Here is a 122510-nt window from a genome sequence, read left to right as displayed (position 1 = left end):
CCAGGCCTTACTGTCTGCATTCACGTTTCCCTCCAGGTTGTGGGAATGTTTTAATATAGCTCTGCGTCTATGGTTTGCTATTCATATACATGCTGTTTGTCTTTGGATGAGTGCGGAACAACAACTTAGTTGAGTTATTCTTGTATTCACCTTTTTTTTTTTCTTCTTTTTTTTTTTCTTTTTTTTTTTAAGTAATGCAGTATCTCGATATCTCAAGGAGTCTATTTGCAGGAATGATATTTAATGGAATTAAATATTCAATACGCCTGAATTTAGTTTATACATTTGAAAATATATAGTGATAGAGACTCTAACATGTAAGCTCAGATTTGTTATTTTTTAAATAGTGCAATCTTTTGATACTACAGCTTATTTATATTACATGATCTGTATACATTAATATTTAAAATAAACGATTTATAATAACTGTTAAACTAAAATCGTTTGTGTGTGAAAGATAAAGATGTAAAAGATAATAATAATATGAATCACAATAATTATATAAATCATAAAATGACTCCGTATCATTAAAGCCAGGCTTCTTCTATTTTTTTTTTTTTTTTTTTTTTTTTAAGCATTAGTGACCTTTAATTTGGAGCAAAATAAACTGGAGTGACTATGTCACTTTTCTCACATCTGATTGGTCCAACTTCAGTTTGAGATTTCTAACCCAGAACATAACCTGCCCCGGAGCAGGTTAACAGTGGAGTGTAAGTTACTATGGCAATGAATGCAGCTAAAAGCCAAGCCACTTACATGGTACCTAAAACCCAGGATTAGTGCAAACTAAACTGAAACTTACCTGGCTAGCCAGCTAATCTAGCTTCATGGTACAGGCCCCAGTTGAACAATCAAGTATAAACATGAAACCGCTTTTATTTTTTTAACCAAATTAATTAAATTTTTATTCATTTCATTAATTCTGTTTTAAATAATATAAGAATGCATACACTATTTTTGAACTGTGCTATTTGTGGTATTCATAAACATACATTACATGTAGTATTACAGTATTATAAACATACATTACATGCAGTATTACAGTATTATAAACATACAGTACATAGACTATCTATTTATCTATTTGAGGATTACAGGCTCTGTAGGCCTATATATTAAAAGTGTTTATGAATGCTGACTGCCCTTTATGTCACCATCATTTTGAATATTTTCTCAACTCTTTCCAACAAAATGCTATCTAAAAAGAAAGCTAATATATTAGTTTCGCTTCACGTTTTCACTCTGCATTTTAGGTTGAAAGTAGCGACTAGCGACCCATCAAACTGATCCTGATAGTAAACATGGGTCTTTCACATTCTGCACATGTGCTGGGGGGGAAATGGTACGGCCCGCCCATTCAACGGTTATTGGCACCGGCATCCTGATTCAAACTGCCCGGTTAATTGTCGATCCGTGTCATCGTTACCCAGCCAATATGAGAGAGTTGTCGAGGAGAAATCCCCGCCGTGTGTGTGTCAGAGAACAGACGCCTCGCCCCCTCTCGTTTTATACATACCGATTTCCACTCTCCCTTTCCTTTCGGTTTTGATGGTACGACCCGCGGACTTACTAGCACGAATGAATCTTTCATGCGAGTCGGATCTTTTCAATGAATCAGTTGAAAACACTTCACAAAACCGTTGTGAGCGATTCCCTCAAGGGAGAGTTCACACAAAAAATGAAAATGGTCTTGATTTACTCAGCCCCGTCGCCTTTGGGCAATCTGCGAAACACAAAATAATATATTTTTAATGATACCTTTTCATTTATGAGGGCACTATTCCTGGTTTACTTGTATACACGTTTTTAGTATGTTTCTATGAAATGGTAACATAAACGTTTTCCTATATAAATATACATGTTTTGTGTATGTTTCTAAACTGGGAAACATTTATTACAAGAAACATGAACGAGCCGAAGGAATGTAATGACGTAAAAGACTCGTTTGATTTGTTTTTGAACCAAAGTTGTTCAAAAGAACCGAATCGCGGAAATGAATCAAACTTCACATGACCAAATACACACACATTCGGGCGCATTTTTTTTTTCATCGTGAGCCGGTCAAGATGGCGGCGGTATTGCCGAGACGGAGCAGCCGCTCGGCTTAACCGATCATTTTCTCTAATTCACCGGCGCAGATTGGATTCAAATCGACCAAATCGTGCCGCGCAACTGTGTGAAAACAACCGCAGCCCGCGATATCCATCGTGAGATCCTGTCGCGTTAAACCTGATGTTTTTTTCACGGAGAATGCCCTTACTCTAGTTTATATGTCTCGTCCATTAGCTGTATTGGGGAGAATGGGAGAAAAGCTGGAGTTAAAACTGAAGTCGCCGGTCGGAGCCGAGGCTGCAGGCTACCCGTGGCCCTTACCTGTATATGTAAGTACAATCATTATTATTGTTTTAATAATAACCGAAATCAACACCAGGATTCCCTTCCAATAAAGCGAAGTGGGTCATGTAACGTTAACGTTCACGGTAGTTCGAGAACAACGTGTAGTAGTGTGTGGACATCTTGTTGTGGTTTTTGTAGTGTGTTTATTTCAATATTAGTGTTTTAAGAACTAAGAGCCGCTTACAGTTGGGACAGGAGAGTGTCATTACATCCTAAAATAGTTTAATATACCCTGAACGTTTATGTCTTTGTAAAGGTGTTCGGAAGACCATTAAACGTTAGATAGACCTAAAATAACCTAGTCTGTTTTATTAAAAAAATATATATATATTTATTATAACCGTAGCAAATATTATTTGAATCGAAGGAAATCCACAGTGTGTGTAGCCTGCTGACCCAGTTGGCCATCTCGTGCAATGGCTGCGTCTCAAATCATAGTGAGCTGTCTACTTGGGGAACGTTTACGCTCGCTTCTCCGTTCTAACGCGATCAGACGTGAATGATTACACAAAGACGCCTTTGTTGTGTTTCAAATCTTTTGAATTTGATTTATTTTCATTTATGTCAGTGACCCACTGATCTATATTATAGATCAGTGCATTGACCACTTTCTTGAGGTTATATCTGTAATGCCACTGAACTTGGTTGACAAGTGAGTTTGTTTGTTGGATGTTATGAGCTTAATTATTTACTGAACCGATTCTTTAAACTTAAACCGAAACAAATCTTACGTCATTTACTTAACTATTGTTATTTATTATAAGCTGTAGTTCACTAAAACACGAGCGATATTTTGTTCACTAGGTAGGCAGCTCACTAGAGTTTGAGACACCGCCGCTAAACAAAACCTGCCTTAGCAGAGAGTTTGTGTAAAACACTTATTCATTTACATCAGAAATGCAAGGTTATTGTCGAGCAAAAGGTTTGAACGTACATTAATGCACGTTTTAAGGCTGAAACGACAGTTTGTATGAAGAATGTTAATGTGGGCAGAAATGTTCGTTAGCCGTTATGCTAACAGTCAGATAGCAGGGCTAGCTAACTTTATCGCTTTCTACCCAACACTAACACTCGTCAAACTGTAGATAACTTAAACATTGTAAATATCGGCCGTGTGTGTGTGTGGATAACTGTAGTAGTGGATATTAGGGTGGAATAAGCTTCCTGCCGGCTCAATATCACACAGAGGGTGTCAAACAAAAGGCGAATAACGTTAGTGCTCTCAGGCGAGAGGACGGTATCTCCATATTGTTAGTGTGTTTTATTGACACAGCTTTGATTTGTGTCCCGTAGCGGGTATTTTACCGTTTTCCGCAGTTTCTTTTGAAGTATTGTGTATTGCTCTGGAAGTGTCAGATTTGTCACTGAGGTCTACAAACGCGTTTTCTCATTTGGCAGCCCTTGCATTGGGATCAGTGCTGTGTGTTTCGGTTACCATCCGATCTGGATGCCTCCCTCCAGTGTGTCATAATGTAACCCTTATGGCTGACATTTCTTGAAAAACAAGCCAGTATGCAGGATTCTGTAGGAAGTTTGGCAATAACTGACTTTTAGTGGCTACTGGAGGGTTGTAAAGCTTGCTGGACTTGAATATTGGCTTTTATAAGTTAACTTTCCAGCATATATGTTGTTATTGAAGCTTGACAAATATTATTACACGCTGTATGGACTCCAAACTCTAAGTATTAAATATTTGGTGCATTACTTACCTTGTGCTGTTGTACTAAAAACACAAATTACACCTCATCTTTTTCTAAAAGACCATAGTATACTTTTTTTTTCTTTTTTTAAAAGTTTGCTTGATAGTTTCATCCCGATATGACGTGTAAAAATCTTGGACATTAACTAGAGCTGCGTGGATTTCTGAACCCCGTCAAGCACGGAAATCTGTTGTTGTGGTTCTGTTTCTTTTTTGATGGTGAGACAAATTTAAATTTATGCTTTTAGCAGACGCTTTTATCCAAAGCGACTTACAGTGCATTCAGGCTAACAGTTTTTACCTAACATGTGTTCCCTGGGAATCGAACCCACAACCTTGTGCTGCTAACACAATGCTCTGCCACTTGAGCCAGAACATTTAGCATCCATGTTGCCACCTTGTTGAACAACAAATTACTGCAAAAAAAACAATAAAAATCAATACATGAAGCCCTAAAAATCTGAGTGCTCACTGCAGAGCCAAATGACTGGAGCTTGACCTAGTGTAGATCCACCTCTGTCGACCTAATGTAGTTTTACCTAGTTATGTTTAAGGTTAAAATGTGATTGGACCTTCTAGCTCCACCCATTATCTCCAGAGAGGTGGAACTGTACATCAAGCCCCGCCCATTGTCTTCCTTGTCAGTACCTTTTGAAAAATTACGTACTATAATGATGCGTAATTACGTACTGGGTACATGTGAAAACCTTGGACTTTTCCAATCAGGCTTGTGATCTTGAACTTTTAGAAGATAAAAACAAAAAAAAACAACAATGTATAGTTAGATTAAGAAACAGATTCTAGAGTGGGAATATCATGGACATTTGATGTTAGGAGGCTTTTAAACACTGTAGCAATGCCCTGGAAACCACCCAGTATGTCCTAGCATTTTGGTGACAAGTTGTTTTCCGCTTTACATTTTCTTTTGAAATTGTATTCATCTAGTTTCTACGATTATTGTGCCCTAAATGGTGTCAAAAAGGCTTGTTTGTTGTCGTAACATCCACTGAGTCACTGTTCTTCTCTTCTGTCTTTGTTGTTTCTGAAAGCATTGTACAGTCATTGCACATGTACAGTAATCCTAACACACAGATTCCATGCTGTGATTAGCTCTAGTGATGCTGAGCTGCTGAACCGGTTGACAGTGGGCCAGACCCCCCATAAAACACATATGCACTGCTGTTTACCCTGTTATAGCAGGCAGTTTGAGTAATATTTAGGGTCTAAAAGATGAGAAAATGGCTTAATTTTTATTGTAACTGAAGAAAAAACAAGACTGGGTATTTTATTGTAATATTTTATTACGAGAATGTGTTGGGAAAGTCCTCACGTCACCCGAAAGTTCGCATTTCTCACGCCACCAGAGTTGCCAACGCTGTTTTGCTCATAGACGGAAATTGGGGGGGTGCAGATCAAAGCCTGTGGTTTCTACAGAAACGGCTGTCTCATTTGTCCTTCCCAATGTTTAATATACTATGATTCATGTTCTTTTTACACAAACCGAGATGCAGCGGCTCTGAAAACCCATACTTCTGAAAAAACCCACATGGTTTTTTTTCAGAAGTATGGGTTTTCAGAGCTGTTGCATCACTGAAAACTCCAGTCTCTTTCATTTATGTCATTCAGGGTACAATAGTCGTGACCTCAGTGGTTTTACTGTCTCGCTTGGCCTCAGATGACTTCTGTCTTTGACTTTGGCTGATAAGGGATGGATGCCCCACCTACTGAGAGCCTTATTTCTGACCCGCTGTTGGGCAAACAAAAATTTGGTAAGCTTTAGACGTGCCTTGCAAATTTTTTAGGGAGGGGCGGATTCTGTTAATTAGGGAGTCTGGGCGGTGGTTATCCACATGCACTGGTGATTTAGGCCCAATTCTATTTTATACCCCTTCCCCACAGAGAAAATATTCCCCTGAGAATTGGGACACGACTACTATGCCGTCACACGTCATCATTCATCGTCCAGCTCTTACAATACACACATATACTGGTGTGCTGGTGTGCAGGCTACGTTCACACTGCAGGCTGAAACGACCCAATTCCCCTGTTCTTTGACATGACTCCGATCTTTTCAAATGTGACCCAGGCCACTTGGGTATGTGGTCCTGAATCCGATGCGTATCCGATCTTTTGAAATGCTACCTCCGTCTGAACGGCCAGGCCACATGTATCTGACCCGTACGTCATTCATATGCTACAAACATCATAATTCTGCGTTGAAGTAGGCGGGAACGAGAAGATAAATAACAAGTATTAGTTGTTCTTTATTATTGAAGCTACTCACATCAGTATCCCACCACTCCGCACCCACACGTTTCTCTGTACCGACGTTGCTAACACTGCTCCACAAAACGCCATGGCCGAAAACCTTGCTCTCCTCCTCCTTTTAAATTTTCTTCTTAAAACGAGAAGATTGTAATTGTGCTGGCTCCGTTGGGAAAATAGCTTTAATACTGCAAAAAGAGCTCCGCTGTTGACTACACTGTTGTTGACATCCAAACGTTAGCTACTTCCGTAAACAACGAGTGACGTTGTTGACCGTTGAGTACTCTTCTGCGCATGCGGGTCACTCCTGGGTCATTTCACGTTCACACAGGAGATCACAAAGGTCGCATTTAATTGGAAATGTGAACGGCCTTGCAAAAAAAATTTTTTTTCCAAAAAATCGGAAATTGAGCATTAAGCCCTGCAGTGTGAACGTAGCCTTAGAGCCTTTAATTATCGTTCGGTATTAATGCGCTGCTTACTGACACACACACATATTGGAAATCACACAGCTCACACATCCAGAAGAAAATAAACTTGTCAACGCTGCCCCACGACTTTTATTAAATACAGTTTAAATACTTAAAAACAGCGATTGTATCCTGTTGTTGCTGGAAAATATAATGTAGCAACATTATATTTTCCAGCGATGAGAGGATACAATCGCTGTTTTTAAGTAAACTCACTCTAAAAAGATAAACGCACAAACCCGAATACACGCAACTTCCATTTCTTTCTCTCTCTCTTGAATAGGCAATATTTGAGAAAATGGTTTAGCGTTTTCAAATTATTGGGGGGGATTAGCCCCCATCATTGTTTACTGCAGTTATTGCCTTGATCAGACATCATGCAGTCTGTAATGATATGACGTTAGCAAACATTTTTTTTTTTTGCAAACATGTCTTTGAGTAACATGACCGTTAATATGAACTTACAATTGAATGTAACATAAAACAAATGATAGATTTTTGTTAAAATCTTTATTTATGCCGGAAAAGCTTACATTTGTGTGTCTTTTTGTTCGCTGTAGTAGCCATGTTGCTGAGATAATTCAAACCCTTTCGTTTGAAGTGTGGTCCTGAAAAATCTTCGTTTGAAGGGCTATCTGGCCCTTCCTCTTAGGGTAGGGGAAGGGCTAAGGGGTAGAATTGGGATTGGGCGTTAGACTTCCCTTAAAGGAAAAGTACATTTGGTCACCTTCATGTTGTTCAAAGCCCATATGACTAGCTTTCATTCAAAGATTACAAAAAGAGATGTTTGGCAGAATTTCCATGCTGCTTTTTTTCTCTTCTGTACAGTGCAAGTGAATGTTTTGTATTTTTATCTATTTTTAATGAGCCTCATATGAACCAATTATTTTTAGTGAATCATAAATGTACAGAATGACCAGTGTACCCTGATTCCCAAACATATGACTCTTATGAGCTGATTCTTTTCAGTGAATCATAAATATACAGAATGACTAGTGTTGTCTGATTCTCTAAAACAATGATTCTAATGAGCTGTGGCTTGTTGCTGATTCAAACTTATTCAGCATGACCAGTATAGTCTGATTACTGAAACAAATACCTCTTATGAGCCGATTCTTATTAGTGAATCAAAAATGTATAGTGCAGCCATTGTATTGTGATTACCGAATAGAATGACTCATTTGAGCCATTTCTTTTTGATGAATCAAGAACATGCAGCCAGATTTTATTAAAACAGTTCAAGAAGATGATTTGAATCTAATTTGGAAAAAGAGAATTTCTCTCATACATGTTATCAGAATGGACATTATAGCTAAACAGTACCAACCTAAATCAAGAGCTTGTGAGTGCCTTAACCTAGTCTTCACATTCATTTAAACAGAAAAGAGCAGCATATACATTCTACAAAACTTCTCCTTTTATGCTGCTTTGAACAAATAAAGTCATACTGGTTACAAACATCATGCAAGTGAATAATTGATGACCAAATGCTTATTCAAGCTGACTGTTTTACAAAGGCCCAAATGCCCTCGATTCATTCAAATCTTGTTTTCCAGAGACACAGGTCATGTGATATTTCCTCTCCCGCTGTCGTATTGGCGGTTCCTCATCCATTAGCATCACATTTGCCTCATTGCTTCAATGTGTGTTGTAAATAAAAGCATCCCACTCACCTGGGGTGGGAGAAAGAAGAGGGTTTTTATCGAACACTGAACTTCACTGTTTTCTTTCTTCCCCACGCTCTTGTAACCTACGTATCCGGCCACATTTACATCCCATATCTGGAAACTTAGATGGCCTGTAATTGCTTCCATGTGAAAGTGTAATTTCCTTCAACTTGGCTACAAAATGATTCGTTTCGACTGAGGAATTATAATCAAACCAACCTAACCGTTTCAATGGCATGACCCGGTTAAACCCGTTAATACACACACACACACCCAAAACGAAGAGTTGTGCAGTGAGGATGAGTGTTCCTCTCTCTCCGTGAGTCACATCAAGTGTGCATGAGGTGAGCCAAGAGTCCGTTTTTGTGCTTGTGAGTCAAGTCTGCTCGTGATGGAGGGCTGTCGTGCTTTATTTTTTGCTCTCGGTCATCCTCCCCTCCGTTCCTCTGGATATTTTTAGCTCTGGCGCTGGTGTTGCTGTGCTTCTCTCGTGCAGCATGATAAGTGTCTGCTTGTGCACGTACGCACTGCGCCGTCTGTCTTAGCATTTGCATTTAATGCAATAACGCTCCATCCCTGCTTTAAATAAGTGCCCTTGTTCGCCTCGGACTATGGCTGCATTATTTCCCAGTGCTGTGACGCTGCCTTGGTGCTGCCGGGGTGGGAGGAAGAGCACGAGACTCGCCGTATGTGCAGCTGAGCGGGGAAACGGTTAGGAGGAGCCTAGAGAGGCAGAGGAGCCCAGCAGCGGCACACTCAGGCAGGCAAAGGGCTTCTCAGGAGGAGCTTGACTGAAAGTGGGTCACTGGGTCAGACGGCAGCAGAGCTCCAGCGGCAGGATGGACGGAGTTGGGTGGGGACACATCCACATTTAAGACAATGCCGGGTTAATTAGACTCGATTAATCATACATATTGACCTTCTGAGCCTCGTTTATGGTTAATGCAGTTTTGATCATTGAAATAAAATAAAATACTAATATTAGACAAAGTAGAAATGTTGCTATTCACTGAAATCAGTTACTAAAACTGAAATGAAATTTATTTTTTAATGCAATATAAATCCTTGTTAATGCTTAACATACCAATTTTAGCAATTGAAATCACATAATACAAAAATGAAATACTTAAATTATATGTTAGTAATTAATAATACAAAATAACAAAAAAGCACATAAAATGACTACAATTTAAATTCATACGGGGAAAAATAAACACACAAGCTAAATAACACTAACATACCACTCAGTTAAAAAAAAAGTAAAACCAACTAAAATGAAAATGAGAAATGCAAATAAAAGGTACATGAAAATATTAATAAAAACTACAATAGTATTTAAATAATAATTAATGTACGACTCACACTTGTAGCGCCCATTTTCTTTTGCACACTCGATATTCATTTTAAAATACAGTAGATTACAGTGCATTCATATACTGTAACGCGCAGGATCAGTTACTGCTTATCGTGACGTAATATACTTATCCGGACATGTGTGGCCCGATGAACTTGTCCTCTTGCCAGAAGGCACACTGGCTGCTGTGTGTTCAGAAATGTGCTACAGTTGTGATCCGTGACCCGTCAAAATCTGGAAGGTCAAGATTCTGTTGTAGTCGTAGAAACTTTTCTCATGTGGATAAAGTGGTTATAAAGAATGGAAATTATATAACCATTGGTATTTCATTGAAAGGAGGACCAGGTTTTTGTTTCTTTTATAAGAAGTGGTTTTATTTGATTTCAATATAAAGGCATGTTGTGTGTTACAGCAGTTAAATCTCTGTCTATATTGCATAATAAAACCTTAACATCAAACCTATGCATTATGAGTTTGGATATTTTAGAGAAATGCTTAATAAATGCATTACACTTACTAAACCCATTAGATGTCAGCCAACTAAATCCACTGTAGATTTAAGCTAGTGTTATACTTTACATGAGTACACAATTGCACAAGGGTCCGTGTGACCTAAAAATCATCATCAGAGGGTCGTCTTCACTTTCAGTAGTTTAATAGTAGTCCGCAGTTGTCCATGTATGCTTCCAGACTGGAGTATAACAGAGCCTTTAGTCGACTAAAACTAAAATATGACTAAAACTAAATGCCATTTAAGTCAAAAGACTTTGACTGAGATCAAATCAAAATTTGCTGTCAAAATGAACACTGGATAGATAACTACATGTCACACACCGAATGAGTATTCTGGAGAGTCATTAAAACATTAATTGTGGACTCTGTTTATAACACAGCATTTCTTTCCTTCTCCTCAGGATAAACATCATGATGCTGCACATGAAATCATCGAAACCATTCGGTACGTCTATGACCAGTTTTCTTTGGTTTGGTTTTGCTGATATGTTTGACTGCTTATCAGTTTAAAACTTGACCTCTCTCTTGTCTTTGTTCAGCTGGGTGTGTGAAGAGATCCCAGATCTTAAGCTGGCCATGGAGAACTACGTTCTTATCGACTACGACACCAAGTGGTGAGGAAATTGGCACAAAATCTTATAAGATGGGGTTCATTAGGAATCATTTGAAAAATGAAGCCTAAAAATAAATTAATAATAATATTTATACTACTGCTACTACTACTACTACTTATCATTATTATTATTATTATTATTATTAATAATAAGAATATATTTAATTGTTTAATTATAATAATTTTTCTGTATTATTGTTTTTAATTATTGTTATTAATTATTATTTTTAATTAATTTAAATTAAATGTATTATTTTTGATGTTAAAAGTGGTATTTGTTGTACATGCCAATAAAAAATGCTATGCTATTTTTGTGAAAGATGAAAAAAGCTTTACAGAATAAATTAAACTAAATAATTTATTTTATTAATATAATAAAAACTGGTTTAAGAATGTATTTTTAAATGATAAAGTATTAATCGTATTATGATTGATCATGTATTTATTATTTTATTTTGGAAACTAGTTTTGTGAAAGTCGATATTATGAAATGCCAAGCTTCACAGAATATTACGAATTAAATATTTCTAATTATACTCTTAATTTCAAAATTAGAATATTTAATATGTATCATGCATCAATTTATTAGTTTTAGTTTAATTACTAGTTTTATGAAAGTAGATATTATGAAATAACAATCTTCAGAATATTTCAAATTAAATTATTATAAAGTTATTATTTTATTATATGCTGTTTAATATAATCATGAATAATTTATTAGTGGTTTTACTAATTTTGTAAAAGTTGAAATGATGAAATGACAAAAGTTTGACAAAATATTACAAGTTAAATATTTCCAACTTGTTTCTACTTAATTTTAAATCATATTTGTTAGAGGTGTGATGATTTTATTATATGCAGTACAAATAGGATATATTAACTTGGATATATTGCTGCTCTTTTGCTTTTCTTGTATCTGAGCACAAGCCACATGGTTTATTATGAGATAAAGGATTTCATAGACAATCATTTATTTTTGTGTTTTCCTGCAGCTTTGAGAGTATGCAGAGACTGTGTGATAAGTACAACAGAGCCATTGACAGCATTCACCAACTGGTACAGTTCTTTCTTGTAGACAACAGATTTTTTATTTTTTTAGCTCAAACTACATGTAGAACTTTCTGTTTGTGTGTTGCAGTGGAAAGGGACCACCCAACCCATGAAACTGAACAAGAGGCCTTCCAACGGTCTGCTGCGTCACATCCTGCAGCAGGTCTACAACCACTCCGTCACCGACCCAGAGAAACTCAACAACTACGAGCCGTTCTCTCCTGAGGTGTACGGAGAGACCTCTTTCGACCTGGTGGCTCAGATCATTGATGAGATGGAGATGATGGAAGAGGACACCTTTGTGGATCTGGGCAGTGGTAAGTAACGTCTATTATTGAAGGCTTTTTTCATTGGTGGCTCTGAATGGAAAACTCAACCGTAAATTCAAATAACACTGCAAATTGGCTTCCATAATTGGTTTAAACAAGTCTTGATTAGTGATATAAGACTGAAAGTTCAGCAAAAATGCATAGCTAATTGGAATACTGGAGAAAATGAATGACTATTATTGATATGAACAGATCTTTGCTATCAGTTTAAGAATGAATGTCCAATAAAACACAATGCGAACTGGAAAACACAAAAGCGAATTCACTACCATAATTGGTATAAAGTAGCAGTTGAGCATTGAAAGTCCAATAAAAATGGCGAAATAGCGATTTCAGTACCATAATTGGCATAAATGGGTCTTGGGATGCTGTTTAAGACTAAAAGTCCAATAAAAACGCTAATGTAACTGTAAAATGGCAAATTCAGGACCACAAGTATAAACAGCACTTGAGTTGCAGTTTAAAGGTGGGTTACGAGATTTGGATCAAAAACATGTTTTGTTATGCTGGATGAAAGCCTCTACACGTCTTGATAGCAATCACAAGTTAAGTGGTCTAAATGTATTTATATCGTCTGTGGAAGGTGTAGGACCGTAAAATGTTCATCTAATGATATTCCAGCCTGTCAACGTATATATTTGCATACCTCCGTCCACCCTGTTCACGCAGACTTGATATGTCACCAGCTCGTTCCATTACGCTGTTGCGGACTGAGAATGGAAGGGCTATTGTTTTGAAGGAGGCGTGGCTTTGGAGAGTGTTTTGCAGGGAGGGTGGGATCTCATGCTTTCAAAGCTAGCTTGCTATTGCTAACCTCCTACCATGACTTTAAGATAATAAAAAAAGAAGAGCGTATTGGAAAATGCAACTGCGACTAACGATCTTAATAGGCTGTGAGTGGGACTTTTAAGAGTGAAAGTCCAATAAAAATGCGAGAGCTAATCAGATAACACAACTCAGAAAATTCACCGCCATGTACCAATTGGTTACCAATTGTCGTCTTTGCTTGATTTTACAGGAGTTGGTCAGGTAGTCCTGCAAGTCGCTGCAGCCACCAACTGTAAACACTACTTCGGCGTGGAGAAAGCAGACACTCCAGCAACCTATGCCGAGGTGCTAACATTATTATACAACTCTTTATACACGCCGACTTCTCAAGTGTACATTTGCACTAATATTTATGTCTGAATGTGTTTGCAGTCAATGGACAGGGAGTTTAAGAGATGGATGAAGTGGTATGGCAAAAAACATGGCGAGTACACGGTAAGTGTGTGTTCATTTATCACAGCAGATGTTATAATTTATGAAAACCTCATCATTGTGACTCAAGGGAGGAAATCTGTGCATACTGATGTTGTTTGGGCTTGTGTGGCAGCTGGAAAGGGGAGATTTCCTTTCAGAAGAATGGAAGGAACGAATAGCCAACACAAGGTATGATCACATACAGACTATTTAGATCGGCATTTCCCAATCCCAGTCCTCGCGCATTTCATACATCTATGTATCTCTTATCACGTACAACGTTTGTTCTATTCAACTGTGAGTGCCCTGCGAAGTGGACATCACAGGATATTTCGTCTATGATTTTAGTTTGAAATGAGTGTATATGTTCCATTCAAAGGGCATTAAAGTGTGCAAGATGTGAATTTAAGGGATTGGGAACCGCTGATTTAGATGCACCAGTTAACATTTTCCATATTCATGTGTTTTTTTTTTAGTTTTTTTTATCATAATTTCTTCAACTATTTGCATGTTGCTTATATGTCTTGTATAAGTCTGTAGTGTGATGTGCTCTTTTACAGTGTTATTTTTGTGAATAACTTTGCCTTTGGTCCTGAGGTGGACCACCAGCTGAAGGAACGGTTCGCTAACATGAAGGAAGGTTTGTGGTGTTTCAATGTCATTTTATTTGCGTAAAATATTTTTAATAGATTACCGTCACATTATTTATCGAAATAATCACATTTGACCATTTTGTACCGCCCTAACATGAGGTAAATAGAACTTAGCTGTTAATGTTTGAAAAAGAAAGGGATTCGTGTCAGTGTAGCTTGTAGGCACCTGTGTCAACATGTCATTCTTGACCTTTGACCCCAGTCAGTCTTGTTTTTTGGTTCACGTTGATCTGCGGATTATATGTGCTTAGGTTTTCTCCTCTCTGTTACTTGGGCGTGTTTTGACTCGATTTCGTCTCTTGTAGGTGGAAAAATTGTATCCTCAAAACCATTTGCACCTCTTAACTTCAGAATAAACAGTCGAAACTTGAGTGGTAAGTATAATACTTTGTAGGTTTCTCTTACAAAAGTGACTAAATCCAGTCATTCTGATAGTGATCCAAATGTTACTGACATTTTTATTGTGAATCTTCACACATGCGCAACAATTTTGGCGACAAAGATTCTACGTTGTCCTTACTGTAGTGATGTATGAAGCACTGCACACTCAAAAATCAAACCCAGCAGCTTTCTGTTGGCCATTTGCAAAATCTGTGAAGAGCGGTGTTTCTCCTTACGCAAAATTCCCAATTATACAGATTGGTACAGAAAAGACGTACGATAAAAGATTAGGTTAATATGACCACACCTTTCCAATGTTTAATGGTCTTTGTGTTTGTTTTTTAAGATATTGGCACAATAATGAGGGTAGTTGAGCTGTCCCCTCTGAGGGGATCAGTGTCATGGACGGGGAAGCCAGTGTCGTACTATCTGCATACAATAGACCGCACCATAGTAAGTGCCCTTTCATTTGTGTCACATGGGTTTTGCTGTTCCTCTCTGTGTATAATTGGTCTCTGATTTGCATTAGTCTTTATTGTTAGGCAAAAGACATCGAGCGTGGCTTTCTCATGTCACGCAGTCGTCCAAAAAGAGACGCCTTTGAGCAGATTTATTACATATTTAACCAAACGCTTTTTCTTTTTGCAGCTTGAAAACTATTTTTCTAGTCTCAAAAATCCTAAACTCAGGGTAAGACTCGTTTGATTCTCATGTTGTTTATGGGTTTTTGGACAAAATATCAAGTTATATCTCTTGCCATAACACATGCGGCTTGTTGTTTCCAGGAGGAGCAGGAGGCAGCCAGAAGACGCCAGCCGAAGGACAGTAAGGAGAATAAGAGCAACACCACCACCCCAACCAAGCCCAAGGAGCACAAGGTGGATATACAGGAATCGCTCAATTAGTTAATTAATTGTATTTTCACTTCAGGGATGCAACGATACCATTTTTCGGATCCGATACTAGCACGTTTTTTTGTTTTTTTTTATATATTTTAAATGCGATTTATACATTTATTTCAAATTTATATATATATATAATTTCATTTGAAAAAATATGTACCTATGATTTTGTTTTACATTTATATGTATACATTTGTTTTAAATTATTAATCGTATATGGAATCACTCATTATGTTTATTTATGTATTATAAGTTTATACATAAAAAAAAAAAAAAAAAATCTCATATTAATGGAATATCTCTTTATCTCTGTGCATCAGACACAGCGTGACTCTGGTGGTGAGGAGGAGCGCTCAAACTCACTTGTGACAGTGAAACCGTCACCGAAACCCCGCCGGGCCAAACTGCTGCCCAGGGGCCGCAAGCTAGGCAACAGGAAGCGTGGGCGGCCTAAGAAAGCTGCTGCCGCCACTGCAGCCGAGCGCAAGAGCAAGAAGAACCAGAGCGCACTTGACCTGCTGCACGCTAAGACCCTCTCAGCGGCCCCCGCTCAGGGTGAGTTACTTTAAACTATTATTTGTGTTCTAGCATGGCTAAGTTGGCTAAACGTTTTTGTCCAGTTTAATTCTGTTTATAGCTGTATTTATTGCTATGTCCAACTTTGTTGTGCTACAAATATAATACAATTTAAAATTCCAGTTATGAACGATGAGGATAAAAGATTTGTAGCTGTGTATAGTCATCTAAAACACATCTTCAGTTATTTTGTATCTATATTTCACATACCATTTCTGGCCTCCTTGCAAGGGTATAGTGATGTGTAATATGATCGGGCGTCTGTCTGCACGTGGTGTTTTTTTTTTTTAATTGACCGGATCTTGGGACTTTTTAGTATCTACTAAATCGCTTGGACGCGGTGTCTGTCAAATATAGGCGAATGTTCTTAGGATCATAATGAATGATGGCACGAATGAGCCTCCCTCAAGACGCACCGTCACAAGAGGAATATCCAAGGAGGTTTTAATTTGATATTACAGATGAGATTTACAAAAGATATTTCAACTGCTACTATTTCAAGGGAATACTGCTGTAAAAAAAAGCACCTTTGTTTATTTAAAGTGTTTGCAAACCAAATGTTATTGCACTTTTGTTCATACAGCAGTAGTTTAAAAATAAAGTGCTCAATACACTATTTTTGAATTCATTATTGAATTTTGTGCATAATGTGGTTAATCACAGGAAAATCATGCCATTAATCGCGATTAAACATTTTAAATCGTTGCAAAGAACTACTTAAAACCATGACGTCTTTACTGGCTGTTTAACAGCATCCGTACCTTTGACATTGACTTTCGTGGTTTGGATCAATCCACAGATGCATACAGGTCACCTCAGAGTCCGTTCTATCAGCTACCTCCCAAAGTTCAGCATTATACATCAAGCCAGCTTCTCATGGGCCCCACTCCACCAGACCTGCAGGCTCTTCTCGGTAAGTTCATTCAGCCTCACTTACGCCTGCTCTCCTTCCAGATTTAGCATGAGGAGATCCATTTCAGTCCCACAGACGTGCTAATGCATCTGCTCTAGATTCATAGTCAATCACCCAGTTAACATAAACCTCCTTGCTTGTGCTCCAGATAATATGAAAGTCCAGTACCTGCAGTTCATGGCCTACATGAAGACACCACAGTACCGTACCAGCCTGCAGCAAGCCCTCGAGCAGGAAAAGGTGAATATTTCTTCTAATAAACATTATTTGTTTACTTGATTTAGTTTTGCTTTGTTTACCTGTTATTAATAAAGAAGTATTATAAATGAATTCATCAAGTAATATGTGTCTCTCTCTCTCTCTCTCTCTCTCTCTCTCTCTCTCTCTCTCTCTCTCTCTCTCTCTCTCTATATATATATATATATATATATATATATATATATATATATAATACATACATAGATTTTTATTATATTTATATTTTTAGATAATATATTTTATTATATATTTATTCATTTATATATATATTTTACTTGTATTTTTAACTGAATTATTATTATTATTATTAAGTATTAATCAAATAAATGTATACACATTTTGTTTTACTAATTTGCTAATATTGTTATAATATTTAATGATTATATATGCATGTTTAATAATAGTAGTAGAAATAATTGATAATAAATAATATTGATAATATTTTAAATATTTAAATGTACAATGTATAAATTATTGTAAAACATTGTTTGTTTAGTTGAAAAATGTTTTTTTTTATATTTTATTACATTACATTTTATTTAAAATTATTTTAAAATAATTGTTTAATAATACTACTAGTAGTAGAATTAAAATATTAATAATGGGAAAACTAAATATTTTATTTAAATATATAATTATTTTTTATTTATAAATTGTAACTTAATTAATTAGGAACATTTTTTGGTTTTGTCATAACATTGTTTAACTTTTCTCTCCCCTGTCTTTTGTGACAGCTGAGACACACAGAACTGTCCGGTCAAGCACAGCAGCTGCTCAGTGCTTGTAATTCCCATAAGGAGAGGATCCGAGACCTTTTCCAGTCCAAACTGGAGGAGGTAAGACCTGTTTCACAACCTAGTGAGCTAGCTTTCAGATCGGTGCTGAATGTGAACCCTCTGCTTCCTCTCTTACAGCTGGGCTTGAAGGCGGTGACTGTGGAAGACCTAGTACAAGCTCAGAAGGAGATCACAGCCCACAACCTCCAGCTGAGGGAGCAGACCAAACAGCTGGAGAGGGACATGGGAGAGCTCCGAGACCAGAGCCTGGTGCTGGTAAGTGATCCACAATAAACCGTTACAGAGCTGAAGTATAGGCTACTTAAGATTCAGAAATGAAAGCTTTGTTTGTTTGGCAGAAGTGGAACTGAACGCCCATTACACATATGTTTGTGTGTTTGTCAGCTGAAGGCTCGGTGTGAGGAGCTCAAGCTGGACTGGGGATCTCTGTGTTTGGAGACGCTTTTGAAAGAGAAAGCGGCTCTGCGAAGACAGATCTCGGAGAAACAGCGTCACTGTCTGGAGCTCCAGGTATCTGCATGCACATTTTTCTCAGTCAGCTCAGAGCTAATATGGCATTGCAGACTGGTGTACATTCAATTCTGTTGAACTAGCTCCTACAGGGATATTTTTACCTTGAGCAGTGTGGCTTGGCTCTGTCTATGTTTACATCAACGGCTCCCCCTGGTGTTACTTTGCAGATCAGCATCGTTGAACTAGAGAAGAGCCAGAGGCAGCAGGAGCTCCTGCAGCTCAAGTCTTACAACCCGTGTGAGGAGTCCCCCTACCAAAAGGCCCTCCCCGGCCCAGATCCCCGGCCAACACTGGATTCCAACACCCCCAAACTCAACCCTCAAGCTTCTGTGAGGCTCAACGGCCTCAGCCCTGAGCTATCCATCAATGGTACGGCCTCGCCGGGTTATGAGAGAGGCATTGGAATGGGCAAAAACGAGCTCCTGACTCGCTATCTGCCTATATCCCCTGACCACGAAATTGTGCCGCCCACTCCAGACTCTAGAACCAGGCAGCTAGGGCAACCCCTGCCTGACTACACCCGCTTTTCTCCTGCCAAGATCGCCCTACGCAGGCACCTCAACCAAGATTCGGCTGCCAATCAATTTAGAGCCCTTGGCAACATCCACCGGTGAGTAAAATTAACACATTCAGTTGACTTTAAGTGCTTGTTGATTGGTCACTGATCACTCACGGCTATTTTCAGGTGTGACAATGGTGCTGTATCATCTCCAACTCTGGGATTAAAACAGTCTTGCTCCTCACCCAGTTCAACTGATATTCTAGCAACCACCACACAAAAGAGCCTAGCTGTCCCCGGCGACACTATAACCAGTCTACCAATCAGCATCCCCCTCAGCACTGTGCATCCAAGTAAACTTCCTGTCAGCATCCCACTGGCCAGCGTGGTGCTGCCGAACCGTGCAGAAAGACTGGTACGTATCTGTGTGAGCAGCAGTCGCGGTATATGCTCTTAATGGCGTTTTCTGCAATTATTCAAGTTTTGGTTTTCTTTTGGTAGAGGAGCACTCCTAGTCCAGTTTCAAATCCAGCAGGACAGAGCAATGGCAAGCCACCTCTCACCCCTACCTCAGGTACAGTACAGTCCCGCTGTCTACTTTGTTCTGCTTGATTTCTCGTAGATCATGCTGTTTAGTTTCTAAATGCATCGTAATAAAATTATTTATAATCATTTTTAGAAATAAGTAATTCTGTTTAAAAGTGACCACAATTTAATCAAGCCTTTTCAAAAATCCTAAAAAGTGTGTTTTCTTTTTATGGGGTAAAAATTTTAAGTGAAATGGAAAAGGCTTGAAAATTCATTCAAAAGTGTCCATACGTTAAAAACATTTGCATATTGCTGTAGACATTGGGGGGCCTTTGAGTCAGAAAGAGTTGAGTACCTCTAACATCAGTCATCCATGTTGTTTACATACTTTCGCGATGCAAAAATGTTACGATATTAATCATAGATTGGTGGCGATACTTTAACGATATAACGGCAGTCAAATCCTATTGGTTGAGCTGCTGATGTCACCTACTCTGCAACAGGCCAATGGCGAGTTGAAGCTTGAAACTGAAATTAAAGATGCTCCATCTTCTTATAAGTCCGACTTCTCGGCAGAATTTTGGCTGTCCAGTCACGCGACAGGACGACGGTAAAAAATGTTCAGACAAAACACAAACTGTTTGTAAAGACTGTAAAACAAAGCTGCCATACATGACATCAAACACTTTGAATATGATGTGCTATTTAAAACGGCATCACATCAACAAACTCCTGCGACAAAAAGAGTGAAAGAAGGCAAAACATCTATAGACCATTTCAACGGATATTCTGCGGTTTAAGGAAGGGACGTCTTTGTTCCTTGGACATTTCCAGTTAGTGTTTGAGGGCATTCAAAACAATGGCGGCAGGCTTTTAATGCACAGTAGGATTACGATAATTTAGTTAATACTGCTGTTTAATATGTCTAAATAAAAATTTGATTCCTTGTTGCTCTGTGGTTGGGTGTTCCCTCTGACCTGGAATTAACATTAATTTATAAATCACTGGAAATTAAAGGGTTTAGATTTCCGAGAAACGCGCCTGGATTGCAGCAGTGAAGCGCGAAGCAGAATAGCAACTTGCAGCTCTTGGATCTACAGTGAACATTTCGAGTTCAGGTAAGGAAATGTTGTTGTTCTCCATATGATTAATTATATTTATTTACGTTCACTCTTCAAGTATGATGCAAAATTTTGCTTTCGTCATTGTTTACAATATGCGCCTAGCGGTATGATTCTTGTTTAGTGAAAAAGACCAAGCTTTTATTTCCATTTTATTGCCAAGCTTTATGTAGGCTAGAATTAAATACGAGTTCACATTGCCTGTCTAGCTGTCTTGTCAGCAGATAAATACAGTGAGTAACGCGTTATAGAAATGTAAACTTGAATGTTGAATAGTGAAACGGTTAACCAAAGTAGTTTACAAAAGCTAACGGTAAACATGTTTCATCACTTTTTAAGCTTGTCTGATGTTAATTCTAACATGTACTGATGTATTAAATAATAAAAGTATTATCCATGAATATTGTGGATTAAATTAAACAATTGTTTTTCTACTTTAGGAAAGCCATCATCTGTAATGTAAGACACCTAAGACAGTGTGCTACAGGGAGACAGGAAGGACAAACCACATGTGACCATATGAACATTCAGATGTGTTTGAGAACCTGAGGATTAAATGCAATGTAGTACTTAAAGCGGCTTAGCCTGCTGCTTTTGATATTGATCACATGTTAATAAATTTGCTGAAAACAGTTGAAAGCGAGAGGATGTCTTTGTTTATATGCAGTACTGGTCAAATGTCTGGACACATTACACATTTTACTATTTTTAAAAAGAAAAAAATCATGTACGTAACCTAAACCAACCCTAGTGTTTATGTTGAACTTATTTGAACTTAATTTTTTTTTTTTTACTGCTTTAAGTTCTGTCTTTAGGTTTCTTAATTCTAAGTTTGTTAAATTTAACAATTTTTTTCAGTGACAGACGGACCTATTCAGTTGTTAATTTGAATAAAGGTTTTTATTAAACCTTGAAATGTGATCTTGTATGTACAAAGTTGTTGAAATTTGTTAATGTTTTTGAAATAAATTTGTTATTTGAATCTGAGTTTCATTTTGTATATTTTGTTCAAAATATTGTGATACGTATCATACCGTGAACCCAGTATCGAGATATGTACTGTATCGTGACCTAAGCTTATCGTTACACCCCTATTGCGTACTATACTAAATGCAAAATCTGCTTCCTCTTAGGGTACTCCTCCAGCTCAGGATTGGTGAATGGCTCTCACACCGCCATGCTGACCGAGGATCAAGACTGTGACGCTGCCTCCCCTCTTCCTCACAGCACTCCCATCATGGGCCTCCAGCCTCGCTGCTCTGGCCTCAGTCCTGCACTGGGCACTGGGGGCGTGCTGCAGTATGCCGACGGCCCACCGAGGCTTCCACCCGAGGATGGCCATGACCGCCAGGGCCCCGAATCCGACACTGAGCCCTTGGACAGCGAAGCTCGTAGGCGTATCTTTTTCTCCTCATCCTCTTCTTCCTCCTCATCTTCGTCCTCCACCGGAGGCTCAAGGCTCCACCACGGGTCGTTAAAGCAGGGTCACCATCATCACAGTAAGCATCATCATCACCACCACCATCATCATCATCATCACTCTCCGAGCTCCCACAGCCAAGAGGGGCGGAAACGAGGGCGGCGAAAGCGCAGCTCCTCTGGAGCCATTCCCATTAGTGGATCCCCCAAAAGAAGGGCATTTCCGGGACTTGGCTGCTCAAGCCATTCTTCAGGATCACCACTTAATATCAATTCAATGGTGAGCAGACTAAAAATGGCGGCTGTTAGTATTGTTAAAACTCACGGTTGGCCTTAGATCAGACCCAAAATGTTTGTTCTTTTACCAGGTGAACAACATAAACCAGCCTTTGGAGATCTCCGCCATCTCTTCCCCGGAGCAGTCAGTTCGAAGCCCGTGCGGGACCGATCTAGATCAGCCTCCTGTGCTTAAAAGAGAGCGTCCCCTGGAGCTCAACAACATAGGTCGTTATTCCTCCACCCCTAGTTCAGATGAAGAGGGCACCATTTATGCGCCGGACACCTCTAGCTCAAGCCGGTAGTAGCTCTTTTCTTTCAAATCCAGTTCATTCGTGCTTAAACTTTGCAGATCATCAAAAATATGGTTGATTGTTTTGATGGATCGACTGTTTTCCCTTTCAGAATTGAGCGGAAAATCGCCACCATTTCCTTAGATCGAGATGGACCTATCAGAGATATGGAAAGGGGTGAGTGCAGTGCATTTTGGCTTATGGACATTTAAGGTTCGGACTCCACTAGCTGTTTGTCATAGAACATGGCATTTTTCAGGTTTGCAAGGACGTAAATCAGGTGCCAGTAGCGTGAGCAGTGAGGTATCATCTTCCTCCGGAACCGGCAAGTGGAAATCCACCTTCTCCCCAATCTCTGACCCCAAGCCAACTCCTCCGGATCACCGCCAGGGTGGCTCGCCATTCGGTATGGGGGCTTCCCGAGGTGGTACAGACTCTGACTCGGACCAGAAACCACAGAAGAGAGGGCAACGTGAGCCTGAGTCTTACGGGAACTCAAACCTCTTCCTCATTCAAGATGGCAGTGGTCGCTCGGTCGTCAACACATTGGAGCGGCCGCTGCAGAAACATAAACTGCGGGAGTGGGACCTGAAATCTATAAGTGGATTGGCCAGCCAGAACCTCTTTATATCTGCTGCGGCCAATGGAGGCATCTTGACCGGGAAAGTGGGTGGGGCCTCTACAGTTTCCTCCGCCTCCTCAGTAGGACAGTACTTCCCCCTGAGTGGGGCTTCAGTTCTCCAGTCCTTATTTGGAGCTCAGCCACCTGGACCAACTACCAGCGGAGCTCCTCGGTTGGTCAACGGACATTTGGCGCTCAGCAGTTTCTCCAGCGCCGGGCTGGCAGGGGGCGCTGCAGGAGGTGAGTTGGATATTTTCTTTCTTGTTTTCCTGTAAATATTGAGCTCATGGTCAGAACAGTCACTCGGGTGTAGAGAAAAGGTAAGTTAAGGCCCAGCGCTGCCACTGTCCCCGGCTCTCCCACAATGCTTGCTGTGCTGACTGTGCTACAGCTACACACCTAGAGGAAATGACAACAAGTTGTAAGAAGTCAGTGAAATTTTTGCAGTGAAATTTGATCTGGGCATGTTCTTGGAAACATAAAAAGCTCAAGCCGTTTAAATAATTTTTACTGGCCTTGACGGTGTAAACTGATTTGAAGGCCTGTGAAAATACGTGAAGCTCTCGAGTTTATGAGATTTGGCCGAGAGACTCCTCGACTTCTTTGGCTGTATTTTCAGGCCTTCACATTTTCTCCGGGTGTTTGTCTTAATTGCAAGTCTTGTTTTTGGGTTTCGAGGCATTTCACTGTGTACCAGCACCTCACAGTCCACAAAGATGAAATGAGTCAAGTCTACTTGAATAATGTCACTACCCTATAGATAGACCGATAGATGGATAGATAGAGAGAGAGATGGATCTAGACAGATTGATTTATTTATATATATATCGATATGTAGGTAGAGATAGATAAGTGCAGAAGTATTATTTGTAGCTATAATCTCCATGACCGTTTTAAACTTATGCATACACTTGAAAAACCCAAACATTAATTGCAAATCATGACATAGGCTTTATGCAGGTTTGGTGTGAGGTGCTTCTGGTGCATCAGTGCAGTGCCTCGTCGCTTTATCTGTGCTTGTTTGTTGGTCTGGCTTGCTGCTCTGCACAATCTGGCTGAGCCCCCATTTTCTGTCTTTGTTTTTTGCTCCCTCTCTGTGCTGTGTGTCTGTAGGGATTTTTCACCACATGGTGCCTTCAGTCTCCTCACAGCAGTCTGGGGCCAATCTCCTGGGCCCCGGGGCCCTCAGTTCCCAGCAGAGGCATCTGGACACGAACCCCAAACCGGGGACCTTGTTCTTGGCCTCTGGCCCCTCACAGCTCAGCCGCACACAGACAGTCCTACACGCGCCCTCCCCGCCTGCCCTCCCTCTGCCCCCTCCCCTCCTGAACGCGTCCTCCGCGGTCCCGTCCCAACCTTCGTCCCCGCGTCCCGAGCGCCATCAGTCCTCAAGGCTGCAATCGTCCCACCCTGCTTCCACCTCCTCCCTGTCTCTGGTCACCACATCTGCTTCCGCTTCCTCCTCCGCTTCCTCCCGGCCCTTCACTGTGCACTATCCCCCGCATCTGCCTCCCCTGCACCCTACCGGCAGCGCAGGTTCAGGTGGGGCTGGGGTGTCTTGGAGGACTCTGGGTATGCAGGCGTCCTACACAGCCTCGCAGATCCCCAGCAATCGCCCCAGATAACACCCGTCTGGGCATAGGAGGGTGGGGGAAGGGGGGTTAGACTACTACTAGACGGATACAGGGAAGCTACTGCGCTCTGCCAGCTATAATCTCAACAAGGTATGTGGTGTTGGCATGGAAATGGACGACACGCTTTTGCTGCTTTTCTTTTCTTTTTTTGGTTTATCGTAGCTGCATTTCCTGCAAGTTCTTTGGGTTTCAGAAACCAGCTGTTTAGACTATTTATGTCCGAATTGCCATTTTTTGGCTTTTTAAAATATCATTACATGTTCAGGGCTCAACAATGTGATTTCTGCTTTTACTAGGCCACAAAAATTATATTTTATTTTACATTTGTAATAATACACACAATGTTTTCATGTATTTCTGTAAGTGTTTTTATTTTATTTTATTTTTTTTCATCAAATATTTCTTTGCCCTGTCGAAAAAGGAAATTTAAAATGGCTAAATTGGATATATTACTGTTTTCAATTAATTAATATAATGTTATAGTAACTTTATGAATTTTGTTAACATTTTTGCTGGATGATTATAGTTTTGTTGTGCAAAATTGGATTGAATGCTCTCTCTCTCTCTCTCTCTCTCTCTAATATATATATATATATATATATATATATATATATATATATATATATATATATATATATATATATATATATATATATATATATATATATATATATAATCTAATTGAGAATATTTTAAAGACTATTTTATTTAATAATATTTTATTATTAATTGGTGTGTGTGTGAGCTATTTTAATCATTTAATTTCATTTATTAATTGATTTTATATAATATTAATCAATTAATTATGAATGAAATAAAACCCTAGGGAAGGTCAATTGACAAACTTTGCTAATAAAAATAGTTATGATGCACATTTGGGAAGTGTGAAGGATTCATATTTTTTTTACTGTAATTATAAAATATAAACCAATTAATAGTTAAATAAAATACTTTGATACATACAAGTTTAATGTAAAATAGGTCAATTTTTTGTCAAACATTTAATTTATTCGTATTTGTATATGTACAGTAAATCATGTTTTGCACTGTAAGCCATCATAATCATCCAGCAAGAAGGGTTATAAAATAGTTTCATATTATTATTATTACTATTACACTACATATTACTTTTATGTAGTATTATTATTAAAAATATAAAATGAATATAATTTTCAGCCTATTGTAAATTGTTGATAAGCAAGTACCCCTTGCAGAATTTGGGATAACAAACGTTTTAAACGTCCCAGTCTAATTGTATAGGTTTGCCAGGCATGTAAATTGTTGAGCCCTGATGTTGATGACACATCTGTCCACATCTTGTGTAATTCCTGGATTTTACCCTCGACTGGTTACAGGTAACTGAAGAAATCTACCTCAACCCAACGTAGCCTATGCAATGGACAGGTGTGGACCAATGGGCTCGACTCGCTCAGCGGTGCTCAAACATTTGCTAAAGCCGCCACTGTAAAACTGATATGGGTATCAGAACTTATCACAGGTGCAGCTTAACACACACACACACACACACACACGCACTGCCCCTGAATCAGATTCAGATTGATAGTATGCAGCTTCCTTGTTTTTTCAGAGTGTGACACCATGTTGGGCTGATGCTAACAGCCATCTATCAATAATTGGGAGTTTAACATGGCCTTACTTGATGGGTGGTTTACTAAATTTACAGCCATCTTCTGGTTGATTCATAATCCTTTCCACAGGAAGTGTCTTAAAAGTCAGGAATATCATTTCAGTTAGTACAGTCTCAATAGGCCGTACACACACGCACACAAAAATAATTTGTGAATCTCTGTAACCTTGCTGCTGTTATCAGTGGAAATACATGTGGCTTATTCGGATGGACTCCATGAAGCCCCTGGAGCCTGATGCTGGGACATCCCCCTTCCAGTCTGAGCTTGTGCTGTGAACTCACTGTTTTAGTGAAATTGATGATAACAAATAGTGGAGTGGTTACCTTGGCTTTCGAAGTTTAACATCTCATCATATTAATTGTTTGGCTAATAAGGTGAAATATGGAAAACCACAAGCTCCAGCTGTGTAAGGGGAATTTCCAAGTGATATTTTACCTTAAAAAGAAGACTATTTAAAAGTATTGCGTAATATTAAAACTTTAAAAGCAAGGATTTTTTAGTAATTGTAAAAAATAGTCATGACTGTTAAGCACATTGCCCCAAAATTATCATTACAATAATGCAACAAAATGCATGTTATGTACTGGAATTCATCTGAATCGGTTTTATTATTACTACAATTTTATATATATATATATATGTATATATATAATGCTCCTCGAATATCAACGTCAGAGATAGTTCAGTTTAAAATACATCGCTATAAATGCTAAGCAAATATGTAAATTATATATAATTGAGTTAAATCGCGATACTATTTTGCATTGCAGTACTAAAAATGCTTATTGTTTGTGATATATTTTGCAGTACGGTATTGTAAGTTAAAGGATTGCCATGAAAATCAAGATACTAAAAAAAAAATATATATATAAGGGTCTTTAAATGTGCTTTTTTTATTAGTAGTATTTTATTTGTATTTTTTTGGGAGTGAAATATGACTAGGGCATGTTCTTGATGGGCTTCATGAGATACACCGCTTAATTAAATGATTTCATTATTATATTTACACTGGATAATTTACCTGTGGAGCGGTTCATGACAAACGAATTAAAACGGCACGTCATTTTTAAAATGTAAGCTTTCATGAATCAAAGGAAAATCTTTTTTTTTTTTACATGCATGTAAACAAATATTGTAATTAAAAAATATATATAATTGAAACAAACAAATGCACCTTCCAGGAATACACAACTAGAACCCAATCTGCAGGGAGAGAAGCCGTTAGAAACACAGAATGAGTGAAAGTCTGTAAAGGAGCCATTTAATCAGGTTAGCTACTTTAACTACCAGATCTTATTGAATCACTATGTTTAGCCTTTGGGGCCCTGTTTTAATGCTCAAGCTTCCATGTTCCTAACAGTTACTGCTGAACTTCAATACAATGCACATATTTTGTTCAATTGGATGGCGGTGTCTTACACAGTACAGGCTTATTCAGGTGAATCTGGTGCTGATCCATATTCCTCGCAGATTTCATTAGCAAACCCAAATTTCTTCATGGTGCTTTTCGCAACCGGGAAAACCAGCACACGCTTGTACGTACAAACACACACTGATTCAAAGATGTACACACACTGGGAAAATGCAGGATCACACAACGGCAACAGAAAAACTACTGGGCAACTTCAACTCATCCTTTTGTTTCTCTTTTATTCCTTTTGTATAGGTTTATTTTCTTCTCTGTACTGTGAATGGTAGACTCTCTCAGACTGTGTAATTGTGTATATATTTTGGGTTATTTATCATTTAAATTGTCTGACTTTTTGTGATTTTCTTTTGGTTTGCCTTTGCTCTTATTTTGTATTGGAGCAGAGCACAACGTGTGCAAAGTGTATGTACTTGACTCGCAGTCTAAAGAAAAATGGTGCTATAATCTGAACAACTTTAGACTGCTTATTTATATTAAGATCATCAACAACAACAAAATAAATAATAAAGATTCTTGGTGCTTCTTTTACACAGGGATGTTTTCAAGCCTTTTCCAATATTTATAATGTATTATTTGGCGCCCGGCATGATCAGTGCTGTTTTTATATAGAAGAAACACCTTTTGGTATAAATCGAATTTAAAGAAGCATGAAAGTACATTGCAGAACTTTACAGTAGAACTTTTTTTTGTTGTTGTTTTCAAGTATTTACTTCAGTGGTGCTCCAAAATCGACCTGTGTGAACAGGTAGTGAATGCTTTGAATTACACACATGGCACACTGTTAAAAGTGGTGTCATATGGCATTTCATTTCTTAACCTTTTTGGTTTCTCATGAGGAGAAAATGTGCTAATCCTGTTTGCCTACCATCTTGGGGCCGTACGGCTCGGTGCTGTTTCCTAAAACCGTCGTTTTCTGTGTAACACAAGTGTAACACAAACCCATCATCTTACACAAACTGGTGCTGCTGTTCACAACGATGTTGAAAATACCAGTGAGCCTGTACCAAAACCTACAATCCACTATCAAAGCCTGTCCATAGAGTGTGTCGTGTAACTTAGTTTGAGCTTATTGCATATTGTGGTGATGTGAAGTTGTGCTGATGTGACCGATTGTAGATTTGGCTAGTGTTCTGTCAGTTGGCTAGTACTAGTGGTTGACCGATATGGGTTTTCCAATGACTGTTGGAATAATCAATAGCATATATAGAGAATAGGGTAATATAATGACGTATATTAAATATTTGAACAATAAAATGGGTAGTGCACCCAAAAAAAGGAAAAAAGACGACTTATTTACTCTCCATCATGTCGTTCCAAACCTGTACGACTGTATTCTGCGGAACACAGAAGAAAATATTTAGAAAAATGTGGGAAATTGTTTTTGTCCACACGATGAAAGTCAATGGGGTCCAAAATTTGAACCCCATTGACTTTGAGAGATTCCCACCTGCCCGATATATCGGTCTATCGCTAACTGGTACAGCATTATAAAAATGGTCATTGGCGTGCAACATCGCCAACTTGAAGACAAAGCAGGAGTGGATTTCCTCATTTGTTTTGCATCCTTATTTCCATTTATTGTGTTTTTGTATGTGTGTTGTAAGTATGTGCTCAAGGAAAACTCAACCTCACCTAAGCTTTAGTCAGAATGCTGTTTAATAGACTGTGGTGTATAATAACATTAATAAAAAGAAAAAAAACGTGTAAATTGTCTTTCTGTCCAATTAATATGAGGACATTTTGATGAAATTGGATGGATGTTGAGCAGTACATGAGTACATTGTGACCAGCACTGAGGGTTATTATTTTTTATTGGTAGTAATTAATAGTCATTGTTACTGTTGCCTGTTTTAATGGCCAATTTATGTTTTGATGTCTTTGCGACTGTTTATCAATGATGATTTTATGATTTCATAATCCTGACCATTTGGATACTCTTTAGAACATTAAGGTGCTCTCCTACACTTTCTACAATGAAAATGCAGCTATGAAATTCATGCACCTCTTGCATTACGAGGGGTAAACATTTATTAAACGTCAATGCAAGCATTGCTTTTTTTACTGCATTGTGACGTCTCATTTGAACTCCGTCCATCGACGCCGTTTCCTTTTGGTGCGGAAGTTAAACTCTTGTTAAAATTGATGTTAAGCTATTTAAAAGGTAAACCGATCTAATTCTTGATGTTGCGTTTTCTCAGGTACACGTATGAGGTTGTGCATTGCAAAAGGCAACTCAAATCCTTTCGCATGTTATAAATGGATTAAAGAATATGTTCTGAATATGTAAATTTAGATATGTCTAAATATGTACATTTTCTAATATAGGCTTTGTCTAGTGTCTCAGGATCATCAGTTCTGGCTTTGTTAATAGTTTTGCATATTGAAAGAGAATGTTGAAAATATCGGCTGTCTTCCTAGATGACCGATAAAAATGAGAATGAAATTGATTTACTGTGCATTATTTACCTGTGATAGAGATTTCCACTGAATGGGATTTACTATTTTGAAGCCACCCACTTAAAGTTTGTCTGTTGTAATTGGTGCCTTTTAAGTTATTAGAATGAATTTGTGGTACATGCATTCCTATTTTCAGTTAAAAGCATTTTATGCTTTTTCATAGTTCAGCAGAAATATTACAGGATAATTGTGCACCAGCAGCAAATTCCTAAGAGTTGTCAGATTTGTGTCACTGTTTGGTGCTTTTAACTTAAAGACTTACAATGACAGTCTAATTCAGTTAAGTTTTTTTCAATCTCAGCCTTTTGTTAACAAAGTTAATAAAGTGTTTCTAAAGAAAGCTTGTTTTGATCCATTTATTTCTACTAGCATATTGTGCAAAGATGAATGTCCAGCTGGAAAAGGTAATAGCTCAACCATGTAGCAATAAAACAATTGCAACCCAATTTAAAAATAACTTGAGGCAATGCAGGTGACCTTTTGTGAAGGTCACCACTTTTATTAACATACTGGGCTCTGTAGCAGCAAAAATTTACAAATAAAAATGTTTTAATATACAGTGGAGATCATTCCATTTTGTGCTTGCCAAATAGGCCACAAAAAAAGACATTCGTTTTCCATATAAGAACACTTGAAGTTTGATTTACCAATATATATATACTAACGTTAGTGTATACATTTTGTTAAAATGCATCATATTATACTACTAAAGTAAGCTTGTAAGCATTCAAGAAATACCCTTTTCTTTTTATCAGGAATTACAGATATGGTAAACAATCTAGCATTTGGTTCTCTTTGATTTGTTCCTGTTCTCAGCCATTCTTTTGGCTGAAAGTTACCTGCCTTATCTTTTGGGATTGGTCAAAGATCTAGCACACTAGTGCTAGAAGGACTTTGAGTCCAAGTCTGGAAAACATATGCAGCGGTTTCTTCCAGAGATGAGGGCTAGGAGTAATGAGAGGAGTCAGCAATTTACCCAAATCAACCTTTAGCACTTTTAATATAAGGGCCTTTTGTATTTGTCATATCCTTGAGCTCTACAGCTCCTACCTGTTGCAAGTGATTCATGAATATCAAGGCACATAAACTCAGGTTGCCTCAGAGAGACCTTGCTAGCAATAAGAGAACTAAAAGTTGCTATAAGGAACTAAAATGGCACGGTCATGTCTAGATTGAACCCATGTTCTGCAAAAAGTCTTGCAACTTTGAAAAAGCCATTTTGAATCTCTTGGGTGTTTTTCAGTGCAAGGCTTACTATATAAACCCAACTGTGCCCTTTGTTCATTGTTTACGGATCAGCTCTTTGCAGGGTTAGAACCTACACCTTTTTGGTTCCTGACCCAGATATCAAAATATCTGCATGCCTTCAATACCCACTGTTACTCCAAGGACGAGCTTTCTTGGCAGGCTGGCTCCACTCAGTAAAGCAGGAGGGGGTGCATATGAAACGCATCCCCTCTGTTGACCCACCCCAAAACAAGTGCTGGATTTCTTTGTGACTGAATCAGAAAACATGCGTTTCTACACAAGATTTTGGCTGATACTGTTGCTGACTGTGGCGACTGGGTCATTTGGAACCAAAACAGGACACCGAGCAGGATAACAGCCCGAAGGTCACCCCACTCTCAGGTCAGTCTCTTCCATTTGTACTATGTGTACAATTGATGCATTAACAGACCTTTTTTGCATTTTTACATCTCAGTTAAATGAATCTGCTAAAGAAATAGATTGTAAGTGTTTGTGTGATTATTATAGCTGTTGGATGTTTTCTTGGTTATATTTTTTTGGATGTAGTTGCAGGGGTATAGGAACCATTTGATAGGTTTAAGTGTCCAATCCTCCTCCTGGAAGGCGTTTAGATCAAACACATTTGAGCACAAATGGAGATGAGCAAAGGATATGAGAAAATCCATTTGGCATTTGGCTAAGCAATATGGAATGGCATACAACAATACACCTCTTTCAGCAGTTTACAGTACATATCAAACGGCATGTAGTTCCCACTATGCATTTTCCGACAATTGAATTGGAATATCAATTCAAAGACTATCCGCCTTTTTCTTCAACGTGGAAGTAAGCCTATGGGTGAAACTTCCGGTTCATTAGCCGCTATAGGTACATAACTAGAATAACAATGTGCAGTAAACGGTAAAACTGTTTGCACTACAAACCAGTGTTCATAATTAAGATAATAGATTCAAATAATATGATAATACACAACAACTTTCAATATCAAGCAGCAAAATGAACTCTTTTGTTCAGCTAAAAATAGCCGGATGGAGTGGACACAGATGAGACCATAGAATTTACAAATGGCGGTGCCCGTTTTTACTACAAGAAAAAGGTGGATAGAATACCCAAGACATGTCACTTGTATAGTTCTGAATTGGGAAAAATCGAAAGCGTCACTGCAGCTGCCGTTAGAAGTCCCGGTTGAGGTGACACTAGAATCTCCAGTTGTCTGTGCGCAGAATGAGACTGGATAAAGCCATGGCTCAAATGAAACAGCAGGAGGCGGCGCAGAAGGTGATTGACAGGCTTCAGAAACAGAGTGAACTAAGTAAAAAATTATAATTTTTTTTTAAGCACCAATATTCAAAACAAAACCGAACCCTATGTTACCACTGAATTTCATCTAAAATACTATAATTCATTTAAGCTATGATTCATTTATATTGGCTAAGGACCACAAAGAGGCCCAGTACCGATCCATTTTGCTGGTGAAGGCCCTGCAGGGTGGTACTTCTTACTTGGGAGGTGGAAAGAGCTCAGAAAGTAGCCAAAGCAGATGAAGACGGCTCATCAGTGCCCAGTCAATGCCAACATCAACAACGGCGAGGGGGTGTGTGGATTCCCCCTGACCAACATCAACAACCATGCCATCCTCCAGATGACTTTACCGACCTGTATGTGATTGAGCTGGAGAGCGAGAGCACCAATGTCTTCTTCAAGACCAACGTTGAAGCGACCAAGTGTGAATGTTGCTGATGGCCTCCTTTGTTCTTTGAAATGCACTTATGCATGCATATATAGAAAAATATATATAAAATATCTCATACATATGCATTTATTTTTGCTTGTAAATATACAAGAGATCTGTTTTCTCAAACTGACCTGGTACATATGCAAATGTGCAAAGTAAGCTGTCATTTGAAGTGTAAATTAGGTAATTAAATTACCTTATTTAAATATAAGCTGTATTAAATATGAGTTTTCCTGTTAACAACGATTTGCATCAGTGGTGAGCACATTACAATATTATAAAAACTAAATATTCATAAAGCATGATTTATTTTGGTATTTGTATGATTCCTTACACAATTTGCTAAATTCTCTAAATGTTACAGGTGGTTTTAGGTTCATATAAACCATTTGAGATGAGGAGCCAGAAGTTAAATTAATTAAATTAATTAAGATATTTTATGTTTTTAAAATAAATCTTATCCTTAAAATATTCTAATATGCTAATTCTCAGTTATTAATAATGGTTGTTATTCTAAATGTTGAAAAGAGTTTTAGCTGCATAATATATGACATTTTTTCAGGATTCTTAAGTGAATAAAAAGGTCTATGAACAGCATTTATTTGAAATAGAAATATTTTGTAACATTGTGAATGGCTTTACTGTCAGTTTTGATTAATTTAATGTTTCCTTGTGAGTAATATCAGTTAATTTGAAATCTGCGATTTTACATGGCCAATTTGCAATCATGAATCGAGTGTTGGTATTAAACATACAATCGCCTCAAGCAGTCATTTTACGGATATTTTCCTGTAAATATTAATATTTTACAGTTAATAATTTATTTAAATGCATTACTGATAATGAATCTTCAATAGGCTACAACTTGCACTGCTAATGATGTAACAACGATGAACATGGTTTATTATTAACAGTAACTCTATTAGATATAAATTATAATCCATCCTAAATTCTAGTTTTTGCATACTGCACTATTATGCATTCATAAATCAGACATTAGGCTTGTGTTAAAGGGAATGGCGTCACGCAAGAAGCCACGCCCACTCGTGCTCCGAGTATAAATACAGCTGGCCTACGGCCATTAACACTTTAAGTCGGAGCACGGACAGAAAAGAATCAGGCCTTGACGTTGGCCGGATGGTTAAATCCAACCTCCAGACGATCCTGAATAGCCACTGTTTTGTCAGAGAAAAAGAGAGTAATATATCCAAGATGCCAGTGATCGAAATGACCCGTAATAAACCCGAGAGTGAAAGGTAATGTGGGACTTTTATGTAGCTGTTTCGCTAGCGGCCTTGTTTAACCAGTTCAGCCTAGCGAGATAAATCAGTTGTATGACGAAATACAATGTTATTTATGTTCGATTTATTGGTTTTTTTTTTTTTACTTCTTTGCGTTCATAACGAGCTTGAAATCTACCCATCTGTCAAAACTCTTCAAATAAAGGTATTTCTGAATGAATTCTGTTAATGTTACGTGAGAAAGCCTCTGTTCAGGTGGGATCGTGTTGTCTATCAGTCACGGATTAGAGTGATTGACAGGCCTGTTGCCAGGTAACCGGTTTTGTCGAATTCGCCGAACATTAAAAAAAACTTCCAGACGACCAATTCAAACTCTTTACTGCCAGTTTAGCTGTCTTTAGAAGTCTGTGTAGTCTCTGTTTGAGGCTTGAGCTAATACCAGATGATTTCAATTTTGTTGTGTAGCAACATAACATGTCGTCATTCGTTAAGTCAAATTATTGTATAGATTTATAAATGTTTATCCTGGATATTGAGGTGTTGCATAGCTCAACAATTGATTGACGGGTGAGCGTTCGCGAGGTGGCTAACGCTGAAATGCTAACTGGATTAAAGCGAAACCAGTGGGGTAAAATAACACTTGACATCGCTAAAATTACGTTATGAATAATACGTCGAGTAAGAATAATTAACAGTCATATAAACGAGTATTAATCCACAAAATGGTGGTTAAAACCGGTATGAGGCAATTTGTAACGTGCTAATGGCTAAACGTCGCCTCGCCCATCCCCCCTTGTTTGTTCCTCTGTCGTGCGTCATTGCTGTACTGTATTGAGTACCATGTTGATTTTCTTGGTTTTAGGATATAAATAATTTCTTAAACTAAGCTTATTTGTAATGTAGAATGAAAAGTAAACCACTCTAAACCAAATGTTAGCTAAATATAGTATGAGAGAAATCTATTAAGGTTCTGTTTGTTGTCTTGATGCATTCTCAAATAACCGGTTTGCAGGGGAAATTTGGGTTAGTACGTCAGGTTTTAGATGTAGTCATGTCTGAACTTGTATGTGGCAGATGGGTTGTAAGTAACACTGGTTACCTCTTGTCTCCTTTTTGGTAGGAAGTTACATCACTGCATGAAAGACCTGAATAATCTGGTGGGCATCACAAATCCAGTTTTAAAAATATGGGCGGATGTTTTGGCTTCCTGTGCTTTGCCTACTCTTTCATCAGAGGTTTTCTGGGCTTGCAGTTACCCCTTGTACTCATTGGGTTTGAATGATGTCTGTGTTCATTCACCTGCCATAGGCTGTTGTGTAACCACCGTTCATCCCTTCCCATGTGATCCCAGCATCTGTAACAGGCTCACGAACTTCAGGGCTTAGGCAGATTTCAATGGGACGAACTAAAGTTCTTGTTGCTGCCCACAAAAGTCGTCCTCCACCAGTCCCCCCCCCCCCCCCAAACAAATGGGCAAAATTTAAGATCTCTTTTTTAACTATTGGTAAAAAAAAATAATGGTCAAGGGTCAACTTTAATTTTTTTGATTGAGAAGCTGAATAATTAAGCTTTCCATTGATGTATGTTTTGTTAGGATAGGACAATATTTGGTCGAGTTAAAACCTTTTGAGAATATCTAATCTGAGGGTGCAAAAAAATCTAAATATTGAGAAAATCGTCTTTAAAGCGGTCCAAAAGTAATATGCTTTGATATTCATGGTAGGAAATTGACAAAATACCTTCATTATTTATATATATATATATATATATATATATATATATATATAAATTCATTCATTCATTCTCAAATGGTTTTAACTCGACCAAATATTGTCCTATATATATAATTTTATTTTTTTTTGGTGCTGGAATTAAATTTCCCATTCATTTCTCCCATTGACTTTCGGAAAAATCCGTATCTATACAGTTTTAGAGCATGTCTGAGGATAACCAGCTATGGCTGAACTCATAAGCATACAACATTTCGAGTGAAAAAATTAAGAGAGAATCCAAAAAAAGTCAAAGGTACAAGAATGTACATTTTCATTGAGCGAAAGAACTACTCCCATAAACCACCGCGAAAGAGCTTTTTGAGTGACATGCGTATGTACTTGTACTGGTGAATCCTTTCCTTTGAAATTAAATACAACATTATTAATGCGTATGAAAACTTCAGAATAACACAAATGTTTCTGTGCATTAAAAAAAAAAAAAAGTTCAGTGCAGTGTATCATCCGGTTGAGAGAATGAGCAACTTCAGCAAGAGTTGGCTGTTTCAAAACATAGAAAGCTACCAAATAGCCAGCATTTTTGAGCATCACTGAAAGGGAAAATTTCAGTATTTCATTGTGGCTTGAGATGAAATAAACTGCCCAAGTATTGCAGATCTTGTAGTATTCATTTTCACATGCAGTTACACATTGCCGGTTTAAAAACAAAGTGGCTGGGAGATTTTGAAATCCACCAGCCACAGTGGCCGGTGGACAAAAAAGTTAATTTCCATCCTTGACTGAGGGGCTAAACCATTCAGGGCTTAAGAAGTTATCAAGATTTTAAAATGTTAACAACCGGGCTAATATGGTCAGATTCCTGGTTCTAGTAAGAACTCTTGCTGGTGCATTTTGGATCAGCTGGAGTTTGTTTATGAGTGCACAGAGCAACCACCCAATAAAGCATTACAATAAACTAGCCTTGAGGTCATTAACGCATCAATTAACGTTTCTTCATTTGACATTGAAAGCATGGGTTGTAGTTTAGAAAGATTTTGAAGATTGAAAAATGCAGATTTACAAATTGCTCGAAACATATCTTTTAAAGGATAGGTTGCAAATAGTGCGCACCGGTTTCTAACTGATGAAGAAGAATTGACAGCACAGCCATCAAGTGTTAGACAGTGTTCTAGATTATTACATGCAGAAGATTTTGAGCCGTTATTTACTTTTTTTTTCTTCAGAATTTAACCGTATGAAATGGAGTCATCCAGTTGTTTTTATATAAGCTATGCATTTGGTTCTTTTTGTGAATTGGTAATTTTCGTCGGGCTGTGACAAAATATTTTATATATTTGACTTTTTATTCACACCCCTAAATTTTACCAGCATTTCTTTTACTTTCCAAGGTATTGAATCAATGCTCTACCAGTTGAGCTAGTAGAACGCTGTCATTCAGTGATTCTTTACAATTTATAGCCAAATATTGTAAATGAATGCCATGCTGTGTGATCATTAAGAAGTATGGTGTTGTGTTTTATGGTTCCAGTTCCCATCGCTGCAGTAACCCGTGTCCGGGGCCTCTGTGGTGTTCCTGATGTCCCTCTCCCACCCCTGAAGATCCCAGGTGGGCGAGGGAATGATCAGCGGGATCACAGTCTTTCAGCTAAGCTATTCTATTCTGTGAGTACAGAGGTTTGGCTCACATTGCGCTTCATATAAATACATTTGTGTGAATGCATGATATCATGAATACAGTAAGTGAATTTTTGTTTTCAGTTAGTATTACTAGGAATTCATGATAAAGAGAATGTGTTCATGATCTATGCTGTTATCTCGCTGTGCAAGGGTCATACTGTATCTACATAATCTTATCACCTGTGGGAATTGATGTTGGACATTCCACCTCACCTGATTAGTTAATGACTTAAAGGGATAGTTCACCTTCAGTTGAGAGTGTGTTACAGAAAGATGTTTAACTTTAGAATCCCATTTTATCAATTAAATAACCATGGCAATTTCAGTTAGTACAAAAGCATAAAAAAAGTGTCTTAACTTTAGGATAAACTCACTGGTGTCCCAACTTAAAACCTTTTTGAAATCCAACTGTAAAAAGAGAAGCGAAGTTTGATGGTGGAGAAACTTTAAGCACCCAAATGACTAAATAATAAATAATTAGACTGCCACCACAGATGATTTTGCATTTGGAATACAGAAGGTCTATATATAGATGTAGAGAGAGACCCTATATACAGTGTGTGCGTGTATATATAGTTGACCAAATTTCGACCAACATTAGAGGCCCATGAGCTGTCACAGATCACTATCAGTCATTCTGCAAGTTAAGCATGCCGTTGTTTCTCCATTTTTGATTTTGTTTACCTCAGCTGCCTCTTGCATAGTTGGTTGCTTGGTAACAGACCTGACAGTAGATTGATCAAGTGGTTAAAGATTTCCTAACTAGACCCAAGATAAGGTTTGATAAGAGAATCCGAAATCAAGTTAAGATATGCTTCGGTGATAGGAATTTGTGTAATCCTAAAAAAAAAGATCATATCTTAAATTAAGATCTAGGATAAGAAGTTTCTGTAATATGCCCCGTAGTCCTCATTGACTTCCATAGTACAAAAAAAAAAAAAGTCAATGGGGACCGGCAGCTTAAGGTGAACTATCCATTTAATGCATCTCATCCAATCCTACAGTTTGTTAAATGGCTGTACAGGAGTCATTTTCCATGAGTGCATGCATAGTATAACTGTACTTATGTGGTCTTTATAGGATGCTCAGTTACTGGTTCTTGAGGAAGCCCCTCAGCTGAACAGCCGTGTACGTTTTTTGCTCTTTGAGCGGCACTGCTCTGTGAGCAAGCACTTAGTCTGGAGGGGGGCACTGAAAGGGGGAAACCTTTACATTGAAATCCCCACTGGTGTCCTCCCGGAAGGCAGCAAAGATAGGTTAGTCCAATTCACGTTCTTACGATTTTCTTTTCTCCCTGCTGAAAATGTCATGTGGCTTAAACCGATTGTCCCTTTTTGCAACAGTTTTTCACTCTTGCTGGAGTTTGCAGAAGAGAAGTTACAGGTTGATCACGTTTTCATCTGCTTCCATAAGAGCCGAGATGACCGAGGTAAGGTTTACGTCTTTTCTCCTCCTGTAGTCATGATTTTGTTAGGAGTTATTTTGGCCTGTTTTTAACCCTCTTTCTGCTTCCGTCTCCAGCATCTCTGCTGCGGACGTTCAGTTTCATGGGCTTTGAGATTGTGAGACCGGGTCATCCCCTTGTCCCAACCCGCCCCGACGCTTTCTTCATGGCTTACAGTATCGAAAGAGACTCCGACAGTGACGAATAATGCTTTTCAATCACATCTTGCTTCTAATTATTATGCTGTATATCACTAAACATGGTCACCATTAAAAGAAACACAGGATGAATGTCAATAGTTTTTTTCGTATTTGCACTAGTGTAAACCCAATTTCCACAGTGACCATTAGTTTCTAAGCTATTACCACTGGGCTTACCTTCCAGTGTAATTGGATTCTTTGCTGGTTCCCCTTCAACCATTCCCACACTGACCATTTGTAGTCCATAATATTTATAGCGAAGATCCCTCAAACAACAACGTTTGTAGAATCATGGTTTTCATTGTTGATCTGTTTTCTTTTTACAGTTGTTTTCTTAATGTGTGCATGAATTGGAGTTTTTAGTTGTGACCTCAATAGGATCTGTCTGCATGTACAACAGTGTGCAGAATAAAAATGCTCACCCTATACCACTAACTTCGTTTTGCTGCCTCTTTTCATTTCTACATGCATAATGTAAGTTATTAGACCACAGACCATGTCTTACTGCGTTTTAAAACTCTTTATTAGTCTTTTATTTTTCCAGGTAATTTTAATAAGTAAATGCCACAAGGTCATACCCCAACAATAAGCTGATTTTGCAATAATAGTTTATATTGCATAGACTTACTGCAAATGTGAGGTTTGTGCAGGGCTCCTGAAGTACCCAGCAGTTCATGAATATGAATTACAAATATGGCACAAGGTGATCCGTTTTTTAGATTGTAGAACTGTTCATTTAGATCAAATAGCTATATTATAAACTATAGATTAGTTATATCTGAGGCTCATCAATTGCTGTCATTTACAGTTTTCATTTTTATCTGTTAAAAAGGTGTAATGAAGTCATGAAGGCCCAGGCGTTTAATTATGCTGTGCATAGTCTCTGGGTCAGTAAGCGATAGATATTGCAGACAGAGATAGTCTTCCCAGTCCAAGCCAGGCTTATCCTGAAACAGTCCCTTTTCGGCAAGCTTGAGAACCAAAAGAGATCGTTTAAATAACAGCCAATTAGAAAGCACAGAGTTCTCCATTTGGTTCTGCTGAAAGAGGCCATGTCGAGGACCCCAAAGCAGGGCCTGGAGGACACCTGCCACTTCGGCTAATAGTAGCTCGGGTTTCTCAGATGTAAGCTGGGTTACCAGCCACAGCAAACCTGGAGTGTATGGAGTGTCTTGTGGCACCTTGCAGACAGATGAGCAACTGTCGGTGAGATGTAGGCAGTACCTCAGCAAAGTCCCCAACTGGAACTCTTGGGATGTTGCATCTTGCGAAACTTCGTCCTCAAAATGGCTCTTCAGGACCAAACGAGGGGTGCCCCACTTCTCCCACAAGGTTTTCGTCCTCTCGTTGTCCGTTTGCTCTTTGGATACTGTGATCACAGGTGTACCTGTAGAAGTGTCTGTTTTCATGCTTCCCTTTTTCATCTCACTTGGGTAACCCCTAGGGACAGTCACTTTCCGCATGATACTAGGCCACACTAATGTCACACTCTGTGGTTTCAGTTCCACATGAATGCCTTTAAAACCTCCCGGTTGCTGTAGTCCTAGTACCAACTGGAGGGCAAGAAGACAAAGCCTCCTCTCATAAACCTCTGGTAGGGTAGAGTGCAAAGAGTGTCCTTCCTCAACGAAGTCCTCCAGTGTTCCCAATGGAAAGTCTCTTAGCACAGTCACACTAACACCATTCTCCAGAAGATCAGCAACTGTTTGCTGTTGGGATACTTCAGTGGTGTCCCCATGTGAAGGGTCTGGGGTCATCTGAGCATGCTGTGAGTTGGAAGTTTGATCTGTAGCTGTACATTGTGGAAAATGGACCAAGCCTTGCTCAATGTTAGGATGTGGCGTGGACATGGTGCAGTCTGATACTGAATCACCTCCGTGAACCTGGTAAAAAAAAAAATGTAGGAGTCATTTTGAGTTCTCACACATTCAAGTAACACGCAACATATAGGATTCTTTAAGTCCCTTACACAAATTAATGCATTGTGACTAAAAAGTCCGCTCTAAAGTCTTGGTAGCATGTCACACTGTCGATGCTGTTGCTTAACACCTGGCATGATAAAGGAAGTGTGGGTTTTTTTTATTGAGGGTTTTGTACAGCAAGCTAGGGCTGCCTTATAAGGGTGTGCATTTTGCTTGTGGTTCAGGGTCAAGCATTGATGGCCTCCTTGCTGCTTTGGATTGAAAACCCTTGTGCATTATAGCCCACATATACACAGACAAATGGCAATTATATTTATATAACACTATTTATTACCACCAGAGTTGACCAATGTGCTTTACAATAGAATAACTAAAAACAGCAATAACACCAAGTATGGTGACCCATACTTAGAATTCGTGCTCTGCATTTAACCCATCCAAAGTGCACACAGCAGTGAACACACACACACCGTGAACACACCTGGAGAATCTTGGTAAAACCAAGAAAGAAAGAACAAAATACAGATTCCTAAAGTTACCAACTAGATTCCATGTGTCTCTTATGTTATTATACTGTTGATGTTCTTACCTTAGCGGAAAACAGTCTCCCAGGAACCTTCGGACAACACACCAAGTAGAAAGCAGTCCACTGCTGCTCACACAAAATAAAGTCACTGGGCTGAGAAGTCTTTGCTATCTCCATTTCATGTTCATTTAGGAAGATGCTCGATTCCATGTTCTGCAACGTGTTCTTGAGAAACTGAAGATAACACTCTTGGATGCTCATGGGAACTTGCTCATGTCTCTGGAAGCTTCTGAAGACACTTTGAAGTTGCTCATCTGGTGTATCAAAGTTCACCTTGTGCATGGACAAACCCTGATACTCCTCTGCTTCTTCTTCTTGTATTGTAAGTGTGTCATGAAATGGCATTACCATGTATAGTGGATTTTCATAGTTGCTGGTTCTTGTATTATCATGGTAAGGAGGGTCCAGAGTTTCCGTTGGGAGGGATAGGGTTCTCGTCAAACTCTTTTTGGGTACTGGAGGAGGAATTTCATCTGAGAAGAATCTCATCTGGTGATTTTCTGAGCGACAAGATAAAGGTAAAAAAAAATACTTCTAGCAAGGGAAGACATAAAGAATACACATGCCCAAATGTTGTTTAATGTCATGTGTTATGGAACCATGAAATGAAAGTCAGTGGAAACGGTCTCAGTTCCCACATTACCGTTGAAACACAGACTACATGTGGTTTAGCTGTCTGTAAGCGGCTTACTGTATTGGTTTCAGGTGTTACTTCCCTCAATAATACTTTTGTATTCAATAAATAAAGTGTAAAAGAACATAACCAGAAATGAGGAAGGCTAAACATGTGAAAAGTTACAGAAACCAGTTCTCATTTTAGTTCGGTCCTTATCACTTTCATCAAAATCAACCTTTTTGTGTTAAAGTATAGAAACATGCTGTCAGTGCTCACCATAGCGATGATGTATTGGACAGTGGAGTGCATTACAATCAGTAGGAGTGAACACTTCACTAAATGGAGACGCTGGGGTCTGAGGTCCAGGCAAGTGTAAGTCTCCCACCTTCAGCTCTAGATCCTTGATGGAGTTTGAAGAAGACTTGCTCCTAAAAAAATCCAGAAACATTACAATGTGAAGTTACTGGGCCTGAATTGCTTAACTTTCCTAACCTCACCTGCTTCAGCGACAAGTAACTTTCGTGGTATGAGGTTTCCTGTAACACAGCTCAAATGTGTGCCAAGTCATAGTACTAGCATCTCTTACCTGCGCTGTTTGATGGGCAGTGCAGGTGGTGATGTCCCTGGTGCTCCCAGGAGAGTGTAGTCTGTTGCTTGGTGCATTGTAGTATAGCGTGTGAAAGTGTGAGCGTTCGTAAATACGGTTCACACTCCTCCAACTGTCAGTTCCTGTAGTTATCTTCTAGTTCATTAGCACACATGCAGTTACCTCACTTACTCTGTCTCTCTGTGGCTGTCTGAGACATTGCCACAGCATATCTAGTATCTGAGGTTGTGTAGCGGAAAAGCTGAGTGCATTTGGTGCACATCTGTTCTCTGTACTTTCAAATAAGGAAACTTTGAAATAAGGAACCAGTTTTTACTGTCACTGGATGACATGCTAAAATGCATTGTGCTCATATACTGGGCTAGATTTGTGTTAAACATGAAAAAAGGGTTTTTATTTCTGAACAACATTGTTATAAATTGGGGAAACGTTTTATAATTTATATATTACACATCTGTGTTTTCTACAAAATATGAAAACTGGGCATCTTGGAGTACACCAGTCACAAACTCCTTTGCCAAATTGAGTTGGAAGATACCGGTGATTGGAGTAGATTTGTGATTTTTTTTTTCCCCTTAGCTTTGTCATTTTTCATACACTAGAGGATGCTGTTTTTTCCCGCTCAGTCTGCTTCAGAGTAATTGAAAACAACCATAGAAGAGTATAGACCTATGACTAAACAGATTATATGCATTTCCTGAAAAGGTGAAAACAGTTATGAAACACTAGCTGCAATAAGACAAGCACAGCTGAAAAAAAGATAATAATCTAAGGTGCAAACAGCAATTTGTAAAGTAAAAAGGTTTATAATTTGCTAATGTTTATTCAAGAGTCCGGTATTTTTTTGCTCCCACAAAAAGCCATTGTTCTCCATAATGGTAATCATTCTAAACTATGAATGCATAGAAAATATAAATTATAATACACTCAACTTTATCATTCAATAGCATAATGTAAACTGGGGTTCAATGTAATTTATGCAATGAAACCTCAAAACAAATATCCATTCAGAACTGTTGTGTCCGATTATGCATTATATTTTGGACAAGACAACGTTTGCAGATAAGTGTACTCTACTAAAGCTGTCATAAAGAGTAAAAGAATCCAGATTTAGGATTTGCATGTTCTGATGCGCAAATCGAGCGCATTTCTTACAAGTCCATTGTGTTCATGAAGTGATCAAAAGATGAATTACACAGTTCTAATTTAAGTGAGTGCAGGGAAAAAGCTCTAATCAAAATGAAAGTGAGGGTGAGGGTGAGGAGCAGGGGCGTCCCCAAGGGGTAGCCTTGTAATGCAGTCAGTCAATGCTGACAAACTTCAGACTTTCTTAGGAACCCACTTGATTCAAAATGGAATCTCATTACATCATATTCATAGTAAGGTTGGCAAGAGGATAGAAGGTAAAAATATAAACATATATATATATATATATATATATATATATATATATATATATATATATATATATAATTTAAAAAAATAAAACAAAATGGAATTTGCAAAGAGTGTATCGTATCGTATCGTATCGTATTTTTCTCCGAACTAATTTCACATTTCTGAGTTTCTTTTTTTTTACTTTTACCAGCTGGATTCAAAAATATTTTGAGTGTATTTATGAAAATAAATAAATAAATAAACACATTTTCTACAGTATGGTTTGAAACCGAAGAAACATATGTCCATAAAATATTTTGTTTAAAATGTGTTTGTGTTTATAGGCCTTTTAGGGTCACTGTATATCAGAAGACTGAGGCTTTTGAAACAATTTGCGTGTTTATTTTCTTCATAAAGTCATGGATAACATATATTTATAAATCTGAACATTTAGACATGAGAAATTAATGAATAACATAAATTCTCATACAACAAAACGGACGGCATCAAAAACCTGCATTTACAATGGAAGGTGCTTGATTGTCATGTTATTGAACAACACTGCTCTGGGTTTGTTCATTTGAGGTTTGAATAGAAATCGAAAGACTTTGTCTGCTTTGCGAAGAATTCCCCAAAGGCTTTGCTTGCTTTTGCTGACCTGTTTCACTGACTCCTTGCTCTGAGCCCGATCTCGATTCCAGTAACGCTGTGGCTTCTAAAAAAATTATTAGCGATTGGAGTATGATGTGGAGGGGTGCTGCTGCCATGTGTCTGGATAAGTGATTTCCTAACAGTGACGCTTCTTTTCATTTCCAGCTGAGGGTGTCTGGATGGGTTTATCTCTTCATCATGACCCTAATGTCTATGACCCTGGAAGAAGAGAGCCTCTTCGGTGGCCATTTGTGGGCTTTTGCTCAAAGTTACGAAGCCGTATGAGGTGGTGACCTTAGGAAGGTGAGGAAAAGAAAGAGCCGCCCCGGCTGGCAGAGTCAGAGCAATGTTCAGCCTCCACCAGAGGACTAGAGAAAGAACAGTCGCTCTGAGTTTGAGGCTGGTTGATGTCCGAGGTGGCTTTTCTTCCAGGTACAGGAGATTTACCGAACCCTGAGGATGATGATGATGATGACATCGATGATGAAAGAGAAAGCCTGCTGATCGGAATCGCTAATGTTGTTAATGCTCCCAGTGGCGCCCCCAGAAAATGTTAACAGAGGTGGCCAAATGAGGCCACATTAAATTTTGGGGTGGCACATTAAAATAAAGAAATAAAATTAAGGGTTTGAAATATAGACAAAAAGTTATATCTCTGTGAGTTCTAGGATTGTATCGATAACGATAATTAGACTATTTTGCTGAGTGTTATTGTCTTATTTTTAATTGTGCTGACACCTGATTTTTTTTTTTTTTACCTTTACACCATTGTTTCTAAAAGTGTGCACCATCTTTTAGGTCAAATACTTGCATTTGGGCTGTTACCAAGCAAATGCAATCAGTATCAACAAAACTGATCTTTGCAATGCAGATAAAACAGAAGCTGCATCTGAAGTGCCATTTAGATGTTTTTACACACTGTTTAATGCAGCTCCGTGGAACATGGAATACTTTAACCTGCAGTTACAAATGAATAAATAATGCTTTGATATTTTAGAGATAAAACATTGAAAACTGATGTTTGAAATTATTTAAAAAATGAAATGGTAGCTAAAATGTGAAATTAAAACCGCCAATAGGTGGCAGCGAGTCACTGTTAATAAGTGAGTCATTGCGATTGAACCGAATCATTTAAACGGTTGATTCATTCAGGAACGAAACACTTTAATGTTGCTCAGAGAAGCAAAACTGTGGGCTGCAGCAGGTACTGCACTTTTTTTTCACTTCTTGAACTATTGTGAATTTACATTCTGCATTTAAATTAATTTACCCACTGCAGATAATCCTAGGGGTGGCCACAGGGGTGGCCAGAGTTTATACAGGGCCACCCCTTGGGGGCGCCCCTGCCTCTATGCTCCCCCAGTCTTCATCTTCTTCACCATGTCGTTCTTCCTCATTCACTCTGGATCTACAGCCATCCTCAAGGGCGAGGTTTGGAATGGTGATGGGATGCTGTCTGGTATCAAGACTATACTGCGTATACTGGCTTTACTCCCGCGGTTTTCTGACCCCAGCGACCTTCCAAAAGAACAACTTCTCGCGGTGGCCCATTTGAGCGCGAGTATTCCCGCGGAACTGTGTCTGCTCGCGAACGGGAATCCCGCGCTTTCTGACTGACGGTGTGCACTAGTCCCCTTGTAGTTTCCAGGACTGATGGTGCGCGTTACCGTCATGTTCATGTGCAGTGCTGCCATGCTGTGCTGTCTTACTATATAAAATATGAACACGTGTTATTTATTACCTGTTTGTGGAAAGTTGTGACTAAAAGAGCAGTCTCAGAGATTTATAGTCTTCCAGGGAGCCGTGAGCGGAAACATGCCTAAATATGGCTCTCTCCCGCCAAAAGGCTTTCCTTGACCGACGTATAAAACTTATAGCAGTACTTTCATTAAAAACATTATAGTAACAAATAATTATTTATGTACGTATTTGTACTCTCTGTAAGATAACTGTATAGTGTGCACAAAATAACGGGATTTAATTTAAATTTAATAGGTATGAATGAATTTTAGGATTTTCTTTTGTTGTTTATTACTTTTTTGATGTCCAATCATATAGGTATTTTATTTAAGTTACAGTTTAATTAATTAATTTAAACGGGGAAATTACCTTATTAAATCATTGTTTAAAATATAGCCTAATTTTTATTTTATATATTGGATTTTTATTATTTAAGTTTTCCTTGTTGTTGTTTTGTTTTTTACCAAGATTTAAACATTAATTTGTAAGTAACAAGTGTTAGTTACTGTTGCTTTGTATATAGTTTATCAAACGCGCACATAAGAGTATTTGTGTATTATCCCCCCATAGTGTATTTTAAAAAGCATGTAGTGTTTAGTATGCAGTACACACGCACGCGGACACGCGCACAAACTGCAGTGGGCTGGAAAAACTCACCTGTTTTAATTAACACATGCATGGCTGCTTGTTAATTGGCAGTGAATCTCGTTTCCGCAGTCGGTGGATTAGTTCAGATAGCATCGAGATGACTAGCCAGTGCAGCTATCCTGTCGAGTCAGAGGAATTTGAGGGCCAAGAGGCAAGTTTACTTGATTAAATTTATCACACCGAGACAAATTGTTTATTTATTTGTGTTCATACGAGACGTTCATACGTACAAAAATATCGTTTGTTCAGACAAAACTTTTGTTCTCGACAGAAGAAAGCTGTGGCGAAGAGAGGTGGAGTTGTTTCAGCCATCTTCTGTCGGATTTCACAGTTTTGGCCAGTCAGATTTACTGTGAGTAATTCTCTAGTGAACTAGAAAAGTGATTACAAACCGCACCCTGGCTCGGAGTACAACCGTGTGGCATTATCTTTTAAATATTCAAGCCATTTATGTTACTCTTATTAAACTGTAAATAAAACTAGCTTAAAGTGGTCTGCTGGTCTCAATGGATACATTTCATTGTTGCATACTGGGAAACCAGATAAACCATTAAGCACCAGACTGGAGAGAGCGGGTGTTCTGTAGATGTAGCATACTAAAATTAAACCGCTAGTTCAACCAATTTATAATTTATTCACTTTTGTGAAAAAGCTGCATTCTGGTACAGGTTTGTTAGTAGTCTCTTCTCATGTAAAATATATATAGCGAAAGTGTTTTGAGGTTGTTTAATAATCTTAATATTAATGGTATCTTTTCCCTTTCAGTTTAATTTAAATAGTCTGCCTTATTTTGCCACACAGAAGAAACCCAGTGTCGCAAACCAGTGTTAAAAAATTTACAATTATATTGTAACGCATACCAGTTTGTAATCAGTGTTATTTTAGTATCACCGAGATCCTATTAAAGTTTCTAATTAACATTTTTAAATGGGTTTTAATTTGTCTATTTTCTGTTTTCATTTTAATTTGTTCACTTTTTATTTGGTCAAGGTAAACCAAATTAAAGTGAGATGTTGAGTCCTATTTTCCCAGTTAACATTTACTTGACATAACTTAATTTAACCCTATGTAAATTTCCTTGTTTGCAATATCAAGCAGCATAAGGGACTATTTATTTGTTCTGTTTTTTTTATTTTTTTAAGGTGGATACTGTAACTTGAATAGACATTTTCTGAATCTAGTATGCCTTCTCTTCAGATGCGAGCTTTCCGTGGCTTGTGGTGGCTGTTTGGGTTCTCCACCCCGGTGAAGTCCGTCTCTCCCGCTCGGGAGGAAACAAGTGGTTCCCCAAAAGAAAGGCAGTGCAGAACAGTCCGGAAGCGTCTTCACAGGGTCACGCGGCTGTTGTTGGCCGTCCTGCCCCGGCGCATCCAGAGCGCTCTGGGTTATCCAGTCTGCACCAGCATTGGCTGTTCGGTGTCCCCTGGTATGCTCGTCCCTTTACTTCAGATAAAATATCTTTTCAGATATGGAAAGAAGCAGCCAGGTGTGGTTTTATTTCTGCTTTAGAGGTGCGTTGTTCCCCTACAAAGCCTTGTGGCAAAGGCAGCAAGAGAAAACAGGATGACCTGGATGAGGAAGAGGAGGTAGAGCAGCACTCCTGGGTGGAGGCGCTCAATCAGGAGCTGGCCGAGGAAGACCACGCAGCTGATCCGGACTATGAGGTTTGCATTACCTTCTGAAGTCCTGTTGGTATGCGTCACTTGTTTGTGCCGAATGTCGGGATGCTCCTTTTCTCCTGCAGCCCAGCGCGGTTGAGTCGGACAGCGAGGAATACCGGTCACACAATAACACTGAGAGTGACTTGGAAATAGAGAAAGGTGTCGTGGTGATCAAAGATTTGGAGATGGTACGGTTCTCCTCACTTGCTCAACACCTATTTGCTGTTTTTCATTCATCTGAGCTCTATATTCCAAGTCCTGTTTCTTTTTTTCAGGTAGTTCCTCCTGAGAACTAAAGATGGCAGTGTGTACCAATGCTAGTATGCAAATCAAGAATATTGCGACAGTTGTAGAATGTTTGTTTGTTTTTGGGCTTTTTTTTTTCTCTGGCAGGCTCAGTTGATGGCTTCCCAAATTGCTGCTTGCCTTCATTTAATTTTGTATCTGTTGTGTGTGTGTTTTCAGTGTTAAACTGCCAAATAAAAGGATTTGTAGTACATCTAGTTAGTGACCTCTACATAGTGTCCTATGCAGTTTGGCCAATAGGTGGCAGGTGCTCACTTAGGTTTTGTTTGGATTGTTTTGATGCATCAAATATTATGAGAATTTTTAAATGGGTAAGTGAATATTGAATTCTTATAAAGTTATGCTTTTGTGCTCTTTAATGTTTGTATACATACACATGCAAAACATATAAAATGTCTACTTAATTAGTGAAATGTATGCACTTATAAATGCTATGTATATGTAGATATTTGAATATTTTCCGTACAAAAAATACGATGAAAATGAACATTATTTTGCACCCATACATTTGCACCGTAAGTATCTTTTTTTTTTTTTTCTTTTTTTTTTTTTTTTGCATTTTATTCCATACAATACTTTTCATTATATTAAACATTTACATGCAATGTGTGCATAAATTTTAAGCAGTTTTTTTTATATTTATAGTTTATAATGCAAAAAACTGTTCCATGCAAAAACTTAAAATATTAACATGTAAATGCATGCTTAACGTCTACATATATAAATATTATACATCCGTTTTTTCATATTTGTAATTCATATAATGCAAAATGTTTATAATCCATGCATAGAATTCAAATGTTTGTGCACAGATTATTTCACACGAAAATAAAAATATTAACAATTTTCAAATATTTCAAATATTAACAATTATATGTGCACACAAATGCATGTATATCTTTTTATAATCCATTAATTTCATTATGTACACACGTAATTACAGAATGTATATTTAAGTGTAACTTTTTTCAATTACATGCATATTGCAGCAATATGGGCTGTCTGGAAAAAAAAAATTAACTACTCATTTTTTTCTCTTTTACATTTAATTGGGTTTAAAAGGTACACTTGTATTAAATGCAGAGTATCTATTTTGCAGTGTTGAAAATGTCCTGTCTTTCAAATATAAATTGAAACTCTAGCTGTTACATGTAGTCTTGAGAGGTTTTTAATATATTTTAAACTTATTTGTTTACTCCAATTATTAACCTACCACTTATGAACATTTCGTCACTGGTGAGGTAGAAACAACTTGTAAACACTTGATTGTGATGAGTATGTGAGCACTCGCTCCTCAAGGCACTAACTACCACCTACACTGGCTCCGGCTTGAGCTGAAGGTGAATGTCGTTCATGCTCCTGATGAGAAGAAGAGGAGGTGGATTGTTGCCAAGGACTCTCGTAACGGCTGCTTGCGCCACAAGAAATAATTTTCCGGTTGCGTGTATGAGAGAAAAAAAATGCCTTAAAGAACAGTCTCAAGTTCGCAAATGAAACAAGCAGATTAAATTCAGTTGTGAGGCGTTGTGGAAGAGTGTATGTATGTGTGAAGGAACGGCGCGAATCAGGCCAACCATCAAAACGGTTCTTGCTAGCTGACCTAACGTTAGCTGGGCTGACCCCACAGCCAGAAACACGCGGTGAGGGAAAATCCTAGTGAAATGTAAGGCTTTGAGAGAAGAATAGAGATTCTGAGGGGGGTAAGAACGGGGAAAAAAAGCCTTCAAAGTAAATATCAGATCTACGGCCTGCTGGGGTTTCTTAGCTATCGGGCGTTTTTTGAAGAGAGGACGGTTGAGGCTTGGGAGAGCCGTGTTTTTAGTGTGCCTGAAATAGCGCTTATGCACTAGGAGCTCCTTATCCCCTATCAGCTATCACTCGATTTTTCCTTTAATGTATTGCTTTGAAAGGTCGGCTGTGTGTGTATTCGGAGCCGATACAATATGTTGTTTTTTGTTTTGTTTTTTCATGCGTTATTGTAGGTTCACAAGCTCTACTTCTTGAAGCTATGCTTAGATTAATGTAAGATCGTAACATCGAGGTCCGTAGATGTCCTGCTGTGTTTTGGCACACCAAACCCCTTCCCTCAGCACAATCTGACACCGGCTCATTGTCACCTTCTTTGAATGACACGGGTGTTAGCAAGAAGAGCACATTGTCTGACCTGAATGCTATTAAATAGATAATCTCCTACTCCCTGACTGTGCTTGTAATATGATTCCATTTGTTTTTAACGTAGGGCTGTCAGTGCGTTTTTAATTGGATTAATCACACGGTATGCTGTTTAATTAGAGCAGTTAATGGCATATTGTAGAATTTGTTGAGAAAAGCCCCAAAATGAAGACATGGAAACATTGAATAGACATTACAAAAACAGCATTAGGAGTCAATATGTTAATCTTATTTTCATATGGTTCCAGAGAAATTACCAGAATAATCAATTTTGCATTTGTTTGTTAGTATGTCTGGCAGGTTAAGAGAATGTTCTTACAGGAGCCACGCGTTCATTCATTCGTTCACAGCATATCTTGTTTTTTATATAAATGTTGAATATTTCATATGAAAGTTATGATTATGTATAAATACATTATACATTTTATACATATATTTTAACCCTCCCTCCTCAAGCATTATAGCTGTTCACATCCAGTCAAGGCTTTCTCCAGCTAAACTTGACACATTCACAACAGGCTTCTAAACTGCTGCACTGTTTAATGTATAGCCGCAGAAAGATTTTGCTTCAGACCACACAGCTGTCACATCCCTCTTCTTTAATCTACTCAGCGACATCTATCCCCTGCTGTCTGACGATACCGTGATGCTTCGCTTTTCCAGCGTCGCCCTCAGCAGCCGTTTTTCCCTTTGTATCCCAGAGGTAATTATCTTATATGAGCACCACAGAGAGTACTCTGCAATTCTACTGCAAACTGTTCAATCGATAGGTTTGAGCTCAGGGAGAGTATTCAGTATTCAGACTGAAGCATTAATTAAAGGGCCTCTCACTGCGACCACACTACATGAAAGGATCTTGCTGTTGAACAAAGATGCTACAACACAAAGATATTTAGTGATGGACTAAATAGCTGCTTTGTGAGTTTTTGGCCTACGTTTTGTGACTACACAGTTGAACACATTTGAATCTGCTGCTTATGTGTTTCTTGTCAACATCCTATAGTTAGGCGAATGCGCTATATTACTTAGTGAAAGAATTGTTTACTTCAGTAATTGATGTGTTTAATTGAGCATCTGTGTCTTTCAGTTGTTGTTGTTTAAATGTAAGCCTCTCACAACAGTTCACTGAGAAATGAAAATTGGCTGAACATTTGCTCACCCTCAGGCCATCCAAGAGGTAGATGAGTTTGTTTCTTCACTGGAGCAGATCTGGAGAAATTTAGCATTGCATCATTTGCTCACCAATGGATCCTCTGCATTGAATGGGTGCCGTCAGAATAAGAGTCCAAACAGCTGATAAAAACATCAGAATAATCCACACATATCCAGTCCATTAATTAATGTCTTAGAGAAGCGAAAAGTTGCATGCTTATAAGAAACAAATCCATCATTAAAGTGTTTTAAAGATCAGTCTTTTATCCATAATATATTGATTTCTGCATCTGAATTAGCATAGAAATATGCACAGATCAAGCATAAGTTAAAACAGTATATTATGCTCCATACTCTATATTAGGATATACTTCAGCTTGTGAAAAATCTACTTGATGTTTAGTTTGATTCTTTAAGTTTCTCTTTTACCTTCTGCATTATCATGGTTGTCAGTATATGCTACAAAACAGATTTTAGTAGCAGTGTAGGTTGTTGAATTTACTGGTTTATCTTCAAATTTTCTTGTTAGTAAATTACATTAGGTTTATACTATAGAATTTACCATTTGTTCTGTGAATGTGTTTACAGTTGTATTTGTCTTTGTAACCACTGCAGCCAAAACTATTTTGTAAAAACTACAGATTTTTTTTTTCTTTTACAGTGTGGATTTGGTTTCACGTCATTAGACATTATGACCTGGAGTTGTGTGGATTACTTGTGAATTATTGTGATGTTTTTATCAGCTGTTTGGACTCTCATTCTGACGGCACCCATTCACTGCAGATGATCCTTTGGTGAGCAAGAGATGTTAGGCTAAATTTCTCCAAATCTTTTTTTGATGGAAAAACTACATCTTGTATGACCTAAGGGTGAGTACATTTTCAGCAAATTATATTCCTTAACAAACATGTTAAAGGACGTTTTTATTTTTATTTTTTTGCCTTAGAATGTTTTAAAATCACTGTTTTGAATTCTCTGTCATGTTTTTTAAACTGTATTATATTAGATGATATACCATGCCTACACTCAAAAATGTTTACTTTTTTTGGCATTTATTTTTGTCCAAGAGCATTTTTTGTGCTTTTTCCCCATTTCGATTCTTCATAGTAATCAATAATTAATTTCTGTCTTGTCCCTTGCTGCGTGTGCTTGTCATAATCAGACCTGTCAATCTTCCAGATTTATTGATCAAAACAGCACAAATCTGTCACTTCAGATCAGTGTCCATTCACCACAAGTCATTTCTAATGAAATAAAACTCTTTAATAACTCTTTGATCACAAAACCTTTCTCTTCTAAAAGCATCCAAGACCCTTCATTTGTCTCGAAGATTTGTCAAGGAAAGATTCTGAACCATTTATCTGTTGGATTTAATTTTATTGTGAAATATTTGCATAATAATATATCTCTGTAGTGCATTTTCTTGGTAAGCATTTAGATTGTAGGCAAAGAATTATAAACTTTGGTTAAATACTAACTTAAGTTAACCATGCTTTTATATCTCAAAATACTTTAAAATATAGTAAATGTACTGTAGTTTTATGTCAGATTGGTTCATTTTAGGCCACATTTTCTGGTTTCTCAAGCCGTGCAGCAGTCTAACAGACTATATTATTTATCTCGCTTTATTAGATCATAACATTGCTTAAAATGCAGTGTTAGCTTCATAACCAAGTTGAAGAGTTCAAGTTGAAGTAATAATTCGGCTCGGTCATGATGCACTTGTCAAAGAAAAATTACAATCAACCATTTCAATGTGGAGTAGCACTTCTCAAATAAGCCCTATTTTTGTTTTACTACTCAAACCTATCAAGGGACCATAGCCTTCTCTACCCAATTCCTTTCATGCTGACAGTGTTTTGACAAATTAATAAAGGCACCGTTGGCTCCCTAAGTGACTTGCAGGAGGGCAACATTTTTTGACAGAATTATTGTGAGTTTTTGTGCACTTCTTAATTTGGAGTGTCTCTATCCCTTGTGGATGCAAAGTTGAAATTAGTTTTAAAGGCTAATTACAGTTATATCTGAAACCACTCTGGACTCTTAACCCACGGGTACACACATATAACAGGGTGAAAGTTTTTAACAAGACTGAAACAATCTGATTAGCATTCAGATGAGGAATTCTAGCTTTTTTGTTTAAATAAAAACCTAATTTACATGTAATGCTTTGTAGCCTTAATTAGCATGAAACCCTTTGACTTACGCTGAATGGACAAAAACATAAATACCCCTTTGCAAGAAAGTCATAGAATGTGGAAACGTCCTTTTTTGAAGCTTAAAAGTCTGGATAAGAGCAGCCTGGACATTTTGTTACCATGTTCTTTGTACATTTGACTGGATACAAGGAAGCCACTGAGATTTGGAGCAACATGAGGGTGAGTAAATAACACAATTTTCATTTTTGAATGAACTTAACAAAAATAACCCATTGTGTCTGCAGTGGGTTCATAGTTCATCCAGTCACATGAATCATGCCGTGTCCAGACTCCAGCGACTGCCTTATGTAAGTGCCGTGGGCTGGACCCTCCCAGCAGGACGGCGGGAGAAGTACATGAGCCTGAGGTAATAGAATAAAATAAAACCAATTGCGTAGGCTGGAGGCTTCATGAAATAGCTTATTTTTGTAACCTTTTATTCTTTTATATAGTGTGTTTATAAAAAAGAGGGAGATGTTGTCAGTCTGAACAATATTGGTTGGGAAAACTTGTTGTAGTATGAAACCTAAACATGCATTTCAATCGTTCTGAACATGCGCGTGCCATTATCCACCCACGACAGGCTCTTCACTGTCTGAATCTGCATACGGCGTAGGAGGCTATTGTGTGGCCTCTGTTCAGTCCATGTAAATAGCCATATAAGTCTCACTGCTGCCCCTTCCATCTACATAAATACACACATTTGTCTTGTTTATATTAATGAAATCAGGACAGCATGACACGAACTCAAAGATGCGAGTTTTAGAAGCTTTTATATAGCCCTTTTTGGACAATGGGCAAGACTAAATCTCCAGTGTGTAACTTAAATATTGGAAGCATCATCACATAAACATATATGCAAAGAATATACACATGCAAATGAGGATTTAAATGGATTTGTTTTCCAATATTTATTTTATTGAACATTTTTTTTTGTTTCTGAGTGCTCAGGATGCTAGAGCCCAAAACCTGTATAAGGAGAACAATAAATCCATGCTATTCTTGGACAGGCTGTGGCGTGTCATTCTTTATAAACTGATATTACACTCCTCCGCGGCAGTTTTTCCCTCTGATTGCTTTCAGCGCTCTCTGCAATTGTGTATCATCATATCATTCTGTAAGTAAACATTGGGAGATGGCCTGGCGATGTTGCTGTATCATGAGGGACGGAGGTGAAGGAAATTGCCTAGGCCCTTTTTCAAAAACCTCCCATCTCATTATGTTCCTGCTGGGCTCCAACAGCCAAATAAATGTGTTGCTTATTGACTCTAGAATGGTAAATTTCTCACTGCCATATTTTTATGGATTTGTTTGTAAGATCCAATAACTTTCTGAGCTATAGCCTTAAAATTTTTATACATGGACTTTCATAGTCCTTTTATAGCATTTGCTGAATTTGGTAAGTATACAGGTGTGGAGAATGCATCATTAGCTCTGCTAGCTAGCTAGCCATAATAGTTTTTTTGCAGCATTCTTGGACACACTACATCCATCATATTGACATTGTTTTTAATCATTGCACCGTGAAAAACAACCCAGAGCCTCAAACTTCAAATAATGGTAACATTTTGTAGTGCCATATTGACTAATTTAATCTATGCTAGCTAGTCCTGCTAGCAAACAATGGCGATGGACAATGTTTTTGCAGCAAACTTACAAAAACGCTCTATTCAGTCTCCCTTGTTTAACTTTAAGTTGACAGTTTACTTGTTTGTTGCTGTGGAAGAAATTTCTTGGTAGCTTTAATATTTACACCTGTAAGAAAAATGTTTAAAGCTGCTTAATCATGAAAGTGTTTGTCTTCTACTTAACATATTACTGAAGCTAAAATGGTCAAGCTACAGATTTCCTAGTCTTTGCTTTTAGTTACCCTTCAGTTTAATCCGCCTTCTAACTGATTCCATTTTGCTTGTTTCTGAACAACTCTACTCTGTTTTGTAGTGTGTTCATACTGAAAAACGTAGCAAGGTGTAGCGTACTAAGTAGCCAGAAGGGAGAAATGTGCTCAAGCTAACAACAACACAGTAACATTTTAAGTTAACATTAAAGTGTTTCAATGCTCAGGCTCTTTACATTGAGATGCATTCTGATTGGCTGTCAATTTTTTTTATTTTTCATCAGTTGGAAAATGAAAGTGAAAGATTCTGAAATGGAAGACTCCAATAATATGCAAAGAAACTCTTTTGATGAACTATAACAAGATATCACAATAATGCACTGTGTGTTTGATCTTGCATTGGGGATGGGGGATGAGATCTCACCCAATAGCGATTTTGTTATCTCCTTAGATTCACAACAGAATCTGTCACCTCCTGAGGCATTATGGGATTGCGAGTTGTCTGCTGGTTGGGCACTTGAGACTCTCAACAGATGCAGTAGCTCATCTGTATATTGTTTGCTTAGCAGCTTTTCCATATAATGTGTAGCAGTTTATTAGGTGGCCGGGATGGTCCCCTTGATAGAAGTTTCTAAAGTCTTCTTTCATGCCACTGGTTTTCTTCTTGTTTCCCAGTTTTCCTGTTCAGGACTTACACCACATCTACCTAATCTGCTTTTTACCAGAGGGGCATTTATTTATTTGTGACAGCTTGGAAATTGGGGTCCATGACCAGAACCAGTATAGATTTCAGTCTAGCCTGGGCTTTTTCTGTTCACTAAGACTGCGTAATCAAGTTCTGCGTAAATGCAGCGACATAGTTTTGACCTTGTATACAATCCCTAGGCCTCATCAAAGAGTCAAATCAAGTCACTTTTATTTATAAAGCGCTTTTAACAATACAGATTGTTTCAAAGCAGCTTTACAGTATCAAAATAAGAAAATATTGTTTCAATGCAAAAGGATAATATTAAACACTCAATTTTCAGTTAAAGGCAGTTCATCATTGAATTGACTGATGTGATCGTCCAGCTCAATTGAGTTGAAATGGTATCTTTGTGATCAAGTCGATCAATACCGCTGGAAATTATGTGTCCCCAACTAAGCAAACCAGAGTTGACCGTGGCAGGGAACCAAAACTCCATTGGTGACAGAATGGAGAAAGAAAACCTTGAGAGAACCAGCAGGTTGATCCATGCTGCAGCAAAGTTAATTGTGCGGAGGGCTCATCTAGTTCTGTGGGCTTGTCCCGATGACTATCTAGGAGACAAGGTCTTCCCTTGGGATCTGTCTGTGGGGCTCATCCAGATTGCTTTTGCTTGCAGCTCAGATTTTGAAAGGTTCAACAAAACCATTGACTCCAAGCACTGACTCATTCTGTCATCATGGTGAGGGGAAAAAAACTCAGAATGGGGTCTCTTTTATAATGTTTGCTTTTGCCAGGCAATTCCTCCCTGCCCCGATGGTGTTGAGCTCCTGTAAATATTACACGGTGTGTCTTCATTTGAACAATGCACACCACTCACGGTGCCACTGGGAATTTGATTAAGAGATAAGTTTCCTTGTTAGCTGCTCTCTGAAGACAACAGCACAAAAGAAGCACAGTCAATGTACTCGCTGTGCAATTTCCTCACACCTAAAGGATGCTTTTATGAGACAGCTGGATTATATGTGTTGTCACGCTGGACCGAGAGCATCCCGAAAGCTTGATTACAGAATATGAGCCAGTCATAAAGCAGACAGATGGCCCCTTGCGGAAACACATGGTGCTTTTGGCCGATGGCACCCTGTTGCCGTAGCCTGGATTCTGCAATAGTGATGGCTTCATTTTCTCTGGCGACTCTCCCAGCGTTACTCTGGCATGTATCGTGGGACAGAATGCTTGGCTGTGTTATGAAATGCTCATTACATTCCCAGAAGCAAACAGGCCAACCCAAAGATACAAACAAAGACAGACACTGCCGACAGTAGGGGTCCCCCCCCCCCCACACACACACAAACAATGCATGGTGACTGCTCAGATTTCTCTTGCAGCTAGGTTGCAGCTAGTCTTAAGACCCACTTGCTGATGGCAAATCGAGAATATGGATGTGCAGAGCTGCTTATTTTAAAAAATGACTACTTGGTCTTAATGAAGGCTTGTATTATTGCCTGGTCTTGGGTTCATATGGTCCTTGATTGAACATGTTGTTGGGGGTGATTTATTTTACATTCAAAAATAGCTAGACTTAGCAAAGGACATGGCAACATCAGTTAGCAGTTCTAAGCCATTTCTAGTCTATCAAGCCTATCTAGTCTCCTTAGTTTCTGTGGCCTTATGGAGTAGAAAGTTTTGCTAGCCTAATTGTTTAACATAGCAACAGTATTTTAAAGAGATTTGACTCAAAGAGATGATTTCCTATTTACTGTGCTAACGACTAAAGATCAGCATGCTAACTGCTAAAGTGCTAAACACAGTGTTTTTGAGCAGTCAATGAAAAAATAATATTGTACACTGGCTAGCAGTTCTGCACCAACTTTTTTTCCCCTTGACTTTTCCAATCTGTCATCTCCTTAGCTCATGTAGCCTTATGGGATAGCAAAAGTATTGCTCGCCTACTTGTTTAAAATAGCGTCAGGGCTTAAAAGGGAATGACTCATAAACAACTTTCCATAGACGCTTTGTCTGTGCTAAAAGCTAAAGCACAAGATGCTAATTAGTGAACAGCCACTAAAAGTACTAAAGGAAAATGCATATGAAAAATATCTATATATTATAACTTCACTTAGCAATGTGTCACTTATTTGACAACTAGTCCTGGAAGTGCATACTATATATTTAGCTCCTTGTTGAACCAATCTTAGTGCTCATCTCCACAACTTTGTCCAGGTGCACACTTGGTGGATAAATGAAACCTTTTCTGTATGAATAAAATGATGTGTTTGCAGAAAGGCATCAAAGTAAGTCTCCCAATTAACCAGGATTCCTATCTTTGCAGTGTGGCAGCTTTGGTTTTGTTTTGAGCATGAACAAGTCGATGTTAATTCATCTTGACTGCAGAGAGATGGCATGTTGTGTGCTCTAGAACCCCAGGATGTGTAAGCTTTTAATGAAGTGCTTAATGAAGTCCCTGCGTCATGCTGAATGTCAGCCGTGGTTACAAATCAAATCTGGCTATGTGAGCCAGGTTCTTGTAGATTGCCTATTATATAAATGTGCATTTATTTCTGCTTAACTTCTCTGCTGCTAGTGCCACCACATGAAAATAATGATTATTTCTATGCAGGTTTCCTTGAACACTCCCTCAATCTGTAATTGGCTAAATGCACAAATAGTCCAGTCCCTAAACTCACACCATTTGTTGAGCTAATAATGGAGCATCAGGAAGGTCAGTATGTTTCCGTTATTACACTTGTTGAGGTAATTTACAGATGACTAACTTATAGTCATCTCCACATATTAAGCTGGGAAACAAGAAAGTATTTTGAAGTTAAAAATGTATGTTTTACCTTCAAGATTTTCATTCAGCCTTGCTATGCTTCTTAAGTAGCAACCTAGGTTCATTAAAAATATGTGCCTCTAAATAAATTTCTACAACACCATTATTACGTACCTTAATGCACGTTATGTGGCCGTTTCAAAGTGAAATGTCTAATGAGTGGCGCTAAAACACAGGTTCAATATGTGAACCTGGCGAGGTTTTTTTTTTTTTACATTGATATAGGCACATATTGCTGTGTTTTTATTAAGTTGCTTCAGGTACATTTTGCGGCAGTTCAAAATCTAAATATCTGGGGGGGGGGGTCGCTAAAAGTTAATGATCTATCGTGTTGGAAATACCCCCTATACCAAACCCAACTCCAAACCTACCTGATAGTGTTAACAAATGCAAAACTGATATAAAAATGCATTTGTTGATGCAACCGTGCATTTATACCGAAGCTCTTCACCATTTAAGTGCAACTCCATAATGCGTGAGCTACCGAACAAACCTGCTGCACATGAAAACCTGTACATATGAAGCTGGATATGTGACACTAACATTGAAAAGTATCCATTTTTAATCTAATCTGTGGACCTGTAAATTGGATGAAAAGGAATAAATGTTGATGGAGTACATATTTCGAATGAGCCTATGCTGTTAAGTAGATTTTAACAAAATTTTAAAAAGAATGACTACTTCTATACAGATTTCCCCAAATACTCCCTCCATCTGCCACTGGTCTCATCTTACCCTCAAACTGATAGCATTGGTTGAGACAATACAATGGCATCGGGCAAGTCACTATTCCAAAGTTTTTAAACTTTCTGAAAGAACTTGCATACAGATGAATGACCTATAGTTGCCTGCATGTATTAAGCTGAGATACAAAAAACTTAAGCACTTAAGGTTTTCATTTCATTTTCACTGCTATACATCAGAAGGAAGGCAGCTGTAGTTCTAGTTTCGGGTCCAAGACAATGTAGCATTATCAAATTTGTAATTAAGTAGATTTTAATTCAGTAATTCATAATCCCTAGCATGCATTTTTAGCTTATAGCATGCAGTTAGCATTACCAGATACCTAGCTAATGAATATAAATGGCTGTGTTGTCTTAGATTAGTACAGAGGAACAAAAGGTGATGTCATACTTCAGGAGAAGCTGGTTGTCTATTTATATTTTTTAACTCTGCGTGGCTGTAGTGTATGTGCTAGCTGAAAATAGCATTTATTATTTGAAAGTAGCGACTCAAAGCCTGCAGTAACCTATGAGGAAATGTTGGTACACTGCGCTTGATTCATTCTAAGCAGATCATCACATGTTTTGCCACTGTTGCTTTCTGAGAGCTTTCTAGTCTTGTGGTGTTTGGCTACATCAGCAGTATTAGCGCAGGTGTGCATGCCTGTGTCCCCAACACTGCCTTAATCTGCAATGTCAGCTTATTTCCAGATCACAGCATTGGTTTAAAGTGTGTCGGGCTTCTGTATGATGTCTTTCCTCAAATTATCTTAGCACATGAGGACACGCTCTTATGTCAACATACTAGCCCATCTCAACCTTTTCTGTGGTGAAAGTCCAGAATTGCAATGACTTGTAGCTTATGGGATTCTAAAAAAAGCATGACCATGGCTTCATTTTCCCACTCATGAAATCAATGAGCTGAAGTCTCATGGTCCTTGATCTCCATTGGAATGATAAATGGGCATCTATAGTTCCTCCAATCAGAATATCCAAGGGAATATTTAAATATAAATTTGTGTAGTTGCATAACTGGATGGTCCCTAATCCTTTTGCTCTCAGAAGGGAGGTTGGTGTGCTCTTTTTGTTTATGGTTAACTGGAATGCTGAAGCCTTGCATATTGGATTTGAAAGACATTTACACGTGGCTTTATGGACATCATTGACCCTTCCCGCAAGGCTAGGGACCGTCTATCAAGAGCTCTGTGAAAATTAAATTAGGTAAAATGCATGATTTTATTTGATCAGAAGTTCAGTTCGATTGTAGTTTGTAAGAAAACATTGAATTTCTCAGTATGAATGACTGAAACATGAAATACTTTAAGTTTACAAAACCAATTAAAAAATGAATTTATAATTAATTTAATTTGTATGATATTGTGGTTTTATAACTACAAACTAAACTCCTCTATTATTAAAACATAAATTTTGTCCAAATACACAACCATTATAATGTTAAATTCAGAAAATTGTGTGTGTATATATAAACACTCTTCTGAATATAATTCGGGAAATAGCACTGGTAGTTCTCTCTCATTGGGATGCCCTCTGGCTTTCTGTCTTTCATGCTCCTTCTCCTCCTCTTTCACTGCCTCCCAGTAGGCAACCATTTGGACCTGGTGGGACTCCAGCTATGCTCTGCATGACTTCAATCACTACTGCCTCTTTGACATTGGTTTGCTCTGTTTCTGTTTCTCACACGCATACTAAGGGTGTAAAAGAGAAGAACGCTAAAAGAGAAGAACGCCCTAAGTTCAGCATGGTCAACTTGAGGTCAGAGTGACATCAAAAATTTGAGTCACTTCTGCCTTTCTGCCTCATGATGATTGCACAGCAACATGTCACTTTGTATTATTGTGTAATGCATCTCTGCCAAACTATGGCATGTTAAAACTTGAAAAGCTACACGATTTCCCTTGGCAGTACTATGGAACTGGCTAGTTAGCCTCCAACTCCTGGAATCAGGGGTGGGGAATAACTGACTAAACCCTGATAGCACACGTACATCACAAAGATGTCTATTAGCCGTCTGCATTAACATCTGCAAGATGTATTTTTTTTTCTTTGAGCGTTTTCTCCTCTGCAATATGTCTGTAGGACATTTTGCCTTTAAGATGTTTATGATACAATGTATGTACAACTGCTAAGACGTCCATCAGATGTTTGCACACAGCAATTTTTTTCCAGATGCAGCAATCTTTTCTGATGTTTTCCAAACGTATTTGTACAATCTGAGAAAGTAGGCAGTGACCATACCAAATTAACTACATTACAGCTGTTTACAAAACAGTATAGATCATCTTTTAAAAAGCTACTTGTTAGCAAACTAAGCTAAGCTAGCAAGCTGAGTGTGCAACATTTGCTAAATATTTACTAATTGAATTGTAATACTAAATATTAATTATAATTAAGTACATTATTTACTATTTATTCAATGCTGCACAACTCCTGGAGCTAGAAGCAAACAGGCTAGTCAGCCCTACAACCTTACTGGAAGCTACTAACTTTTCAGTGGTGTGACAGTAGCTCACCATATAGCTCCTCCAGTAACAAGTTACCTGCTAACACGTAATTTTTTTACACAGCTCATTGGTCTGAAAAGTGAGGTGTATGCTGATTGGCCAGCTATCCAGTGCATTGTGATTGGCCAAATGCCAATTGTGATGGAGTGTGTGATGGAAATGTTACACCCCTCACTATACTGTGTCCTGGTCAGAACATTGGGGCGAAAAGGCAAAAACAATAAAACCCATTACAAACAAGCCATTTTTTGTATCCATAGACATAATTACTGATTATAATGACTTATACAGATTGGTCTTTTTACAGGTTGCGTTGCATCACGATACGTAAATATAAAACCATGTCTGCATTTGTAATGGGAGAAATGACAAACAACAAGCTCTACTCTACACTGCTCTAAACTCACATTTGAATCTTCAGTGGCAAGTCCTTTAAATATGTAAACGTACTTACTGACTGTGAGTCAGAACAGCCGACATTGTAGTCTAGTCTCCCAGGATCAGGAAACAGTCCTCCATAAAATGCGCCACACACATCTGAATATTTGTGTTGGACTGTTCTGGAACAGTTTTGTAAATACAACTTAACCACTGATTTCTAGTCGTGTCCTCTTTTGGATGGCTAAACAAAGTATTTAAGCTTTCACAAAAAAGCACAGCGTCTTCACAACATGACACTGGCAGCAAAAACACTACAGCAAGAATCAAAGTTACTCCTTTCTTTGCGTGAACATTTTGGTGGTGTTATGCAAATCTTCCTACATCGTGATGTAGACATGTGGGGGGGCGTGTTTAAACCAGATATTTTAGGAGGGCGTAGACAAGTCTTAACTTTAATAATAGAATATCTATTAAGAATATCTCTTTGGGTTTGAGGCTTTAGTCTTTTTGCAATTTTAGGGATCTTATCTATTCACGAAAAGCTTGTAACACTCCGAAGAGAAAGGAAAACTTGAAATCACATCATGACTCTTTAATTAACAAGACAGCCGGTTACATAGCAGTGTAGCTTCCAGTAGCAAGGTTGCTAGCTAGCTAAGCTTGCAGTACTGTGTAGCATATTTAGTCTTTTTTTATATATATAAATATCTAATTGCAGTTCTAAATATTGATTATGAATACTTAAAATATCTATTTTAAGTATAAATACCATTCCTGGTGACATTAGCAAACAGGCTAGTTAGCCCTCCAATCTTAATAAACCAGTGTTGTGTATCTTTTTTGGTGGTGTGACAGTAGCTCAGATAGCTCTTGTAGTAACAAGCTACTTGCTAAAATATTTAATTGTTCTTTAATGCTGCACAACTCCCTGTGTCACTAACAAACTCGCTAGTTAGGCTCCAGCTATAGTGGAACCAGTGTTAGGACGTCACTTACCAAAAGTAGGCAGTGACTTTATCAAACTTCACTACTTACAGTAACAAGCTACATGCTAACAAGCTAACTGCTGTGCAGCATATTACCTTTTTTCCAGAGATAAATGTCTTATTTTAAAAACTGCATTCATTGTAAGTAACTTCTTTTTCTTAGTGACTTGTAGGTAACTTTTTTTTTAACATTTGTTGTTTAACTGCTTTGTTATGATTAGCATGTAGCTTGAAGATCCTTCAGACTAAAACTACAATTATCTCTTTGTAATTAATGTTAATTAACACACAGTGCCCCCTAGTGACTCAGATTACCCAACACAATGTCAGATTGCCATATGCAGCAAGCCATCTAGCACTGAGCATGATATGCTCAAAGATGTTACTCTTCTTGATGCTTCTCAATGTTCTGTGGCCACTTTATCACCTTGAAAGCATTTTAACAGGGTTTAGCACCCTGAGGGAACACACATGCATCAAGGTGACCTCCTCCAAGTGCCATGGGATGACCCTTGTCTTCGCCTCATCGGGTGTTCCTATCATGAGTTTATTTTGCTGCGAGGTGTTCTCATTGTTCTCAGTAATACAGATGGTCTCACCGGACGGAGCTCAAACACGTCCAGGTGCCCTTTTACCGCCCTCCACCAAGGTTTGTTGCTTCAAATAAAGCGTGACGCACTCAGGCACTTTCACTTCTCAGAAAGGTCAGTCAGTCTTTTTTCCCCTCGAAAACGAAGACAAAACATGTTTTTCTTCTGCTGCCCCATAATTCCCTTGTCTCCTCTCTGTTCTCTAACCATTTTTCACAGATGCCACTCAAACCAAGCCATCTTAGAGCTTTTAATGGTGTGCGAGGGTGCTGAAGTGTGTTTCAAAAAACACCCACATCTAAGGCTGGCTGAGGCCATTAGGAGCAAAGACAGCTTTGCAATGTGTGCATTGTTATATGGTTATTTTTAAATAAGGTGCCCATTTCTTTGGACTCAACATTTCAAGGTGTCTCAATGCAGTATTCTGGACGGACACTGATTATGATTTTGTTACATAGTTTCTTTGATAATTTATGTCTAAAAATTTCCATGCTCATACATTTGGCGTACTATATTCAGCATACTATGATTTATGATTCTCGTCTCCAGATGGCCAATGTTGTGCGGCGGCTGGTTATTTTAGGGAGGCAGTTTCCTGCTTCTCCTCTCACTGCTACTATCTGTTTTTCCTCCTGTTGTAATAAATGCTTCTACTGTCACTCCTATATATTTTGAAATAGTGTCTCAGTGTTTTTGTCCATCCAAGAAAAGTTAGTGGGTCTAAATGTTTTTTGGTCACCACAGACTTTCATTGTACAGACAAAAACAGTTCTATAAAAATATCATTAGTAGTACTGATATTAGTAGCTAGCTTTTGTGAAAGCCAGTTTCCACTTCACAAAACATATGCATTGGGAAATCGAAGTTGACGAAATGTCAATTATGAGATGAAAAAGTCAGAACTGACATACTGCAACATAATCATGAGATAAAAACATCTAAATTGACATACTGCCATAATTATGAGAAGTCCAATCTGAGATCCTGCATCATAATCATGAGATTAAAAATTCTAAATTATGACATAGTAGTAATTACGAGGTAAGTCGAAACTGCAATATTAAGTTATAATCCTGCTAAAGTAATAAAACTGACATACTAAGTCATAAGAAAACAAAAAACTGAGATACTGTATCATACTCATGAGATAAAAATAATTAAATGATCACTTACTAAGTCAAAATGACTGAGATTGAGATACTAAGTTATAATTGTGACCATTTTTTTGTTGTTGATGTGGTTATGACTTGGATGATTTCATCTTTTTTCTTTTTTTTCATCAAATTTTTCCTAAATTATAATGTAAAATCTTACTACTTCTGTCTTTTTAATTTACCCAAAGCATATCCCCCACCCTCCCCCTTTTTATGATGCTAAATGGGCCTCCATAAGCTACCCCTCAACACTGATAAAATATTATCTCTCTCTCTTTCAGTCAGCATCCACTAACTTCCTGCTGAGGGATTCTGGAGGAAAACAGTTGGAAAAAACAGGAGAATTGAAAACAGGACAAAACATCAAAGGATTGGGCATTAAGAGGGTCACATGTCTGCTAAAATTATATGATTCCAGCGGCTGGTCTTTGCTTGAGTGTTCAACCCCTCGTGGACATGGAGAGCTTTCAGTAAGGGACTGGATTATAAAGTCAGCGGTAAGTGTGAAAATATTACAAACACAACTAACCGATACATCGAACAGTCAATTCCCATGGAACTTTTTGCAAGAACCACTGAGTCCTTTAGGTATCACTATATGGACACCAAATTGAACGGTTCCAAGTGGAGGACTCTTGATTGTTTTGAGTCAGTTTGCACTTTCGAGACGCTCCCTAAGCGATCAGTTAGCTGGCAGTGTGAGTTTTGAAGCCATACAGCCGTAGTGGAGAGTAGAAGAGAGGCAGGCTCGCTCTTATATCACCGCTTCACAGAGTACGACTCATCCTGTCTGATACGCTCACACACGCTCTCTCCTTTCCCTCACACACTTGTGCGGAAAGCCACACATCATCCCTCCTGTCACTGGGAAAATGTGTATGGAGAACCTGATGACTACTAGCTGGTGACAATAGAAAGCAAAAGAAGGATCCAGCGGTGGGAAGAGGGACGATCTGATTGGGATCTTGGAAGCCGATGCTGCAGCCAAGAGCATCTGCAGGCTTAATTGGGCGACTCAACCCGAGCAGCTGTGCACATCCCACATGCAGAAGCTGAGAGGGACAGCCAAAAACAAGGATAGATTCGTACGTGAAGCTGACAAGTCTGGCTGATGTGGACATACCTCCTGTCAACTTCTAGCCCTGGGTGAGCCCTTTCATCTTCTCCAGAAAAGTGGCCGATTAGCGTGACAAATTGGCAGTGTCCCACCTGTAATTAGGGCTTAAATATAGGATTGGGGAAGTCAGACCTGTAACTTGTCATCTTTTCTGTTGGTTTGACATAGACTTGGCAGATACAGTATACAGTATTGTTAATTTCAGCCAGTTCCTATTGGCTTTAAGAGCTTCAAAAGCATTTATATCTGATGTAATGCAACAAATGCTGGATATGCCCACTAACAAGAGTTTAATAACCACTGCGGTGTTCATGCAAGCAAACAATGAGCCTCATCATTTAAATACCGCTGGTCTGTCTTCAGTGGACGTCCTCTTCAAAGTGATTTTAAAGGGATCATTCGACTAAAAAATGAATAATAATAATGGACTAATATTCACTTACTTGCTCTCATGGTGCTTCTTAATATGTATGATTGCTATTTGTCATGGAATTGGACAGTAGGATATGTTTTGATTTTTTTTATGTGAAGTGAAGGGCAGTAAAGTGAAGCTTAACACTTCTCCAGAATACATTTACATTTTTGCATTGATGCATAGTTCAGCTAAGTTGAATTTGAGAGACATGTTGACAGGGACAACATCTGTTTGAACAGGACAAAAGCCACAAGAGTTGATTCACACAATGCATTTTTGCATTTCATTGAATTGAAATAAAAAGTAAAACATTTTCAGGTGTAAAAGATCACAATTCAAGTTAATATTGAAAAATATATATATATATATCACTGGTTCGCACATGTCGCAAAAAAAAAAAAAAAATGTCATGCCAAATATCAGAGTAGTGTCGGAAATGTTGGTCTGTTCTTCACATAAAACTGCCTTTAAAAGACTCAAAGTAGTTAATGAGTTAAGTCAAGCAACTTAGGTCACTCATAAAAATTCTAATTTGGAACTAATTTAGCGTGAGTTTTCATTTTAGTTGGAATTTTTCCTTTATCTTTAATCCTTTTGTACTAGAATGTACATGTGCAAACATGAATCTGTACTATTAACATCCTTCAAGCCCTCCTGGGAATTTTGTATTTACAAATGAGTATATCATAACTACGACATCAGGTTTTCTACCAAAAATAACTCTACTACAAAATGATGAATAACGTACATTACAGTACGTCTGTTTTGCTTTGTTCTTATTCAATTTATGAAGGTGCTGTAAATGGAATCGCAATTCGAACAATCATTATTGTTTTCACTGTGGATGTGAAAATATATATATATATATATATTTTTAATTTTCATGCATTAACAAATTTAACGCCAACTACAGATGCTGCATCCACTGTGTCTGCCATGCACTGAAACATTCCCACCTGGGAAACTCTGGGTAATTACTACATCGTGGTGATGTTCATGTGCAGTCAGCTCATACATTTTTAAAAGTTTGACTTGATTGTACCCAGTGTCCTTATTCCCATCTGGAGTACTTTGACGGTATATTTAGTCTTTTTCACCAACTATTCAGGAATTTTGATGTGTGACCTTTATATGCTTAAAAGGCACACATGAAAATCATATTAAATGCAAATTTTGATGGCAATAAAACAGAAGTGAGCCCATTTAATTTTGACGTAGCTGGTCTTGGAGGCATTACTGAAATGGTTCTTCAGCTCCCACTTACTGTAAGCGACAATCGCAGTCTTTTCTGAAACAGCAGAATGAGATTTCTTCATTGCCTTTATGACACCAGTATATATAGAGCTCCTGATGAAAGGATGATGAGCAGAGAGGATCACTCCGCATGTGGGCAGTGGAAGAGGAGGAAAAGACATCACCGCTTTTGTGTTTAGATCAAGTACAGACAATAAAGATCAGGCTTACAGCTGGGAAAGAATAATCACCTTCCTGCCCACTTTGATCGGGCCAGCTTATGAGAAGAACAAGTAAATCTGATCTAAATAAGCTTGATTATATATTTGATCTGTCAAAATTTTAATACTAGAATCACATTTTAGAAGTGAGAGTCTACATGGAATCAGAATGGACTTAATTAATTTCTTAAAAGTTTGTTAATATTATTTTCCCAGTTCTATAACGTGCTGCTGTGATTCTTTAGTATCACATTTAATGATCTAGCTTGGGATCCCTCTGTATTATCGCAGGACTGGGGCTCCTTCAGGCCAAAGTACAGTAATTGGACACTTTAAAACATCATGAAAAGGGGACAAAAGCCGTTTTAAGCCAATCGTTCATGTTTTATTCATTGCCTCGGAACAAGGCTTTATTTTGCATATCTGAAGCTCCCGATGGAGTGCAACAAAACAAGAGATTTGGCATTCAGCACATATGACGAGTGTGTTGTGTTTGTGGTTTGCATATAAAGTGCTTGTCAAATATCATCGTATGTGAAGCCTGCAAACTCAGCCTCCAGATTAAAGGATTAGTTCATGATTTCTTACGTTCCAAACTCTTTTGAGTAGCACAGAGGATGTTTGGTAGAATGTTGTGGTTGCTTTTTTCCAAGCAGTTACAATGAACGGAGACTAAAGCTGTCAAGCTTAAAAAATGAAACAAAGCTCCACAAAAGTAGTCCATGTGACTCATTCATAGTATTTCAAATCTGCTGAATATTATGCAAAAGTCACTATTATCCAAAGCGACTTACAGTGCATTCAGAACAGAACATTTTCCCCTAACATTTGTTCCCTGGGAATCGAACCCACAACCTTTTGCGCTGCTAACGCAATGCTCTACCACTGAGCCACAGTGGTAATGATAATGATTCATAAATGATTCCTTTCTTCCTTTGGGCTCAGAGAACAGCATATAGTGCCATTCCTCTGGTCAGTCAAGGACTAGAATGACCTTTTCTCCGTCCTTGGCTATTTTCTAATGTTCGTTGCGTAGCTCAGGTTGCATGTCTTCAGTGTCAGCATAGAGCCCTTCATTCCTGCCAGCTCTTTAATTATGTAATTGGATTAACAACCTACGCTTCAAACAAGCCCTAAAGCTGTTTGTCCTCTTCTATCAAGATGAGATTGATTTGATGGGAAGGTATTCGATAACCCGTCTGCTAAATTTCCACTCATTGGTTGCTGGCAGATGGAGGTTGATTAATTTTTGAAATGTTCGTCCCCAAAATAGCTCCTCTGAGTCGGATGTCCACACACAGGTTACACAAGAGGCAGATATCTCGTGCTAGATGACATTAATAGACGTTTCCTGACTGCTGCGATGTTGATGTTGACATTAAATCAATTATTCATTGCGCTCTACAATTAACCGTATCTGATACAACCCGAGAGATGACATATTAAAGCCACGTTTTGAATGCGCCTCAAACTTTCAGCCCATCAACAGTCACACTCATGCTCGCTTTTATGAAGGGTAATGGTGTATAGAGACTAATAACTCTATTCCGCTCATTTTCACGCATGAGACTCATAGTATCAATTTAAGGACTTCTATCTTCCCTCTGTTCTGCATTAAAGTCATGACTCATTTCATCAGCCAATTTTACTGACTGAGATGGAGGCAGAGAAAGCCATTTAGCCTGGTGTCGCTTCATCGTATAATTCATATCCAATCGCTGAAGGAATGAGTGCTATAATGACAGGAAGTTCATCTGTAGTGCCTTCGTTTTCTTTTTGTGTAACTTTGTTAAGTTTGATCAAGGGTCATTCGGTTGATTGTCAAGTGGCTTCTGGGTTAAAAGCACATGATGTAGCAGTGTTTGCCTTTGGATGTCAACGTTTACAACAAAGTTTTAAGAATTGCGATATTAAGTTAGAAATGTTTTGAGAATGAAGTCAAAATTATGAGAATGAAGTGGCTAATTAAATTTTATAACACTAAGTTGTTGTTTTTTTCCTAAATTTTGACTTCTCAAAATTAGCTATTTACATAATTTTGACTATTAATGTATTGCCGATTTTCTTTAAATGTTGCTTTCCCTCATAATCTTGACTTTCCTCAAAATATAGCTTTCATTCCTGTAGTTTTCACTTTATTCAAAAAATATTATTGTTCTCAAAATAGTGATTTATTTGATCATTTTGACTATTCACAAAATATTATTTTTCTCGAATATTACTCTCATAATTTTCACTTTATTGTCAAAATATTACTACTTTTAATCAATATTGCTACTTTCATAATCTGACTTAAGGTATTAACAAAATATTACTACATTCATCTTTTTGTCTTGTTAACAAAATATATACCTTTCTTAAAATGATTGCTTTTAATCTCATAACTTCCACTTAATTCTCAAAATATTACTATTTTAATTTCATTTTATCTGTTCAGAAAATAGTACTACTTTTCACAAAACTTTATTCTCATGATTTAAACTTTATTCACATAATATTGCTAATTATTCTCAAAATCACTTCTTATTTCTTTATTTAGATTTTTCACTAAATATTACTACTTTTCACAATATTACTACTATATTCTCGTAATTTCAACTTTATTCACAAAATATTGACATTCTTCTTAATGTTGACTTTATTCACAAAATATTGCTAATTTATAATCATAATATTAACAATTTGTTTTCTAAACATTATAAAACCACGCTCAAAGCTTTACAGTTTTTTTAATTAACATTAAAACTTTATTCTAAAATGTTTGATTTTTTGGATCTGTTGGATTGGATTATTATTTATTTATTTTAATATTATATAACAAGTTGCTGACGCTCTTTGAAAACGTTGCTGTTTGACAGTGTTATTTTAGAAAAATTAACAGCTTGGACACTAGTTCATCAAATATTTAAAAGTACTTCATACAGTGTTTTTTTTATTTATTTATTATTTTTTTCTCTGCATAGTGCAAAGAGCCCTGGTTGATCTTTTGGGGTTTTCTGTAAACGAAACTATGCCACAGATATTCCAGAAACGTTTGGACTTGAAGAGGCTTTGATGTTGATCATAAGCAAAGCATCCTATTCCTCAAAGAATGTTTTAATTGTTCATATTCCTTTATTGGCGCGTTCTTGACAATATGGTGACAGATGGTGAGAGAGAGATCAGTGTAAACCCACACCCTTTACTTCTCGTCCCCTGAGGTAGCTGTCAGAAAGACCTAGATCATTTCATCAGATGGATTTTATAATGATGCTCCAATTCTACACATCAATGTGGACTCAGCAAGCGAGCTTGTTTACACAGCATCTTGTGGTGTCTTCGCCCTGGCATTCGGCATGCGGTTCTGGGGCGGCATCCAAAAAATGTTTACCTGATCTTTGTGGAAATGGATCCTCTCTGTGGAGAGTTTGCCAGATGCCAGGTGTTACTCGTCCATGTAGTTGTCAAATGGAAGAATGATGTAGAAAGAACAACTAAAGGCCATTGATTTTGTTTGTGTTTGTTTGGACAGGAGGCCTTGTTGAGTTTCAGAGGTCCAGGTCATTCCTATGGGACTGTAAAGCCCATCTGACCCGAGCAACAGTAATCAAAGTGGGCTGAAAGGACTGTTGTTAAGTGAGCACAATCAGGTTTTTCACTGTCATTTTGAAAGTGCATAATCACTAATTTTTCAAGTTCAACAATTCACAAAATATTACTACTTTCCTGAAAATATTACTAATTTATTTACAGTATTTTGACTTCTCAAAATATATTTTTTCTCAAAATATAGCTTTTTTCTTAATTTTTACTATTCACAAAATATTGCTTCTTTTTCTTAACTTTCACTTTATTCATCAAATATAACTGCTTTTCGCAAAATATTACTATTTTCAAAATAATGTTACTTTCAATTTCCACTTTATTCCCAGACTAATATCAAAATATCACTTCTGTATTCTCATATTTGTAAATTTAACAAAATATTACTACTATCCTCAATATTTTGTCATAATTGACTATTCACAAAATATATCTCCATTACTCAAAATATGACCAATTTATTTTCATTTTAATATTTAAATAATTTTAAATGTATTTACAAAATATTACTACTGTTGCCAAAATATTACTATTCTATTTTCCTTATTTTTGGCTATTTACAAAATATTACTACTTTTCTCAAAATAGCAGTACTCTGTTTGCATAATTTTCACTTTATTTCCTAGATCTTAGTACTGTTATTCTCATACCTTTCACTTTATTCTCAAAATATAACAGCTTTTCTTAAATCATTACTATTTTCAAAATATTACATTATTATACCTTTACTTATTTTCACTTTATTCCCAAACTACGATCAAAATAGTGCTACATTATTCTCATAATTGTAAATTTATTAACAAAATATTACAACTATCCTCAATATTGTTTTCACAATTGAATATTCACAAAATATAGCTCCATTACTCAAGATTTTACCAATTTATTCTCATCATTTTAAAGTTATTTACAAAATATTACTATTCTATTTTCCTAACTTTGACTATTTACAAAATATTGCTACTTCTCTCAAAACAGCAGTACTTTATTTGCTAAATTTTCACTTTATTCCCAAAATATTAGAACTTCATTCTCATACCTTTCACTTTATTCTTAAAATAAGACCACTTTGTGCAAAATATTATATATAATTATTTCATACATGCAACAGTAACCGAAGTGGGCAGTTTAGCTTTTCCGTGTTCCAAAAGGGTTTTAACATTGATGACATAGAACGACCATTTTGATTCCCTAAAAAATGTTTGCTAAAATAACTTTCAAGCAAACAGTTCTTAAAAGAACCTTATTTTTTCTTAGTGTGAAGAAAATTGAAGGGAAAATTTATAAGGAACCTTTTGTGCAATGGAAAGATTCAGATTCTCGAGGAGGCAATATAATGACCCCCATGAAAATGCATCCATCTAGGCAAGGCCGCATTCAGAATAGACAGTGCTGATGGGACCTTGGGTCCTCTGAGGACCTACCATGAATTTCTCATGTGACTTAAAATAGACAGCACAGGACAAGCTTGAACATATCAAGCCTGTGCAGAGCATTAATGAATTATTCACCTGTAATGGAAAACACACTGTGACCATAGAGCAATGTGTGGTCGTTTCAAACACCAAATACAAATTCTCATTTTTCTGTTTCTATCTCCTTCTTTCTTTTAAGGTTTCACTTTTTTCCCCCCTCACACCAGCTTGGCTATATTGGCATGGTCGTGCTGTGAGGAGAGCTTTTTTGATGTGATTTTTACTCTGTCATTGTGGCGTTTGTCTGAAAGGACATCTGTCAAGGACAAAATTGGGTTCTTCATTGTCTGTGTTTGATCAGGGTAATGTAAAATTGCATCGCTGTCCGAGCTCAAAACTGTCACACAAGAAAGGAAGCAAGAGTTGTAATTGGGTAATCCATCTTTTTTGTCACATTCATGTCATTTCTCAAGTAAGGCCATCTGTGCAGTTTGTCTGCTTTTAATGGAACAAAAAGAAAAAAAGAAAATTGTATGTCCTTGGATTTTTAATTGAGGAGATCTGTTCGATACAAAATTCAAACCAAAAACAGGAAACTATATTTATTATATTCAAGTGATATTTTTTTGTACATATTATTTATAGAGAAGATTAAGCTTTGTTTATGGATATTAATAATATTTACTTTGTTATATTTTTTCATGAAGAGCGCATCTTCACCGTAAATTCTTACGGTAATGTGGAAAAAAAGAATCTTATTACTGTAATACTTAAAATTCTAAAAACAAAATGTTATAAAATCTGTACACTGACATTTGTTTTGCTAAATATTCTTTTTATTTCTGCCCCAAACCATTTATTTTCTGACTCTGGTAACCTTCTCTAATGAGATTATTATAATATTATAAAAAAAAAAAATTGTTAGATACTGTGACAGGTTCTCAGAAAAGGTGTCATGTTCAGAAATGATGAAAAAGGGACTGCAGTCCTTTTGAATTTGCAGAGCTTGCTGGAAAAAGTAGTGCTGGATATTCCTCTGTACTTTGTTCGTACTTCATATCTCATTTCATCCTCCTTCCTTTCTTCCCTCTTAAGCCTGTTCTCAAAGAGACCTTAGGGTTGTCAGTCATTTGCAGTGGCTCAGCGTTAATTCCCCCCGTACGCCGGGGCAGGGACGGTGCTCACACCCACAGGATTTGTATGGTGACAGCCAAACCCTGAGTTTGAGCTCCGTGGGGAGAGTAAGAAGGGAGCCCACGTCAAGTTCCCACTGAGTCGAAGGCTTTCTGAAATTCCTCTCTCCCCGAATCCCCTTTTTCTTCCCCGTCTTCCCCCAAGCCTGGTTATGTCATGCTGTATAATCTCTCTGAGCGAAGTTCCCCAAATGTCTTCAGTGAACAGATCATTCTCATTCACTTCCATGCACTCATTTTTGAGCCTGTAGCATTCGAGTGAAGTATCATTTCATTGGTTGAACCTAGTAAACAAGGCCTGAACGAGACTGACATAGTTATACCCTCGTTAATAATTCATGCCCTAGTGCATGCTGGGAAGTGGGCGAAGACTAAAAAACAACTAAAAGTTATTTTCAGACATCTTTGACAAAAAAAGATATTAATACAATATTTAAAATCTGTATTTCCTTTGTTATCCGGCATTATTTACTAGATTGCATATTAAGATTCTCTTAAGTGCAGCTTTATTATTATTATTATTTTTAATTGCTACTTCATTCTCATAATTAGTACTTTTATATCTTACAATTTGAAATGAGTATTTTTTAAGTGTTAGTTATTGTTCTCACAAATGCGACTTTATTTCTCATTATTATATCATTTTATTTCTCCGGTAATTGCACCTTGATTGTGATACTGGTTTATTTGAACAAAAATAAGTGTTTAATATAATATTCTAATATTGAATCTGGATGTCTTTATGTATTGTTCAGGATTATTTACTAGAGTGCTCAATTAAGAGAGTTATTTCCTTGAAGTTGAAATTCGCATACACTTTTCAAACAATAAACAGCGTCCTATTGGATTAAACAGACAAACTCCAAACCGTTTCTAGCCGCGAGATAATCTAGTTCAGTTTTGTGGGTGTTTGAGAACCGCAGTGATGTGATATGTTTTCTGAGCCAGAAGGGATTGACAATAGCAGAACTGCAATAAATCCCACAAAGCACGAAAACCTTAGCGATGCAGCCGGTTTTACATGGGACCTCCTCTGCTGCTAGTTAACCCGCTGTTGTCTGGTCTCTTTTCTAGAGACAGTGTAAGTCTGCCAGCTGTCAGCGCTAGGCCACTGTTGTCTAGCCATTGCAGAGATTAAAGCTGGTTATTGGAAACAGCAAAAGCAGGTGGTGTGCCACAGGCTTAAAGAAGACGCTGAAGTAGGCCAGGCAAAAATCCGTGGGCTGCTGTCCCAGAACATCACCTCGTGTAATAACGGTTAATCCTTCTATTTTACATCAGCACATGCGTGTCATATTTCTGACTGTGTTGGACTTTATACGGCATGCTGCTGTTGTGACCAAAGGGGACAAAAACAAGTGTATGCTCTTGCTCTGTGGTTTTTCTTTCATAAGAACTTGTATTTATAATTCTATTTTGACAAAGAGTGGGTGGTAAGCAACATTACCTTTGGATGCTGCTGGTGTTACAATCAGATTTACAATGGGATACGAGATGCTGGGATTATATTATCCAGCAAGCTTTGGGAAAATAATTCAAGGTTTGAATTACCTTCTCTCGTCTTTAATAAAATCAAGCGCTTATTGCTTGAGATGCCTATTTGTTGAAGTCTCTGCAGATAATTCACTAATGAAGACTGTTTCCAAATAAATGCAAAGGTAATTATGATATTACTCACAATTGTGACACTTAACACTTGACTCGCCTTTTCTCATAATTGCAACTTTATTCTTCTTCTTGTAACTTCTGCTATATCTCAAAATATGTAATTGGGACTTTTATATCTCACTATGAGACTAAATTGCAGCTGTATTTTTTGTAAATGCAACATTTTTCCTGTAATTGGGACTTGTTTGTCTCACAATGTGATGATGTATCATAAATAGCAGCTTTGTTTTTTGTAATTACAAGACTTACTTGTATTTGGGACTTTTATATCTCACTGTGTGACTATATATCAAACATTGCATCTTTATTTTTTTTTGTAATTGTACCTCTTTCTTGTAATTGGTCTTATATCTCACAATGTGACTCATAAATTGCAGCTTTATTTTAACTTTTTTCTTGTAATTGGGACTTTTATATCTCACAATGTGACAGTGTATCATAAAAAAGCAGCTTTATTTTTTGTAATTACAACACTTTCTTGTAGTAGGACTTTTATATCTCACTTTTTGACTCTATATCATACATTGCAGCTTTATTTTTTATAATTACAACTTTTTCTTGTAATTGTTACTTTTATATCTCACTGTGTGCCTATATATATATATATATATATATATAAAACATCTCAAACATTGGCGCTTTTTTTTTTTTTTACCCCTTTCTTGTAATTGGTCTTATCTTACAATGTGACCCATAAATTGCAGCTTTATTTTTTTGTAATTGCAGCTTTTTCTAGTTAGTGTGACTATATATCATGAATTGCAGCTTTCTCATTGCATCTTTTGTCATTGCAACTTTATATCCCTCAATTGTACTTTTTTCTTACAAATGAACTATGTCACACAATGTGGCCAGATAAAGTATCTACAGTAGCAATTCTCCTTTATTTTTCACTTTAAGGTGTAAACTGGCATTAATCACCAAAAATCAAAAGCCTAGACTGACTAGATTCTTTTTCCATGAGGGCTTTTTGCGCTTGCGTGGGTGTACCATGTTTTGTCTGTAACTCAAGGGACAGGGTTTGACTCGAGTCACTCCATACTTAACCTCAGGCTCATTATCCCATAACAGCTGCTGGGGTCAGTGGTGACCTGGTGTCAAATGATTGTCAGCGTGTTCTCAAATTTATACTGGTCGACTGAATGCAGTGATGAATGTATGGAGTCGTGTAAGGTACATTGTAAATCTACTGTCAAAAGCAACATTTCCACAAGAAAAGCATTAAAACTAGTCAAGGAGAAGTTACTACCTGTCTTTTTAATTTACTCAAGTAAGCCAAGAGTGTGTGCATTTGATTTGATCAATGTGCATTTACCAGGCTTCAACTTTGCAGTTCAGTTCTAACCTAGTGTCAGACGGAGATTAGAGCAACCACTGATTTTGAGACACTTTAAAACCAGTTTATTCTTTGACACACATTTCAGCAGAGAAACCTCGAAACGCTCAAGAAACCCTTGAAACAGCAATTTTCTACTAGTAGTGATAATAATCTTTATTTTCTATAGCGCCTTTTAATGATATCTCAAAGCCCTTTACATAAACAAGTAAAATAAACTACAAACAAAATACACCATATGAAGATTATAAAAATAAGCAAGAAAAGATATGCATTAAAAACACTTAAATAAATAAAATTAATTAAAATTAATAAATAATATAGAATTAATACCAAAAAAATCTAGTAAAAGATAAAAACTAAATTTTAAGGTGAGATTTAAAAATGCTATGGGATTTGGGTTGCCTTATAAAGTGTTCCATCGTTTTGGAGCTAATGAAGAAAAAGCCCATTGATCTTAAACAGGTTGACAACAGTTAACAGAGCAGTTTAATTTACATTGTCTTTTTGCAGACGCTTTTATCCGCAACTTACAATTGGGGATTAAAAAGCATTGCTAAAATAAGTACAAACTAGTAAGAGAAGGAAGAAATGGAGAGAGAGAATAAAAAATAAAAATCTTAAGATGAAGTCAAGTAGTCAAAATTGTCAGGGATTCAGTGTTCCAGATAGGTATAGGAAGAGCATTCCACCAGCCAGGAATGGTGAACGTGAAGGTTCTGGAAAGGGATTTAGAGCCTCTCTGTGATGGTACCACGAGGTGTTGCTCACTAGCGGATCTCATACTTCTGGAGGGGATGTAGATTTGTAATAGTGAGTGGAAGTAGGCGGTGCTGAGCCTGTGGTTTCTGATGACAAACATTGGGTTATAGGGAGATAAATGCTCAGACAAATATTGAGGTGCAAGACCATGTAAAGCCTTATGATTATGCATCATTTGTAAACCAACCCTAAACCTAACAGGGAGCCAATGCAAAGACTCCAAAATAGCAGTGATCTTTTATCTTATTTCGGATTCTTGCAGCCATATTTTACACAAATATGCAATTTGTTTAGCTTAGCTTTTGAAACCCCAGCCAACCAAGCATTGCAATAGTCAATACGAGAAAATACAAAAGTGTTAATCAACTTCTCAGCAACAGTGAAGGACAGCACTGGATGTAATCTGTTGATATGTCTAGGATGAAAAATGTTTTAACAGTATTCTGAACATGAGGCACACATGTTAGATTAGAATCAAAAATCAACCCCCAATTTTTTTTTTGTTTTTTTCCAAAACTCCGATGATCAAACCATCAACAGTTAAAGTAGCCGACCAAGCTTTACGTAATTGGTGGGGTGAACCAATGAGCATAATGTAAATCATTTCACTGTTAAGATTGAGAAAGAAAATCCACAGGCACAGTATCCTCAGGCTCTGAATGTATGTACATTTTAGTGTCATCTGCATAAAAATTACATTTAAGACCAAGAGATCTCCAAAGTTGACCAAGTGGAAAAATGTAGATGTTAAAAAGCAAGGGGCCCAAAATAGAACCCTGAGGAACTACAGAGTGCACGACTTACGATCTGTAAGTTTGAAAAATGATGCAAGATGCGAAAGATATTACAATTCATCAGTTTATTAATGGAATTAAACAGACTTCTATTCTCACTGCCACTTCATAGATTCCTAGACTTTATTTTGGTTGATGCTCCATCTGAAAACAAGAGTTAAAGAGTTAGTATTTTAAGGGATCACAGGCTCTTCTGAGTTTTAAGGTAGGCAAATTCATTATGCTGCCATCTTTTTGAGCTACTGATAATGCTTTGCACTTATATCATGCTGTTAGTTTAGCAACATGCTAACTAATAATGAGTCACATTCTTCTGTGAGGAGCACTATTTTGTGAGTTGTTGCCTATTTAGTGTGCTCTTAATCAGTCACATACTGTATGAAGTTGCATGACAGCTAGGATTCTGCCTATGCAGGCAGCTTGTTAGTTTTTTAAACAGAGCTACTATGTCACAGGAGAATTTCTGGGTTTTTGCCAAAGGCTTCTTATAATTGGGATGAACAGGGTAAATTACTGAGGTAAAGACTGAGATTCAGCTTTCACGCAGCAGGAGAATAAGAAACGGCTCTCATTGGTGCTTGATAACTTAAGCTAATAGTCTCTAATTGCTCTCGCTGATTTGTAAGCAGCAAGAACATTGATTAAAGGCGACGATGTTGTGAAGAGGCAGCAGACGGGTTGCCAAAAGCTGCAGGGTCTGATTGTCATTGCAGCTGCTGCAACTAGCAATAGATTAGCAAAGGATTGCCAATCTCCACCAAAGGTCACACTCTGACTGTATGAACAACTAGCATATCTATTAGTCCATTAGCATAGCAGTGGACTAAGATGATCCCACAGGAGTAAAAGTGATGCAAAATGTTTTTGTGAGGTAGTCAAAAAAACATGGAGCTGTTTGCATTTTTAGCATGAATGCTAATGCATTCTGTACTTGCTAACCAGGGCCAAAGTTATACTTCAGAACAGTCAGCAGAAGTAAAAACCATTTCATCTCATTATGTACATGTATGCGTGTTTTTTTGTGTGACTGATTCTGAAATCACGTGATATACATCCAAATTCACTCTCACGGAAGGCTAAGCTAACCCACTAGGCAGTGGCCAGGCAGTCTGAAGTGATTCGTTTTGACAGGGTTAGAATGCCAGCCAGTGAAGGGTGTCTTCTAATCCATTCAAGCCAAAGAGACAACTGTAGGATGGCGTCCAACTTCCGCCATGCGACCTAGCTAGGCCGTGGCCTTTTCTGACACTGCCCAAAGACATTTCTCATGCAATACCAGGCTTCATGCTTGCCTTTCTACAGCTCTCTCGTCCTTCTAATTAAAACCCTATGCAACCTCAGTGTTATATTGGCCCCAATTGAATGCCTTGTAATCTTATCACCCTGTGTTTATATGTAATTGGCCCCAAGAGTCAATTGCACTAATGAATTGGCAGTTAAGATAAGTATATTAAGAGGTTGTAGTGGAAGGCATCATAATTAGATGTGTCCTTTGTTGCATGATTATGTATTTTTCTTTTTCATGACATGACAAAATATATATAGAAAATATAAACATACTTACGGGTTGTTATTTAATGGAGCCGGCTGGTTCAAATAAACTGGATACTGAGCAGTGTTCCCTCTAAACTGCGTGTGTGAGTGGCAGGTCCACATACTTCTTATGTTGTGACTGTGCAGAAGAAACAATATGCAAAAATGCATTTGGAAATCCATTTGACTGAATCCTACTAAATGCTAAATAATTTTAATGCTCGGGCAAACTGCGATAGTTATAGAATATAGAACCAGTTTACAGGTTTAATGGAAAGAGAATGAAGTGCGCCGAATCAGTCTCTGTTTCTTTGTAGCCTCTTCCTTTGGAAGTGAAAATAAAACAAATTGACAGTGTAGGACACAGCATCTTCTTTACATCTTACTTCTTTACATTAAAGGAACACTCCGACTTTTTGGGACTTTAGCTTATTCACAGTATCCCCCAGAGTTAGATAAGTCCATACATACCTTTTTCATTTCTGTGAGTTGTGTAAGTGTTATTTGACGTACCCACCGCTAGCCTAGCTTAGCACAAAGACTGGATGTAAATGGATACTGTTAGCATAGTAATCCCAATAAGGGACAAAATAATGCAAACATTTTCCTATTTACATGTTGTGATCTGTATAGTCACAGCGTGTACAAATAACAAGGCTATATGAGACAGAGACCATTTTTAATCGTATAAATACTGGGAACTATATTCTCACTAGGTGTAGGAGCACAGCTAACGTTACTTGGGCGGAGTGGCTACTTGGGCGGAGTGATGAGCGCAGGTGATCCAATCATCATTTAAATGCCAGTCTACCTAAATATTTTTGCTGACCATTTTTATTTATCGCGTCATGTCAGAAAGCACAAATAATCTCAAACTGGGTTCTTAAAAATGACAATGAGTTCACTTTACTCAAATGGCCTCCACAGTCACCAGATCTCAATCTAATAGCGCACCTTTGGGATGTGATGATGGAACGGGAGACTGGCATCATGGATGTGCAACTGCGTGATGCTATCATGTCAATCATGTCAATTTTGTTTGCTAGTTTCAGCCTGACGCAGTTATCATTTTCACGTCCTGTGCCACGTTGATTAAATGTGTGCCCATGGGCGTGCTGGACTGAAAACAAGGTGTGTTCAGGCGCATTGTTATTTTCAGGCAACTGCGCCTTTGACAAATTGAAACCCATTCTAAAGTCATTGGCACAATATTTTATTTATTTATTTTTGTGTAAATTAACGATCACATCAGTAATATGTGCCTATAGACGGGCGATCAACACCCGTACTCTCTGCTTATTACACATACAGGGACGCGCAGCAGCGCACAAACATGCCAAATATAAAAAAATTAAGAATTATCATGTAAAATATTATTATTGCGCACGCGAGCAGAACCTTTCATTCAGTCCTTACTCTTGCAAATTCCGCCATGTAAACAGCGAATCGACCATGGCGCAAACACAGCTGGAATGGGAGACTATGATTGGTTCTTTGCACGTTACGCCCAAAACACACCCATGACTCGTGCCGACCGTTTTTTAACTAACAAAAATGGATTCGGACAAGGCCTGAGTACACTTGTGGTTGTGCACTTTAGACCATGCACTTAGATCGTTAAGATATGGCCCTATGTGTCCACTTTAGGCTTAGTGTTATTAACTTTAGAACATACTTAGAAGATGTCATTGAGTCATTGTGATGAACATTATGACACCGCATTCGTGTGAAATCACAATCTTCATGCCACTTCTGTAATCCTCTTGATTTATTTCCTCAGCTTTGAGGATCCAGTGACTGGCGGCAGTCCTGTCAGTGCCGTGTCTCAATTTGGAGGGGCTTACAGAGAGGATGTTAATTTACGGGTTCTGCTGGCTGTGCCCAAATGCCAGGGGTGCCGCACATAGCTGACCTACTTTACTATTGCCCTATCCACATGCATGCTGACTGCAGTGCTGCTAGGACCTGGACTGCCCAGTGGAACTCATTAGCTGCTGCATAACTACAAGAGAAACTGATCTTGTGAAATACCAAAGCAGCGGAAGGTAATTTATGTTTGGTAGAAAATATTGTGAGGTGTGTGTTTTAACATTTTAAAGTTGATACCACAGGCACTAATTCTTTTATTTGCTCAAGAGAATATAACTGGAGATGCTTCAGGATTGGAGCTCTCTGGGATGTCGCTCCGTGTTAAATCTGATGAGTCACGCCATAACAAGAGTACGACATCCACCATCATTGTAATCTCAGCTACTTCATCCAGTGACTTTAGTGAATTTTCAAAAACCTTGGAATATTTAATGTTTTCTTTTATGACAGCCATACATATTTGAACAAAATTTCTATTTGCTGTAGTTATACTATAGTTAAAAAAAAAAAACATATCCAGACGTAATTAACTTTAATGTATAACTATTTTAGACTAAATAGTTCCCATTACATTGTCCGTTTTTCAGTTCTCACAATTGCACGTTTTTATCTCATATCTCACAATTCCGAGTCTCTACCTATTATTTCTACCTATTAACTCCGAATTGTGTAAAAAGGCATGATTGTGAGACAAAAAAAGTTGCAATTAGCTTTATTTTTGGAATTCCATGGTGGAAACAGGCTGCTATATGATTCACTGACTCAGTAATACTGTGAATACCATCTTATTTCTTTCCTGAATTAATGTGTTTTTAACCTTTTAAAATGAGTGCCAAAATAAATATGCTTGCAATTTGTGATAAAGGCATATTCAATCATTGTTTAGTCAAGGCAAATGGCCCTTTAATGTCAAAACCATTAGACTCCATCTCAAAGCTGAACTTTAGTACTGCTGCATTTTGACGACTTTCAATTATAATTTTGTAAATGAGTCCGACGTGGCTCAAAGGGCTGTGAGTCAGACAAGACTGTGAGCACGGCGAGCCTTACGTCATTGGTTTCTCTCTTCAGTCACATTCATGTGACGTTTTTTGGCCAACAGCCATTGTTTTCAATGCCATTATCAACATCCTGTGGAGAAACTGTGCTCTCCATATGTCCATGGAAATTGGCTGTAAATAGCATTTTTTTCATCTAGAAATTAAACCAAATGGCTTCTTCCTCCAAAGCTGGATATTTTTTCAAGGTCAAGACACTTTGGCCTTCATTGCATACTTTTTTTTTTTTTTTTTACAATTTTGAATGAAATTTAGAACCAACACAAACCACGTGCAGACATCCTCCATGTGGCCCTAAAAATGTGGAAAAAAAAGTATGCTATTTGGAATATGAATATTTTAATAATAATAGTAATAATAATATTGTTTAAATTATTACAAAATAACTGTGGGTCGTAATCCTGTCAAGTAGAGCATCCGTCAGTTAATTCACAGGATTGTAAGCCAATAAAAGAGCAAATGTTCAATACTGTAGATCACTATTCTTGTTGGAGTTGGTCCATCAGGGAGGCGTGCTCAGTCTCTTTGTGCTAGTAGGTCATGATCACGGACCATGATAAACTGAATAATTCATCCCATCAGGAAACTGAACAATGACAACTGTTGCTAGAATACAGGGTCTTTCTGTTCTCACCTGTATCAAATATGCACGTTATGTATAACAAGTCATGTTCCCAGGCTGCGCTGAGCCATTGTCTTTCTTCGCCGAAACACAATTGACATTCTATCCCCTCAAGAGTTGTGCGTGATTGTTCTGCGCCCCTCCTACAATAGCATGCCATCTCTCATTAGCTTTAACTGATTAGCATGCTTGTTATGAACCAGATCAGGTGAAGCTTCATGAATGGTTTTTAACCTTTTATGTATTAAAGGTGATATGATTTTCACGTTCATATACTTCCTATACCAGTTAATGTGCAGAGAGAGCTACAAGTAGGGCTGCACGATTCGGGGAAAATTCTTAATTGTGATATTTTTCAGATAAAGGTTTTTTTTTTTTTGCTGTGCTACTTTGTAAGGCTGCACAATTTTACCCCAAACTTTGTGATTTTTATATCAATATGACAATACAATATCTTATTATTATCTTACATTGTAAAAAATGCGGGGTCAGATATGTCCTAACCCAGCTGTTGGGTAAATTTTGTATGTTTACAAAGCTGTATGACTTTATTTTTTCTGTGGAACATAAAAGAAGATCATCTGAAGAATGTTTTTGAAAATTTAACTAAAGTCAATGGGGTCCGAAACTAAAACATTTGAAAATTGACCAAAAATATCTCAAATTTTATGTTTCACAAATGTAGGACAGTTGTTCTGGTTTAGAAAAACATGTGCGTCAATTCTGGCCAAATTTTCCCCTTAAGGTTTTTTAAAATGACTTGTGTAGTGTTTAAAAAAGCCATGATTGTTTGTTCTTCACACAGTCAGCATGTTTAAAGTCAGCATTTCGCAGTCCCTGCTCCTTGTTCGTCATCTCCTTGAACTCCCAAACATTTGCTGAATGCGAGAACGTCTGTGATCTCAGATGGCTTCTGTTCCCCAGCCACATGCTCATGCGCTTGTCAGCTTTTGTTTGGCCAAGGATTCCATTGCTTCTGTGAAGTAGGATGTCCTCTTGAGACGGCACCTCCAGGGAATCCACATTCACCCTGAACTTTTGTAATCTGCCCCTTCCTCGTCCTCGGGCCGCTTCATCCTGTCTCCTCGCGGGCCACTGTCGGGTTTCCCCAAGCTGCAGATGATAGATGGGCTTGTGGAGCAGCCGGAGACAGAAATGAGGAGTCTACGTATGGATATGTGTAGAGATGTGTGGGCAGCATTTGAAATCGACGTGAGCTGAAGAGTGCCATCAGCAGCACAAAACTAGTGCAGATCCAGCGGAGATATATGGGAAAGTTGACACCTCCACACACTTCCCTTCAGCTCATGGCCCCCTCCATGAGTTCCTGCACATGCCCTAGAATATTTGTTTCCCTTCCAGTGTGCGTCATTATTCCTTTTAATGTGCTTTCTCTCTAATTAAGGTACTAGGCTGCCTTAATTGCTCCCGGTCTGTATCATCTGTTTAAGTTTTTTTTTTTTTCAACCCAGATAGACTTTTCTCTCTGATGTTTGTGAGATATCAGTCTGTGCTTATGCTGCAGTGTTTTTCCATTCTCATCATTAAAGCTGTTCTTGTTTGTGTAGGACAATATCCTGGATTAGACAGAAACATTAAGCAGCGCCTAGTTAAGTGTTTTCCAAACTAGCACTGCTTCAAAAATGTTGAATGTTTTTCATTTCCTTTTCACTTCGACTCGCTCTAAATAGATCATAGATTCCAGGATGCATTGATTTCAGGCTTCTTATGATTGCATAACATGACTAACACTGCAAGTTATTGAATGTTGAATATTGAAGTTATGATTTCAGTAGATAACAAAATATCAAACTAGTGTTATTTATACACTATTGGTCTATTATAGCGTTTATATATAATAGTATACTATTAATATCTATCTATCCATCTCTCTATCTCTCTATCTATCTATCTATCTATCTATCTAATAAAAAATTAAATATATATATATATTTATATATATATATATATATATATATATATATATATATATATATATATATATATATATATAAATATTAAATTTTTTATTATCATTTTAATATTAGTTTAATTTTATCATGTGATATATTTACTTTTTTTTAGTAATTAAACTTAATTCAGTTTAAATAAATACATTTTTCAACTAATATTTATATTTTATTTTAATAACCAGAAGCTACTTTTAATAGATTTATTTTGACTTCAAGATAACTGCACTATGAAATCAAGTAGCATTTATTCTAAAGAAATGTAACAAGAGCTACTGAAAATGTTAGGTTTTGAACACTCTCTCTCTCTCTCTCTATATATATATATTGTTCTTAATTCAATGATATTCAGACATTTGTAAGTGTGATGAAAATGTACTTTTTAGGTCTACTGTAGATTTAGCAACACAGTTTTTCATTTTTCTCAATCTGTTTTAGAACATTGATCTTTTTGTATTGATATTTTATGTTTAACCAGCCTCTCAACAGCTGTTACGGGAAAATAAACACTAATTGCTTGATTTGCCCTTCACGTATCAACTAACAGCTGTTATGTAATTCTCAGGTGACATGCTACCTTGCTGAGGTGAGCAACAGAGCAAAGATGTAGCCGTGTCTCATTACTCCTGACGGCTTTCAGGTTGAGGTCAGCTCCTTTCAAATTCCAATGCAGGGAAAGCCAAAATTGGAATTACATTTTAGATACATTTTTGCTCACCATCATGTCATTCCACAGCACACAAAAATAATTTTCCCTCTGCTGTCCATACATTTAAAATCAGTGAGGTCCAATGGTAGTTTTGATTATGTGGATAAAAACAGTTTAAACAGTCAAAAATATATATTTTGTTTTCCGCAGGAAAATCTCATACTGGTTTGGAATGAGTAAATAATGGCAGAATTGTCATTTGTGGATAAAATTTCCCATTAGGTTGGTGATATCTTTTTAAATGTATGTCTAACTATGCAGTGATATAGTTACAGCGTTTGTATTCTAACAGCTGTGCATCTGCATGGATATATAAATTCATATGAGAGCACTTTCCTGAAGACAATTAAATTTAATAAGCAGTTGAAAAATGCTTTGGTGACATCTCACGAGGGGGTTGAAAGAAAAGTTGCAGGATATCACTCATCATCTTATTATTAGTATTGATGAATTTCTGACATAATGACCCATGACACAAGCTTTGACGCCTGAGTCATAGTCAGGTGTTGTTTTCTGTTCACCCCACGCTGCTGATTGTCTTATAGCGATCCTATGCACTCCATTTGTTGTTTGAAGCAGTGGTGTGTGCTGATTGGACAGGCTTCTTAGTGTCACCTGATATGGGCTTGAACCAGGGGCTGGTCATGCGTTCGGGTTACCAGAGATGATGGGGGAGGGAGAAGAAGGGTTGTGCTGGGGTACATCTGAAATGTCACTGTTCAATAACAACCTGGTAGCTGGTCCTTGGACTATTAGACTTCTGTTCCATAGGTAAGTCTCATTATGGTTCCTTAAGTCTCGTATACTTTAGCACCAGGGTGGGCCTGAATGTCCATGGCGAAATTCACTGACTGTGATGTCTTCCATTGCACATTTGTAAAGACCAAGTTAAAATTAAAATATATTTATCCAACAGTTTCATTTCAGATTTTCATTGAATGCTACCTAACACAAATCAAGCATGATCTGAAGTCATTTTGAAGCCATGCCTAGCTTAAAGCTCAACACAGGAGATATATTTCTTAGCTTATAAAGATCTTAAAAGAAAATCTTAAAGAGGGCATTACGTCATCTGAGATTTCAGTCTGTTCATGTGTAAAGTGTAGTTTTTTCTACTTTGTCTTTACCATTTCAGTGAAAATAGCTTTTTAATGGCTTAATCTTAAAGTTTTAAAGGCCTGTTCTCACAAAGACGAATGTTGGTCATGAACATTTTGTGCAATATAATCATCCAGGGGTGCGTTTCCCAAGACGATAGTTGCTGACCTTGGCAATGGGAAATTGCATTGTTACTTAGTTAGCAACTATGGTTTTGGGAAACGCACCACAGGTTGTCTATTCAGATCCAATGCAGATGGCAGACTGGGTGAATGAAAATGCAAATTCACTCTCTGACAGGGATGCTTATAGAAAAGCATAAACACTCCAGTTACCCTGGTAAACACAGAGCAATGTTGTGCAACTTTCAGTTTCCGACAAACATTCATCTTGGTGTGAACAGGTCTTAATTGTGTTATGAAGGGGGGTTAAAATCAATAAAATTGCAGTTTTACAGATACTTGACCTCAAGATTGTTTATCAGTGCTAGTCTAAAAAAAATCTTCTGTCTTCACAAAGATATTTTAACAACTGCTCTTTTTTGGCCTATGTTTTCAAAAACATTAGTAGTATTCATGCTCATACAAACTGTAAGTAATCATTTGACTCGGGAGAGCTTATTTGTTTCACAATGTAGAAGTGGTTATAGATGATAGCTGCAAAGCTGTGATTAATACCTGTTTTGTGTGTTCTTTTCTCTAGGTGTGAGGTGCAGTGATTCGGCCCCAGTAAGGTAGGGAAGGGGGATGGCGGGTTGTCCAAGCCTGAGCTTACCAGGGCTGTTTGTGCTCCTAATTGCTGCATCCCTAACACATGGCCAAACCTGCCCACAGCGCTGTGACTGTATCCCTCATCAGAGAACCGTGATGTGCCAGAACAAACACCTGGACTCTATTCCTGGGTTCATCCCGGCTGACACACGGTTGCTGGATCTGAGCTGCAACAGTTTGCGCTGGGTGGAATATAATGACTTGGCGACCCTGTCGAGACTTGAAGAGCTAGACTTGAGCGAGAACCTCATCAGTGTGTTGGAGCCTAACGCTTTCTCCAGCTTGCTTAACCTGAGAGTGTTGCGTCTGAGAGCCAACCAGCTTAAACTCGTGCCCATGGGTGCCTTTTCACGTCTCAGCAACCTCACCACTCTGGACCTAAGTGGGAATAAACTGGTCATCCTGTTAGATTTCACCTTCCAGGACTTGAAGAACCTCCGCAATTTGGAGGTCGGTGATAATGACCTGGTGTACATTTCAAACAAGGCTTTCATAGGATTGATGGGACTCCGGGAGCTAACCATCGAGAGGTGCAATCTGACCTCTATAAGTGGACAGTCTCTCTCCTACCTTCGCAGTTTGGTGACTCTTCGATTACGCTACCTCAGTATCGCTTCGTTGGAAGACCAGAACTTCCGCAAACTTGGTGGACTGCGGGGTCTTGAGATTGACCACTGGCAGTTCCTTGAGTACATCTCTCCTCATAGCTTCCAAGGTCTCAACCTTTCTTGGCTCTCGATTACCAACACCAACATTTCCACCGTGCCTACGGGTGCTCTTCGCAACCTAATTCACTTGGCTAGCCTCAATCTGTCTTACAACCCCATTTCAGTTCTTGAGTCCTGGGCCTTGCGGGATCTCGTCCGCTTGAAGGAACTACACCTAGTGGGTACAAACCTGATATTAGTGCAACCTTACGGTCTTGGAGGTCTGCAACAGATACGATTGCTCAACTTGTCAAACAATGGATTAGTGACCCTGGAGGAGGGATCCTTCCACTCGGTCAACACGCTGGAGACGTTGCGTGTAGATAGCAACCCTTTGTCTTGTGATTGCCGCCTACTGTGGATCCTGCAGCGGAGGAAGACCCTCAACTTTGACGGAAAGTCACCTGTTTGTGCCACACCTGTGGAGTTGCAAGGAAAAACACTAAGTACCTTCTCGGACTCTGCACTTTTTGACCATTTCACCTGTCAGCGGCCTAAAATTCGCAACCGCAAATTTCAGCAGCTGACGGCACGTGAAGGCCAGGTAGTGTCATTTGTATGTCGAGCGGAAGGAGACCCAACTCCGGTCATCTTTTGGATTTCACCTCAGCGCCGACGTATCACCACCAAGAGTACTGGGCGAGTGATTGTCCTGCCTGAAGGTACGCTGGAGATCCGTTACGCCCAGGTTACAGACAGCGGGACCTACATCTGCATAGCAAGCAATGCTGGTGGTAACGATACCTACTTTGCCACCCTGACAGTCAGTGGATTGCCATTGGAGGGTGCTTTGGCAGCCAATCGCACCTATTACGTGGGTGATCTTAATGACACGAACTTAAACGACACACGTGTCTTTCTCAAGTTCACGTTGGACCTCAAGACCATCCTGGTGTCCACAGCAATGGGTTGTATTATGTTTCTGGGTGTTGTGCTTTTCTGTTTCATTCTCTTGTTTGTGTGGAGCCGAGGACGAGGTCAGCACAAGAACAATTTCTCAGTTGAGTATTCGTTCAGAAAGGTAGATGGTCCCACCGCCAGCGGGGGACAAGGAGGGGCACGAAAGTTCAACATGAAGATGATATAAAATGGACACACTAACAGTTTAAAGGAGTTAAACGCACATTATTATTATTTCAAACTGAAATACATTTCTAATACCAGTCCTGCAGTTTGGATTTTAAGGCACAGAGGGTTTTAATGGGAACAATGAATAATGTATTTGCTGAGGGGTACTTTCCATCAGCATCTAGGCTATTTATAATCTAACCTTTTGGTGTCTTGGGATATTTTACACAATTATTAAGACGTTTATGATGAATTACATACTTCTGTGTGACTGGCATTAGGTAACCATTTTAAGCCTTCTCATGTGAGAAGGACAAGCTTGCAGTGATGTATAGTGACCATTAAAAATACTATCATGCAATTTTCGACAGAATATGGCCTCCTAAAATGAAAGTTCAATCATGCTCTTAACATTTTGGAGGTAATTTTGAGAAAAGTCGAGAATTATTTAAAGGGGTGCTTTCTGCTTGCCAAGAAATTGCCACTGCCCTCAAAAGTTTAAAATGTAATATTATTGAATTTTGCTAGGCAATTTAATTTATATTCTCAATAGCTTGTAGGCAATAAAGTGGGCATCAGTTCAAACTGCCAATTTAACAAGGAGTTGTTGTTGGATTATCCCCATATTTTCAACCTGTTAACCACTTTGTTGGAAACATGAGATGCTAGAAAACTGTTTAATGATATCTTACTTAAAGAGTTAGTTAATTCAGTTTGCTATGGATGATAAGGCCAGATAACAAGTGCTTCTATATAACACTGCCACCTACTTCTGAGTCATGCCCATATGAAGTTAAACACGCACACAGACAGAGGTACTTTAGTAACAACATAAAAGCACATGGTCTTTATAAAGGCATTGCATATTTATCCGCTAAATATCAATAGCCTCAGTATCTAGACTGGGCTTAAGACATTTTGTATTTTAATGTATATATGTCCGTTTTATGTGTTCATTATAGTGCCCCTGTTTTCATGTTAAATAAATTAAAGTGAAATACTTTTATTCAATATAAAATGTTCTTAAATTAATCAATTTTGATGTGTGAAAACTCTTAAAGCGTTTAAAAGGATTTTATTACTGGTGACCTTTAGTTGTACCCGTCTTCATTCCTCTTCTATATAAGTGTAAGTGTGTTTTAAAGGGAACGTCAGTCTCATAACTTATTTTATGTTAATTTGCATGGGTATACAAAATGCAGAGAGAGATAGCTTGTTGTGCACAAGCCACTGATCCTCTGAAGCTTGTGTTTTCTGTTTATAAATCGCATTAATGATGAGGTAGACCTTGCTCAAGTGCTGCCGCTGAAAATGAAACAGGAAGGCACTTTACAAAGCTGTTCTGCTGCCCCCTAATGTTAAAATACGACAGTTTAAAGAACACAGGGTATCTGTCTCAACCTTATTGCCTTCTACCAATCAATCTTTATTTAACACAAAGCTTAGAACCACTACATTATGGGCTGTTTTGTTCGAACAGATCAAATGCACTCTGTACTGTCTTATTTTAAGCAGTGTTGTATGTACACTGCAAACTGCCAGAATTTGTCAGTATCTACTGTGAAACTGAAGGAAAGTTTTTTTTGTTTGTTTGTTTTTTTCATATATTTTTTTGTAAAAATTCATTTTACGGTTTTATTTAATATAAATTAATCAGTTCCAGATAGTTTATTTCATAAATGTGTTAAGAATATTGTTCTTATATTGTACCAATGGCACTCATTCTGTTCAAAAAAGCATGTATCCAAGTCTCTGTATTGGAAATTTTATTTATTTATTTATTTTTTTATTCTTCATGTCATAATGAAGTAATATTAAATATGAATGCTTTTGACTAATTTCTGTAATGTAATGCATATGTAACCTTTAATGGTCCTCAACTTTTTTTTTATTTTTGCAAATGCCAAGATGATGTTCATAATAAACATTTCACAGCATTTTGATTATTTATTTATTATTTTTTGTTTGGAAAACTGGCATAGAAACTAAAGTTTATCTTTTATTTTTAAAACCAGAAAAAATACATTAAATGGAAATGACGTGACAGCCGAGCAATTGTTGACCATAAGCATCTGGTACAGTCATGTTTGCACAAGAAAATGCCAATTATTTTCTTGTCATGACCCTTTTCTACTCATACCATCTGCTATAATACAAAACAAAGTTGTGTTTCCTGCAGGAGGTAAAAACCACAGACATGAAGGCAAATGATGATGTACTTAAAAAAAAGATATTTGTAAAATATTTAAAGAGACCTTTTGGCCTTGTCTCTAAGGTACCCATATCACACACAGGTAAGTGTGGCATTCTCACAAGTCAACCCTCTTATTTAAAGGTGCCGCTCATATAATTAGAATATCATCAAAAAGTTTATTTATTTCACTAATTCTATTCAAAAAGGGAAACATGTATATTATATTAATTTATTATACACAGACTGATATATTTCAAATGTTTATTTTAATTTTGATGTTTATAACTGACAACTAAGGAAAATCCGAAATTCAGTATCTCAATAAAGGTTCAATATTGAAGACACCTGGTGCCACACTCTAACCAGCTAATTAACTCAAAACACCTGGAAAGCCTTTAAATGGTCTCTGAGTCTAGTTCTGCAGGCTACACAATCATGGGGAAGACTGCTGACTTGACAGTTGTCTAAAAGACGACCATTGAAACCTTGCACAAGGAGGGCAAGACACAAAAGGTCATTGCAAAAGAGGCTGGCTGTTCCCAGAACTCTGTCCAGCATAAAGAGGCAGGAAGAAATGGAAAAAAGTGTACAAGCAATAGGGATAACCGCACCCTGGAGAGGATTGTGAAACAAAACCCATTCAAAAATGTGGGGGAGATTCACAAAGAGTGGACTGCAGCTGGAGTCAGTGCTTTAAGAAACACTATAAAAAAGACATATGCAGGACATGGGTTTCAGCTGTTGCATTCCTTGTGTCAAGCCACTCTTCAACAACAGACAGCATCAAAAGCGTCTTGCTTCAAAAAGGACTGGACTGCTGCTGAGTGGTCCAAAGTTATGTGCTCTGATGAAAGTAAATTTTGCATTTCCTTTGGAAATCAGGGTCCCAGAGTCTGGAGGAAGAGAGGAGAGGCACACAAGCCACGTTGCTTGAGGTCCAGTTTAAAGTTTCCACAGTCAGTGATGGTTTGTGGTGCCATGTCATCTGCTGGTGTTGGTCCACTGTGTTTTCTGAGGTCCAAGGTCAACGCAGCTGTATACCAGGAAGTTTTAGAGCACTTCATGCTTCCTGCTAATGAACAACTTTATGGAGATGTGTATTACATTTTCAAACAGGACTTGGCACCAGTACCTGGTTGAAGGACTATGGTATCCCTGTTCTTAATTGGCCAGCAAACTCACCTGACCTTAACCCCATAGAAAATCTATGGGGTGTTGTGAAGAGGAAGATGCGATATGCCAGACCCAACAATGCAGAAGAGCTGAAGGCCACTATCAGAGAAACCTGGGCTCTCATAACACCTGAGCAGTGCCACAGACTGATCAACTCCATGCAACGCCACATTGCTGCAGTAATTCAGGCAAAAGGAGCCCCAAGTATTGAGTGCTGTACATGCTCATACTTTTCATTTTATACATTTCGGTTGGCCAAGATTTCTAAAAATCTTTTGTTTGGATTGGTCTTAAGTAATATTCAAATTTTCTGAGATACTGAATTTGGTATTTTCCTTAGTTCTCAGTTATAAGCATCAAAATGAAAAGAAATAAACATTTGAAATATATCAGTCTGTGTGTAATGAATGAATATAATATACAAGTTTCACTTTTTGAATAGAATTAGTGAAATCAACTTTTTGATGATATTCTAATCATATGACCAGCACCTGTACATATAAACAAAAAGAAAATGAGTGTAATCGTATTACAAAATGACAGTGGTTTTGATGTCTAGATGATGTTGTAGATCAAGTCGCCTGTGACCAGATACTTTGTACTAAACGGTCTATGAATAAACTAAAAAAGAGAAGTGTTGTGTTTCACATTCTCACCAAAGATGCAAGATCTCTATCAATGCAATATTAATATGCTTTTACTGATTATAGAGTTCAGAACTCTGTGCAAATCCAGATAATGATCAGTGCAGGCATTGTTCTGTGTTTTCAAAGTCTTTTGCATTGTGTTTCCATTTTTAATATGCACTGCAATTTTGTATTTTGCAATTGATGGATTTGTTTTTGGAAGTACTGAATCATTATTACGCCTACAAAATGTCTAGTAGTGTTGCAGTCTGGAATATTCATCTTCATGGTATAATTTAGCACTTTTGCTAACCTATGATGTCATTGCACAAAGCCATCTCACATGTCAGGCTGTGACTCAAACTGAAAGAAAAATGTGTGATTGATGAAACAAGACTGTCATTAAGGAAGGATTTTTAAGAATGTGGTGTATAATATTTTTTAGCAATCATTTCTTCTGTTAAGAGTTGGTATAGCTAGGCTATGTCAGTGGATAAAATATAACAATGCCACTGTTTATATTTTTGGTGAATGACAGAAAAGAGGAGACAATTAGTTTGATTAATGAATCAAGAAGAGTTAATAATTACCGAAGGATGTTGAAAAATGCGGTGTATATTTCTTAAAGCAACCTTAAGGCTACTTATGTTAGTGTTGATATAGCTAGGCTAAGTTTCTTTAAACCAGTCTGTGGATACAATATGTTGTTTATAGAAACCTTTGCAATATGTAGCCTAAGTTAAATATTATTGATAATAAGATATTACATATAATTTGGTAGTAAAACAAAGTACTACACGTTTTATTGGTTCAAAGGCGAGTCGGATTTATTTTATACATCATTTGCAACTTCTTTTTATCACTTAATTAGAAGAACCAGACATTAAAGCGTGTCCCATCAGATAATGAAAAGTTGTACACACACTTGTTGTCTTCATGCTCACTTGAACACTTGGGCCAAATACAGGAAATACGTCATATAAGTAGTCAAGTGTAAAGACCGCAAGTGTAGGTATTTGGACAAGGCATAAGTGTGCAGCACTAGTCCTCAAAAGAAGACAAACTAAATAATTAAATTTCACTGTAAATATTTTGTTTTCAAACATGGTTTATGCCATTTAATGTACATTTTTTCACGCTGATGTGAGTAAGTAAAACGTCATGAGCGAACTGAGGCGCCAGCAGACTTTTTTCGGGATCTTCAGGAAGAGATTGGAGTTGTATTTACCTTATTTTTAACACAAGCCTCTTATACGAAAAATCAACAGATAAAAAAATTGGACCATCTTGTAGCAGAACTTCACTTGCGTTAGCATCCCATTGACTCCCATTCATTTTGGCGTCACTTTGACAGCGAATAACTTTACATCTGAGGCGTTTAAAGACTCCGTTTGTACATTATTTATTTCTAAAGATACACGACAATGTATAAAGGGCTCCATTACCTTCTTTGTTACATTATGGCCCCGTAGAAACAGTTTTTGTAAAAATAGGCTAGCGATTGCGTCATAACCACTCGACTCTCTGTGGCACAGTAGAGAAATTACTGTACAGACAGGAGGAGAAGCTCGCAGGCAATTAACTTAATATGGCGTACTGCCGTTACATTTTAAAATACTATACAAAATAATTAATCAGAATACTTACTCCTGCTCACTCACGACAAAGAACTCCCCGCTCAAACTCGCCGTCTCTGCAAGATTAACGATGGCAGTTTGCACGCACAGCTACTTAGAAGATTTACATCTGTCAGACAGGTTGCTGACGTCGTCAAGCTTCGTTTGAGTCTGCGCGTCAGAAACGGAAGTGCTAAAAAACGCTAAAAATGGGCTTCACTTGTCTCAATTTAGTTCCAATGGGGTCGCTGTGTCCATTTCTTTTACTGTCTATGAGTGGGATGTGGCTCCACTTAGCTCTCTACTGCGCAGACTCTGGTCCCAAATCAGCACAATATGGCCGCGCCCTAATGGGACAATGACTTCAATTTTCACTATAGCAGTTTCTCAATATGGGTACTTGTCTGTACTTGTGTTCTTGTGGACTTGAGAAATGTCATCAGTTGCTGCCCAAGTACTGTTCCAATTCAAAGTTCACATCTAGCAAAGTCCAGTTCAAATCCCCGGATGTGTTCTTGATCCGCCCCTTTTACCGAGGATGCATGGAGAGGTGACCCCAGAATTAGAATAGAATAGAATAGAAAACCCCAGAATAACCCAGAATTCAGTTTGAACCAGGTTCGCATCAATGGCGGAGGAGAAAACTCACAACTGTAAGTAATACATTTTGAAATACTGTTACAATTGATTTACACCTTTCAACCATTTTTCCCGCTTTTTTATTTAAATTGTAGCTGAGTGGGTTTATTGCTAGATTTTTCTTAATGAAAAGAGGCAGTTGTTTGCACATATTTTATTTTAAACGACGTAAATATAATCACAGTAGTAAAGTTATCTGAACCACATATTAATATGTTTAATAGTTTTTTAAAATAAAAAAAGAGGCAGTTGTTTAATATTATATTCAATTTCATTATAAATATAAAGGGAAAATAGAGTAGGTACATATTAGCTTTTTAATACTAATATATTTAATATATTGAAAATAAAAAATAAGTTAATTCAAGTAAAGCATGCAGGCCTATTGCATGCTGAGTGACGCTATCAAGTACGCTGCCGTTCCATTTGTAGAATGACTGGACTCGCATCCTCCCGTCCTCAAGAGTTCATTTTTCTGAGTCAAACTTGGCAAGTCCAAACTCGGAAGGATGGAAGTCCGACTCAGCGAACTTATACCATGCCATGACGAACACCCCAATTTCATTGATTACATAAGGGCACCAACTACTCAATGCATGAACATTTTATTTTTACACCACAAATCATGCACAGTCATGCCAACCAGACACTGAGAGACACAGTGCATCATTGTGTCGTTTGTGCTGGGATGCAGTATTTTGCACTTACATTGTAGTAATAGAGAGTGTTGACTGAAATATGTATAAATAAAGTTTTTGTTTTTGGAGAATCATAATATCTCTTATATGTTGTATTTGAACAGGACAAGAATGCACTTTGGTGACATAAAAAAATTCCCATCATTATGAGTCTTTTCCATCATGTTTGATGTGCTTGCGGATCGCAAGCATTTCCTAATTTTACTTCAGAATTTTTGTTAGTCTTTTGTTATATTTTCATACTATCATCATTTTTAAAGTGTATATATATATATATATATATATATATATATATGCATACAGTTTCCGAAGTGAGGAGGGAATATTACTATATTTCTGTTTCAGTTATGATTCTGTATGTAATGACGCTTGCAAACTCGCACTGTGCCGTGAATCGGTCAGTTTCAAAACTAAAAGACTGAAAACAGACGTTTTCTCATGCTGAGAGTAAAAGCAGATGTATATGTGTGAGAAAATACCATATATGGTGTTAAAAATGTTCGGACCATTTCATGCAATTTACTGTTGCTATCAGGAACTTTATTGTTTTTTATTTTTATTTTTTTGCGGAAGGATAGTATTTAACAAACTCGGTTCAAAATAGTACAATTTCACTATATATATATATATATATTTTATTATGTGGTATCCGTTTTATAAAAGCAATAAGGTACTTGAGGCCTTGCTGTATTGTGAATAAATCATAGTTGAAGAGAATATTTCAGTAACACCCTTCAGTCATGATTTATTCATGATACAGCACGGCCTCTCATACCTTATTGCTTACATATATAGCTTAGCGATCAATGTTAAAAATATTTGACTGCAAAATGATGAGACTGACCAGTCAGAATGCGAATTTATAAAGCTGTATAATGTAATTTGTTAAGATTAGCAAGTCTGTTAGCTTGTAGCTTCTGCTAGCACCATAGGAACTACCAGAAGTAGCCTAAGATAGATTTTCAACAACGATAAATACAAGAAAACAACTAGATCTTGCACTAGAGGATGTGGTTTTCAGCTGTATAAGACAAAGACAATATACTTTTAACTTCCTATTTCTTCGCTGTACTTCTCTCCCTGAATCTCTCAGGTGGTTAAAGCAAGAAAAAGAAGAAATTAAGAACTTTTAACAGTATAAAGTGAGTGTGAAATGGAAACTAATCCAGTTGTGAACAACAAAAATGCTAAACGCTAAAAGCAACTTTGTTTTAAAGAAGCAGTTTCGTAGTTATACAAGATTTATTTGCGTTAATCTTGTTATGCAAGTCAGTGAATAACTCGCTTGCCTTTAGTGACTATAGCGAATTGTTGCTCGGTCTTTTCACTTTCTGCAGTGTGTTTGCGGTGTATGCGTTGTAGACATCACAACTGATCATGAACGGTGACTAATAAGTGCTGAGAAACCCCCACTCCACCTTTCCCACTACTTGCCACTGAAACTTTGTTTGCAGCCCCCTTTCACACTTACAAACCACAGCAGCCCCGTGGAATCCTTCAACCGGTCACCAGAAGCAAGCAGCACAACTCACACACTTGGCCAGCCTCACAGCCGTGAGCGAAGGAGAAAACTCAATCAAGATAAAAATAATACTCACTGCATATTATAAAAATGATTTCTGTATCCTGTGTGACTGAACTGTGCAATGTTGCGAATAATAAAGTCAAAAAGCTTAGATTTTCATTTGCAGTTTATTGTAAAAATGAAAAAAAATTTCTGAAGAACTTAATAACGCTAGACAAAAATTGTAATAAAGGTGAATCTTTAAAACAAGACAGTTATTATATATATATATATATATATATATATATATATATATATATATATACATGTAATTTAAGTTCTCATGTAGATTAGCTGTTAGCATATGACCCTGGCAACATCACGATCACAGGCTCAGTAATAAATGACAGAGTGTACCTGGGATGTACATTGCAAAAATGTGTGTACTAAATGCATACATGTCTGTAATTCAATACATACGTATTTCAGTAAATAACTGTGTAGCTGAAATTTGAGATTTGAGAATTATCTTCTTATCCGCTTCTTTCAGACTCTGAGGCATGGTGAATTTCCCTAAAATTTCATTTGGTTTCATTTGCATGCATCTGATTGGTTGTTAGACCTCTCAGAAACATACACTCACATTTTGAGAGAAACTTCAGAGAGATGCCATCAGTATCAATTTACAATGTGCTTTGAATTATAATACATAAAATAATGTATAATTTTTCATTTTGTTCCCCATTTTTTAATTAATGCTGATTTGAAATATCAAAACGAACAATTTGTGTAGCTCAAAACAGTAATTCAATGTATTTGTAATGGATTTGAATCCTGGGGAAGACATGGACTGATAAAATGTATAATTTGAATGTGATTTAAGTTGCTTAAAGCATCTGTCAAATGTGTAAATGTCAGTCTAACATCAGAGGCCCAATTAAATCAGACATAGGTTAAATTCTGAAGTAAACAAGAAGGTGGCATTTCTTTAGATCGAACGGCGGATCATGAGTCTAGCAACACCGAGGTTCAATTTCCAGGGAATGCATGAATGATAAAATGTATACATTGGATGCAAAGTCACTTTGGATAAAAGCATCTTCCAAATACATAAATATAAATACCTACATTTAAATATACATTACAAATGCAAGAAGTGACTGAAATATAGAGAAGTGTCTGTATAAATTATGGCAGAGTGAATGACCAACTTCGGTCAATTCCTTTTTCCATTCCTATTTCTATTCCTAAAATATTGTTCTCCTTCTTTCACCCCCTACGTTCCTGTCTATATGAAAGATAAAAAAAAAATTGTAAACACACGTGCGTCATTACCCCAATTCAAGTTTGCCACCTTTCCACCTCAATGATGGAAATATTGACTCTTTAAAATGTATTGTGGAAACTTTATCTGAATGAGTGACCTTTTGATCAAAGAAATGTATATATTTTTTTTATCATGATGGTTTGCAACACACTTCCTGGAATATAGCCAATGTTCGATTATCAATAATGAGTAGGATGACTCATAACTACGGAGTTATTTTAGTCCAGAGCTTGATTTCAGTCTGAAATGTATGTTGGATTTGGCGACGCAGATTTAGCTCTGTTATCTTTGCGCTGGCAGTTTTGCGTCTTCAGTCTTAGTTTATGGGGCAGGGCAGTGCTGGAATCTGCTGGCACCTGCTGCTCACCCTCTTCGTCCGACAAGATCCTCTGATTCCGAGGCTGGAGCAGGGGCCGTCCTGCCCAAGATGCTGCTGCTGGGGTGAGGCATGGAGGAAAGGGTAAAGGTGCAGCTGTAGAAGAATGGAGACTGGGGAAGTCTAGGAGATATGGGTGATTTCTTCGTATGGCCATAGGATGCGTAGGCAGGAATGCCGACCCGGGGTGGGTGCCAAGACAGACGGGTGCTTGTTGGTTCCCCGATAGATTGGAAGGCTCTCTGTCTTGCTGTCTACCCCAGTAGAGGTCTTTGTCTGGGCAAGAAACCAAAGGTTGCGGCACCAAAGTGTGAAGCTGAGATAAAGCCCTTTGAGATGGGGAATAGGGTATCCCTGGGTTAAGCAAACCGTATCGAAGCTTCAGAGCCAACAGCTCGGCTCGCAGACGAGCGTTTTCCTCATTCAACGAAACCAATCGTGTCTCCATAACATAGTCACTGACCCTTCGTTTCTCTCGCGAGCGCTTTGCCGCTTCATTGTTCTTGCGGCGTTTCTCCCAGTAGCTCGCATCTTTCTTGTCATCAGGTATGAATTCCCGTTTGCGACGCAATCCCAGACCTCTCGGAGAGATCTCTTCAGCTTCTCCCTCAGGTTCCCAAGTCACCTGTGAGAAAGCGGACTCCATTTTCACCAGGTGTGACTTTTCGGGTTGGTACCGCACTAGATGCACCTGTTCTCTTTCTGTGTGTGGAGTTACTCAGATGTTAGTGCCTCTTCTCAGTCATGCTGTCATCAGGAGCTTTACCTACAACAAAAGAGCAAAGTTATTTCCTTTGCAGGTGGTCGTGTTGTTTCATTCGTGTGTCAGATTTCACCGAGCAGTCATCAGTGCGAACTATAAGAAGTTATGAGTATCATATCAAAGCAGTTTCTACTGAACCAGTTGACTGTTGCATGCTAGAGACCAGCTTGTTTACAGGTGCTTCATGTCTGAACCTAAAACTCTGTAATGGTCTAGTCATTAGGGGTGTAGATGAGGTAATGCATAAAAAAATCCCCTTGTGGTGACCGTTGTTGTTGTTGTTGCTGTTGCAGTCGCGTTAGTCAGTCGATCGACCAAATACACAACTGTTCTGCTAACTAATATTAAAATATTAAGGTTCAGCTCTCTGCCTATAAGCAATTGCCAATACTGTCGATACTTAAAAATGCTTTAACAATGCTAATAGCACAGCCTCTTGGAAGTGACTATCAAGTGTTAATCTACATTGGGGGAGTGTGAAGCATCCTGGATATGAATGCGACCACCAGGGTGATTCAGACAGGGTGGGAACCGAATTCTTCCTACCGGTGGTTCCAAAAACCCCCACACTGTCTGATGGGCCGTCATTTTGTGGGTTACCAGTGGAAGAATGTTTGATTGTGAAGGGCAGAGAGAGATCTAGTGAGACCAAATGCTATGCTTACAACTGTATAGACCTACTTCCCCTCTGATGTCATTGACCCATTGTGTTCTGTCTCTAACCTGACAACTACAACTGATAATTCTAGTTTCCTTTCCAGACAAAAGGTCAGATAAAACATAATTTCCTTCCACACAATCATACTGGTCTTATATGTTAGTTTCTAAAGAGCATAAGAAAAATGAAACCTGCTGATAGATGATTATACAGTATTTGGACACTTGAGTCACATTGACAAATGTCTGAAATCCACTGCATTAGACAGAAACCCTTAAATGTGAAATTTAATTAGTGTATTGATGATTTATTTAGTAGCGTGAAATCTATTTTTTTTGTGAGTAGTTTAAATTAAAACTAGTTTTTGTGCCACTTCACTGCAAATGACACTTCTTTTGATATTTCATTTTCATGAGATATACTCTGTGAGATATACTATGGTTTTAATTTTAGATACCTAAAATAGCCCTGCTGCTATATTGCAAAATTCTGTATCCACTCTATCTACCCAATGCATATGATCAAAATCTCAACAGTAGCATCAGGGTACACACAGATCTTCTAGTTGTGCGCAACTTGCAGCTTGTACATCTAACCCTGCGCTCACTGTGGTTTCTTTTTTTCTCTCTTCAGAACCTATCTCCAAGTTAACAGAGTGTGTAGGTTTCAGTGTAGGCTAACCACATCCTGTTCATCCCTTTCTTTTATTTGTTCTGCCTTTTTATGAGCTGGAAATCTGAGCTTAGAGCGTGACAGAGAGGTGCGTGTATGTTTACCACAAAGCAGACTGTTAGGCCAATCCATGAGCCTATGAAATGTGTGTTTGTTGAACACAGTGCAAGAAAAGCATGGTCTTGGTGTGGAGGGGATGAATTGTGGATGCTCGCTCAAACCACAGCTATGAGACCACGCCTGCAATGCGGCACTATGCTGACCACTGTTAGCGTGTGTGTTTGTGTGCAGTAACTTCACTTTAAAGTACAAATAGTTTAAAAAAGATAAACTAGATTTGCATTTCTAGTTAGAAAAGCACAGCATTGTCGTGTTACACATAAAAATAAATATAGATATAGACCTGTAGATATAGATTTATGCCGCGTTTCCACCGAAATTGCTCGGAACATTAGTACCAGGAACTAACCCCGCCAACCCCCCCCCCCCCCTAAATACTAAATACCAAGTACGCAGATTTGTACTTGATTCCTCGGTAGTTCATACCACTGCCTCCTTTCGTTTTCATTTAAACATAATAACCGCTGCAAAAAATGTACTTAGTTCAGGGAAATGTGCATATATACAGCCATTACAATGAAACAAAATATTATATCAATTTGCCTTTTTTTATTTTCATTTTAACATATAGATAAATTGAATACAGACCCAAGATTACCTGTTAGATTTACCCAAAACGAATGACATTTTCTAAAATTACATTTCATGACACAATAACAGTAATATTTTGAAAATGATCCGAATAAATGGTGGTTGAAACCACAATGCTACGTGAACTCAACCAATCATGATGTTTAGCGCCCAAGTCCCGCCCCCGAAAGTTCCGGAACTTTGAAAAAGTACTACCAGAACTTTATTTAGTTCCTGGTTCCTGCGGTGGAAACACACCGAGTACCAGCCCGAAGTCCCTAGTTCTTGGGTAAAGTTCCTGCGGTGGAAACGTGGCTTTATTAGCAAATAAACAAGATAGTTTTGAGTCTTGTTGAGTCAAGTCTGATTTCTGAAGGACCCTCCCTTAAATGTCATGTAAAAAATAGGTATTGAATTCATTGCAGCTTTCTTTGGCCAAGGCCCACCCATGAGGTCGTTTGACCGACATGTCAAACAACCAATCACAGCTCGTTTCGTTCAGTAGCACATTTCGGGGCGTGCAAATGTCGCCACAATAACCGACCAGTGTGTAAAACCCTCGGATGTATTTTAAAGATTATATGCCGCAAACTTTAAATATTTCACATACTTTTGAAAACCCGGTGTTTAGTTGATCCTGATAAGGGCTCGTTGTCACAGTTGTGAACACTATGGCTTTTTTTCTTTTGTGAGGGAGTTCATCTTTGTTTCCAAGATGGAACATTAAAGAATGCAATGGGAGAAAGTCTAATGGCAACATGGCAGAATAAGTCCTGCTTTCTAAATAAAAGAGCCAATTGACAGTTTGGTAAAGTGATCATGTCGCTGCAGCTGCCGTTAGAAGTTCTGGTTGCTAGTCAGTGTTCAGACGCGTGTTTAGGACTTTATGTATAAGTAGGGAGACCAAACATGCCATTTTCCCATGACATGTCCTTGCCAGGATTTCTATATTGCCTAAAATATCCAGGTTTTGGCTTTGTTTGCATTGCCCAGACCAATTGTTGTATGACAAAGTAACGAGAGCAGATGTCTTCTTGTGCTTTTGAATCGCTCTCACAGTACTTTGATGTCATACACCAATAGGTATTCTCGGTGCTGCTTCAAGTCCAACACTAATATGTACACATATTTGCAACACTTTGATCGTTCCCTGTAGACCCCACCTTCTCATGCACCACGATGGTCGATTACATACAATGTCTGCATGTTATTGGTCAAACGGTCATTATGCAAAATCAACACACTTTCCTTAAAAGGGACTTTGTTTGTACTCTCAAAATCATGCAATCTTTAAGTGGTTTTATTTTTCGTGGTGAGGGTTGTCTATTGTTGGGATCATGTGATCAGCTAAATCTTTTTTTGTTTTACCTTGGTAACCCCTCATTATTGAGTTTTTCACTGGCTGTATAATTGAATCATGGTTAGCTGAATAGCACATAAAATGCCTGTATACCTTAGCTTTTGCATTATGCTTCCTCCACACCACTAGGTGTCACTATAAGGTTGAGTTCAAAACATATAAATTCAAGACAAGTTCGGCTTAAGTTTAAACCAATCTTTAAATAGATGCAAGAATTGGTCCAAAAAAAGGTATCCAGCACTGCAGGTATGATATATTTTTGTTGGCCAAAACCCAGAAACGAGTTCGCATTTAGCCCTTCCAATTCCATCATGCTTAACTCAATGTTTTTTTTTTTTGGTTAATTACCTGAAATAAGGACTGTGGTGAACACAACCTCAATATATTTTCACATTTTATTGAATGACTTAAAATATATTTACTTTTTGAAGCTTTCACTTGTCTTAAAAAAGGCAGGTTGCTAACAAGTGGCTAAATAGGACTACAATACAAAACATAAACGCCATTTGGACAGCTAAATTCATCTACTCACTTTCACAGCTCTTTGGTAACTATTCTGACTCAAACTTTCAAGGATATTATATTGTTGGTTGGACTTTAAATGCTAAACATTGTTTATATGTAGCTATCATACTATGCTTCAGAATGCTGCATAATCCTATGGACACTGATCCTTGATACGTAAACTCCGTTTTACCCCTGGCCATTTCATGTTTTCCCATTGATGAATGGAATTGTTGCACCTGTTACCCATATAACTAGTGTTAGCCTGCAAACAGGGTCTTTTTTTTTTTAAAACAATTGTGTGGGCAATAGTGGTATGCTAACCACAGTGACATGTGGCTCTGCTCCAAGACTAACCTTCTCTTTATCAGTCAACATTTCTTAGTGATGTGTCAAAATAAAAGACTTTAAGGTGTCAATATGTAAATGGGGTGGTGGGGTATTAGCTTTGCAGTTTGAATGTTGCTCACATGATACTTTTGACATCGGCAGCTTTGCTGCTGTCCTGTAAACACATAGCATGAAGTTCTCACCTTTTGTTTCTGATATTTGGTTTGGTTTCATCACTATAGCTCTGCTGATTCCCTCTAAGACATTTGTTTATGATTATAGTAGTTGGTAATACTACCTATTATATTCAGCCTGTCACTGGAATGTGAAACTGCTGTGCATTTAACATAAGTTGCTAACTTGCGGATTGGCATTTTTCGACTTAATCTCTCTGTTGCTAATTGTCTAAACCGATTTTGAAACCATTGCTGGGAGAATGTGCATTTGTTTTAGGCATCGCTGGCTAATTGTGAGAGGTTTCTGTTGTCTCCCAGCCTGCTAATGTGGACATGCGCTCATAGGATATGCTAGCAGTTTAGTTGTGGTGATGGTGACATGCTGTGTAGCTAAATATACCTTGAGCCTGCTTTGTTGCTGTGCCACAAATATACACATACATGCATACACAAAGAGAAAGTCAAAAGAAGTTGTTCACAAGCTTTTCCTCTTCCTGTGTTGGGTAGGCTATGCAATGAACAGAAGTTAATCAGAAAACCAGAAAAGCTCTTGAAATACAATATGCCTCACAGTGTAGCTTGCATAAACATAAAAACATATTAATCTCTCTCTCTTCTCTCCATTTACACAGTATATATCCTAAGCCTATCACAGACTACTCGATTGTGTCATTGACTTCCTCCAAATAGTTTAATCCTATTGGGGCATGTTGTCACAAAACCTTTTTTCCCAGGAAACATCAGTGTTTTTATGTTTTAATGGGTCTCAAATACCGCTTTCGATTACTGTAGCGGTATGGTGGTCTCAAGGCCCCCAGAGGCCTCAGTCAGACCTGCACCTGCTGCTTACTGATGCTCTAAGTTTAGATGGTGCTTTTCAGTAACAAACTCTTAAACTTCTCCTTTTTAACTGCATATCTGTTGGTCTCTGTCCTCAACACCTGCTGCTCTGTACATCTTCGTTTCCTGGTCTATAGTTTTTAAAATGATTTTTTTTTAAACGAGACGCTCAGATGTTTTCATAGAAAATAACGACTACTTGTACTTATTTTTATTATACGTTTTTCCTTGAAATAATTCAGCTGTATTGCATATGTGCAATATTAATTTATTCCAGTTTTTTATATTTTTTTAAAAACAAATTATCAATCAATAGTGTGAGGACCAAAAGTCTAAGACTACGTTGAAAATCTGGGATCCAAAATCAAATTTAAACCTGGAAACATTTGAGGTTTTCTTTAAAAAAATATGATCACCAAGTTTTATACAAACTTGTGAAGTTCATGCATGGTTATGCTTGCAATATAATTTTGACTTTTTAACCAATACTTGTTTGATGGGAATAGCAAATAAATATCTTTAGCATGAGACGCACAGAAAAAGATGGCATAATTTTAAGCCGCACTTACATCAGAGATGCCATTTTGCGACTGCGACTTTTAACATATTTTTCAGCAATTTTTTTTAATCTAATCTTCCCTTGAAATCTTTTAGATCATCAGGACACCACACACGCTTTCAAAATTACCCACATGCACCACCCTCTCAAGATCCTTCGCTCACATTTGAAGCTTTCAAAAGCTAAAATCCTCAATATTTGGATATATTCTGCAAGGAAATTAACATTTCCAGATGCAATTAGAAACAAATCAAATGCAGTCGAATCTTATATACACTTTTGTATGACAATAAGGCCTAATACAGCTGCTTTAAATATTGAATGTTACATGATATGAAATGTATCTATTGCATTCGACCCCATTTAAAGGTTTATATATGCAAAATTGACCACATTAACCTAAAATTAGACCGCTTCATGTGTACTGATTTATATAATATACGTGTTTCATTCTGAGGTCTGGAAATCTGATGCTTGCAATGGCAGTAAACCAAAGGTTACATTTGAAATTAGTTTTAGTTACATGTAGATTTTCACTTTGTCTACTGCATTCAAGTGCCATGAACTATGAACCACAAACTATGAATGTCTGCATCTCTCAGATTCTAAAGAAAGTCAGAAAGTGAAAGGAAGTTTCTTATTTTTCGTAATTAAATCACCCTTTCATAAATATGTTCAAAGCTGACCACTGATGGACACACAAAAGTCCCCGGTCCTTACCTTCACAGCTTCTGAGAGTTCCTGAAGCCTTGTCGGGTCACCCAGCGTTGACATCACCAAGGATGCTCCACATTACTGGAACCAGCCGACTCCCCACACTTCAAACACTTGTCTTGTCTGTGTGTGACCAGAGTGTCTCACCTGCCTCGCAGCGCTGATTAAACGCCCTCCTCTCTGACTCGTGGCTTCTCTTTGGTGTGAAGTGTGATTAAAAGTTAGAGGCTGCCTGTTCACCTCTTTATGAGATCAGCCCACAAGCCCCTGTCTGTGTCTACTTCTTTTAACACAAAGCCGGTGGGTCTACACCATGGCCCACATGTCCCTCACATACGTGTATCAGTGGGTGTGAGTGCATTTATGAAAAAAAAAAGATCAGATATGGAAGACCACTCTTACTGATTGTTCTGATAAGCATTTCTGAAGGACAGAAAACTAATCTGCTCTCACCCTTGACTAGGTCCTTGCTGTTCAACTACATCTTCAGCCATCAACTAGTGTAATGCAGGCTCTAAATGTAGGGATCACAGAAGTCTGTGCTGTTTTGAAAAGACATAAAATCCTTGATCACCTTCAAAATAGGCACTCATTCCCAGTGATGTAACCAGCATAATCTCATTTAATATTAAATAATGGTCACTTAATATGGATTTTCAGTGACGGATTTTGAAGTTTTTCATCTGTTCATGTGATTACTGTCACGTCATTGCTAGCTCCTCCTTTCAGATTAATAACTACATAAATGTGTCATAATTCAGTTTTGCGTTGCTCTCTCTCTCTCTCTCTCTCTCTCTCTCTCTATATATATATATATATATATATATATATATTTTGTGATGTTACCACGTATGTAATAAAAAAAATGTTTATGTCTTCAATAATTAGAACATAACACAAGTAGTTTTTGTCAAATGGCTAGTGTGAAGGGTTGTGTCTAGTGAGAAATTCACGCGAAGCCTATATTATTGACAAGGACAGCGCGCCCCCTATTGGTTATTCTTGAAACTGTCAGCATTTTATTCATCTGGATTTTAATAGGTTTAAATCAAATACTATAAATAGTAATATATATATATATATATATATATATATATATATATATATATATATATATATATATATATATATATCTTCTTATTATATATCTCCTTATAATTTTTTTTTTTTTTTACCGATCAATAAGAGATTAGTGCAGTTACGAATACGGAAGCGCATATGTAAATATGCCTACATAAAATACCGTTCTCAAAATATCTACAGGCTAAAGTTAAATATTGATTAATTATTTTAGACACTTATTATAAAATGTGTGTGTACACGACTGAAGGCATATTATTTTCAGGTAAGGACGACGTTACATCGAGTGTGTGGTTTAGCCTTAGAATATACAGTTTGTACAGTATAAAAGCCATTACGCCAATGGGATGTCCCCACTTCTCACAAAAACTAACGTGTGTGTGTGTGTGTGTGTGTGTGTGACTGTGAGAGTGGGAGTGTGAGAGTGCTTGCTTCAATCGGCTCTGTTGGTACTTATTTGCGTATAAACTTTATTAAACATGAATCCTAAATAAGTATAGTGGTGTCTGTATCTAAATCTCACTGTTAGTTGCGATGTCTTTAATGCTAGGTAATGCTAACATTTTTTATGTTCTCCGTTAGCTTTATACCAAATGATCGCCCAGTTATCAGTAAGGTATTGTTTTATTTGATCTTAAAGCATATCTGTAGCTATAATATAAAATGGAGACATTTGTAATGCAATTTTGGGTTCCTCAGATCGCCACATTGGTTTGGAGATCATCTGGGCTTTATTTCAAATAGGCGATTTTTTGAAGAAACAATATATTACATATCCATGGACAGAGAGATTCATTGATCACACTGTAGAGGCACCTTCAAAATGGTGCTCAGAAGTTCTCCAACAGTTCTTGCCATTGTTTCGATCTGAGTAACTTAGTTTCCATTGTCATAATAAAAAAAAAAAGACTTGCAATTAAATATATAGTATACAGTACTGTTGAGCTGAACGGGTCTATTTACACCTCTAAATTGGCCTTTATTCTACTTGGCACACTTGAATACATGTACATCCACACACCAGAAGTGTGAACATGTGTGGTTTGACATGCCTGAGTTCAATCAGATATCAGACAAGTTTACCCCAGCCTGAAACATCTTCATTGTGATTATGTTTCATATTTAACCATGAGCACTTTAATCATTTACTTTAAAACTAGCCCATTTGTATTAGTAGGGAATAATTTAACTAACTACACAACAACTAGCATGATTGTTTTCATTCCACATTTTATGTATTAAATCATCTGAAGCAGTTGGATTCCAGTGATCCAAAGCAAATTAAATTTTGTAGTTTTGTTGTTACTTTGTATGTATGTGTGTGTGTGTCTCTGTGTGTGTGTGTGTGTGTGTGTGTGTGTTGCAGCAGCCACGTAATTCTTTTTTTTCTTATTCTTCTGTTTTTCCTTTACGTGGAACATTACGAATGCATAACGGTTTTCGATGTTTTAGAACTGGTATTTCACACAGGCAAGGTGAATACCAATAATAATTTCCATTAGATCAATGATGTGCATGTGAGAGATATATATATATATATATATATATATATATATATATATATATATATATATATATATATATATATAGTGTAGATTCCCAAACTTGAATAAGATTTATATATAAGCAAATAAGGGAAATGAGAGTAAAAAAAATGATGAGCTACTTTTATTGCAAGTGGCCACATATTTGCAAAATTATTTCTTTTGTATTCTCCAAGTCATGGTTTATCTCTCACTTTCTAGGCCTTGCACATCACTACATTAAGCACAGCTAATATATTAAAGAAAAAGTTCACCCCTGTTGTTTCCTGGGTATTCTTTCTTTAGTGGAACACAAGTTTGAAAAACTATTTTTGTCAATAGAATGAAAAGTCAGTGAGGTCCAAAACCAACAATGGACCCCAATTACTTTTACTGAATGGACAAAAAAAAAAAACACAAAAATATGTGTGTCCTACAAATGAACAAAAGTCATACATCTTTGGAGCAACATGATGGTGAGTAAATCTACAGTTCATTTTTGGGTGAACGATCCCTTTTAGCAGGTTACTATCACAATGTAAAACTGTTCAGGCAGCATTCTTGTTGGCTAAGAGTTCTCCGGGCAAAAGATTCTTCTGAGCTGTCCTGAGATCTCGGCAGACAGCATGCAGTACCTGCTGTTGAAGTTCCAGAGGGACCTTACGCCATTATGAGAGCCGTCTGTGTCTCGTAGTGACATAGGGAAGGACAGTGGCCAGCTGGGATGAAGGGGAGATGGACGCAAAGAAGACGAGCCCCAAGGTAACATCTGGTTGCTGTGTTGGGTGGCAGACTGGCTCAACCCAGGCAGCGGCTGAGGAGGGGGTGGTGAGGCTGCAGATGCTCTCGGGGATGGAAACCGTTGTGGGTGTCTTGGTGGGTCGTTGCTGGAAGTGACCTGTGAGTGAGATGCTGCGTCTGCCTCTACTGGGTTAGCATTGTTTTCCAAATGGCTAATCTGTGATGGTAGGTTGGCACTTTTAGGAGGCACTCTTAGGGGCGAGATGAATGGAGATGAGCCATGCCAAGAGTGGTACAGCTCTGGAGCTTCTGCTGGAAGAGGAGCAGTACCAGGAGGCAAACCCCACATGGAAGGCTTGAGATGGGATGAAATGGGATAGTTGAAGGGCACAGTGGGTTGATTGACATCCAAACTTCGCCCATTCCCCATGTGATACTGCAAACTCAACACCTCGGCCCGGAGCTGGGCATTCTCCTCGCTCAGTGCCAGAAGTTGTCCCTCCAGCATGAAGTCGTTGATTCGCCGCTTCTCTCTGGAACGCTTGGCGGCCTCGTTGTTCTTCTTCCGTTTCACCCAATACGACGCGTCCTTTTTCTCAGTGGGAGTCATCTCACGTTTACGTCGTCTATTGGGTAATAGCGGATTGCGGTATGACTGGAGGTGGAACAGTCGCTGTGCCAGAACGGATGAGCCGGTGAGTGGAAGAAGCCTTCTTAAGCTTTCAGGGTTGTCTTTGCTTGTCGTGATCTCTCCCGTGGAGGAGGGGAGACAAGAGTCTGCTAGTTGCTTGGGACTTTTCATGGTACTCATTGTTCTGGAAAGATAAAGAACTTGATGTTCTGGAGACCCCAGCGTCAAAATGTAAAAAATAAATAAATTCACTTTTAGGCTTGAGAACTGCAGTGATTGTCTATTTTTCATCATTCTTCTTAAATTCTATTCACGTGAGAATTTAAGAAGAATGATGCAAAAGCTCAGGATTTTTCCTCTTGCATGTGATAAGGCACCTGCACTTTTAAATGCAACAAATTCATTACCACTTATTAGTGCTCATAGTGCAGTTTCCTGTCAAAATGAGGGTAAAAATAGACATGAGACAATGACATGTCAGCCTAACAAGGAAATGTAGTGGGCAAATCCTAATTTTAAATGTGTAAAATGAAATAGTTTGCAAGAAATGTGACATGCTCAGTTAAAGACGATGTTTGATTGGATCTAATGCATCCAACGCTGGCTGATAAGAAACATTTTTGAGGTCAACGATGAATCAAGATCTTAGTTTTTCACTTGCTAAAAGCAAGACGATTTGAAGGTTGTGACAACATTGCATGTGCAAAATTGACTTAACGTCAAATGGTGGCTTTTTTTTCTCTTCTCTCCGAAAGCAATATGTTTGGTATATATGAAAACTGCCACAGTTTCTTGCAACAATTCAGATATATCAATCCAGAATTTAACTAAGTTATTTAATGAATTTGATACTTTTAATCCGCACACAGAATACTAAATACTAACTTTACAAACTGAGGACAACCAGTGCAAGGAAAATTTGCTTTACCTTACCTTTCGGCGCTGTCACAGGAATGATAATTGAAAGTGTTGATGGATTAAAGGACATCAGCTTAAAACTAAATATCCTTGGCTGGAAACATGCAAAGACGCTCTCTCAACCAATGGCAATCAAGGTGGCATATGTGATATGCACACATATGCCTATTGCATGAAAGGAGCTGTCGTAGGTGAGGACCACATCTTCCTTCCTCAGATATGGAGGCGGAGACTCGCAAACAAGTATCTCAAACCAGTGGTTTAAGTTATGACTCACTTTTTTGTTTGTTCTACTTTTTAAAAGAATGAATAAAAGAAATTAGTCCTAGCACACTCAGCATCTTGATGTTTTGTTTTCATTTTTGTTTACGCTTCGTCTTCCATCGAGTTTCGTTCTTTTGCTTGGATCTAAACCTTTTTTTAATTAAATTTCACATCCCATGCATTCTTTTTTATATAGAATTTATTTATTGACATTTTATTTAGACATTTTATTTTAATGTCATGCATGCTGTAAGAGCCAAAATTAGCACATTATTTAGACTAGCCAAACATACAGCACTGAGGCCTGTCAATTTGGTTGTATCTTCACATTGAGGTCAGAAATTGTACTGGATTTTTTCCAGTACTAATTCAAATAGCATATGCCGGTATGGTCACATGTGTATCATTAAGTTTTATTTATTATATTCTGCTTTAATTTGTACTTAACTATGATTAACATATGCCAAATGCAAACAGCATCATTTCTCATAATTATTCATCATTTCCTAGCCAACCTAATTCCTTTAGAAAGTGTGTCAATCGACCAATTATAAGAAGTTGAAGCACAGTAAACACTGAAACGTGGTTAAGATTATGTAAAACAAACTCTCAGTTGAGGTTAAAAAGTATACATTAACCCTAACCCTAACCCTAACAGTGACTTGCATGAAAAAAAAAGAAAAGTTTTTGTGTTCTAGATAATGACTATCTAATCTTTGTCGCAGTGAAACCTAATGCAGGTGCGCAACTTAATGAAGCTTGACTTGTGACAGGTCCGCTACTAACCAAAAATTAGCTAAAATCTTGACCATTAAATGCGTAATGCAGGAAAAATGTAATCTGATGAATGCGACGTTGATGCATTGCCTTAATTACACTCGTAAGAGTTAATCAGTAATGCGGTGCATCACTTGTGGTTACAAAACTCTGGTTTGAAGAATTAGCCACACTTGACATTTCAAGGTAAAAATGGGCCAATTATTGTTGGCTAACAAACACAAGATGTTGTTGGGGTGTATAACTGGTGTTGGATCATATATCTCAGGCTTGGGTTCTTAGTGGTCGCGAAGAGTGTTGGTGGGGCGGCGTACCTGTTGATGTTTAACGGTTGACTCATCGAATAGCTGTTGGATCCCACTGTGATTTTTTTTTTTCTTCTTCTTCTACTTGGTGACTCATAACGAAACCTCAAAGCTCCACAGAACTCAAATGCTTCAACGTGGGACATAACCTGTAATTCAGATGTACTGTTTTGTTTACCGCAGACAGCCCCCTCATGCGCATTGCTCTCACACGCATGCACAGAATTCAAGCTTAAACAGGTGTAATCAATCCTATTGTATTTGTTAAACGTACATAAAACGGCCCATTTTTCAAGTATTCTGCAATCCCATGCGTGAAAGAGGGAGGACCAAATTGAAGTTTTAACAGGCAGGCCTCACCTTTTGCATACAGTTCAGCTGTGTTGTTTGTCTGTACAGTAACTCCAGTCACCCCGTGTTTCTTTCTCAAGTGAATTCAAACCACTTCCTGTCTCTGAGTTGTCAGTGTCTCCACACATCGACCTCATTTTAGCTAGCCCCTCTCCCGTTTTCGACTCGTTTGTCGGAACAGAAACTAAAGCAGCGACTTCAGAGCAGCAGACCGGGGTATACCCCAAAAACCTCATTTATAGCCACCTACTCACTTCCCAGAAAAGAAGTGATTTTGCTGATATTTTACATCAGATGTTGGGTTTTTGGAGCGGCGAGGTCTCAACGTTATTTGTGTGCTTTTTATCCATTAGTGTGTAAACAAGTCATAATTTAGGGTAAGGTGAGGATCAAGGCAGAATGGATAGAAAGGCCTAGGAAATGTTGATGGTGAGACGATCTGAGGCATTTTGTAAGAAAGGCATGCAATATAGATGCTTACATGATAAATTCTGAACCCTCTGAACTCTATGAATGCTGCAAATCAGCTTATGTAGATTTATGTGTAAAAGAGCTTACTGCCATTCAAAAGCTTATTTAGCAACACTTAAGAAACGTATAATCTTGCAAACAATTTCTATTTCAAATAAATGCTGTTCTGTCCATCAAAGAATCTTAAAGAAAATATGTTAATTTTTTCACAAAAAGATTAAGCAGCACAACTGTGTTTAACATTAATAATAACAATAAATATTTATTGAGCAGCAAAGCAGAGTATTAGTATAATTTCAAAAGATCATGTGACACTGAAGACTGGAGTAGTGATGTTGAAAATTCAGCTATAGGAATAAATTACGTATATTCGAATAGAAAACAGTTATTTAAAAATCAATTATTTCGCAATATTGCATCGTTTCAGTATTTATGATCAAATAAATGCAGCCTAGGTGAGCTTAAGCCACTTCTTTCAAAAACTAAAAAAATTCTAAATTTTTGAACAGGATCGTTTGACCTTTGACCTCTAAGAGTGATTGAGATAATTTTCAGATTATCTATCAAAACAAAATGCTCAAAGGTTGCATAAGCCATATAAATGTGATACATAATGTCTAAATGATTCTGTAAAACGGTTTCTGTAAATGTGAACATTTATTTTCTCTTAAAAATTCTTAAAAATTATAACATCAAGCTAATTAAAGTCTGAAAATTGTTGCAACAAGATTGTGTGTATATATATATATATATATATACACACACACACACACACCTAAAATTACATATTTTGATATTTTGAAGATTTTTGTCCTTTAATGATGAGTTTGCTACATACTTGACTTTTAAACTACTGAAGTCGCATATAAATATACCACACATGTAGTACAATTCCATTTTCTGCTCTCATTAAGACCATATGCATGCATTTACAATATGCAACCTGCTGTTTTGTCTTTTCGTGTAATTAAATATATACTCTTTGTTCTGATTGATTTCAGATCACTATCAAGGTGATGGCTATCAACAGACCCTTCACTAGGTCTCCATCAGCACCTGTGGAACCGCATGCGACGAGGCTTTCAGAGCGAGATATGAGCACTCGTTGCGGTTTGACAGTCTTGGGGCAACGGTTAAACTGTAATGGAGCATTGCCAATAGCAACCTGGTCAACTGGTCACAATGGCTCTGCAGGTCTTGGTCTCCTCTCATCTTGCAAACCACTCTGCATCTGAGAGAGGCCATGTGTAAAAATAGATGTGCTTGATAGGACTTGAGACGCGTTATCTCACACACACACATGTATGTGCAGTCAAACCTCCTTCATGGCTTCAGTGCTGCCCACCGAGTTGTTATATCCTAAATGCAGGGGCCACCATGAGAGGAATCCTTTGATTTGAGACGTTAAAGGGGTCATGATATGAAATGAGGAAGATTGGGCCATTGTAGGCCTTTGAAATGGTCTTGCAGCAGTTGAATGGATGCTAATTAAGCTGCAGGGTCTTTGGCTGCCACTAGATGGAGCTCTATTTGAAGAGCATTGAAACGACCTAAAACAGCAGCATTTGTGTTAGCATCCAATAAAAATACATAAAAACTTTTAACATTAGATGTCCTCCATGTAGTTATCTGAGAGATAGGTTTTCATTTGCACCTTGTACAGGCCGATGGGGCCAGTCTTCTTCACACCTAATGCTGTTCTCAGACACTTTTAGCGCTAGTAAACTTCCTGGCTTAAGTTAGATTGTTGTGGCATATCGTTATATCTATTTCCATTAAACAAAAAGGAGAAGTGAAAACGATACATGACAGCAAGATTAAGGCATAATAAAACATCATCATCTCAACTTTTCAGTCCGCTGTAGGAAACCTTTCCATTTGAAGATGCTTAATTATTAATATGCACACACAATTGCCCGAAACATATAAGCCTGTAGAAAATACACCAGGACAATATTTTGGTGAAAAAAAAATGTGAATTGCATATTACATATATAGATAGTAGGTACGGAAAATATTCAGACCCCCTTAAAATTTTCACTGTTTGTTATATTGCAGCCATTTGCTAAAATAATTTGTTATTTTTTTCCCTCAATGTACACACAGCACCCCATATTGACAGAAAAAACACAGAATTGACATTTTTGCAGATTTATTAAAAAAGAAAAACTTAAATATCACATGCCCCAAAGTATTCAGACCCTTTGCTCAGTATTTAGTAGAAGCACCCTTTTGATCTAATACAGCCAAGAGTCTTTTTGGAAAAGATGCAACAAGTTTTCACACCTGGATTTGGGGATCCTCTGCCATTCCTCCTTGCAGATCCTCTCCAGTTCTGTCAGGCTGGATGGTAAACGTTGGTGAACAGCCATTTTCAGGTCACTCCAGAGATGCTCAATTAGGTTTAAATGTTATTTTAGCTGTGTGCTTAGGGTCATTGTCTTGTAGGAAGGTGAACCTTCGGCCCAGTCTGAGGTCCTGAGCACACTGGAGAAGTTTTCATCCAGGATATCCCTGTACTCGGCCGCATTCTTCTTTCCCTTGTTTGCAACCAGTCGTCCTGTCCCTGCAGCTGAAAAACACCCCCACAGCATGATGCTGCCACCACCATGCTTCACTGTTGGGACTGTATTGGACCGAGGATGGGCAGTGCCTGGTTTTCTCCACATATTCCACATAGAATTAAGGCCAATCTTGGTCTCATCAGACCAGAGAATATTTAAGGTGTTTTTTTTTAGCAAACTCCATTGGGGCTTTCATGTCGAGCTGAAGATCTTTGTCCGTTTGGGCTTAATTTATATCATCTTACGCGGGCTCGAGCCGGGCTCGGGCTTGAGCTCTGGTTTGCAAGATAAACTAGCGGTCATGTGATGCGTTTCATTTAGCACGAAAATGGATGCTGAGTACAGTAGGTGTAACGGAGGCTTGCCTCTGGCGATTAGGTTTTGGTTGGACCAGCAACTAAAGTGAAGTCTGAGGTGTGGAAAAGTTTTGACCATGTTAATAATGAGAATAATAAGTGAATAATGATGCACCATCAGTGAGGGCAGGAACGCGCTGAAGACATATACAGTGGATTCAATCATGTTCCTCCACAAAAACATGTAGGCTTAGCCTAATCTCTGTGAGTAAAGGTTTTTAAATAACTAAATATTCATTGAGTCTTAAATGCATAATGTGGACTGAGTATTTAGGCTAATGTTGGCATTATTCTTTTATTAAATGTCAGCTGCTGGTGGTGAGGCAAATCCGATGGAGACTTTATCTTAGGGTGCTTTCACACTAGCACTTTTGGTGCGCACCCGGGTTCGATTGATGTCAGAGTTCGGTTCGTTAGGATGATGTGAACGCTGTCTTCCGTACTCGGATGTGCACCCGCGAACCGTATCCGCTTAAAAACGGTGGCCTGGGGTACGCTTCATGTGAACTCTGGTACGGTTCGCTGCTTATGTGAACGCAATCGTACCAAATCGTGGAAGTGAACCACTTTTAATGACAAATTATTTGATGAAAATGTGTGTTTGTTTCACTCACTTTCCTGATGAGCGTGACTGACGCGCTGCAAGCAGAGAGCTGTACATCTCGTTTATGTTCGCCTTCAACGTTCTTTAGAGCATTTTCAGTACATTCGTAAGACTGACGCAAGTGCCGTTATGTACTGAAGCTTTATCAACAAAACGAACAGTTCAAAAACATAATACATAAAACTGCCGAGAGTAATGTTATGCATTTGCCACCTTCTCCAAGCAACAGGTAAACAGTTGAGCAACCGAACTCGGGTTCGGACCAAGTATGAAAGCCCCCTTAATTTCGTTATTGCCAAATACCCATCTTAATTTAAAATTTGTAAAAAAAAAAAGACTTGTTTTTATTGGTGCGTTGGTCTATTTATAGGGTAAATGAGCGTATATATTTAGAGGGCTGAGATGTTAAGATGTCACAGAGGACTTTATTTTATTTCTTTTGGCCGGTTTTGGTCATCCCAAACATCTTCCATTTAAGGACTTTGGAGACCACTCTTAGAAACCTTAAGTGCAGCAGAAATTGTTTTGTAACCTTGGCCAGATCTGTGCCTTGCCACAATTCTGTCTCTGAGCTCTTCAGGCAGTTCCTTTGACAAACTCACCTGAGCCTGTTAGTCAATGTCTTTGGGATCATTAGAAAATGACAGGTAGGTGAGTTTGATCAGGGTTGGAGCTGATCAAAAAAGATTTGAACAGCCCTGCATATAAGTGTCACAGCAAAGGGTCTGAGTACTTAGGACCATGTGATATTTAAGTTTTTCTTTTTTAATAAATCTGCAAAAGTGTCAAGAATTCAGTTTATTTCTGTCAATATGGGGTGCTGTGTGTACGTTAATGAGGAAAAAAAATGAACAAATGATTTTAGCAAATGGCTGCAATATAACAAAGAGTGAAACATTTAAGGGGGTCTGAGTACTTTCCGTATATATATATATATATATATATATGTATATATGTATATGTGTGTGTATATATAAATAAATAAATATTCTTTATTTATTTTTTTGTCACCAAAATATGTCAACTTCTATGTGTGTGTATATATTCAGATATATACACACACATAGAAGTTGACATAATAAAAAGAAGGAGGAGTTACAGTCAGAAAGTTTTAGTGGGATTTTGGGGAGTTTTGATTGACTGCTAAGTAAAAAACAGTCCGATTGGTTTGAAAAACCAACCTGAGTCAGAACTGAAGGCTTAATGATGCGATGCACTAAATTTAACCTTTCGTTTGCAATGTGATATACATAGCTTGTTTAACAAACTGTAAATAATATAAACCATATTTATTATCAACCAAAAATATAATAAATATGCAAAAAAGATTTTCATTGGTTTGATGGCACCTGAATATTTATAATTTATATATATATATATATATATATATATATATATATATATATATAATATATATATATATATATATATATATATATACATACATACACACACACATAAGCTGACAATGCTCTCTATGTTGTCCTCTTTTTTTATGACTTTTATTACGTCTTAACAGTGCACTTTGTGATTATTAATATTTAGTATTTTTCTTATAAAAATAGCGTCACCATTCAATATTTTAGGTGCTCTATGCTGTAATTTTTTTCCCTCATGATTTATGCTTAAATATTTTTGTTATAGACGTATACATTTTGTATAATTTTGAATTTCACATATTTATGTGTTTGATTTAGGACACTCTCCATTGTCTCATGTTTGAGGGGAAAATCTGAGGGAAATCCCTTTGGAATTGTGTTTATTTCTGTTTAGGGAAAGCACCTTTTTAGATTTTTTTTCCCCTTACTTCTAGTGCTATTTCAAGCAAATTCTCTTCCAAAACTTGTTTACATTACACAAGATCATTTCATATGTACTCAAAAATAAAAAATCTATATATAATTGTTTTGCTTCTTCAGTTTAATTAATTAAAATGAGCTATAGTAACATGACTGCACATTTTGTAACCACTTAACTGACCCTTTGCAGGGAGTTTGATTGACAAGCAATCAACCAATCATAATGCCAAATCTGCCCTTTTTGTCCGAAAAACAAACCAGACAGGAGAGTAGGTAAACGTTGGACTTGAACTTGAAAAATGGGGTGTATGACGTCTTTCCTCAGTTGAAAAAAGATACCTTCTGTTCATTCATGTTTATTTCGTGCTATAACTAGTAAAGAGGAAGAGATGATCAGTGCTGCTTGAACTGAGGTGCACTGTTGGGA

General features: G+C 37.7%; 7 protein-coding genes across 11 annotated transcripts; 4 read left to right on the top strand and 3 right to left on the bottom strand.

The window, feature by feature from the left end:
- Positions 1–2041: 2041 nt before the first annotated feature.
- LOC113064939 (histone-lysine N-methyltransferase, H3 lysine-79 specific-like) lies at positions 2042–29766 on the top strand. 4 transcript variants are annotated; one of them, XM_026235956.1, is made up of 29 exons: positions 2042–2381; positions 10767–10810; positions 10905–10979; positions 11971–12034; positions 12117–12345; positions 13376–13470; positions 13558–13620; positions 13733–13788; positions 14160–14239; positions 14558–14626; positions 14980–15086; positions 15282–15323; positions 15419–15511; positions 15856–16090; positions 16911–17024; positions 17173–17264; positions 18017–18118; positions 18197–18334; positions 18464–18589; positions 18760–19202; positions 19278–19506; positions 19593–19665; positions 21874–22439; positions 22528–22736; positions 22841–22905; positions 22988–23590; positions 24464–25074; positions 26340–26482; positions 27815–29766. In XM_026235956.1, the coding sequence occupies exons 1-27, from the start codon at positions 2271–2273 to the stop codon at positions 24973–24975; spliced, it is 4635 nt and encodes a 1544-aa protein (XP_026091741.1). In that variant the 5' UTR covers positions 2042–2270; the 3' UTR covers positions 24976–25074; positions 26340–26482; positions 27815–29766. The 4 variants fall into 4 exon arrangements, with proteins under 4 accessions (XP_026091741.1, XP_026091740.1, XP_026091742.1 ...); XM_026235955.1 differs by having other exon boundaries at positions 26340–29766; XM_026235957.1 differs by lacking the exon at positions 24464–25074 and having other exon boundaries at positions 26340–29766.
- A 4805-nt stretch (positions 29767–34571) lies between these two features.
- LOC113064938 (ornithine decarboxylase antizyme 1-like) lies at positions 34572–40229 on the top strand. Its single transcript, XM_026235954.1, is given in 6 exon segments — positions 34572–34758; positions 38002–38047; positions 38049–38135; positions 39231–39406; positions 39494–39579; positions 39672–40229. Coding segments are annotated over 6 exon segments (645 nt in total). The 5' UTR covers positions 34572–34639; the 3' UTR covers positions 39803–40229.
- LOC113064937 (inactive tyrosine-protein kinase PEAK1-like) lies at positions 40014–43801 on the bottom strand. The gene is made up of 4 exons (XM_026235952.1): positions 43505–43801; positions 43195–43346; positions 42306–42802; positions 40014–41677 (listed from the first exon to the last, which is right to left on the bottom strand). The coding sequence occupies exons 1-4, from the start codon at positions 43579–43581 to the stop codon at positions 40619–40621; spliced, it is 1785 nt and encodes a 594-aa protein (XP_026091737.1). The 5' UTR covers positions 43582–43801; the 3' UTR covers positions 40014–40618.
- Positions 43802–47977: 4176 nt separating this feature from the next.
- LOC113064609 (uncharacterized) lies at positions 47978–50105 on the top strand. Of its 2 annotated transcripts, none has more exons than XM_026235446.1 (6): positions 47978–48092; positions 48213–48293; positions 49139–49367; positions 49451–49605; positions 49686–49790; positions 49878–50105. In XM_026235446.1, exons 1-6 carry the CDS (start codon positions 48039–48041, stop codon positions 49896–49898), a joined length of 645 nt encoding a protein of 214 aa, XP_026091231.1. In that variant the 5' UTR covers positions 47978–48038; the 3' UTR covers positions 49899–50105. The 2 variants fall into 2 exon arrangements, with proteins under 2 accessions (XP_026091231.1, XP_026091232.1); XM_026235447.1 differs by having other exon boundaries at positions 48001–48092; positions 48216–48293.
- A 17749-nt stretch (positions 50106–67854) lies between these two features.
- Positions 67855–94150, top strand: LOC113064936 (leucine-rich repeat and immunoglobulin-like domain-containing nogo receptor-interacting protein 3). Its single transcript, XM_026235951.1, has 2 exons — positions 67855–68286; positions 90438–94150. Exon 2 carries the CDS (start codon positions 90482–90484, stop codon positions 92297–92299), a length of 1818 nt encoding a protein of 605 aa, XP_026091736.1. The 5' UTR covers positions 67855–68286; positions 90438–90481; the 3' UTR covers positions 92300–94150.
- Positions 94151–101079: 6929 nt separating this feature from the next.
- On the bottom strand, positions 101080–109979 carry LOC113064935 (nuclear factor interleukin-3-regulated protein-like). The gene is made up of 2 exons (XM_026235950.1): positions 109706–109979; positions 101080–103199 (listed from the first exon to the last, which is right to left on the bottom strand). The coding sequence occupies exon 2, from the start codon at positions 103077–103079 to the stop codon at positions 102294–102296; it is 786 nt and encodes a 261-aa protein (XP_026091735.1). The 5' UTR covers positions 103080–103199; positions 109706–109979; the 3' UTR covers positions 101080–102293.
- Positions 109980–112451: 2472 nt separating this feature from the next.
- Positions 112452–114797, bottom strand: LOC113064933 (uncharacterized). The gene is made up of 2 exons (XM_026235949.1): positions 114608–114797; positions 112452–113858 (listed from the first exon to the last, which is right to left on the bottom strand). The coding sequence occupies exon 2, from the start codon at positions 113852–113854 to the stop codon at positions 112871–112873; it is 984 nt and encodes a 327-aa protein (XP_026091734.1). The 5' UTR covers positions 113855–113858; positions 114608–114797; the 3' UTR covers positions 112452–112870.
- Positions 114798–122510: the final 7713 nt, after the last annotated feature.

The sequence above is a fragment of the Carassius auratus genome, chromosome 47 (genome assembly GCF_003368295.1).
Source record: "Carassius auratus strain Wakin chromosome 47, ASM336829v1, whole genome shotgun sequence".
NCBI lineage: Eukaryota > Metazoa > Chordata > Actinopteri > Cypriniformes > Cyprinidae > Carassius > Carassius auratus.
This window is presented reverse-complemented; position numbering and strand designations above follow the sequence as displayed.

Coding starts and splice junctions, on each gene's coding strand:
- LOC113064939 (XM_026235956.1), top strand. CDS start 2,271: ATGTCTCGTCCATTAGCTGTATTGGGGAGAATGGGAGAAAAGCTGGAG. Junction 10,811..10,904: donor GAAATCATCGAAACCATTCG/GTACGTCTATGA, acceptor GTCTTTGTTCAG/CTGGGTGTGTGAAGAGATCC. Junction 15,087..15,281: donor ATACAATAGACCGCACCATA/GTAAGTGCCCTT, acceptor TTCTTTTTGCAG/CTTGAAAACTATTTTTCTAG.
- LOC113064937 (XM_026235952.1), bottom strand. CDS start 43,581: ATGCACCAAGCAACAGACTACACTCTCCTGGGAGCACCAGGGACATCA. Junction 42,803..43,194: donor TCCAATACATCATCGCTATG/GTGAGCACTGAC, acceptor CTTGTCGCTCAG/AAAATCACCAGATGAGATTC. Junction 41,678..42,305: donor GGAGACTGTTTTCCGCTAAG/GTAAGAACATCA, acceptor TTTTTTTACCAG/GTTCACGGAGGTGATTCAGT.
- LOC113064609 (XM_026235446.1), top strand. CDS start 48,039: ATGACTAGCCAGTGCAGCTATCCTGTCGAGTCAGAGGAATTTGAGGGC. Junction 49,368..49,450: donor TGGCTGTTCGGTGTCCCCTG/GTATGCTCGTCC, acceptor TTTCTGCTTTAG/AGGTGCGTTGTTCCCCTACA. Junction 49,791..49,877: donor TGATCAAAGATTTGGAGATG/GTACGGTTCTCC, acceptor TCTTTTTTTCAG/GTAGTTCCTCCTGAGAACTA.
- LOC113064936 (XM_026235951.1), top strand. CDS start 90,482: ATGGCGGGTTGTCCAAGCCTGAGCTTACCAGGGCTGTTTGTGCTCCTA.
- LOC113064935 (XM_026235950.1), bottom strand. CDS start 103,079: ATGGAGTCCGCTTTCTCACAGGTGACTTGGGAACCTGAGGGAGAAGCT.
- LOC113064933 (XM_026235949.1), bottom strand. CDS start 113,854: ATGAGTACCATGAAAAGTCCCAAGCAACTAGCAGACTCTTGTCTCCCC.